The 131,126-nt window shown below is 48.3% G+C and overlaps 6 protein-coding genes across 11 annotated transcripts; 1 reads left to right on the forward strand and 5 right to left on the reverse strand.

Annotated features, from left to right (window-relative positions):
- Positions 1 to 6,233: 6,233 nt before the first annotated feature.
- On the reverse strand, positions 6,234 to 71,879 carry efnb1 (ephrin-B1). The gene is made up of 5 exons (XM_076043454.1): positions 70,818 to 71,879; positions 43,903 to 44,180; positions 18,494 to 18,586; positions 12,700 to 12,816; positions 6,234 to 8,754 (listed from the first exon to the last, which is right to left on the reverse strand). The coding sequence occupies exons 1-5, from the start codon at positions 70,931 to 70,933 to the stop codon at positions 8,360 to 8,362; spliced, it is 999 nt and encodes a 332-aa protein (XP_075899569.1). The 5' UTR covers positions 70,934 to 71,879; the 3' UTR covers positions 6,234 to 8,359.
- Positions 71,880 to 89,484: 17,605 nt separating this feature from the next.
- On the reverse strand, positions 89,485 to 110,962 carry stag2b (STAG2 cohesin complex component b). Of its 3 annotated transcripts, none has more exons than XM_076043462.1 (34): positions 110,863 to 110,962; positions 108,575 to 108,702; positions 108,401 to 108,482; positions 108,139 to 108,282; positions 107,944 to 108,040; positions 107,754 to 107,830; positions 107,336 to 107,540; positions 106,101 to 106,252; positions 104,967 to 105,040; positions 104,757 to 104,880; positions 104,312 to 104,410; positions 103,421 to 103,500; positions 103,160 to 103,267; positions 102,948 to 103,059; positions 102,748 to 102,865; positions 102,548 to 102,651; positions 101,057 to 101,149; positions 100,854 to 100,943; positions 100,528 to 100,731; positions 100,137 to 100,207; positions 99,901 to 99,988; positions 99,694 to 99,774; positions 99,509 to 99,601; positions 99,140 to 99,314; positions 98,861 to 99,000; positions 98,632 to 98,733; positions 98,347 to 98,495; positions 97,563 to 97,691; positions 97,129 to 97,355; positions 95,188 to 95,440; positions 93,876 to 93,983; positions 93,659 to 93,785; positions 92,739 to 92,816; positions 89,485 to 91,532 (listed from the first exon to the last, which is right to left on the reverse strand). In XM_076043462.1, the coding sequence occupies exons 2-34, from the start codon at positions 108,616 to 108,618 to the stop codon at positions 91,509 to 91,511; spliced, it is 3,852 nt and encodes a 1,283-aa protein (XP_075899577.1). In that variant the 5' UTR covers positions 108,619 to 108,702; positions 110,863 to 110,962; the 3' UTR covers positions 89,485 to 91,508. The 3 variants fall into 3 exon arrangements, with proteins under 3 accessions (XP_075899577.1, XP_075899575.1, XP_075899578.1); XM_076043460.1 differs by having other exon boundaries at positions 110,732 to 110,938; XM_076043463.1 differs by lacking the exon at positions 110,863 to 110,962 and adding an exon at positions 110,372 to 110,621.
- A 216-nt stretch (positions 110,963 to 111,178) lies between these two features.
- Positions 111,179 to 116,037, reverse strand: xiap (X-linked inhibitor of apoptosis). 2 transcript variants are annotated; one of them, XM_076043466.1, is made up of 8 exons: positions 115,916 to 116,037; positions 114,111 to 114,402; positions 113,449 to 114,025; positions 113,250 to 113,349; positions 112,737 to 112,815; positions 112,426 to 112,465; positions 112,150 to 112,332; positions 111,179 to 111,941 (listed from the first exon to the last, which is right to left on the reverse strand). In XM_076043466.1, exons 2-8 carry the CDS (start codon positions 114,348 to 114,350, stop codon positions 111,748 to 111,750), a joined length of 1,413 nt encoding a protein of 470 aa, XP_075899581.1. In that variant the 5' UTR covers positions 114,351 to 114,402; positions 115,916 to 116,037; the 3' UTR covers positions 111,179 to 111,747. The 2 variants fall into 2 exon arrangements, with proteins under 2 accessions (XP_075899581.1, XP_075899582.1); XM_076043467.1 differs by lacking the exon at positions 115,916 to 116,037 and adding an exon at positions 115,708 to 115,876.
- Positions 116,038 to 116,986: 949 nt separating this feature from the next.
- psmd10 (proteasome 26S subunit, non-ATPase 10) lies at positions 116,987 to 120,165 on the reverse strand. Its single transcript, XM_076043468.1, has 5 exons — positions 119,890 to 120,165; positions 119,722 to 119,820; positions 119,294 to 119,440; positions 118,535 to 118,701; positions 116,987 to 118,136 (listed from the first exon to the last, which is right to left on the reverse strand). Exons 1-5 carry the CDS (start codon positions 120,001 to 120,003, stop codon positions 117,983 to 117,985), a joined length of 681 nt encoding a protein of 226 aa, XP_075899583.1. The 5' UTR covers positions 120,004 to 120,165; the 3' UTR covers positions 116,987 to 117,982.
- nxt2 (nuclear transport factor 2-like export factor 2) lies at positions 119,416 to 122,044 on the forward strand. Of its 2 annotated transcripts, none has more exons than XM_076043469.1 (4): positions 119,416 to 119,554; positions 120,718 to 120,804; positions 121,167 to 121,311; positions 121,526 to 122,044. In XM_076043469.1, exons 1-4 carry the CDS (start codon positions 119,501 to 119,503, stop codon positions 121,708 to 121,710), a joined length of 471 nt encoding a protein of 156 aa, XP_075899584.1. In that variant the 5' UTR covers positions 119,416 to 119,500; the 3' UTR covers positions 121,711 to 122,044. The 2 variants fall into 2 exon arrangements, with proteins under 2 accessions (XP_075899584.1, XP_075899586.1); XM_076043471.1 differs by lacking the exon at positions 119,416 to 119,554 and adding an exon at positions 120,426 to 120,586.
- Positions 122,045 to 122,811: 767 nt separating this feature from the next.
- Positions 122,812 to 130,356, reverse strand: acsl4a (acyl-CoA synthetase long chain family member 4a). 2 transcript variants are annotated; one of them, XM_076043464.1, is made up of 15 exons: positions 130,201 to 130,356; positions 128,016 to 128,380; positions 127,710 to 127,887; positions 127,517 to 127,626; positions 127,090 to 127,228; positions 126,820 to 126,970; positions 125,949 to 126,072; positions 125,748 to 125,819; positions 125,530 to 125,669; positions 125,258 to 125,427; positions 125,092 to 125,166; positions 124,818 to 125,006; positions 124,514 to 124,628; positions 123,156 to 123,313; positions 122,812 to 122,984 (listed from the first exon to the last, which is right to left on the reverse strand). In XM_076043464.1, the coding sequence occupies exons 2-15, from the start codon at positions 128,370 to 128,372 to the stop codon at positions 122,827 to 122,829; spliced, it is 2,136 nt and encodes a 711-aa protein (XP_075899579.1). In that variant the 5' UTR covers positions 128,373 to 128,380; positions 130,201 to 130,356; the 3' UTR covers positions 122,812 to 122,826. The 2 variants fall into 2 exon arrangements, with proteins under 2 accessions (XP_075899579.1, XP_075899580.1); XM_076043465.1 differs by lacking the exon at positions 130,201 to 130,356 and adding an exon at positions 128,774 to 129,061.
- Between the last annotated feature and the right edge of the window lie 770 nt (positions 130,357 to 131,126).

The raw sequence follows: 131,126 nt of genomic DNA on the forward strand, positions 1-131,126 counted from the left end.
CTCTCTCTCTCTCTCGCCATAACCCGCCAGAAAGATACTGCTGGTGGAATTTCCATCTCCTGCCCCTCTGGATTAAAGAGGAGCGTTGTTTGGATGTAGCTGATTGGAATGTGAATCGCATTAATTAGGCCTGCACCGAGAATCCATATGTTGCTCTTTGACTAATGAACTCGGCTTTCATGGTCCCCCCCCTTTTCCTTCTTTGAGCACGAGCTCGAGTTCCCCCCCCCCACCCCACCCATCAAGCTGGAACTGCCCCCCCCCCACCCTAAAAAATCTGCTTGATATTTGATGAGCGGCATCCGAGCGGAGGCATTAGTGGGTCTGCATTATTTATGGTTGGTGAGCGATGCATTAACTCATCAATTATGTAAAGGTACATTACATGAGAGGAGACATGTCTCATAGCATGTCGTATTGATTCTGGTGCGAGTTACAGCGTCTCCCGCGTCATCCATTCGCCAAAAAAACATTATGGGATGCCGCGCGAAAAAAAAAAAAACCCACCGGAGGGCTGCGTGGACAAAAGCCGCCCTCTGGGGGGGCCACCGCAACAGCCGGGAGGGCTTGCAGTTAGACTCAAACTTGTTTGCCGCAGCTTGGAGGTGTCAGCAGAATTTCGGTGGGAGCAGATTGTGTGAAACGGCACAAAGGGGGGAAACTTATCCCCCGTCGCCGAAAGGAGCGACAGCGGTGCTGCGGAATTCTTTCCCTCTTCTGGTTAGCCATTTCTTTTCATCTCCCGCTGGCAACTTTATTTTCCGTCGACGGTTCCTTCGCCGGCCCCCGTGGCCCCTTTTTCCGCCGCCCCGCCCCTCGCAGGCAAAGCGATGTGAGGGCAAACGAAATGAGAGGCTAACTACGCTAGCGCGAAACCTGTCAGGCTAACCACCAGCAGCTAAAGCAAAGATAAAGTGCTTAGCACAAAGTAAAAGGATTCTTTTTTTTCCCCTCCTCCTCGCTCACCTCAAAAGGTGCCTTTTTTCATTTAGTTTTCATCAGTCTGAAAGTAATTATAATCACGGCCACGCTTTGAATTCATGATGCGCGGTTTCCCCCTTTTTTTTTCTTCTTTTTTTTTTCCCTAAGATGAAAGTTCACCAGTGTTTGAGGAATGAAAATGCAGGGCCTCGCCGCGCTACTCGGCTCTCACTCGCCTCTCTCCACAAAAGTGTCTGTGATCCTTTGCGGTGATTTAATTTCCCACATTATGGACTCTTGGAGACAAAAAAAAAAAAGGAAAAAAGAATTGAACGGGTGTGGAAAAAGAAGGAAAGGCTTCCCTGGAAGTTCTCATCAGAATTAGCATTCACGGTCATGGGTAAAAATGAGTGTAAGTTAAATTGCTCCCAAGCCGGCTCCAACCGCCGGCAGCTGTTGCTCTCCCAGGTGACTTGTTTCATCTATAAAGACATGTGAGCCACCATGTTACTCTCCGAGCGGGAAGAAAAAAGAAAAGAAAGAGTGGTAGCGGCGGCGGCGTGGGGCGGGGGGGGGGGCTTTACACGCACTCATATCAAGCGAAAGCTCATGAGAGTGCAGTTTAAAAATGTACCAGCGTTTAAATATGCAAATGAGCAGGAGGCTGACACTTGAGTTGACAACAGTGTTTAAAAGACGAGCGGCGATAATTGTCGGAAGCTACTCGAGTCTTTTAATGGCGCTCATTAAGATGGGCGGGGGAGGGGGGGAGGGGGGGGGATATTATTGATGCTTTTAGAAATGAACCATCTTTTGTACTTTGGATGTGCTACAGCTGCATAAACCAGTTTGTGTTGTGCGGTCGGGGTTTTTTTTTTTTTTTTTTTTTTTCACTTAAATGGAGACTTTAATTTCAAAGCAATAGTTCACCCAAAACCCATTTTCAACTCAACACTGTGTCGATTCAGGCTGCGGTGAGATTTTTCAAATGCGCGTAACCACTCCGGAGTTTCACGGAGGGAACGAACACGACTCGCTCACTGCCGGCACAATGGAAGTCTTGTCCTCAAAGCTAAACAAAAGCAACAGAAGAGAGACGTGTCTCCGCGCCGCGCACGGTTTTCGTCCGCCCATGTTCACTTCAATTTGTCATAACACTGTTTTTTGTTTTTTGGGTTTTTTTGTCTTGTTTTTTTTTCCCTCCACTGTAGCCTCAAAGCCAACATCCACGTCCTGCATTAAGCCTGGACTTCCCACACCGGCCAGAGCTAACATGAATGTGATACCGGGGGCCGAGAAAGCCTGCAGGACGGTGGATGTTTTGGCTGAAAACATGAAGGTAATGTTGTGGGTCGGAGTCAAATTATACTGCGGGGTCTTCCAAGCACTTGGAACAACAGCACAACTGCAGGAACCACATCTTTTCAAGAGGCTTTTTTTTTTTTTTTTTTTTTTGTTCCTGTTGTTTTCCTGCTTTAATGTTTGTTCACATGGCTAACAAAGGCTTTCATTGTGTCTGCTTTGGCAGAATTCTTTCCCACTGTGAAAATTTGTAATGGTTATGCAGATGAGAAAGTATTCTCAGAGTCTTATTTGAAATCGTAGTTAATATTTTGTTTTTTTAATATCTATCTCATGTTATTTTTTGGGGCCGTTTGTTGTGGATTTTCTTCTATTGAGGTTCTTACCTGGATGAATTTAATGATTATTAACACGCACACGCAGACAAACACGGGCGCATGCTACCATTTGTTTTCCTTTTTTTTTATCAACAAATTAAATCAGCAGCGCAATTATGAAGCAAGCTAATATTTGCTTTATTTATGTGCGAGGTCCAAGAGGTGAAGGAGGGGAAAAACCGCCGGGCAACAGGAAGCGTCTCTTCAATCCAACTGATGTTTGTATATGATCGTGATGTCGGAGAACAATGACGGAAAGCCCTGTGGCAAATGCATACACAAACACACAGAGAGGAAAAAAACAACAAAAACAAAACATAACAAGAACATGCAGCCACGCACACACACACACACACACACACACACACACACACACACACACACACACACACACACACACACACACGCACGGTAGCTCGGTGGGGGGAAGGTTTTAATAAACCCACAGTAACGTGGATCTACGGGGGCGTCTCGGGACTGAGCCAGGAAACCAGATGAACGTAGTGGCCCCGGGGCTCGGAGAGGAACAGGGTGGGAGGGGTGAGGAAGGGGTGGGGTGAGGGAGAGGGGAGGGGAGGGGTGAAGCCACAGGCACATTAATGTCTCACATTGCCCTTACTTTTCTCTCTCTCTCCTCAGTCTCACAAAAGCGGGCGAACAATGACGTGTTTGTCAAAGGGAATGGGGTGGGGGGTGGGGTGGGGGGGAAGACGAGAAAAGAAAAGAAACGCACAATCGCCTTAATGACATTTCATGGCATCGCCGCCGCTCCCGCCGAGGACTCGCGGTTTTGTCCCCGGCTCGACTGGGACGGATGCAACAGTAGACGCACGTTGAGCGAGAGAGCGAGAGAGAGAGAGAGAGAGAGAGAGAGAGAGAGAGAGCGAGAGAGAGAGAGAGAGAGAGCAGACAATCAGGTTTAATCATGTATGAAGAAATGTAATTTCAGAGGTCGTCAGCAGGGGGCTGCGTGAGGGCGTTGGTTACTATGTAAAAAGGCGTGTCCGCGCTCCACCGCAATATGAATTTATGAAGCCTGCCCGTGATTTCAATCTGACTAATGTATCAGAACAAACCCATCTGTGCCGCGCTGACCCCTGAGGTGAGGGGATTTTTAGGCACGGGGAGTCGAGGTCGCTCGGTCCGTCGGTCGGTTGGTCGGTTGGTTGGTTGGTCGGTCGGTTGGTTGGTCGGCTGCGAGCGTGGGCGGCGGCAGCCGCGGTGGTTTGCGCCCCCCAACCAAGCAGAGTGCAGCGGGGAATGAAATCTTTTAGCGCACATTTTCGGCGACGAAGGAGAGGAAGACAAAAAGCGGGACACAAAAGAGAGAGAAAGAAAGAAACAACCTGGGCCAGACCAAGTTCCATGGGAAAAAAATTTTATTTATCAATATGCGGTAGTTTTCCAAACTGGTGGAACATTATTTTTCCATTGTAGCTGGTGCCAAAAAGGTTACGCCGAGAACGCGCAGAAGGAGAACATCAACAAAAAAAAAAAAATCAAATCAAATCAAATAAAAGGTGAATGGCGAAGAAAAAACTAAAGAAACAAAAGAAAAAAAAAATTAAAAATAACAAAACATGACAGTTATGTTTCAGACAAAGAAAAAAAAAAAGGGAAACAAATTCGACAGGTTCTGCATACACATGCACATTGAGAGAAATAATACTGTGGCTTTGAACAATAGCAGATATCAAATAAGAGTGCGGCTCATATTGCCAACCACCAACATCCTTGTGCTAAATTAGAAAAGGAGGGAGAGAGCAAGTTTAAAACAAAGGACCGCCTGGGAGATAATGAGTGGTGTAAACCGGATGATTTATTGGCGAGGCGCAGCATGGTCGCACTCATACACAGCCTCTTCTCTTCCTCCTCCTCCTCCTCCTCCTCCTCCTCTACATCTTTCTCTGTCTGGCCCAGTATGCTTATTAAAAGCTGAAGGGGGATAAAAAACAAAAAGGGGGGGGGGGGGGAAGAAAGAATAATCTTGCTGGAGCAAAATGTTTTTTTGTTACATTTCATGAGGGAGCCGAGGGTGTCGGTAACTCAAAGGCAGTGGGAACGTCGCAGTTCGTCGTGTGCAGAGTTAAGTGCTGCTTTCTCCAACGGGGGAAGAAAAAGGGACCTTATCATTCGTCGCTTTCAATGACCTATCCATTTCAAAAAGCCGCCCGGCGACGGGAAGAAGAAGAAAGAAGAAAAAAAAAGTGTCGGTCCTGAAGAGTTTCTGAGCGACTCCGGTCCTGTCGAATGGCGATGTGAAAACTCTAGACTCCATATTTTCTTTTAAAACACATGTGATAACAAATACTTTTTTTTTCTTTTCTTTTTTTCAACTTTTGACAATACTGGACGCTGTAAAAATCCACAGCTCGCGCTTGTGTGTGTGTGTGTGTGTGTGTGTGTGTGTGTGTGTGTGTGTGTGTCTGCTGCAAATGATTCATTTTAACTCTAAAAGGAAAGAAAAGAAAAACTCATTGCAGAGACCAAAAAAAGGAAAAGAAAATGCAAGGATTCATACAAAACACACTTTAAAAAGACAGCTATTTACAAACATCCTCCATTACAAAAATCTAATCTTAAATCTTTTCTTATGAGCAGTGTTGCAGGTGACATTACATCTTAAAATGGGCTCTATCCATATATTTACATTTTTTTTTTTACCCTCCCACTTTATTTTTACCCCCTCCCTCCCCTTTTCCCGCAACCCCCCCACCCCACCCCACGAAAAAAAAAAAAGAAGTCAGAATAACATTAAGTGGTCACCAGGATGAATAAAAATGAGCGATGGTTTGTGGTGATTTGATAATGACTCCCTTGGCTGGTGTACGTGAATGGATGCGCACCGATCCGAAACAAAAATATTTGATTTGATGCGTTTCACAGAGGGGCCTCCGGGGGCGGCGTGCTGAGTTAAAACACAGGGGCCACCAAAAGAAAAAAGAAAAAAATGAAAGCACCAGCAGCTGTTTAGGTTGTTAACTCCCGAGGTTAACGACACGCCAAAAAAAAAAAAAAAAAAAGAAGCCACTGGAGTCTTGGCCCGGGGAGCCTTTTAACTCAGCAGTCTGCATCCGAGGATGGCAGCAGGAAGTGGCGGCGGGATGATAGGTGACTCTGCCCGGGAATAAACATTACCTGGCAGTCTGGCTGGAGATAATAAAAAAAAAAACCTGGACCCGTCAGTCTCAGCGCGTGCATGTGTGAGTGTGTGCGTGTGTGTGTGTGTGTGTGTGCGTGTGTGTGTGTGTGTGTGTGTGTGTGCGTGCGCCCCCCCCACCCCCACGCGGGAGGAACAACCGTCCTTATCTGCTCCGCTTCTTCCCCTCACACATCATTAACCGGTCGGACTGCAGGGCTCCGTGCTTTAGCAGCGCCGAGTCCCAGACAAGTCGGGAGGCGCTCGGCTGCAGCGCCGCCGAGTCGCTCGCGCAACACATTCTCGCGTGCACGCACACACACACACACACACACGCACGGGGAAGGTAAAAAAAAAAAAAAAAAAAAAAGGTGGCAAAGCACAAATCAGGACTCCCACACATAAGAAAGGAGGAGTGAGTGTGTGCGTGCGCGCACACACACACACAGGCATGCACATCCTGCTGCAGTGACCCCTGCCTGTGTCACCCCCACCCCCCAACCCCACTCCCCCCTCCCTGGGGCTGTGCGATAGCCGAGCCGCAGCCGCCCTCGACACCTTGACTGTGTGGAATATATTCTTCTGCACAGCATTTTTTATGCACGGCGGAAAAAGCGAGAAAAAAAAGGGAAAGAAGAGGAAGAAGAGGAGGAGGAAGAAGCGTGTGAGAGAGAGAGAGAGAGGGTGGAAAAAATTTAATGCGCACCTCGCCTCTAAAACCCGCGCCCTGCTCCCCTCCACCCCTCCACCCAACACCCCGTCTTCCTCTCAGGTTAAAGCCAAGTCGCAGGAACATTTTCTCTCTGTATCTGTCACCCTCTCTCCCTCTCCCCCACTCCCTCTCCCTCACTCTCTCTCCCTCTCCGTCCCGGCTGCTGAGTGTGGGCTCGGAGATGGATGATGGCACCTAGATTAGTCACACGCTGGCTGGCGGCGGCGGCGGCGGTGCCGCTCCGCACACTGACTCATCTACAGATGGCAGCCAGTTGGCATATGACAACACTGTATCCCCAAACATTCTGCCCATGCCGCCGCTTGCACAGGCTCCCAACTTCTCAAATGTAGGGCGCCCCCTACCTATGTAGGCCAGCCAATGGCTAACCGCCGGCCGGCCGACGCCCACCTCCCTCTGTTTGATGCGGGCGAAGAAGAAGAAGAAGAAAAAGAAATAGAAGAAGAAGGGAAAAAAAAAAAAACTGGAGCAAACATTAACCTGCCTGCTGTCTCGGATCTCCAAAAGCTCATCGGACGCGTCGGAACCTTCGCTTTGCGCCAAGCGCGGCGACCAAAGTGTCTGTTTGGCTCGTCCGCCCGCGCCACTTTCAGTCCTGCCTCTTTGAAGCCGACGCTAACGGCGGCTCCCTCTGTGTTTCTGCCCCACAGCCAGTGCATCTGCCCGGATACAAGGCAGGTCTGGACGTGCCCCAAAGCACTGTGCGCACACACACACACACACACACACACACAGAGAGGAGGAAACACCCTCAAAGACGCACAAGTAGGTCATAAATACCAGAGCATTGGTGAAGCTCTTATCAGGCTGTGGAGAAGGGAGGATCGTGAGAAACGCACACAGACACGCGCACACACCTTCACATCAACCAGTCCAGGAGTCCAGGAAGAAAGAAAAACAATGAGCGGGCTGGTGGGTTGGTGGCGGTGGCGGTGGGATGGCGGTGGGGGTGAGACCATGGGAGCGATTGTAGTCTATAAGAACTCTATACATTGTGCATTTTTAGGAAGAGAAGAAAACAACAAAGTCTAACAAAGAAAACAAAATGCAACTGCTTTGTGAACTGGGTCCAGGGTGAGGGGTCGGTCGGTCGGTCGGTCGGAGGGTGGGGGTGTGGGGGGGTCCCTCCGTCAGACACAGTAAGTAAGGCAAACGTCAGAGGTGCGAAGGGAAGAGGAGCACGTCACTTCACGCACATGTGTGTCTGATACCTGAGCTATCTGAGAGAGCTTCACGGCCCGGCGGAGGAGCCCTGACTGACGCACACGCACACAAGTATCGGAGGCGCGCACGCACGCACACGCACGCGCACACACACACAGACCGCAGGCTGGGAGGCGGCCTCAGCCTGCCTGCATGCCTGCCTGCTGCTGCTGCCACCACCACCGTGTGTTTAATTGGGTGCAGCGCAGGCTGGACTAGAGGGAACTGAGATAAGTCATATCCTGCCTGCTGGAGGGGGGGAGGTGGGGGGCGGTGGGGGGGGGGGGGGAGATGCTGGAGCCGAGAGGTCCGTCGACTCCGACCCGACTCCCCCTTCTGTCGGGGGGAGGGTGGGAGGCGGAGGGGCCGAGGAGGAAACAAACAGAATCAAAAACTCTCTCGTCTCATCTCTCGTCGCGTAAGCGTCTCTCCAGATTTGTGCAGCAGGCGGGAAGAAAAAAAGAAAAAGAAAAGAAAAAAAAAAAAAACGTTGACGCGGGCTCGGGAAAAAAGGAAGCGTCGAGTCCCCGTGAAAAATGCAAAAAAAAAACAAGGAAAGCGTCCTTCCCCACCACCACCGCCGCCCCCCTCCTACTCCTCTTCAAGAAGGTGACATCAAGTTGCTCCTTCTCGCTCTCGCTCTCGCTCTCTCCCTCTCTCTCTCTCCGGGCCGAGCGGAGCGGGTCAGACTTTGTAGTAGATGTTGGCGGGGCTCTGCGGCGGCATCTCCTGCACGATGTAGACCGGGTGGCCGTAGTCGCCGCTCACCTTCTCGTAGTGAGGGCAGTAGTTGTTCTCTGTCCGCAGCGGGATGATGATGTCGCTGGGCTCGGTGCCCGCCGTGCCGCCGGGCAGCTTGGGGTTGGACAGCGTGCTGAGCGAGAGCGCCGAGGGGCGGGGCTGCGAGTGGGCGTTCTTGCGGGAGCGCTTGCGCATCTTGATGAGCAGGATGACGAGCAGCAGGATGAGCAGCAGGAAGACGATGCAGCCGGCGCCGATGACGGAGAACAGGGCCACCTTGGAGCCCAGGATGCCCTCCGAGCTGCCCGAGGAGCTCGACTGGTCCTGATTGATGGTGTCTGGAGGAAGGGAGAGTCGGATTAGAGGGGGACTTAGAAGGTGGGTGGGGGGAGAAATGTTTGCTCCCATCCGTCCTTGGACGATTTCGAACGGCTTTTTGAACGCTGGGGCAGCGCGGCAGATGTTAATCCCTGTTTTCTGACGTCACATCCCTCTGATCCCTGCTGAGATGTGAGCTCAGAGTGAAGCCACTCTATATGTAAATATTACATTGCATGGGTATTAGAGGCCAATGAAAAATGAAAAAAACTAAATTTCACCTGAGGAGAAGCGCACATGTAATTTAAACACCCCTAATGTTGGAATCGAATGGTTTTGGCTGACAAAGTCAATGTATGGCATGAATTCATTGCGCCTGGGCAGATCAGGTCATGACTGCACCTCATCAACAGTGATCACGGACACGTTGGAAAAGGAATAAACAACTTTATCGGCATCACTGTATTTAATGCCAGCAGATTCATTTAAATGTTACCCGTTGGTCCTTCAATGGGATTTTTCCTATGCACGTGAAAACCATCAAGTGGTCCCCAAGTTAAACAGGACAAACACGAAAAACATAAACAATATTCTGCACACCTGAGACTCTATGGAAACAAAGTGCTTCCATAGAGTCCCTCAGAGAACCTCCATGCAGCAATTAGAGGGATAATACTACTTTGCTGTGGGCCAGACATGTCATGTGCAGATCTTACAGTTTGAAAAAAAGAAAAAAAATTCTGAACTCAACTGTGATCAACCCCCCCCCCCCCCCCCCCCCGCTTGTTTGCTCGCTCCCACATTACTAACGGCCCCATTGATGTAATATAATCCAATTAGAGCAAACCAAAAATAGGCCCCCTAATGAAATCTGCAGTCATCGCTCGGCATAACAAAGATTCCCGGCTCTGATTGGGAAAACTCGGACGACATGTCTTTGTGTGGCAAAGGCCAAGTGAGATGTGGGGGAGGACTTCAAAAAAAAAAAGAGAGAGAAAGAAAGAAAGAAAGAAAGAAAAAAGGGCACATCTGATTTTATTTTATCCTTTTGTCTGAGGAGTTCCAAATGGGGAAGAGGGAAGGTAGTCGGGGGGGCGGTGGGGGGGTTGATGGCTGTTGCTGGATGAGGGAGAGAGAGAGAGAGAGAGAAAGAGAGAGAGAGAGAGAGAGAGAGAGAGAGAGAGAATTGCTGGCTGCTCCAGCAACTGAAATCTGAGAGCAACCAAATCTGTTTTCCATGTATGCATGCAGCTGCTGCCAAAAGGCCGTATTCACCCCACCCCCCACCCCCTCACCCTTCCTCTGTCCCTCACCCCTTCCCTCTCTCCCTCCCACCACCGCCACCTCTTCACTGCTTCACTGGCCATGACCCCCCCCTCCCCCCGCAACAGGAAGACAAAGCCTCTTAGCCGTCCCCTCTGATGACTGTGTGTCCTGCTTTCTGCTGACCTCTCTGCGGCTAACCTTTATGGTGAGAAGGGGGCGGGGACAGCGAGCGGAGGGCAGGGATACCTGCACTGTCAGTCCGACTGATTCTGGGCCTTTTATTGGCAAAAAAAACCCCAAGAAAGCCGAGGGGATGTGTTGTGAAGAGGATGGAAATTTCGGTCTCTGACGCCAACACCAGTATATACATTTTTCTGGGACAAGGTATTAAAAGAAATACTTAAATAAGTCTGAAATGAACCGTCTTATCAAAGATTAGTATGAGACAGACTGGTACAATGCAACATCTCAACAAGTCAAAAAAAAACCGACATACTATTATGGTATGTCAGGGTTTTTTTTAGGGCAAAAAAAAACTTGATTCAGCCCGAAACTCCTATATCAGTCCTGTCATAGTTTAGCATGGGACGGAGTGATAGGATGAAAATGGACAAAAATCACAGGGCTTGCTGTTCTATGATAGCTTAGCTTGAAACAGAGTGCAAAGTCTGAACATATCCAGAAATAAAAAAAAAAACAACATTCCATAATGTGTCGTTCTTTCTTGGCGGTGACCGTCCAATAATTGTTTAGCATGAGAACCAGTGGTGCAATGCAAAATCTCAACATGTCAGAATACCGTCGAACAAAAAAAAAAAAACGAAATCTAAAAAGTACTTAAATCAGCCTGCAACCCGCCGAAATGACCTTCCTATCATAGTTTAGCATGAGCATGAACCTGTCAACTCTACTCGAAAAAGATCCTCGAACCCAACACTTCTGAAGGACCAGTGCATCAACAGAAGGGTTTTGAGAGTGGCCAAATATCTCATCACGTGGGAGAAAGAGCTTCAGATCCCAAGATTGGTTGTTCAAGACCCACAACAGGCGGACTGGCGTTTTGTATTCAAGAGGGGCAACTCCGCTTGTCATAAGAATTTAACCATCCTCTCAAGTATTCAGATACATATTTTTGACATGCTGAGCTACATGAAAACTCCGCCAGATCATTGATCTTTCTTTTCTTTTTTTTTTTGAGCCATTGGATTTTAAAGTGGATCTCCGCCCGTTGTTGGACTTGAACCTCCAACCACAAGAATTAAAAGTCAGCACTCTTACACCCTGAGCTATACGCTGACTCTTGGGATACGTCCACTGGCACATTTACCTTCATTTTTTGGGCCATTGAACTTCAAAATGGTTCACTGCCCATCGTGAGACTGGATTCACCAACCTTGAGATGCAAAGTCAGTTCTCTGAAGACCTGAGCCATCCACTGACACTCAGCATACATCTTGAATTTACCTTTTTTTTTTCCCTGACATTGGACTCCAAAATACAATTATGACCACTGTAAGACTTGAACCCCTGACCTCAGGATTCAAAGTTGGTTCTCTTGCTCCCTGAGCTATCTGCTGAGTCTGAAATACGTCTACTGGCACATGTGTCTTTCTTTTTTTTGGGCCACTGAACTTCAAACCGGATCACTGGTCATTGTAAGACTTGAACCACCAACCTTGGGACTCAAGAGTCCATTGTCGTATCCCCTGAGCTATCCCCTCAAACAGAGTGACAAACAAGCGTTTCAGCAAACAACCGAACCCCATTCATTTCGACGGTTTGGTTTCAAACTCCAAACTACTCCTCAACGGCATGCCCTCGACACGTCCTTCGGTCCGCCCTCCACTTCCGCACTTGACATAATCGCCCATCGAACAATGGCGCGCAGGCACAAGTGCTGCATATGGGGAGGAAATGTGACATTAGAGAATCTTTTTATAGAGCAACTAATGTCAAATAAGCAATTATTAAAAACGAGGACGGCTTATCGCGTGGAGACAGGCCGAGCGGAGGCTGCCGCTCGGCGGGAGGAAGTTTGCAGGGGCGGACAAAAAAGTTGTGGCGTAAGTCAGAAAGTTGGGAAGCGGTTCCCCCGGCGAGCGGCTGCCAAAGGTGGCGGCCGGTGAAAACAGGAAGTGCCGAGCGCCTCAAGTGTTTGGAGAGGCTCCGGTGACTCCTTCAATTGTCTCTCAAGACAAATAGTGAAAAAGGACTCCTGTTAAATCTCCTCGGGAAGGGGGGATTATCTGCTGTGTGAGTGTGTAGTGTGTGTGTGTGTACGGTGAGTCAGCGGCAGCGTTCATTTGCCCAGTGTGGGGATTTTTTTTTATTGTTTATTGTAAGCTGCATTTTGGTTTGTGTAATTCTTTATTGTGTACATGGTGGGTTTCACGCTTATTTGAGAACGTCCTGCTTCCAGAAAAAAGAGAAGGAAAGAAAAGAAAAATCAAAGGAATGCCTGTGGCATGAAAAATCCATTAAATAAAGAGTCTGAGCTAAGATTTTTATTTTCTGCTCTCAGGCTAATTAGGATTAATTATCAGAGGAGCCCTTGGGGCCTGTGAATATTTTTCCCTCTCTTTCTCACGTTTGGAAAACCTTTATTTTGCTAAAATATTTGCTCTCCAGGAAACTAGCGACGAGACTTTCCAGCTACATTCCGAGCGGGCGCAATTTTGCTCCGTCTATTTTTCGCTCACCGGTGTTTCCTGGAATAACGGGTCCGAGCCCACCCTGGTCAGGCGGACTGGGGCTCTGGGCCTCTGGTATGGCGTTGTCCTCTGGGGCCTCCGGCACCACGGGGTTCGCATTGGGGACTGCAGGGGGAGAAGGGGGGAAAAAAAAACACATAACAGTCAGACAGTCAGTCAGTCACTGGCGAGACCGCATGCCCGGAATTACAACGACTTGCTGAGGATTATATTTTATTATCTTTTGATACGTCTCCCTCGCAGAGGGAAGGTTATCTTTGCATGTGTTGCGGGTGTCTGGCGGATGAAAGCACGCAGAGGAGGAGGAGGAGGAGGAGGAGGAGGAGGAAGGAAGGACGAGTTGGGGAGCGTCGGCGGAAACACGGCCGGTATCCCTGTCGCGTCGTAAAAACTGAGCTCACATCTACATTAACCGCTCCCTCCGCAAACACTCAGCCGGGCCTCTCCGCCACTGACACTTTCATGGGAGCGCGAGGCACACGCACGTGCACATACACACACACACACACACACACACACACACACACACACACACACACACACACACACACACACCTTCAACATTCTTACAATACACTTAGGCCTGGCAGAATGAGGGTAAAGTAGTTATATATTAACTTTTTATTGTTTTACATTATTCATCACCTTAAAAGGCCATAATATGCCTTATTTATTGCTGGGGCTCTAACTCTGGCTGAAAGAGACACACTTGTGGGAAGGAGAGGAGGACGAGGAGGAGTGAGTGAGACGAGGATGGGGGGAGGAGGAGGAGGAGGAGGGAGGGCTGGGAAAAAAAAACGGGACGGGACGGGAACGCGAAGGAAACAGACAGTTTATCGGTCTGCTGTTGTTTTCGTACGACACGCACTTTGAAGGCGGTGCGGTGGTAAGCGCTGGCGGGTCGGCGGCGGCTCTTTTTATGAGGTGGAGGGGCAGTGGAGGGCCGATGACACAGAGGGTTTTTTTTTTTTTGTTTGCTTCTTGTTGTTTTTGGGTTTTTTTAAGTGGCGAGGCCGGTGGATTCCACACACAGCGAGCTATCAGCTGCATCTCCCACCCCCACCCACCCACTCCTCCACCTCCTGGGCCTTATCTGCATCAGCCTGAAGGCCTGCTGCAGGGCCGCCTGTGTGAGAAACACAGAGCAGGGCAATTTACATCTCCGTCTCCCGTGGCAAGTGTGTGTGTGTGCGTGTGTGTGCGTGTGTGTGCGTGTGTGTGCGTGTGTGTGTGTGAGTGTCAAGAAAAGGCTCTGGCAATCTCGCAGTCTGCTGTCTGGTGAGACTCTGGCAGGGAGATGATTCAGTTGGGGGGTGTTGCAAAAAAAAAAAAAGAAAAAGAACAAAAAAATGAAGTCAACCGCCGGGGATGAGGAGGAAGAACAACACAACAGGAACATCAAAATTCACATCCAGCTATCTTTCCTCCTCTGTGTCGGACACGACCGCTGCCGCCGCCGCCGCCGGGCTGTCTCTCCTCCATCGTCTCCATGTCCGGACAACCCCCCTCCTCCACCAACCACCATGGGAGGGCGAGGGGTGGGGGGTCGCAGCGGTGGCGAAACTGGCCGCTAGCTGCTAGCTGCTGCACGGCGTCAATAATTAATGAGCGAGGACGAGGAGTGAGAAGTGGGCGAACATGCTACACGGCAGAGGATAAGAGAGGACACGGCGATCTGATTCACGGCTCGGCCCGGCCGCGCGTCGCCGAGCATGTGCACCGAGCTGTTCTAATGTTCTGACCCATTTTTTTTTCTCTCTCTCTCTCTCTCTCTGTCTCTCTCTCTCTCTCTCTCTCTCTCTCCCCCCCCCCCTTCCTATTTTCCCTGCGCGTGCTGCTGACATTTCCCTTAGCTACGCAGACAGCAGCTAAGTCAGAAACTGCCAAGCCGCCAGAAGGAGAACGAGGGAGGGAGGGAGAGAGAGAGAGGAGAGGGAGGGGTGGCGGTGGGGGTGGGGGGGGGGGGTGGGCTGCACGAGATGCGTGCGAGGCTGTGAGTCAACATATTTTTAATGAGCGCGGCGACATGATGCGGTGTAAGAGGCGGCATGGCAGAGCGGTGACGGCTGTATAAGATATGGGCTCGCCGTATTTCCCCTTCAATCATCCTTCCCTCCCTCCCTCCGTCCCTCCATCCCTCCGTCCTTTTCATCTCGCCGCTTCGCAGAGGCAAAATAAAAGAGGAGAGCGCGAGGCGTTTAAGGCCCGCGTTAGATACGGACATGACAGCCGGCGCAGCGTCGTGTTTTATTTTATCCCCGAGATGATGGAGGGTGATTCCACTCAGGTGGTTGCGCTAACGTCCTGCGCCTCGTCTCCATGGAAGGGGGGGGGGGGGGGGGGGACCCAGGGCCATTGGTTCCCCCCCCACCCCCACCCCTGAAAAATCTAGGGGAATATGATCCAGAGCAGCTCCAGAGTTCAAGAGAGCGCTGGTGGACATATGGGAGGATCTGAGAGGCTTGGCAGCGGGACGGGAGGCAGAGGAAACGTGGCTTAAGCACAATAGCATGTGGGGACTCGGCCAAGCCCTGCATGTGTGTGCGTGTGTGTGTTTGGTGAGAAAAAGAAAAAAAAAATTTGAAAAAAAAAAAAAAAGAAAAAAGAAAAAAGCCGCTCTGCGTTCTCGTCGGGGTGAGGGCGGCTGCTAAAAGGCCGACTCTCAGCTTTTCTTCGTTTCATAACGTGGCTTTCATTAATGAGTCATCGTTTGGGACTTTTTCAATTAATTTGCTTATCTTCATAAGCCGGCAAAACCGCCATAGAAAATGGAAAATGATCGGGCGGTGACTAAGAGTTTCGTCTGCCTGAACCCGGAGCAGCCCTCGGGAGGGGGGTGGGGGGGGGGGGGGGGGGCTGAGCGTGTTTCTCGGCGTGGCGACACCAAAACTGCGGCCAAGGTTTTGATTTTGTCTCCTTGATAAATAACAGAAGTGACGATTGCGAAAGGAAAAACGCGGGCGATGGCGTGTCTCCGTTTCATTTGTCTTTCATCAGCGAACACAAGAGGCTCTCGATGACTGAGATGGTGTTGACGTCAATTTTGCTGTAATAATTATGCGCTGAAGCGCGGGTTTAGAAAAACGGCCAAAAAAAAAAACAGCAACTGACTCGTGCGCACTGTCGATCGGCGCTGCGTTCACACCACCAAAGTGACCCAAATCTGATGTTCTCCTCTCAAGTGGTGCGGGTCAGATCTTCTCATTCTGACTCTTCTGCACGAATGTTCATGCAGCACCAGCACCTGCTGCAATTTCATCAATATTTCATCGGTCGTCATCCCCGTTTTTGATTTTTTTTTTTTTTTTTTTTTTTTTTTTCGGACGCTCTAATTTCGCGTGGCCTTTTCCTCCTTTAGCTACTGGTTTGGACGGGAACGCGGCACGCATCAAAAAAAAATCCCTCCACACAGAAATAGATGTGAGTCAGTCAGCGGCGGCGGGGCCGACAGCGTCTCTTGCTAACAGGGTTTTTAGGGCGAGCTGATGGTGAGTGACAGCTCGCTTCAGACGCTGTTGGGAAATGAGTGCAGGGGCTCTGGCAGCGTCGAGGAAACAGCCGGGAGCCTGGGAGACGCGACGGCTCGAGCTGGGGAGCAACTTTTTTTTCTTTTTCTCTCGTTTTTTTTTTTTTTTTTTCTAAGAACTTTCATTTCCTTTCAAGTTTGGCTAACGTGAGCTCGGGGAGTCGACGTCTCGTCGCCACCAGCCGGATGTTCACGTCGACCTAGATGGGGGAGGATAAAGCCACTCCTGTGTGTGTGTGTGTGTGTGTGTGTGTGTTTGTGCTTGTCGCTCTCAGGCCTAGCTGTTAGCGCGTTAGCTTCTCCTCCTCCTCCTCTCCCCAGCAAACTCCACCTTCATTCCTCGGCGAGACTCCCGTTTACCTCCAGCAGCTGGAAGCGGGATCAGCGCGGAGGGCAGATGTTCCCTCTCCGAGCGTCTGCTGAGGGGGTGGGAGGGAGCTTTTTTTTTTTTTTTTTTGTTGGGGGGGTGGGGGGGTCGGGGGCTGTTTACAGAGCAACACATCTGTGTACTGTACTCTGTCAGATTCAGGATGTGGAGCGTCCGCACGTTTGGGGGTCGAGCCTCGTCACGTGATGAGAACCAAATGTCTCGTCCCGGGATATCCAAACACAAGGCCGCTTGTTTACTTGCAGCGTTTTTTACACGGCACAGCCGCAAGCATGCACTTTGCAAAAAAAAGTACCAATTCCGAAACCCATTCTCATTCTGCCATTTTTATGTTGTCTGTCTAACAATCGGGGCCAGGCGGTGGGGGTGGGGGAGGGAAACAGCCGGGAAACATCAGAGGCATTTAAACAATTTAGAAGTGGCGATTCTTCTTATTTACACTCTGTTATTACCGAGTCGTTTCACAATTTGCGCAAATTGTTTACGCACGTGCAAAAACTACTGTCGGGGGCCGGGCGGGTGGTCCCCGCCGCCGCCGCCGCCGCCGCCGCCGCCGCCCCCCCCGGGACTTATTTCGCAAGTTTACAGCGTGATATCATCGCGCATGACATGATGGTTTATTGGATGGCCGCGCGCGCACTGTAACCAGATAGGAATGCTCCTCCGTGACTTATATCGGACTAAATCCCAAATCAGGGCTCTTCATCACGCCGAGGCGAAAGGCCCGTAAATCCAGCGCCGCAGCTCATAAAGCAGACTTCCTCATTGATTTGGAACACTGCCGCCGACGCACAGCCATAATATATGGAAAAATGCGCGTCGGCCGGGGAGTATTATGGCCTGTATCACCTGGCCTGCAGAATTAAATAAGCGCTGGTGAGTCAGAGAAGATTTAGATCTTTCCTCAACACGTGGCTCTAATTGATATTTAATTAGTTTGGGGTCAGCGTTGGTATTTATTCATTGGGGAGGGCGTCGTCTTCAGGCTTTACAAAGAGCACTGAAAGGACAATCAATGGTATAAAACATTTGAATAGGCTTTTAATGCAGCTGCCAGGACACTCCTATATGCCGCTTATTAATGTTTTATAAGTCAATACATCTCCGCCCTCTGTGTTTATTTGACAATATATGCACACACATAAATAGTCTTCTATATATTTAAAAAAAAAAATGGTTGGATAGTTATTATTTGTCAGCAATTAACTTTACATGTTGTCCCCTCATTAATATGAAATAAAACAAAAACATCTTGTTTTTAAGAACATCTGGTTCCTTTTTGTCTCGTTGTGCGGTGATTAAATTCTTTTCTGTCTCTAACAATTGACCAAGTTCATTCATCACTGAGCTCCCATCCGAAAAAACATCCCTACAAAAACTTCACTCAGTCCTATTTGCATTGCGACACATCTCCCTCGTTTCAGGGTTAGAACGGTTCTTTTAAAAATTCCACATTTCTGTATAATTAATTGTGTTTTTATCGGGCTCCACGAAATGTCGATTTTAATAAACAGCACGCCGGGAGCGAACACTGGGCAAAAACACCCTCGACATCCCGCTCTAAATATTAATTTAGACAGCGGATCTTAGAGGAAGCGATCGGCCCAGAACGGCACCGTTGTCGAGATGTGACATTGCCGCAAGTCAACAAAAAGGGAAGTGAATCATCCGTCGGCGACATTAGACTTCTCAAAAGTCAATTCCCGTCTGCGGCGCGGCGGAGAGCCGAGTCCTGTCAGAGGCTCTCGCGGACAGAGGCGTGCGTGACACACCGAGCGATAAATGAAAATGTCACAGCCAAGTTGAGGCGCCGCTGTCGAGGCGGCGCTTTTTTTGTCGGCGAACACATGAGGTGAGCGCGCATTTACCTTGGCCGACTTTCATGATGACTTTCATGGCTCGGCTCTTGCACACGCCTCCTTCACGGTTCTCCAGGCCCTCCACGGTGCCGTTGGAGGTGGCTGCGAGTGGAGAAGAGGAAGAGGGAGAGGGAGAGGAGGAAGGGAGAGGAGGAAGGGAGGGAGGGAGGGAGAGGGAGGAAGAGGAGGAAGGGGGAAGATGGGGGAGTTCAGGACAAAGAAAAGAGAAGACGGGAGAGAGAGAGAGAGAGAGAGAGGATGACACAGTGGTTAATGAGCACGTCCATAACACACAGGACTAATCAATATTTACGACAAGCACTGATTAGCTGTTCCAGTGATTAGCTGTCCTCCGCCTCAATCAGGGCCCGGCGCCTCATTAACACGGCCCGGCCAAGTCAAATGGATGGAACAACATTAGCGGCGGCCCACGGAGGTTCTGTGTGTGTGTGTGTGTGTGTGTGTGCATGTGTGTGTGTGTGTGTGCATGTGTGTGTGTGTGTGTGCGTGTGTGTGTGTGTGTGTGTGTGTGTGTGTGATCTCTGGAGACGCATTGCTCAGAAGAGAGTTCCTCCAGCGACTCGCCGGCGCCCTCTGAGGCCAAGCGTGACACGAAGAGCTCGACACCTCCCGCATTACGTCTGCGTCTGTTCATGTATCAGGTGGTGGCACTCGTTTTCCTTCCTTCCTTTCTTTCTTTCTTTCTTTCTTTCTTTCCATAGCCCCGCCCCCCACTCTCTGCTCAGACTAGGTTGCGGAGCTCCGGAGGTCGGTTTGGTTGAGGGTGGTGGGTGGAGGGTGGAGGGTGGAAGGGTGGAGGGGATGGGTGGTGGGTGGGTGGGTTGTTGTTTATCCAATGTCACATTCACTTCAGACGCCGCGACGCGATTGGCTCGTCTATTTTGAGGCTCATGATAATGACCTGGGGAGACAGAGTGTGACTCTGACCTTAACACCGAGCCGTTAAGCTCAAGGTAGCGCTCGCCGCGGGCCAGTGCACGTGTGTGTGCGCATGTGTGTGTGTGTGTGTGTGTGTGTGTGTGTGTGTGTGTGTGTGTGCGGTCATGTTCTCAAGCAGAACGGCAGCTTTAAATTTTGGATGCGCCTCCTCCGACCTTCTTTTCTTTTTTGCTAGCTTTTGTTTCTCTTCCCGCACTGGTCGTCCTTCCTCCCTCCATCCCTCCCTTCTAATCACTCACTCACTCACTCGCTCGCTCACTCACTCACTCACTCCCCCCAACTGGTTGACCATCTCCCTGGGTGACTGCTTGAGACGACACCCTCACAATGACGAGATGGTGTTGGGGAGGCTGCTGATCTAATGTTTTTTTCCTTGGGGGCGGGGGAGGGGCACGAGCAGCGCGCCAACAAAGATTAACAAGAAATAAAGAAAGGGAGCACAAAAACAAAAAACAAAAAACAAAAGCCCAAGCGGCGTCACGACGTGCGGCTGCTCCTACACGCCTGCCGCCTGCCTGAGAAGCGTATCGAGCGGCGAAGGAATCTGCCTCCCCCTCCTCACCCTCCGCACCCTCCTCCTCCTCCTCCTCCTCCGCCGCCGCGCAGGGAGCTCATCGGGTTGATTCATGCCTCGTCATTCCTAAGCATTATTAATGTTGACGTTCGGCGGCCCCGTGGGATTTCTCGCTCCGTGCCCCCGCTGGAAACCGGAGAAAACGAAATAATGAATTGGACTTATATTATGTTACGCTATCAAGATGGGGAGCCAGAGTCGGAATTAGCGGCAAAGCACAACATTATGCTAGCGCCGGCCCGGGCACGTGATAATTTGTGAGAATGATTGTGATAACATTGTGTCAGGAGCTCCCTGACAAATTTCCCCCACCCACCACCACCACCACCACCACCCACCAGCCCTTAACTCTAGACTCAACAAGGGCTGAGTGAGCCGGACGCTGAAATATACACCGGCTGGGGGGGCCGACAGAGGAGGGTGGGGTGCGGAGTGAAGTGCAGGAACAAGAAGATTTGAAATTTATGTGGGACATTAAGGGGGCCCGAGCGCTGGAGGCTGAGAGACGCTCGTGATGTAAAGTGGCGCAGCCTCTTAAAACCTCGTCCCGTTCTCTCTTTCTCCTCCTTTTACGCCCAATTTCTCCCTTCCTCCCCCTTTCAAAATTTGTCTTTTCCCAAACTCGCCAGGTTCCAAGGTTAGACGCAAAAAATGAGCTGCTTTGAAGACGGAGGAGCTCAGAGGCCTGATTAATCTGGCTAAGAGGGAGCAGCGCCGCCGCCGCCGCCACCGTGAATTTTATACCCACTCAGGGCCGGCCAATCTTCCCGCTGTTAACTTACTTCTGTCATCTAAATTAACTTATTCCTGCAGGTCCGCGGCTGAATGGGGGCCCCCCTGCGCAGCTGATGTGGCGACATGATAAGTTGGTCCTCGGAGGCTTTTTTTTTTTTTTTTTTTTTTCCCCTTTCCTTTCCTTCGGTTCCGGCGGAGAACAGCCCAGACTGAGACCCACTTGATGAGTTGTTCCTGCGTCCGGGGGCCGTCGGAGTCGTCGTGGAATAATTCAAAGGCTGCAGGAGATTCCTAATCTGATTAACCGTGTCCAATTGTGACTAAAATTTCCTTATGTGAGTCCGCTTAAGTACCGGCGAGGGTGAAAATCTTCCACAAATACAACGGCAGAGCCGGGATTAAAGAAACAAAGCGGCGAGGCAAACACCACGCTGCCTGTTCACTGGAATTGAACGGCGGCGGCGCCACGAGTTCACTCGCTGGTGATGTGATGTGAGCGCCAGATGATTTCTCAACTTCATATCCGACCCCCCCCCCTCCCCCCCTCTCTCTCTCTCTCGGCAACAACGCAGATTTTTTTTTTTTCTTTTTAATCTCGCAAGTCTCTCATTCTCTCCGTCTCATCGTCTCCCTCTCTAAACCTCCCCCCTCCCGCCGCCTCCTCCCTCCATTTATCCCCGAGAAGTGACGTTAATCCAAATCTGGATTTCCAGATATAAAAGGGCCGACAGCCACGGCGTGTTTTGGAAAGAGGAAACTAGGGAATTGGGTCTTCCTCGCGAGTCTCAGCGGAGATATAAAAAAAAAAAGAAAAAAGACACACACGCACATACACACCGGGACGCATACGCACACACACACACACACACACAAAGGAGGATAAAGCAGCGACGTGGCGAAGAACAAAGAAAGTCCCATTCTGCTGCTAATGATTTAGTGGAACAAATGGGTTCAACATTTGCCGGCCAGCGGAGCCGCCGAGTCGGTCATTGCATGAAGGAATGTTGCTTCTTTTAATAAAAACGCCCGATGCTGCCGACCCCCCACCCCTTCCCTTCCCTTTCTTTCTTTTTTTTTTTTTTTTTTGATTTAAGGCCCTTCCTCTCCTTCAGGGTGGGTGTGGGCCGCGCGGCTGGCTGGCCGCGGTGCGACTGCAGCGGGAGGGAGAACAAAAAGATCTACAGCTGCTCGGCTCGTAAGAGAAACCAGGTGCCAAGTGTTGATGTTGGGAAATATGTCGAGTGTGAATATCATCCAGGAGAAAAGCCTTGAGGAGGAGGAGGAGGAGGAGGAGGAGGAATGAGGGGTTAGCCTGGAAGACAGGCTCCTGTTCTAACACACACACACACACGCTACAACCATGTACATGTACGAATACCTTTTTTTTTTTTCAGCGTGAATGTCACAAGGACGTTGAGGGTGATGGTGATGCCAGGGGGAGGGTGGGGTCTAGGAGGGGGGCAGGGGCTCCCCGGGGTGCCCTGAGGAGAGGGGCGGGACTCAACGGCGGCGGCGGCGAGGTGACCAGCCGAGGCGGCGCAATCTCCGTCTCGACGAGTGGCGCACGCCGCTCTATATTTATTCTCAGGTCTGCTAAATGGGGTCACGTAGGTGGTCCCAACCCCCCCCCCCATCATCCCCCCCCCCCCACTATCTCCATCATGAATCATCTACTGCTTATTATTCCCGTCCAGCCCGGAGGGGGGTTGGTGGGGGGTACACGGCAATGAGCCTGCTCGTGCACGGCACAGCGGCACCTGCCCAGGGCGGCGTGCGAGGCGACAGAAGGAGCCCGTGTGACAGACAGAGTGCAGGTTGTTTAATGAGAAAGTGGATGAGAGGTGACATTCATTGGCTACTTCTCTCTCTCTCACACACACACTCACACACACACACACACACACATCCCCACGGATCCGGCGGCAGCCAGACATCGGCTCAGACAAGCCCAGTGGAGGCAGTAGAACGTCTGAAAAAAGAAGCTAAACGCAAAAAAAAAAAAAAAAAAAAACAGCCGCTCGCTATCGAACCGCTGACACTGATTGAGCTCGAAAGAAAAAAGGAAAAAAAACAGCAGCTGACAGAGACGGGAGCCAAACAGGCACCTGTATCCAAATAAGTGGAGAGCCCCCCCCCCCGATACACACACACACCCCCACCTGCGATATTCCCATTTCCGCTGCGTGTTTACACTGGCGAGGCGGAGCGGAGCGGAGGATGTGGCGAGTGAAGGAGAGACAGGCGAGCTCTATTTGCACAAAATATTTCACTCCTGAATGAGCGCAGAGAGGGTTAGATTAGGTTTATGGGCCTGATTCCAGAGATAACTCCTCCCCCTCCTCCCCCTCAGCCTCCTCAGCCTCCTCCCCAGCAGATCTGGCATGCATGCATGCACACGCTCTCTCACACACACACACACACACACACAAATATACAGTGAGGTTGGCAGACTGGAATAATACTGGAGGATCTGGATGTTTGCACTTTGAACCCGCTCTAATCCAGAGTATTAGGCCACGGGTAAAGCCTGATTACGGCAGAATGAAATGGATCTAAATAGATGTCTCGGGCCCATCAGCCCTCCATCTCTTTTGTCCTAGAAATAGAAATGGAAATCAGCAATCAACCTCCAACCTCCGCCGGCCGTCGCTACCCGCCCTCCCTCCCTCTCCATGCAGGTTTGGGGCAAAGAAAATTCATTCAGCGTCGGCTCGGATGAATTATGCGCCTGCGGCTCATCTGCTGTTTTTCTCCCCCCCCCTTTCCTTTCAATAATAAAACCTGGCAGACAATATAAAATAGTCATATTTTTTAGTCAGGGCCGCGCATTTTTCATGCCGTTTTGAAAATTCAATACCGAATTCTGGCCAGCGGGTGGTGGAGGGGAGCAAAAAAAAAAAAAGAAAAAGAAAAGTATTCTTCTTTGTAGTAATGCCGCGTGGCAGATATTTTCTCCTCATCTCTGATTTTTTTTTTTTTTTTAGGTTTTATTTTTTGATATGGTTTCGCCGGCCTTACATGGCGGCGCGCCCTGGGCTCCGGGTTCGAGGGCGGGCGGCGCCGCCGCTGCCTGAGTGGCGAGCAGGTAGCAGGCGTCGGTGCGGTGGCTTGAGGTGCTGAGCGGCCCGGCGCGCACAACTGTTGCTCAGCTCGCCGCTTCAGCATACAGCCAGAGGGGGAGCTGCTCTCCTGCCTGCCTGCCTGCCTGCCTGCCTGCCTGCCTGCCTGCCTGCCTGCCTGCGTGCTGGCTCTCTCTCTCCCTTTCTCTCTCTCTCACTCTCTCTCACACACACACACACGCACACACACACACACACACGCACACAGCCAAAAGCAAAAGCTTGTACAGTTGCATGTTGGAACAAATACAGCCACGTTTGAAAATGTCTGCAAAAAGAAAAAAAAAAAAAAAAGAAAAAATACACAGACGTGTGAGCACTCAAGAAGCAAAGACGCCGTGGAGCACACACTTACACGTGTGTGCGTGCACACGCAGGCGTGCACATGCAAACACTACACAGGCTACGCCGAGCTAGCAGGGAGGCCAGGCAGGAGCAAAGAGCTCCCAAATTACAGGCTGCCTCTGAATCCTTCCAGCGGAGAGCACTAAGGAATGGTGGCTCCGGGGGGGAGGAGGAGTGTTCGGGGGGTAGGGGGGCGGGGGGGGGGGCAGGGGGGGGGGGGGGTGAGGTGTGCGGGCTGTCTCGAGATGTTTAACCAGGGGATGCAGAGAGGAGCGCGGCGGAGGCAGCGGGGAGAAGCGGGAGATTCTTCCTCCTCTTCGGGAGACGAGCGAGTGGGAGAGGAAGCGAGGTGAGACTCCATCTGTGTCTGAAGTGCTCTTGTGTATCCGCTGGTACGCTGGTGAGAGCGTGCACACTCTGGTGAAGGGAACGTGTAGGGAGTTGATGAGGAGGAGGAGGAGGAGGAGGAGGAAGAGCCAGGCTTGAGAAGAAGAAGAAGAAGAAGAGGTGGGAGGTGATCTATCTCGCCGGGCAGTGGCAGAAGCATATGCAAGTGATATGCTACAGTGTGTGTGTGTGTGTGTGTGTGTGTGTGTCAGAGTGTCAGTCCCATAGTGGCTCCACGTGTGTGTGTGTGTGTGTGTGTGTGTGTAGCAGAGAAATAATGCAAATAATGGTGCATCAGCAGAGAAACTCCCAGGTTCCTCCGAGCCACAGCGTCGGCCTGGTGGACGTCTGAGTGCAAGTCAAGGCAGCTTTTAACCTCTGCACAGGCCCAGAGGTATGTGTGTGTGTGTGTGTGTGTGTGTGTGTGTGTGTGTGTGTGTGTCTGTCTCTGTATGTATGTGTGTGTGTGTGTGTGTGTGTGTGTGTGTGTGTGGGTGTCGGTACGAGCCTGCAGACACCACGGAGCTTCTGCATCATTTAGCTGCGAGCGCCTGTGTGTCACCTCTCCAGCGGCTCCAGCAGGGGAGCTTTTACACCGCTGCACTTTCCAGCGCTCCCCATTTCCCGACCCAGCGGGGTCTCCCGAACCCCCCCCCCCCCCACACACACACACACACACACACACACACACACACACACACACACACACACTCCGCCGGTGAGAGAGAGAGAAAAAAAAAGGAAAACCGAACACACAAAGCGCCTGATGCGGGAGAGACGAGGAATCGCCGCCGCCGATCCACCTGAACGCAGCGCCACCTGCAGGCCCGAGTGTCAGGGCGGCTTCGGATCAAAGGACGCAGAAAAACAGTCAGGACCTGTAAGGGGTGGGTGGTGGCAGAGCGAGTCGCCCGTCTCAAACGTGATCCGGCCGGCTGAGCACAACGCGACGTGACACGAGGGAGACAGAGTCATCTGGAAGCTCGGCGCATCCGCAACCTTTCTCCTCTGGCCCCGCCTCTCTTTCTCTCTCTCTCTCTCTCTCTCTCTCTCAATAACACACACACACACACACACACACAGCAGATATGAAAGAGACCTGCTCGGGATGTGTGCACACGCGTCCCGAGCCCGAGAGCCACATAATCTGACAGGTGTGTGCGGCGGGAGGAGTTCAGATCATAGATTTTTTTTTTTTTTTGGAAAGCTGGTCGATTGGAACAATAAACCAGTGGAGCCTGAGAGTGTGAGGGAGGGGCTGTGAGGAGGGGGGGGAGGGTGAAGTGGTTGTGGGGGGGCAGGGGGGGGGCTTACAGCTTATAATACCATAAGCTGTCGTGTGTACCGCTGCTGCAGTGACGAGACGGTCGTCGGCTCCAAGCATGCGATATTAATTTCATCGCTGCAGCCGCCACCGCAAATAAAAAAAAATAAATAAATAAAAACTCAGACCTGCGACCGTCGCCGCTGAAAATGTGGATGTTTTTTTTACCCCGAACTGGCAGATTGTTGGACTTGAGCGTCTATTTCTGTCATAATGTATGCTGTTGTGCGGCCGAGGCTGCCTGTAGCCCACAGCAGCCTCCCCTAATGACAGAGCAGCTAATTGGCTGTAATGGCTCTTTTCAGCGCTATCAACGAGCGGCAGCACATCGAAAAACCTCCTCAGCACTTTTTTTTTTGTTTTGTTTTACACACAAATCATGCGTGTTCACCGAAAAAAAAAAAAAAAGGGGGAGGAGAGAGAAAAGAGCCGCCTGGATAAACAGCTCTGGGGTTTTTTTTTTGGCCATCAGATGACCAGCAGATGTCTACAGAACCGGCTCGGTTTACTTGCTTCGGGCCACGACGCTGACGGACGTGTTTTCTTTGTTTGTCGAGAACGTCGCCGCCAATCAGTAAGACGATGACTTTTCAAAAGGAAAAAAAAAAAAAAAAAAAAAAAAAAAAGCTGGCACTGCACTGTACCCCGCCCCCCCCCCCCCCTCGCCCCCTCAACCCCGTGGGTACAAACACATTAACGCTCCTGAGTGCACAAAATGAGCAGGTGAACCAACACGCCATGGGACTCACACACACACACATACACACACACACAGTAACAAAAGCACTTGCATGCAGTGCAGGCAGGCAGGCAGACACACACACACACACGCACACACACACACACACACACACACACACACACGAGCTCCCAGCAGCCGCGCATCATTTGACTAATGGCAGCTGAAATGTTGCGTGTTCGCAGAAATAAGCAGAGGCGAAAGTGGGTCAGAGAGAAAAGACCGGCATTTCACATTCCTATTGGTCAGAGCTAAAGGTTAGCAGGGACGCAAACGCACATGCTGAAGTGCACGCACACACACACGCACGCACGCACACGCACGCACGCATGCAGTCAGTCACAAGCTCAGAAGCTAAAGGTTAATACTGTGGGAGTTGTTGAGTTGCTGTTTATCAGGCGCTTACTCAGTGTTTGTGTGTTCGTCTTTCAGTGTGCGCGTGCGCGTCAGCACATGGGGCTCGTGGGGGAGGAGGGCGGGGGGGGGGGGGGCGAAAACAATAAGCGCACATTTCCGCGGCCGCTGCAGTCAGAGGGTAGTCAGTTCTCCACATTAGTGTTTTTATTAATCCACATGTTTTTCAAGTTAGCGCTGGAAAAAAAAAAATTAGCGCCCGAGCCCGCCTGGAAGCGTTAGCAGCCCGCTAATCCACACCAGCAATCAGTCCACATGACTACACCCCCACCCCCCACCCTGCGCCTCCCGACCCCCACTCCAACCACCTCCCACCCCTTCTTTGATCTGACTGACTGATAGCGGCGCTCGCCACTTCCCCGGGCCCGCCGTCGCTCGCCGCGTTTCGCCGCGGCTCCTGTCGGGGGCCGACTGATCGCTTCCCGCCGCCGCCGCCAAATTAAAAGCAGCGCAGCGTGACCGGGGCGATGACGCCGGTCACGGCCGCGGATCGGACGGGGTGGTGGAGTAGTAGGGGTGGGGTGGGCGGGGGGGGGGCACTTTCGAGGGGAAGTCATACACAAAGAAATGGGGCGTATTATTCAGATTTCCTTTTCCATTAACCCTCATTTCCAGCAGAGGGGCGAGAAATGGAGACCCTGAAATGAGTGAAGAAATGGGCCTATACATTTTAAATACAGAGAAATGTCTCGGCTGAGCTGTGTAGGCTAGAGGTAAACGCACACACACACACACGCACACACGGAGACAGAGAGAGAGAATAGGAAATCTATTATACAAAATAAATTAAAAATTGTTAAAAAAAAACGTTTTTTAATGGAATAATGGCCACTTTACAGAGAACAGTTTTTGCACAACTGTGCAGTTATGAAGAGGCAGCTGTGTTTAAATCTCTTGCCGTCAGCCTCTTTGGCTTGTGACAAATGAATCATGGTGTGTACGTGACCCTTGATCTGACTTTATTGGCTCGTGAGCGTGAGCTGTAAGCATCCCCTCCCCACCCCAGCTTCCTCATTTAGGTCAGAGGAGGCCACGGGTCAGAATTGCAGACCGCAGATCAGAGGCCACATAAACAGCAGAAATGGAGAAATGGACGTTTGCATGTTTGACTTTTTACAGCTCTCTCTCTCTTTTTTTTTACGATGTTCTTTGGTCAACTTTGAAAGATGGACGTTTCCAAAGAATTCCATCGGAGGCCACTCATCGAGGCCGACCCTGATGGGTTACAAAAAAGGGAGACGTCTATGTTTTTCAGCCGTTTCTGTGTGGTGGTGGACAACCTTCGGGGATAAAAAAAAAAAAAAAAGTGAGCAACAGTCCGACTGAGCGAGAAAAAAAAAACAACCACCAATGGCAGCGTCGCACCTTCAAATCCCGACTGCAGAGTCGTTCATCACGACGGAGAAAACCCACATTTGCAACGCGGCCGCGGGGTCGACTCTGCGCGACCCCGCTGACCCCTGGCCACTTCATTAAGTCAGACATAGAGATTAATTACAGGCTCGGCTCTGATTTCCGCCCCATTACTGCGCCCGTTGCGTAACCTTCTGTATCCAACGCGAAACCCTGCGGTAGCATCCGTGTCAGTGGGTGGCGCCGGCATCGTTGGCCTACACGTGTAATCAGCTGAGCGAGCGAACAGAAGGTCCCTCAGAGAGCCAGCAGGGGGCTCGCTCAAGTTTTTCTTTTTTTCTTTTTTCTTTTCTGCTCTCCTTGCTTCATTTGCACTGATCGTCACGGGAGGTGAACCGCGGTTCACTTGCTAAGTCCCATCAGATATCAGATATCAGCCCCCGACCCACCCACCCAGTCGGTCATCCCCACACAAGGTGCTCCGCGGGGTCCTCGGGACTCGGCGTGGAGGGAGTCGCCCACCTCGGTGCGAAACGCCGGCCGGCCACAAATCAGGCAGCGGCCCGCCTGATAAAAAGAAAAGCGGCGGGACAGATCGGAATGTGACGGGGGAGATAATGCCGCCGTGTCAAAGGCCGCGCCGGCCAAAAAGAAAGGAAGAAATGAGGACTGATTGAAGAGGTAATCTCTGAGCAAACCCTCCCTACCAGTGGAGAAACCAGAGAGCAAAGTCCTGGAAGGAGTTAACAAAGAGGGAAACCGCAGGGTGAAACTATTCCGAGGCGACCAGCCTCTGCTTTTCCTGCTGCTGCTGCTGCTGCTGCTGCTGTTAAAACGGAAAAAAAAACAGACCAACACAAAGAGTGTATTTATGTCAAAATGTGCAGATTTCTCTGCCTGGTCACACCTTAGTGGTGTCTGTGGCTGCTGTGCTGAGCGGCAGCGTCCACTGCTGCCACTGTGGCAAGAGGAGCATCGTTTTTCTTTTTGTTTGTTTTTTTTTTGTTGTTTTTTTGTTTGTTTTTTTGTTTTTTTTGATGATGACCTTTTCAATCTGGCCCACGGAAGAGAGTTACTACAACTGAGCCGGGCGCCCCGCGCTCCTCGGCTGCGGCGCGCACATAAAAGATGAGAGGCAGACAAACAAAACAAGGCAAAACAAAACAAACAAACGATAACTCTCTCCAAATGGCTCGCCGCCGCCGCCGCCGCCGCTGAAAAAAAACCAAAAGAAAAAAGAAAAAAAAAAACGGGCGGAATGCGAAACAAAGCCAATGAGGCGGGGCTAACAGCCAGGAGACGCGGGAGACTCCGGCAGCCCAGGTGGGGAAAGCAAACCTGGACCCGAGAGGACAGAGGGGACTCGCTTTACATGGATGAAGAGACGCCAACGTGTGATGTGATTTGATGCGAGCCTTCCTGTGTGACAAATGAATCATTTCATAGTCAAAACATGTCCAGAAATGTTTGACGAAAATATGAAAAAAACCCATCTCCGCCGTAATTATGTTTTGATGAATCCGACCGCAGCAGCTGCTGGGTAAAAAAAAAAAAAAAAAAAAAGCCCAAACATTGCTGCAAATAATCTCTCACCGTTTTACGGCAAAGAGAAGCTGAAAAATCTCAGATCCCCTGTTGGGTCTGCGTGTCGCAGCGCTCGGCAAAGAGCCATTTTAGCGCCCCAGGGGAGTGAAGGGGGGTGGGGGGGGGGTAGAAGGTGAGCACATGAAGGCAGAGGCGAGTCGAGAGAGAGCGAGAGAGAGAGGGAGAGAGGGAGAGAGGGAAAGAGTTGTGGTTATTTAGCAGCGAGTGGATGTCGTCCCATCTGTCGGCCGCCAAAACACAATCTGCACCAGGCTGAAGAAAGACAAAGAGAGCGGGAGAGGAATTGCGCGTGTGTCTCTGTGAATCTCTATACGTCTGTCAGCCGCCCCCGCGCCCAGCCCAGCCCAACCCCTCCCCCAACCAACCAACCAACCAACCAACCAACCAACCACCCACCCACCGCCGCCCCCTCCAGGGGAGAACCTCCTGTACCTGCCAACACCGAGGAGGACTCATGAAAACCCCACTGAGTCTGAGGGCAAGAGACCCCGAACGGCCGCTCGCTCAGACACGGACACTCAGACGCCGAGGTGGCAGACGGACAGATTCATAATACATAAAAGGGGGCCGACGATGGGCCTGATGTGTGAAGTGGCAGCGGGGGCTCCGGCGAGGCTCCGGCGAGGCTCTGAGGACGAGGCGCAGGAAGAGGGAGGAAGCTCTCCTCTCCAACCAGAAGACATAAAATGAAAGGATTCAGAGTTCATGTTTATGTTTGAGGGTTTAGCGGCTGCACGGCTCAGAGTTGGGGTTATATATTACAAGTTGGCGTCCGACTTACAGGAACTTGTCTCTATTTTTGGGGGGAATTGAAATTGTGGAATTGGATGATGATGATGATGATGATCATCATCATCATCATCATCATCATCATCATATTTTTGTGTTTTTGTTTGCTTCTTATTATAGCTATAAATCAGTATATGGAAGTGCTTGAGCCAATAAAGGGATGGTTCGGGTTCAGGGTCTCTCCTCCTCCTCCTCCTCTCAACATCAAAGGCTTTGTTTGGCCAATTTCTTAATTGGTCGAGCAGAAATGAGCGTCTGGCTAACCAGAAGGAATAAAATGAAAGGACCCGCAGAGCCGCTGTTTATGTTGAAGGGGTTTAGCGGCTGCACGGCTGAAAGTCGAGTTTATATGTTACAAGTTGGTGTCTGACTTCCAGGAATTTGTCTCTATTTAGGGAAGTGGAAGTGATTTCTTTTTTTTTTGTAATTCTTCATCTATTTGATTGATATTATGATGATGATTATTGCTGATATTCTTCTGCTACTTATCAAATTCAAGTGCTTGAAACATTAAAGGGATGTTCAAAGGTCAAAGGTCTCCCACCGCCCTCCTCCCTCCCCCCCTCCTCCTCCGCCTTCTCTCCTCTCCTCTGTTATTCGCCAAAACCCCAATCAGAGAGCGAAGCCGACCACAAGAGGAAAATGCTGCTGATTACATACTAATACACACAAAGCCCGCAGCTGACGCACATGCATACAAGCTACTGCGCACACACACACACGCGTGCAAAAAAAAAAAAAATAAAACACTGATTACATCCTCCTCCTCTCCTCATCCAGCGGATCAGTTACACGGTGAAGCTACACTGATCACGGATCAGCTTTTTTTTTCTTGCCTTTCTTTTTTTCAAGAGAGAGAGAGAGAGAGAGAGAGAGAGTTCAGGAGCTTAACCTCTAGTCCGAGCAGCCGAGGAAGGAGAGTGAGAGAGAACCTCGGTGGCCCCCCCAGCTCAAATAAACAGCTATAGAAAAAAAAATGTCTGGCAGACTCCAAACAATTTCCTGAAGGATCCGTCACTGCTGTGCGGGAGAGATGAGGAGACGGGGGGGGGGGGTGAAGAGGAAGAGGAAGGATCTAAAGAGGAGGAGAGGCAGGAGCGACGGGGAGGGAGGAGGAGGGGAGGGAGGTGAGGGAGGGAAAAAAAAAAAAGAAGGTGGAACGGCAGGGGAGAGGAAGATTAGGTTGCAGAGGAAAAATGGGGAGAGACAGAAAAATAGAGAGGGAGAAGAATTAGAGCCGGGCCGAGCTGGGGAGGCGAAATTGTTGTATCACCGTCTATGAAGTCATCAACTGGCTGGCGGCGAGCCGGCGCCGCCGCCGCCGGGGCCCCAACAGCAGCAGCAGCAGCAGCAACGCATTTATTTGAAGACACGGAGCTTTTCAGCATCCGTCTGTCCGTCCATCCATCAGCAGCACTCATACACAGACTGACAGCAGACAGGCTGGGGTCCCCTGGGACTGCTGACTGCAAATACCTCCCGCTCGGCTAAAGCTGCGGCTGCGCACAAAACATGCGGCGGCGGCGACAACGACGATACGAAGAGAGACGGATGGATGTGTGAGAGAGCATTGTGCCTCTGTATTAGCGTGTATTAGCATGCTAGCAAGAGCTTATGTGCATAAATATATATGCACGCATATATATATATGCATGCATATATGTATATAAATATATATATATATATATATATATATATATATATATATATATATATATATATATATATATAAATATATACATATATATATTTATATTTATATATGCATATGTATATAAATATATATAAATATAAATATATATATATATATATATATATATACATATATATATAAATATATATGTATACGTATAATATGTATATATATATACATATATATATATATATATATATATATATATATATATATATTATATACATATATGCATGCATATATAAATATAAATATGTATATATACATATGTAGATATAATATCCAAAATTTGCTTATGTGGCTTTGAACTTATTTATACCTGCATGTGTGTGTGTGTGTGTGCCTACCCACGCCTGCTGTGTGTGTTTGTCTGCTCCTGTTACTGTGTTTGTGCGCTTGCGGTGGCGCTGGAATGGAACACCGACATTCTGCCACCGAGCTGACTTCACAGAACCGGGCCTCGGTCCCGGCCAGCCAGCCGGCCGCTGGGCCACTCAGCCGCTGGGCCTCCAGAGGAGTATTTAGACTCTGTATTTATGCCTCGGACGACCGCAGCAATCTACCGTCACCGCCTCGTGATTCATGTTTGTTTTGCTTTGCCCTCGGCCGCCGTTCAAATCTCTTCCAGAGAAGCTCCCCCTTGTCCCCCCGTGAACCCCTCACCCCCCCAAGAACCCTGCTCCCCCCCCGCGAGAGAAGGTCGCCAGCCGACCCTCGTCGTAGCTGATGGAGCATGCAGCGGTTTCCATCTTCTGACAACCGCCGTAATTATACATCCGCAGCTCCGCGATGAGTTTTGTGTAAACAGGACCCGGGTTCCAGCTCCAGCTCCGGCTCCAGCTCCGGCACCAGCACCAGCACCAGCACTAGCTCCAGCACCAGCTCCAGCTCCAGCACCAGCTCCAGCTCCAGCTCACCGAGGGTGCCGCTGCTCGCTAGGCCCAGTCGGAAAACAAAGCCTTCTTAGAGAGAGAGGAGAGAGCGCCGAGAAGACTGAGTCTCCTCGGCGGTCCTCCTGCGGAAGGAGGTTCGGGACTCGGAGGGGCCGAAGAGAGCGAGAGAAAGAAAAAAGGAAAGAAAGAAAGAAAGAAAGAAAGAAAGAAAGAAAGAAAGAAAGAAAGAGTCTCCTTGTGGGGAGGGAAAAAAGGGACGCAGGGAATATTTGTTGGCAAAGCAAAGAGCAAACAGCCTCAGACAGAAAGGCAAATATGCAGCTCTGAGGTTTCTGTGTTTTTTTTCCGACTCTGCGGCCGGTCATTGTTTCATCCTGCCCTTCGGTTCTTCTTCCATCCAGCAGTTCAGGCCGCCCAGTCTGGCACAGCGAGCCTCATCATCTCATGTCCTACATTTACTCCCCCCCCCCCCCCCAATGAAGACGCGCAAACATTGCGTCTTCTTTGTCAGACGCTCTTAAGATGCCCCCTCCTCCTCCCCTCCTCCCCCGCCTGCCCCGCTTGGCTACGAGCTATTTTGGTGTCTGTACAAGGAGGGAGGGGAAAGAAAAACACAACCGCAGCGCCGACGGTTTCCGCGTGACGGGCGGAATTAAATAAAAACCTGGAAGCCACTTTCAACAACTGTAAATCGGTCACAGAGAGAAATGGCAAATGATGTTTGTGTTAGTCAGCAGGGGGGGGGGGGGGGGGCAAACAGGAAGCAGCAAGGGCCGGCTCGAAGGCCTGAAGGGGGATGTGAGTCGTTGCTTGGTGGAAAAAAAGAGAAAAAAAATAGAATTCCCGATTTAAACATATTTTTGCTGTTGTTGTTTAACGGAGCGTCCTGCACGCTAGCGCAACTTCCTTAGGTGGAAGAGGAAGTCGGGGGGGTTGGAGGAGGAGGAGGAGGCGGCAGCGCGCGGGGCTGAAATATTCTAATGAGATAAGTAGGGAACACGGGCGAGGAGGGGAGAACGGAGCGTCTGCGTGGAGGGAGATGCGCGGCGATGGCTAATTGAGACGAATACATGAATATATCGGCCTCGCCGCACCACGCGGCGGGGCTCCGCCGTAACCAACGGTTACCGAGCGCTAGCGCCGCCACGTGAGCGCCGGCCCCTCCCCTTTCCTCCTCAACTCCCCCCCTCCTCCGAAAGGACGGGGGGGGGGGAAAGTGCTCATTTCCCCCTAAACACCCCCTCCGCTCACACACACCCCCCCCCCGCCCCCCAAACACACACACACACACTCTAAACAAACTCCCCTGTAATAAACGAAAGGCAATAAGCAGCGACAATAACGCCGCGCCTGCTCACCCGCAGCAACTCGGGATGAAATATCCAAAGGAGAAGCGGCGGAGGCAGCCGGGAAAGATTTGCAAAGCAAGCAGAAAGCCATATATTACACTGGCACTCTAATAAACACAGGGTTGTGTTCTCCGTGGGGAGGGAGTGGAGGCGGGGGGGTTGGGGTGGGGGGGCAGGTGTGGTGGGTAGGATGGGGGGGGGGGGGGGGTTAAATCTCCTTATCCCAGGCCGCGCTGCTGCTTCTGCTGCTGCTGCTGCTGCACCACCGGCACTAACCTGACCTGTTAGCGGTGGGAGGTGGGGAGGTGGAGGAGGGGCTTACTGTGAAAATGAAAATCCGTTAAGTCCCGCCGCTTAAAAAGTCTAATCGGACGCATCAACCGACAAGCAAGTCAAAGTCAGGGCGCTGCCGTCGCCGCTGATTTTTCAAGTGGGGAATTTTCAAGTTTAATTACCGTGAAATGCCGGCGTTTTTTCCTGGTGCATTTTTATGGTTATATTTTGGCCGCTGGAGTGGCGACACATGGCGGGGCCAACTGGAGGCAAATTCCCCGCTTTGTTTAAAAAAAAAACCAAAAAAAACCTAGTGTTGAAACAAAAATATGCAAAAAAAAAAAGAAAAGAAAATGCCATGAAATGGCTGGGTTGCATTAAATCTCTTTAAAGGGGGCAGGGACCCCTCGCGCTTTTGGAAACGGGGACAGACAAATGCGGCCCGATGGTAATCATGATTATTTAATGCTTATGTAATGTAAGTGATTTTTAATGTCCACAGTCGGCGCACGCATCAGGACAATGAGGCCTTTGTTCTCGGCCGCTGACACGACTGTGGCACCGACCGCCCGCCCTGTTATTAGAATATCTCGCCGTGCTTGGGCTGACAAGGGACGGGGGGATGGGGGGATGGGGGGGGGGCCTCGGCACATGTTTGCACTTTATTCCGAGCTGACCGAAACGGCCAGTTTTTTTAAAAATAATCGCGGCCATTACGCTTTATCTCTGATAAAAATCGGAGGAAAAATGCTTCTGTCGTTAGCTCACGTAAACTGCCTCTCCGTCCCCCGAGCGGCCGTGATTCGATTATGGTAATGATTTCGCATGAAAACACAAAGCAAAAAAAAAAAAAAGAAAAGTGCTCTTTGCATTTATTTATTTTTTCCCCCCCGCTAATCAGATTAATGCGGCGATAAGCGCAGCAACGTTAAGATCCCTTTTAATTAAAAAACAACATCTTCCGCAACAGAAACCTTCATCGTCTGCATACGTCTTTGTTTTTGTGCGCGTTTCTCCACTCGCCCCCTGCGTCGATACCTGCGTGGGATTGCGCAACGTGCACTCGCGGTCGAGCCTACACGCGCCCGTTCAGTTCACACGTGCGTGTGATCTCTCCGTGCGCCCAGGCCCTCGACCTCCAGCGGCTCCAGAGGGCAAGCGGGCCGCGGGGAAAAAATGAAATAATAAAAGGAGGACGGCGCAGCCTGCTTGCAGCCTGACGGGGGTGGATTTGTCTCAAGGGGGAGGGTTTTGGAGAGGGGTGGGGTAGAGGGAGGTGGGGGGCGGAAGAGGGCCCACGCAATATGCAGGGCGCCTCCTAACCTTAATCCTGTCAGGTGCGAGAGCCGCGAGAGAGAGAGAGAGAGAGAGAGAGAGAAAAGATCATCCCGCAAAGCCACGGGCACTCGGTGGGATAATTCTGCGGGATTGTTTTTCAAAGACTGGGTCAACATCGGCAGAAACACAGACCTTCCTCATTACTTATTTATCCACCGATAAGGAAAAAAGGAAAGAAAGAAAGAAAGAAGGGAAATGGTTTATCAGCGGCTCCTACTCAGTCGCAGACTTTTAATAAATGAAAAGCGGGAGAACAAAAGAACGGAAAAAATATATATATGTGCTGTTTGTTGTTTGCATGTGTTGTGTGTTTCTCTGAGGCTAAGTCCCTGCGGGGGGAGATGCAGTCTGCTGCAGTGGGGAGTGGGTGTGTTTGTGCGTGTGTGTGCGAGAGAGAGGGAGGGAGAAAGAGAGAGAGAGAGAGAGAGAGAGAGAGAGAGAGAGAGAGCGAAAGACAGAGAGAGAAAGAGAGACAGAGAGACAGAGAGAGCGAGAGACAGAGAGAGAGAGACAGAGAGAGAGAGAGACAGAGACAGAGAGAGTCAGCGATGGTACGTGGAGATGGAGAGTGACAGCTGTCAGGAAGCATCAGGCTTACCGCCACCGATACACAGGAAATCAAGGGAAAAGCGGCAGCGCGTGCGTGTGTTTGTGTGCGCGTGTGTGTGTGTGGGTGTGTGTGTGTGTGTGTTTGTGCGTGTCGACGCTCGGCCTCTATTTGCTGCCTCATGGGCCAAAAAACCTCCTGGTATAGGAGACACAGAGCCGCCGGGGCCGGCCGAGCTCCCGTCAGCGGCACGTCACGGTGCATCACTGCAGCCCAGGGAGAAAACGGACGGACGTTTTTCAGCTCCGCTGGGGACGCAGAGAGGGAGAGAGTGTGTGTGTGTGTGTGTGTATAGAGATTATATATGTGCCTGTGTGACTCTGTGACTGTGTGAGTGTGTGCGAGCGCTCGTCCTCCCCTCTCCCTGACCTGTTGCTCATTTTCTCCGACATAATTCCTGGGCCCTAAAAGCCTCCTGTCTAGAATCACTTCTCCACTCGGGGATCTCGACCCCCCCCCCCCAGAACGAGCGCGGCCGCGGCCGCTCTCCTCAGAAACAGCTCGTTCCACATCCTGTGTTTAGACATGGCCGTGAAATACAACCAGATTGTGTACAGATGATTCCCCCCGCCGACAGGGAAGGTAAGTCTAGATGCATATATATGAGTGTGTGTGTGTGTGTGTGTGTGTGTGTGTGTGTGTGGGTGTGTGTGTGTGTGTGTGCAGTGTTGGCGAGTAATTTACGACCAAGTAATCCACTACTGTAATTAAACTACTTTTTGCGAAACGGAGTAATGTAATGGGATTACTGTTGCAAAACTGGTAATTATATCAGAATTACTTTATCAAGTAACAATTCCGTTACTTTTCCAAAATATTTTGCAAGCTAAAAATGTCTTATTCTCCACAAAATGTCTGAAATCTGGAAAAACAGCCACAAAAAACAATGTCGCAGCCGCGCATGCAACGTCACTGATATGCGACAAAGCACCAAAACAAACATGGCGGCAGCAAAGGAAAAAAGAAAAACAGCGGTTGCATTCGATAGCTGAAAATCAAAAACACTATTTTGAGTTCGTCTCGTCTAAATCAAAGAATATCGTGGTTCGTTGTACGTTAATGTGCAGGAAACAAGACGCTCTCGACTTGAAATATCCACGTCGAACCTCATGAGTTGTTGACAGCCATGTTTACATGTAAGTCGGCGGTACTCTGCACAGTAGAGATCTTTCAACTGCTGTGCTCCTGATTATTTTAATAATTGGATTGTGTGCTGCGCAGACGGCACCAGTGCTGCACATGAGTTTGTTCTGTGAAATGTGCAGTCTGCGTGCAGAGAGCAAACACTCAGTAATGTTCGGAGGACAGAGGCAATATTGGGAATAGCCAAATTAGCACTTTAATAAAGTTCATTCCAAAGCACTGAGCAACTGTTACTTTTTTAACTAAAGTAATCAGTAATTTATTACTTATGAAACAAAGTAGTTAAAGAAGTGACTAGATTACTTTTTAAAGGAGGGATCGGTAATCAGTAGTTGGATAGCTTTTATGGAGTAATCAACAATACTGTGTGTGTGTGTGTGTGTGTGTGTGTGTGTGTGTGTGTCCGTGCGTGCGTGTGTGTGTGTGTGTGTGTGTGTGTGTGTGGTGGGAGTGCGGGGGGGTCCGCTGACGGACAGCGCAGCCTGGTGCCGGTCTGGGCTTCAGATCAGCGGAGGGTTATCATGAGCGGAGCCCCGCTGTGTTTCCGTGACCCCTCGTCCGCGGGGTGTGACCTCTGACCCCGCCCCCACCCCTGAAGCCCCCCTGCCGACGACTCCTGTCAGACCTGGGCTGGGCCTGGACGGACGGACGGGACCGACTGGACGGGAACCCCTGCGGTGATGCCAGAGCATGTGACCCACGCACGCACGCCAACTGTGCACACATACCGAGGCACCATTTGTTGCTTACTTTACCCCACACCTTTTGTTGTTCATCCTCCCGCCCCCGACCTGCGCTGCCACAGCTGGGGGTTTGGGGGGGGCGGCGGTGACGATCAAGACAAACAGAGTGGGAGACTCCAGAAACAGGAACAGGAACAGAGGGAAGAAAAACGAGCCCACCAGAAGCCGGGGAATGTCCCCGGCGCTCCCCGTGCGTCTTCTAAAAACGGTGTCAGCCGCTGCCGGCCGAGCGACCAGACCGTTAATCAGGCCAGATAAGCCGTCCTGGTCTTTAAGGGGCCGAGCAGATTTACACCAGCAGCTCCGAGTGGAGCTCCCAGCAGAGAGGACGCACTCGCATCTACTACGGGAGGCGGCGTGGGGGGGGTAAGCTGACCCAAAGAGGCCCCGACACTGTAAACAAACACACAGAAGACTGTGTTCCTGAATAGAGGAGAAGAAGGAAAAAAGGAAGGAAAAAGAAAAAAAAGAGACGCGTGGCGGCGCTCAGCGTGATGGATGACGGGCGTCGGCGGTGTCGGCGGCGCGGCGCGGCGCTGCCGAGGGATAAATAAAGTCAGAGTTGCTCCTGTTGCAAAAGGACAACAACATTAGCGGCTAATGCCGAGACAAATAGCACGTCGGATCGGAGCTGACGCCAAAATGTTACAGAGCAGCGGGCTAATGATGATCCACCATCAGGACGGATCCCAGGCTGAGCGCCGCCGGGGGAGCCGAGTTGAGCCGAGCCAGGACAGTGAACGCACCGCAGCCTGAGAGTTGCAGCAACGCAAATACAACTCAACTTACAGTAAAGTTGATGTTTTTTTCCTTCTTGTTGTGACACAGCGCAGTGGGAAACGCGTGGACGCGCACATGTCGCCAATGGAGCCAGTTTAAATATTTACGATTGTAATCAGGAGACAATATGCGGAGCCGACAACCAGCGAGGAAAAAAAACTTCCAGCAGATGCGGGGGGAAAAAAAGAAAGAAAAAAAACTGGGCCCCAAAGGTGGTTTTCTGTATTTCACCGCGTCGGACATGTGTGTATAATAAAGCTCAAAGGGGGAAAAAAATATCTTCCCTCACATGATATCCACATGGTGCGTTACCATGGAACAACACCCCCCCACAAACATACATACCGAGAAAAGACGTCGCTGGCTAACGCGGCGTAACCAGCGTTCATGCTAGCCTGCACCTCGGCTCCCAGGCAGCACTTGGCAAATATCGATTAAGCAGCAACGGATCAAACGGAGCCGTGCGAGATTCAATTTAGCGCGGCTTCCCCCCCCTTCACATGGAGGCAATAACAGAGGTTGTTTCAAGTGTAGGACGCCGCATGTGTTTATTCACCCGTCCCAGAGGAAATTTAACTTTCATAACTTCGGGGAAGGAGGGAGATGAGGAAAAAAAAAAATCAGTGAAACTTTTTTTTTTTGAAAAAGTTATTCAGGTTCAGGCTGTCCACATCAATCACATTATTATTACCATCATGCCTCCTGTTTCATCTCAAGATCTCCTCAGTTTGCTTTATGGGGGAAAATCAATGATGACTCGCTTCCTCGTGGCCTGCTGGGCCTCCATGCTTGATTCTTTTTTCTTCTTTTTTTTTTTTTTTGAAAGGCACATTTCTTTCATGCTTGACAGACTTTGCATCTCCGATCTTCAGACTGTTCAAGCCATTCTGGGAAAAAAACACCAGGAATTTGTACTGTACTTCTAGGGGAAAGAAAGAGTTTAGAGGAGATGGGTGTCCAGCAGAGGGAAGAGATTTGACTCCTGCAAACCCCGCTAAAGTAAAAGCCTGGGGATCCAAATTATATTTAATTTCTATACACAAAGACAAAGAGGCGGGAGGAGCACGTGGGGGGTCCGAGGACCAGTTTGTTCCCTCTCTCAATGTCATCTTTCAAAAAAAATAAATGGATATACACTGCTTTTTTTGTTGTTGTTTTTTTTGCGAGTACGATTTAACTGAAAAGCCAGAAGCTGTGTGGCTTTTTCCGCCCGGCCAAACACTCGCAAAACAAAAAGCAAACAGTGCCATTGTTTGGGAGCAACTTCACGTTCTCAAGGAAGCGGCTCAGCGCACCTGCGTGACTCACTGCAGCCCGTTTACGAGCCGGCGAGGAAGGGAGGGAGGGACTCAGGGAGGAGAGGTTGAGGCAAAGAAAATAAATAAATTAAATGAAATTTTGCAGGATAAACTCATTTAGTTTTCATTGGATTTGCTGACGGTCATAACTTTTTTTTATTTTTTTTTTATACAAATGCATCAGGGCCTTTATGGCTTTGGCTGATTAGCAGTATAAAGTAGCAGAAAGACTCTTGTAAGCAAACTCGAGGTCGCCCTGTTAAAAAAAAAAAAAAAAACGACTGGGCGTTCGGATTTATGTATACGTTATTTTCCAAGAAGTCGCACTCCCTTGAGCTCGGGTTGTGTGTTAGGGGGGAGGAAGAAAAAAAACAAAACAACAAACCTTTTGTGTTTGAGCCGCAGGACGGACTAAAGTGCCTCTCCTCCTCGGTGGGATTTTCGGAGCTCGGGTTTACAAAATGATTCAGCAGTAATTGCAGTTCTGCCGAAAACCTCAGCACCATCTCGCCCCGAACACACTGTGCTACAAAGATGTTTGTGTAACCTCCGAGTCGAGCGCTAGCGTAGCGGCGCATACACAAGAGGGGAGGTGCGGGGGGGATTTTTTTCCTCCCTCTCTCTCTCTCTCTCTCTATTCGCTGCCACCTTGACAGTTTCATTTGTTCCCTCTTATCGAGAACAGAAACAATATGTGAAGCGATTTTCAGGAGGAGGCGGAGGAACACGCGGGCTGATCAGAGCGCACACGAGAGGGCGAGAGTCGGAGGAAAACAACACCCGAGCGCCGTCTCGTCTCTGGGGAGGGATTCGTGCTTGACGCGTCCATAGAATCTGGAGATGACGTTATCGAAAGGGCAGAACGCGGAGGCCGGCGATGGAGATCGCTTCGACAGCCGCGCCGCAGACGACGCTCTGAACGGCGCTCGTGTCAAAACAACACGACTCCCGTTAAAGCCGAGCAATAAAGATCGAGCCGGCTGGTTCGTCTCCGGTCGAAGCCTCTGGGAAGACTTGCGATGAGGGGAGGATCAGAAAGCTGTCAGGGTTGCTCTCCTGATGCCAGGAAAAAAGAGACAACAATCCCGACAAGATTTACAGAAGCTCGCACTTAATTGCCGCAATGTGCTGATTCTGTCAAAACGCGAGCGCTTCACGCGGACGGGCCGGTGTCAAGCGATAGGAAAGAAGAAAAAAAAAGAAGAAGAAGAAGGAGGGCGTAGAGTTTCCTCAAACCCCGAGTGACTCTGACTTCCTAAATTAAGAGAGTCACATTTGACACGCACACTTATTAAGAATTAAATTACAGTGTTTTTTTTTTTTTTTGCTACGTCTGAAGGGTTTTGAAAGTTAATTTTAATGTCTGTCACCTACAGATTCCCCAAAAGTCCTCCCAGCCGCTCCCGGTCCTCTGCCAAAATGTTCCAGATTCCAAGAAAACAACAACAGCCGGAACCGACAAACTCTCTTCTCAACATTAGCAGCAGCTCAGCGTTAATATTCTCCAGCGTCACCGCCAGGGTTGAACTTTCCGCCGTCAGACAGCAGTGTTTTCTTGCTGTCGCATCCTGCAGCTCCTACGATAACCCACCTACCAGACCGGGTCGGACCGGGCCGGACTGGGCCGGGACTGGGTGTCATTAAAGAGGTCAGCCGTGAGGAGAAGCCACCAGAGGAGCAGATAGCATCTTTCTCTCTCTCTCTCTCTCTCTCCCTCTCTCTCTCTTCTCTCTCTCTTCTCTCTCCACTGGTTACTGTCGCTGCAGCAACGACCTGACAAACACCTCTGAGGAACACAGCGAACCCGACCACAGGCAGGTGCTGGGAATTTGCTGAGGCAGTTATATTGAGGCGCCTCAGGCGGGACTCCACTAAAATGAAAAATGTCCACAAGACGACGGCGAAGAATACAAGAGCAGCTTCCGCCCGGGGGAGGCGCAGCCCGAGATCAACAGCGACAGCAAGCTGACGAGAGGGAATGTCAGGGCGTCGCAGTGCTTGGAAAAATGCAAATGTTGAGTGAAAAGTTTGGATTTTTTTCGAATGAAAATGCACTGATGATAACATTTAGTCTGTGCTTCTTTTTTTTTTTTGCACTGGGGTGGAGATGAAACATTCAGCAGAGTCCTAGGATTGAAATGACTGTAATTGTTTCTCTTTTTAACGACCATCCACTCAGTGCACATCCACAAACATATTTGCGTAATTGCAAACCTATTATCTCTTTTGGTCTTTCCTTTTTTTTCCTTTTCCAACATTTTCTGAGTCAGTTGGTGATTAAGGAAATACGGCTCAAGAGCTTGTTGAGTTAAAGAGGAAATAAATCATTGATTCAAACCAATCACTATTATGATTATTACTATTATTATTATTATTATTATTATTATTATTATTATTATTATTATTATTATTACATTTTGTCAGTCTTTGTCAGATGAAGCTGCTAGACTGAAAGTCATGTTGTGCTTAGTACGTGGAAAGAAAGTATAATTTTTCTATTTCGGTCAAAACACACTGGAGTTCACTGTTGAAACCCTCGACACAATGTGTCCACACAACACTTTTCCATCTGCACGGGCAGCCCTTCGGATGGAAAGACTGAAATACTTGAGCACCGCAAAATTACGTCCATATAATTTAGTACTTGAAAAAAAAAAAAAAATTGGTAAAAAAAAAATAGGTAAAAAAAAAATTGCGGGTTTATATTCTAAACTGGCAGACGACGGCAGCGGCGCTTATTGCCGTGGAGCCGCTTGCAGGGGCCATTAAAAAACACTTTTAGTCAGAAAACTGCAGAGCGTGACTGGGTGTAACTGAGTGCGAAGCGGAGATTATCACTCCGATTGTTCACTCGGGCCCCTCCGCCGCCGTGGAAACAGAGGTTAAACGGCTACAGAAAAAAACCTGACAATAAATCAGCGAGCAGGATTAAAAAAAAAAAGAAAGAAGTCACTCACAGGTGATAAAGTAGTCGGCATTCCTCTTGAACTCCAGGCCCATGTAGTTGGGGCTGAACTCCTGGAACTTGATGGTGAACTTGATGTCCTTCTCTGGCTTGTTGCAGTTGACCAGCACGTTGGGGTCCAGCACGGTGCTGCAGCTCTCCGCCTGCTCCCTTTTCACCAAGTACAGCTTGTAGAACTCGTAGTCGTGGCCCTGGTCCGCCTTGGGACAGATGATGTCCAGCTTGTCGCCGATGTCCGGGTAGAGCACCAGGCCCTTTCCGGCCACAAACCTGCAAGGGGAAAAAAGGGAAAAAAAAAGAAACAGGGTTAGCCACTCTGTTAGCGACACGTTTTTAAAAGGAGGAGTGGAAGGATCGAGTGGTGTTTGGGCGACAGTTTACACAGTCTTAATACTTTGAGCTAGCGGGAGTTATGGGGTTGAGATTTGTTTGGTATGAGCTTTTAGACCCGGCGAACTTTATTTGGCCCCCGCGCGAAGAAAAGAAAGAGAAGACGAAGAAAGAAAAAAAGCGAGCGCTTCATGTCGCGGCTTGACTCGAGGGTTGTGCGCGCGCGCGTGCAAACGCAGACGCGCGCACACACACAAATCCTCCACAGATATTTTCTCAAGCTTGGATCCGAATCAAAGCATACCAGAGCCGTTTACAAGGAGGAGCGAAACAAAATGATGGCCCCGGACACAAAATGGCCGCCGCCGGCCGAAGAAGACGGCTACAGGTCAGATTATCACACAGAAAAAAGTCAACACCACAAAATCCCCCCGCAGATTATTCCTTCATATTTTTCACTGTCGGGGGGGAGTCGGACGCAAGAGCCGCGTGGCTTTGGCGCGGTATGCGCGCCGCCTGGACTCCAGACGTCCGAGGCTCCTGGAGGAAAACAGAGCAGAGGTCAGGCGGGTGGAGGGTGGGGGGGCAAGGTCGAGGCTCGCCGCTCCATCTTCCTTCTGCCGCCATCATCCAGCGGAGGATTAAGATAATCCGGGCGGCCTTACTGTACCTCGCCGCTGCCAACTCAATCAGATCAGCTCCCCCGGCTGGCTTTTATTCACTGAAGGTGGTGAGCAGGAGGGGAGGGAGATGCCCCCCCCCCCTGACCATCACAACCGTGCTGAGTGTGTGTAAGTGTGTGTGAAGATAGAGAGAGAGAGAGAGAGAGAGAGAGAGAGAGGAGCGCAACCAGCGCTCGCCGCACTGTGTTTGGGCAATGGCGTGTGTCTTTATGGGTGCGTGCGTGTTCGTCTGTGCGTGTGTGTGTGTGTGTGTGTGTGGGAGAGGGTCGGTCAGCAAAACGGGCTGAGGTTGCAGTCTGATGTCGGGGTGGGGAGGGGGGGGGTCACGTGGGGGAGGGATGGGGAGGGGGGAGTTGGTGGCAGACGGGCTGAATCATTGTTCTGGACTTGTTTGAGGCTTAAAATGTCAACATGGTTCAGCTCTGCTGTCCCAGTTAGCCAAGCATTAACCCAGACAGCCGGACTGACCACGGGTGTGTGTGTGTGTGTGTGTGTGTGTGTGTGTGTGTGTGTGTGTGTGTGTGTGTGTGTGTGTGTGTGCGTGGCGGCCGCAGACAGCGAGCGCTATCTGCTAGATCTGCCCATGCCAGCGGATTTAAGCGGGATTTAGCGGCGCGCAATGCATTTGTTGTTCTTTGTCACCGCCCCCCATCACCGCCCCCCCCCCACACACACGTTTTTTAACAAGACATCACGGACATCACCCCCCTCCGTCTCTCCCTCTCCCTCCATCCCTCTCTCTCTCTCTCTCTCTCTCTCAGAGTGTAATCTCCCCTTATCTGCAGCCCCTCATTTCATCATCACACACATCATTTCACCACTAAATAACCGACAGACTCTTCAGTCAGTCAGTCGGGCCGGTCGGCTGGGTTGGGGGGGGTGGGGCGGCCGATGTTACAACGCTGGCGTGCGGCCAGCCGTTGTAAGAAACCATCTTTAAAAAAATAAAAGTTCCATTTTCAGAGGAACCCCCCCCACTCCTCCATGAAAATGGACATGATTGGATTAGGGCCTCTTCGACATTCATGGCCAGCTCCAGATCGGGGACATTAGCCAATAAATGACTCCATTCATGATGGAGATAAATGCGACGTGAAATTTTTTCTGGGAGGGAAAAACGTCCGTCAGAACGCCTCAACAGCCTCACCAGCCAGCCAGCCAGCCCCCCCCCCCCCCACCACCACCACCACCACCACCAGGGCGATGATGTCACAAACGCTTGGGAGACTCAGCGGCGGGTGAGACGTTACTTCCACGGCATTGTCCCACGCCGCTGGGTCGGGGTGAGGAAGAGGGGGGGTGAGGAGGGGGAGGGAGTGAGTGGAGGACTTGTTTTTAACTGGAGGGCCGATCGGCGAGGGAACGGCGGGTTTCCTTTGTCCCGCCCCCCTACACTAATTTGCCAGTTTTTTCTTTTTTCTCCCCGTCGCAAAAACTCTGCATGCACTCCTTTCATGTGCGCGTGAGTGTGTGTGTGTGTGTGTGTGTGTGTGGACGTGCACATATGTCATCGTGCATGATGCGTGTGTGTGTGTGTGTGCGCACACGCGCCCGCGTCTATGAAGACACGGACACAATGAGTCCCTAATTGGATCTACAAGATGCATCAGTAAGGCATAAACAAGTTGCTATGGCGACGCCGGGCTTTGTTGGTGACCCCCCCCCCCCTCCACCTCCACCCCTCTCCTTCCCACCTTCTCTCTATTCCTCCATCAATCCCTTCAATTTCGCACCCCCCCAGCCCGCCCCTCTATTTCCACTCACCAATCTCATTCCCTCCAGCTTTATCCTTCCCTCTCATTCACCTCCTCAACATTTCCCTCATTCTGCCCCCCCCCCCCCCCTCTCCTTCCCGACACACAAAAAAAAATACCTACGGAACAACAAGCAGGGGGGAAACCAGAAGGGTAGGAACAAGAGGAAGAAGGAGAAAAAGAAAAAAAAAAAACAGTCTGAAACAAACAGGACAATTAGACCCGGTTTAATTCCGATCAACAAGTCTGTCTCTCTCTGCTGTTCTGTGTTTCTCCAAAGGGGGCAAATTGCATTTTATTTCCCCGTTAAAGACGCTTCAAAGCCCCAAACAAAACAATGAGCCTCTTTGTCCCGCGTCTCGGCTCGGCAAAAAAACATTTGTTCCATTATCAGAGCAAAGCCGCAATAATTTAGATGAATAACTCGGATTTCCAAAAATCTTAATATCTTAATATCCCTGAAGGATTTAATCACAGGCCGGCCGCTGTCATTGATTCAATTTTCCGAGCCGGGCTTCCTCCTCCTCCTCTGCCTCCTCCACCTCCTCCTCGGCGGCGGCGGTGAGATAGCTATCCGAAAAGTGAATTCTGCGCTTGTGTTTCCCAGCCTTTGTTAACTGTCGGCCATAATGAGGCTCTGGCTGCTGCGGAGGTCTGGAAGCGTCGTCGCAGATGGGAAAGAAGCAACATAAAAGAAATAGGGCAGCAATTAGTGTTTAGCCCAGTTTAAAAGCCCTCCACTTGGCAAGCGGCGGCCCAGCCCCGGTCCAGGATGTGAAACTAAACTGGTGGGCCGGGACTTTGTCTCCCGTTTGTCTCTCTGCTGGCTTAATCAGCGCCACTCCGCCGCTGCACACAGCCGCGCCATGGAGAGGAGGAGAGCACTGACTGAAGATTATTGTACTGTTGAAGAGGTCGAAAGGGAGAGGAAAAAAAAGGGGTGGGGGGTAAAAGGGGGGAGGTTTGAATTGCATCTTTCATTCACGTCGTCTGGAGACCGTGGAAGACCTGTTGATGAAAGGGGAGCTTGGAGTGCACAGAGGAAAGAGGAGCGGCGGTGCTGCAAGAAAAAAAAAAATAAAATAAAAAGCCACGATTCTGGGAACTGACCCCCCCCCTACCACCACCACCACCCCCCGAGCACGAAGGGACCTTTTATCTCCACCCACCCCGTCCGACCCCAACCTCCCTCTCCCACCCGTCCCACCCAGTGTTAAACGAGGTGGATCTGCCTGGACCAAAGCAAATAAAGAGAATCGCTTCCCCAAACAACCAAATGAGGTTGGTTTTGTTTCATCTGGATGCTCCAGTGTGAGTTCAGCGCCGCAAAGAGCTTAGACAAATAGCCTGGCGTAGCCTAGCCCGGCCCAGCGCAGCACAGCACAGCACAGCACAGTTCGGCCCGGCCAGGCCAGGCCAGAACAGAACAGAAAACAAGCAGGAGGGGAGGTGGGAGGAGGAGGAGGAGGAGCCCCTCCCCTGCTCTTTCTTTTTGCATTCCACTGGTGAATATGAGCACATGATCTCACATATGCAGCCCGCCGCCATCACCTCCCCTCTCACACACACACACACACACGGATGTAGGGGGGGGGAGTGCACAAAAGCACGGTGGGGTGCATCCTGCAACCTTCCCAAGCCCAACTTCCCAGCCGCCCCTCATTCAGCCTCGCTGCCCTTCCACCACTTCCATAGAAAAGGCCGCCTACGCCCGGCCGGGCCCACTCGCAGCCCCTCGGAGAGCCTCAAACCTCCTCACCGCTCCTCCCTCCTCCCTCCTCCCTCCTCCTCCCCCGTCCAGTCGACTCAGGCCTCTGCCCCCTCACCACCAACCGCCCCCCCCCCCCCCCGGCCCCCGAGCCGGGCCCTGGCAGGCAGCCTCGGGGGCTGCCGGGCTGAATGGGCAACATGGAAAACAGAGGCGGTGCCTCATATCAAGAGGAGCGTTGTCAGATTGATTTGTTCCTCTGGGGGGCGGCAGCCTCAACACGCCGAACATGTCGATTAAATTCTATTATCCTCCTCGCCGGCTGTGTGATTCATATGCAATAAATCTCCAGTGTTGGGGGGGGGGGTTGGTTGGGCAGCATGGCAACAGGCAGGGTGAAGGTAGCGCCGGCCTCCCCATCTGGGTTTTTTTTTTTTACATCCCAGGATTCAACTTCCGTCCGTAAGTACGTCTGTCTGTCTGTCTGGCCTTTAAAGCATTAGCGAGTAAAAAGAGAAGAACAAACACATGCAAGCACACACCCACACGCACACGCACACACACACACACACACACACACACACACACACACACACACACACACACACACACACAATCATCTTCACAACAGGTACTCCATCCGCCTCCCTCTCAGCGTGGTAATTATCGCACCAGGAGAAGCAGCTCGCTCACCAATCATCCTTTCACTTTTACACTATCCACAAAGCGCCGACGGACGCTTTTCAACCGAGCCATTACGGATTATGCGTTTTTTGTGAGGGGAAGCCATGTATATATATATATATATATATATATATATATATATATATATATATATATATATATATATATTTATATTTATATATACATACATATGTATGCATACATATATCTGCTCCAATCGATGTCCCCGCCGCTGCTTTGCACTCTGGGTACATTTCCCAGCATCTCATAAAACACGGCAGCAGCTCAGCCGACACGACGGAGCTTTAACGCTTTAAGTCGGCGGAAGGCCGTAAAGCTGCGTTATGCAAACAGCGTGGCGGCGCTGGTGGCCTGACGTGACGAGCGCGGCGAGAGGGGAGCTTCCTCTTCGTCTCTCGTTGGGAGTCAATCAGCCGTTCAATCAGCGTCCGCTGCGCCGCGAGCGGCTCTAAGCCACTCTGGGGATCCAGCGGCAGATAGACGCTTCGCTCTCACAATGGAAACATTGAAGAAGAGGCGACGGCTCTTCTCTGGCTCTCCTCCTCCTCCTCCTCCTCCGTGTGTGGTTAAGATCCATCCCAGCGCTGTTGACACAGCGCGATCATTTCATACTTGGCAGCGAGGCGCGTATCATCAAGCTGTCAGGGCGACTCTGCAGCTCCCAGAGAGAGAGCGAGAGAAGAAAAAAACCCTTGCATCTGCAACAGCGTCTGGTCATGTGACCACGTGTCCACTAGTGCGACTCTGGCAGCGAGCCGTCCTCTCCCTCCGTCCCTCCCTCCCTCCGTCCTTCCATCCGCTGGCTGCATTGAAAAGGCCCCGGGCCGTGGGAAGGTGAGCCGGTGGTCGCAGGCAGGTCCTCCGGCCGGAGGGGCCGACCGGGGGAGCCTGCGTGCGTGTGGGGCTGGCTTCTGTCAGGGCGTCGCAGGGGGAAGATGTTCTCAGGGAGGCCCGACTGTAAACAGGCGCACGTAAACACACGCCTCGCAAGTGTACACACACCGGTTTCCTTGCATTTGCAACCCAGGGTAAACAAGTCGCCCTTCGCTCGCCTGCGTGAGGCCACACACACACACACACACACACACACACACACACACACACACACACACACACACACAAGCAAGGGGTAGGGGGGTGGGGGGGGCGACACGAACAAACACAAGGTTCCTGAAATTAAGCAAAACAAGGCCCATCTGGCTCCAGAAATGTTTAGCAGAGCAGGAGGGATTTGACCCTTATTATAGGGAAGCAGGGTGGGTGGGGGGTAAGGGAAGGAGGAGGGGGGGGGGGTTGACTGGCCAATGGAGTGAATGGTATTGTATCAACTGGAAACTCCAGTCCAAGTTGCATCTAAAGCTCCAGGCTTGGCAACACGGCGGCAGCGCCGGCGGCGGCTCTCTGTATCTTCCCTCCGCGCTGTCCCTCTTTCCCCCCTCAAGGAACGTAAATGAAGATGTCAAGAGGCAAGAGGGAGGGAGGGAGGGACGGGGGGGGGGGGAGGAAAAAAAACGACAGGCAGGCAGGCAGGCAGGAGGGCAGGCGGCATATCCTGAATTCCTGCCTGCAGAGAGAGCCGCTTTTGTACGTGTTAGCGCAGACGCCCCAGACACGCTAGCCTCCGCTAGCTCAGTCAACAGGCTGGCACGCAGAGCGAATCAGATGCGGCGTGACTCATAACAGTTGCAGTCAGGCAAATTATAACACAAGCACGCTCTCTTCCCTTCGCTCTCACACTCCCTCCCTCTCACTCTCTCTCTCACACACAAAACGCTACGCACACACGCGGCCTCGCACGTCCCGACAAAACAGGTCCAGTATGCTTTGCCCTCCGTCGCCGTCACATGAGGGGGTGTTGGTGGGAGGACGGCGGTGTCGCACCACCGTCCGCGGCCGTAACGAGCTAACAAGCTAACGAGATGATGCCCAGATGGCCTCCCCGCTTCACGAAGGAGGACGGCGGGGGAGGAGGGGAGACGAACAGCATGAAGAGCCGGGGTGTCAGGAGTCGTTAGGGAGGAGAAAGAGCAATAATCTGCTCCTTCTTTTACGGCCCGTGTGCTTCATCTCACGTCTCCTCCTCGCAGAGAGCGGCGGCAGGGGAGCGGAGCGCTGGCGGTACGCGCGCGGCGGCCGTGATTGAACGCCGTCCACGGTTTCGCTGACAAGCGAGAGAAGGCCCAGACTGCTGCACTCTGCGCCTCCACTTATCCGTCCAAAAGCTCGGAAAGCTGAGCCCTTCCAGCTGGAGCGCCGGCCGACCAGCCAGCCGACCGAGCGACCAACCCAGAGAGGGGGAAGAGAGGAGAAGAAAATAGTAGTCAAGTCAAGGGGAGCTTAAAGGGATAGTTCGCCCAAGGGGTGGGGGGGGATTTGGCCCATTTGCGACTTTTACCGCCGGCGCAGACTGAGGCGCCCGGCGACGCTTTCTGATCCACGTAACTGCTCTTGAGTTTCACAGAAGGGGGGAAGAATTCCACCCCGACTGAAGTGTAATTGCGGGCGAGGACGCGGTCCAAGTGTCCGCAAGACTCTGCGAGACAGGAGCCGAGTTCACGAGGGCGCTAGCAGAGCTAGCCACAGCCGCCTGGCTAAAGATGTTGGACGTTCTGGTGGTATTAGCGGCACCGTTTCAAGATGAACTGCACTGGGAACCAGTGTAACGGACACAAGCTACCTTCTCCTTCTGTATATATCTTTTTTAAATGGCATTATTTTTAGACGCAACAGGCTTCCATTTGTTTCGGAACCCCCAGAACTTCTCCTGCAGCATCTGGGCCCAAACTTCTGCGTTTGGGTTGAAGACTGAGAGGAAGGCAGAGGAACGCTCGGTCTGGCTCGACCGACACCGCGCTCGCATTAGCCGGAGTTTAGCTTTTCATTCTTGGCTCATTCCGTGACCCAAACACACAAAAGCTTCTCGCGTCCTACCTTGGCTTCCTGGCCATGGCACACACACTTACACACACTTACACACACACACTCACACACACTCACCGAGGCAGCTGCCTCCCATCACCGAGGAGCAGCCACAGATGGGCCCTGCGTGCTCCCTAAAGATCTCTCCACAGGCCCAGTCTATAGCCGCTGCCAAACCCGGCCTGGCCCAAGCCCACTGACTGTGTGTGAGTGTGTGTGTGTGTGTGTGTGCGAGAGAGCGAAAGAGAGCGAGCGTTTCCTCGCCGTTTGCGCAGATATATGCGAGTCCATACGTGCTTGAGTGGGTGACAGTGTGTTTGTGTGTTAGGGTGCCAAACACCTTGAACGTGCCAGAGTGCGTGTGTGTGTGTGTGCGTGCTGGAGGGGATCCGGACGGTCATGGAGAGCAGGAATCCCTCGGGGACCGAGCGCCACGGAGAGAGGCGAGCTGGACCCGGATGCGAGGTCGTAATCAGCGCGGCGCAGAGCGAGAGAGCCGAGATCACCAGGACCTCCCAGGCGAACAATAGCGTCTCTCTCTCTCTCTCTCTCTCTCTCTCTCTCACACACACACACAGTCACCCCGATTGTGTTTGGGGTTTTTTTTTTTGTTGTTTTTTCTTTTTCATCCGTCCCCAGTCGGGGGGGAGTGAAAGGAGAAACTAGGGAGCGAAAGAATCATAAACCGCTATCAAACCCACGCAGTCTCCCAGACTCGGCCGGCCGCAGCCGCCTCTGCAAAACCCTCTGGAAGCCGCCGGTCGGCCCGAGGAAGGTCTGGTCATCACCGTTCAATCAGCACGTCGCACAGGTAGGCGGACGCAACCGGAGCCGCGTTTGGGGTTGTTTGACCAAGATAAAGATAAAAAAAAAAAGAAGGTTAAACTCTGTTTTTTTTTAACCATTACCCTCTTATCTCAGCAGGGTTAAAAATTACTCAGTTTTAAATCCAATAATCAAGTAAAAAGTAAGATTAGAGACCTGGGGGGGTCAGGGATTCAGGCTAGGGTTCGACGCTAACTTTATTTACCCCCGCCCACTACCACCACCACTCTTTGAAGAACAAACTTGTGCAATAAAAGCAGCAGGTCTTCATCCAGGATTTAGCGGGAAAAAACCCCGGCTGAAAACCAAGTAACGAGGTTTTAACTCCGACACCAGTTTGGCGAAATTGGAGCTTATTGGATTTAACACCTAACAGCACTAACAATACAGTGCTTTCATTTGTGTGTGGCAATTAGCTGCTTCGTTCCCAAACCCTTACAAAGAAAGTTTGTGGGCAAGAGGGGCGAATAAAAAAAAATAAAAAAAATCTCTCCACTCGCAGTCCTTGTAATTAAGAAACAATGTTTTCGCCTCACATTTCAGCTTTAGGATGAACTGCAGGAAGGAAGGAAGGAGAGAACTGAACTGGTGGTAATCAAACAGCTCCACTGGTACTGGTTGGACGAGACCATGTGATCGCACGCTTCCTGCTTCACCGTGCCAGTGCACGAAGAGTTGAGCGAGCAGTAAGCCCGCAGTAAGAACAGCAAATGGGCATATTTCTTCAAATGTCAAACTATTTTTATTACCCCCCCCCCCCCAAAAAAAAAAAGCCCGCGATCGCTGGGAGAAAATTTATTTCCTTCCTTTCATGTTGTTTTTTTCCCCCTTTATTTTCGAAGGAAAGGGCTCAGCTGTGTTTCTCTTAGAATACGAGGCCCGGCTTTCAGGTTTTAGTTTTACAGCCGCGCTTTATGATCAAGAGGCAGCGCGATCGATATTTTATGAGTCTGTACGCTGTTAACAGGTGTTAATGCGACGCAGCCACAGAGAGCCGGCGAACGGCTGGGAGAAACCAGAGCCCTTCCCGCAGGAACAAAGGGAAGACGTGGCGCCCGGGAAAAAAAAAAGAAATGAGGAAAAAAAGGGAATCAATCAATCTCTGGCGTGGCACGTCTGGCTCTGACAGCCGCCCGTGCTGAACCCAGCAGCAAAAGATAGCAGCGCAGCAGAGTTCAAAACTCTCTCATTGTTCATCTGTCAGTGTTAAAGACAATTGGAAGGGAGTCGGGGTGGGGGGAGGCGGAGACGGGAGGGGAGGTGAGGGGAGGGGAAATGCTAACACAATATTTATCTTGCGCCCCCCCCCTCCACCTCTCCTGACTCATTCTTATTTAATGTATTCCTCTGCTATTGTGAGACGCGCTGGGAAATGGATGGGCAGCCAAGTCGCGAGGTGATACGCGTCGGCTCCAAACTGCAATAATTCACTCGGTAACAAACATCCGCTGTTTTTTTTTTTTTTTGTGGTCGGAGGTTTTTAAAAAAAAAATAATAATAATAATTCTTCCTATTGTATTGTTCTGCGAAACCGCTTTCCCTGGGAAAGCGGGGAAAGTCGAGCAGCTGACGGGACGTCACCTCATGAACTCGTCAACTCGCTCGAAGAGCAACTCGACGATCCCTGGGCGCTCGCACAGGCCGTCCTTTGTTCTTGCAGCCTTTGCGAAAAGGCAAAAACTTCGGAGGCGCGCGCACCTCGGCCCGATCGTGTCCGTGAGCCGCCGAGTTCGGGATGGCGCAGAGGCTCGGCCGTCCCTCCGTTCACATGTCGCCGTAATCCAGCCGTAAATCTGAAGGATTTCCGCCCGAGTGTGAAACACATTCCTCCCCGAAAGTTGGTATTTCATTTAGCCGGCAGCGGTGCGACCTTGACAGAAGGTGTGTTCCTCTCTCTCTCTCTCTCTCAGTGTGTGTGTGTGTGTGGCGCAATAAAAGTGAACTTTAACAGTCATTTCCCTGTAGCTAATACCTGTTTGCTGCTCGTGCCTGTACCTGGCCTACATAAAGCCTGTTGTGACTCGTTGAGCAGCATTATACGGGGTTGGGGGCGGGCGCGGGGGGGCAGCCGCGACCTCGAGAACTTACCCCCCCCCACCACCCGCGTTTGAACGTGTGCTGCATGCATGGGCGCACAAAGGTTTCGCTCGCACTCGTTTTTCGCACTCGCGTGAACCGTAATCACGGCAAGGTTCTTTAAAAAGGGGGAAGGAGGGAAGGGGAAAAAAAGCCGACAGTAGCAGAAGCGGGAGGAGACGGGAGCCTGTGTGTGTGTGTGTGTGTGTGTGTGTGTGTGTGCGCGACTGACAGGGCGAATTACACGGTGCGCTAAAACACCGGCTTCCTGTCTCTCACAGCCGCCGCCCGGATGGCTTTCAGATGGATTTTCGCAGAATCTTGTACAAACAGCGAGTCGATAACGGCGGTGGGGGGGGATGTGTGTGTGTGTGTGTGTGTGTGTGTGTGTGGTGGGGAAGGGGGTGTGGGGGGTGGGTGGGTGTGGTGTTATAATGGGGAATCGTTGGCGAGGAACAATTCGCCGGTGATTTGCTGAGAAGACTTGTAAGTGTGTTTAAGGCGCCGCCGCTCAGCTCGGTCGGCCGGCCGGAACAAAGATCTCAACGTCCCGCGGCCCCTTAGAGTTCGGCCAACTTCCGTCCATCATTCCGTCTGTAGCCATTGGAGGAAAAAAAAAAGTGGTGAAATCGGTGACAAATTTGCGTGACAGACGAGCGGCAGCGGCAGCTTTTTAATCCTGCAGCGCCTCTTCTCCCCGATATTTATGTCCGTCGCCGGCTATTTCATTATCATAAAGCGTGCTTAATATTTCTCAGCTGCGTGAGGGGGGGGGGGGATGCAGATGATTGAGTGGGCCGAATTTAAAGGCTCTTCTCTTGTCAGCTGCGTCCACGCACTCCAGGTCCCGAACGAGCGATGGAGGGGAAGCAGAGATGAAGCAGAGGAGAGGAAGAGTATGAAGAGGAGGAGGTGGTGGAGGTGGAGGAGGAGGAGGAGGAGGAGGAGGACGCGCCGTGCCAGCACCAAGAGGCCCGCCGAGCCTCGGTCCCCGGCCCCTCTCCCTCCAGCCGAGGAGCTTTGATTCGCCTGATTGTCTCCAATATTGAGACGCACAATAAACACAACACTCGGCGGCCATTTGCAATTCTAATCAGCTCCTCCGGAGCGGCCCGGCGGCTGAGCGGAGCCCCGAGCAGCCCTCCGGGATATCACTCATCCGCCGGCGCTCGTAATGACACAATCATTGCCATGACGACACTCCTCCTGGTTGTGTGTGTGTGTGTGTGGAGGGGAGGGGGTGAAAACACGGCGGCTTGCAGATTGGCTTGCAGAGCAGGTTCACGACGAAGGCGGCGCCGCCACGCATGCAACATGTGCCACCGTCCAGACTTTGGGTTTTTCCCTCTCTCTCTCTCTCCCTCTCTCTCTCTCTCTCTCTCTCCATGTTGGTGAACTTTCTGCACACACACCCCCCCGCCCCACGCCGTCCAAACCTGCCCCACCCCACCCGAAAATCACCAGCGGGCGAGCGTGCAAAACTCGCAGGCCCACACCTGCTTCTGCTCGACAAGTCGCGACGGGATTCCAATAAACCATCTCTGCCTTCAGCAGGAAATTCAGACTATGTAAACTGAGGCGGTGGTTTCTCACTCTCTAGCTCGCTCCTCTCTCACTCTCTCTCACACACACAGACACCAGTTGCTCACTTTCACTCGCGCACAGCAATAAAAAAAAACAAAAAAAAAAACCCGGCTAATCTGATTCTGAAAGGCGCCGGTGCAGGAACCACACGAAGACGCGCCGTTGTTTGTTTTCCGCTAGTTAACAATCAGCAAACAAAATTATCTGGAGCGGAGAGAAACTTTTTTTTTCCTAGAATCCGAGTCGGTGAATTATGAAAAAGCGCCGTCCGTCGGGTTTCACTGCCGCGTTTGAAGCCTCCAGACGCTCCCGGATGAGCGGGGAAACACAACACGACATGCAAGCTCGTGCACAGAGGCCCTGTGATTGACAGGCCGTCCGTCAGTTTGAGAGACGTCATTATCTGGCTGGACGCCTGAGCTGTGGCCGCCGGCCGGGTCACGTCGCCGGAGCCGAGCCGACACCGCGGACAGGAAACATCACTTTATGATTCCCGCCGCTGGAGAGGAAGCACTCCAGTCGCAATCTGCCGCCGCCGCCGACACCGCTTGACCTCATTCGGGCGGGAGAGGGGGGGTTATCTAATGCGGACGGCAAAAAAAAAAAAGAAAAAGTACACAACAATAGCCTGAGAAGGTTGGGTGTTTTTTTTTAAGCAGGGGCTTTTTATTTGAAACAATGTGATCTTTTTTCCCTTTTGCTGCCGAGGCCTTGAACGAGCTGCAGGTCCCTCACCTCCCCCTCGACCCCCCCCCCCAATCCTTAGCCTTTGACTCTTTCTGTGTAGCAACAATGCACAGGTTTTTAGCTGGGCGTCCTGCAGTCGATCTGTTAGCGCGCTGATAAGAGGAGCTGATGGATCGGTTTAATCAGGCTGGCCGGGGATCAAGACCGCGGGGGGAGATCAATCAAAAGGTTTATAGAGGAGAGAGAGAGAGACGACGGCGTCCATCAGTGTCACAGAGAGGGGTATAAGGAGGTGGAGGGTTGGGGGGGCATCTGTCTGGCCGTTTACTTCACCGGCGGTAAGGTAATAGATATTAGAGCGGTAGCAAGTTTAAAAAAAAGAAATAAATGAAAGTGAGAAACGGCTGAATCAAGCGGTTGAAAAAAAAAACAACACGAGGCAAGGAAAAAAAAAAAGTCTCTGTTTCTTTAAGTTTAAGGCAATGAAAAACTTCAGCAGGCGCACAAAAGCCTTTACGGTGATTCATCATCATCGCGTTTAACACCTCGCCGCGGCGTCGGAAAAAACACAGACGGGAAACCGAAAGCAAACTCGCTGTGAAGCGTAAAATCTCGGCAGAGACGAAATCGGCTCGCGAATCTGAGGGGGAGATAAGAGAAAGACAAAAAGATGAGGCGGTGGGTTGAAAAGTGTTTACACCCGACAAACAACTGATCTCAATATGAGAGCGACGTCGCCGTTAGAACTAGGACACCGCGTCTGTGCGTGCACGTGTGTGCGTTTGTGTGCGTGTTTTTGTTCCTCCCGTTTTTCTTTTTTTACACGTCGTGCAGCTGCCTTTTTCCGCGCTTTAAAAACAGCTTCTTATCAGGGGAGGGGAGGGGGGAGAAAAAAAGATTTTTGAGTGACGGCTCTTTTCTCTGCTTACAATCTGGCCTGGTGATTGTAAGAGACAGCTACACGTGTCCCGGCCGATCCGAGACAAATTAGCCGCTTCTTTCTCAGCCTCCCTCCTTCCTTCCTCCTCCTTCCTTCGCGCGCCGCAGATCTTATCCAGGCTGGGGGCATGCTTAAGTTGTCAGTGGGTTTCTAAAAGCCATATTGAACAGCATATTGACTGATGCAATCGTGGAGACACACATCATTAAGCTCATTAACAGTGGATGTGAAGGGGGGTGGGGGACGACGCCCCCCCCCCTAACTGCTGCAGCGGGAGGCTGCGTCTCGGCTGATAACGCTCTGCCTTTTACAAGGCGGGCGGAGGGGCAAGATGCAGGCTGTCGGCAGTGAAATGAAAAGTCGTGCGTGTGTGCGTGTGTGTGTGTGTGTGTGCGCGTGTGACGTGCAGCGCGCTAATAAATAGCTCGTCTGACATGATGCTATTCTCATTCGCAGTTTGCTGGGGCGATAACCGGGCGGATTGTGGCCTCGTAAAAGACGCTCCATGTGTTGTTTTAGGGGAGCCATTACAAAGGGGGGGCCGAGCGGGTGGGGGGGGGAGGTCTCCATTACAGCGGCTATCTGATCGTCACACACCCACCCACAAGCCCTCCCATCTGTAACGCACGCTGCAGCCCTAATCGGTACAAGCCGAGCGCAGCTGACTCGTCGTCGTCGTCGTCGACATTTTGCGGCCGCACGTAAATTTTGAAACGTCACAGTCCGGCCCCGCTCCGGGAGAAGGACACCCCACCCCCCCGCCTCCGCCCACACCAGTGCAACGCGCTCGCAATCTCCGCGCCAGGAGTGGCTGCGACCCCTTCAAAGGCTCATCACAGCACGCACATCTAATGCAGAGAGAAGGCCGCTTAAAGCCTCGGCAGCCCGGCAACGATGCTTTGAAGCAACAGCTTGGAAAAAAAAAAAAGAAGAGACGGAGCCAAATCATTTCCCTTCCCTCTGCCGTTGCATTGTCTGGGGTGAGGGGGGAGTGGAGGGGGGAGGGGGTTTATGGTTTGGAGGGGTGGTGGTGGGTGAGGCCATCAAGCGGCGGCTCCATTTTTTTTTTTTTTTTTTTTGGGGAGAGGGGGGGGGCATTCCGGAGCAGCGGGGCCCGCAACAGGAAATGAGAACTCCTGCACAAGCGGGCAAGCTGCGGACCATAAATATATTCATGCGCCCATGTATATTTCATGCAGGAGTTTGACTCGGCCCCGCATAATGCACATGCGAGGTCACTCCCCACCCGGCGACTCTTGACATGCACAAGGTGCGACAATCGGAGACGCAATAAATAAATCAGACTGGAAGCAGAAGAACGCAGGCGGAGGCGGCAGCGGCAAGTAGAGGCGGCTAAAAGCGGCAGCAGCAGAAGAAGAAGAAGTTTTTTTTTTACAACCACAAAACGAACCGAAAATGATGCACTTTTTGCCGACAAGAAAATATATAATAATCTAAAGAGCCAAAAAGAATCATTCAATATTTCAGTGAAGAAGAAGAAGAAGAAGAAGAAGTCAGAGAGGCTGTGGCTGGCAGAGGAAAGCTTTCATCTCGGCAGACAGGTGAGGAGAGGAGCGACATGGCGGAGGTCGGGGCTGTCATGTTTCACAACGGGGCGGGTGGGGGTCGAGGTGGTGTTGGTGGGGGGGTAACAGGCAGACGGAGGAGAGCGGGAAAAAAAAGTTTTCGACGGACGAGTGGGAGGAGCCAGGTGCGGGGACGGCGAGGGGAAAAGTTAAGATCGTAGCGTGAAATATTACATTAGCAAACCGTGTAAGGAAAAAACAGCAGGAGGAGCCGTTCATTAAAGGTGTGGGGGGGGGGTATATGCCCAAGGCCCTGTTCTCAACGCAGCTCATAAATGTGTGAGGGGAGGGGGGGGGGCGGTTTGGGATATTGTGTTTGCTTTAGCGGACCTTCCTTCACTCCTCCGCTTCCAATATGGGCCGAGATGAGAGGCTTCCACCCGGGCGGGTGAGGAGGGGCGTCGACGGGGGGAGAACAAACACACACGTGCGTGATGGGAAACATGTGTGTGAGGGAGATGATGAACACCCCCCCACTCCCTCCCCCGCGTGAGCCGCATGAAATATAGACCTCGGGTCCCGCTGAGCTCCAGGCCGGGCCACCGTACGTAGCACGCACACACACACACACACACACACACACACACACGCACACACACACACACACACACAGACAAACTGCCAATATGGCCATTCTAAAGCAGATTCACGCAGAGGCCAGAGAGTCTGACAGTGACATCTCCATTCACTCATGAATTCTTTCTCTCCTCGCAACATGCGTGGACACACACACACACACACACACACACACACACACACACACACACACACACACACACACACACACACACACACACACACACACACACACACACACACACACACAGAGCCAGAGGCCAGTCATGGGAGGAGGAGGAGCAGCAGCAGCAACCCGGGCATAAAAAAAGCCTTTCTCCCTGCCGTGGCTCTCTGCGGGGTTTAGCGGGGCATTATGGGAAGATTAGACTTTAGAGTGCTTCGCTATCTGATGTCATTGTTGGTTGTTACGTACGTCTGGATGGCTCGTGGAGCCGCGACCCGATGGCAGGCACATTTCTCCGGGAAACAAAGTGCTCGGGGGGACGGGAGGGGGGGGGGGAGGGGGAGTTTTGCGGCGGTGATTGATTGCAGGTTCCTATTGTATCTGTCCGCTACGGCTCTGTTGGAAGAAGAATTAGCGCGGCGTGAGGAGGAAGACGAAGGAAGAGAGGAAGAAAAAAAACTCGGAGAAAAGAAGAAAAAAAAAACGTTCCACATCTGACTCCATCAATCAAGCCAGCAATCAAAATAATTCAATTACGAGACTCAAATCCCGCTGGCTCGCCGGGACCCCCCCCCCCTCCCTCTCAAACCAACCCGGAGACAAACTCAATTTACTGACAATTCAAACATGATCGTATTAACTCCACTTTTTAGGGCTTGGATATTTTTTCCATTACTCACTTTTTTTTCCGGAAAGAAAACAACAAAAAAACAAATTCAGGGGGAACGCAAATGAAACGGCCTCGGCTCGACAGATTGGCGGCGGAGCGCGGCCGCGCTGGGCGAGGAGAATGGGTGTAAACAAACAAGAGGCACCGTTAAACGCACAACAAAGCAGCGTGGGGCGCTTTTCCGGACAAGCGAACTGACTGAACAAGAGTTAAAAAAAAAAAAAAAGAGGCAAAACGCTCCACAAACCCATATCTGGGAAACGGCGGCACTTTCCGGGACGGCAGGAATGCGAGAGGGAGGTTTTTTTTTTTTTTTTTTTTTTTTTTTTGAATATGTGCGTAATTGTCTTCCCCCCCGCCGCCCCGCCCTCCTCCGTTTCCGAGGTGTGAAAGGGAATGCGGGGTTGCGCCGGGGCGTCCCAGTGAGAGGCGATTGAAGCGTCAGTCACAGCTGCCACACAGAGCCCCGGCGCGCCCAAGCAAAGATCCCAGGCCCGGGCCGGCCCTGGTGGGCGGAGGGGGACCGGGGACTGGGCCGGGGATCAGCGGGAGTCCCACAGTGTCCCCCCTTTTCTTCCAGGGAGGGTGAGGGGGTGAGGAGGGTGAGGAGGGACGAGGGTCACGCTGGGAGTTTTGCTTAGAAAAGGCCGAGGCAAAGAAGTCGGCAGAATGGGTTAACGCACGCGCACGCACGCGCACGCACGCACGCGCACGCACACACACACACACACACACACAGACAGAAAGTCCATCTCGGCCTGTCTGTCTGCCTGTCTGTCCTGCCCGTGGGCATGGTGGGGAAAAAAATTGGAAAGCTAACGAAAAGAGACGGGGGTGGGGGGGTGGGGTTAAATCGAATGAAACCAAAACTTCCAGTTAGCGTCTGGAAACGCAGGGACGCTCGGCACAGAGCGAGGCAAGGACTCGCCAAACTACATTACTGCTGGAGAAACGAGTGGTTTTGCTGCTGGACTCCTGGGGTGTGTGTGTGTGTGTGTGTGTGTGTGTGTGTGTGTGTGTGTGTGTGTGTGGTGGTGGGTTAATAGCGGTGCAGTCCCGAGGATTAAACACTGCGCTCCCAGTAATAGTCTCCATGTCCTGCGTCTGTACGCCATAGATGGATTATGATGCGTTATAATTAACATGGTTGTGTGTGTGTGTGTGTGTGTGGGGGGGGGCTGTTAGAGACCGCCCATCTGCCACGCTGACACACTTTTAAAGGGTGGGGGCTCATCCCTGGGGGGGGGGGGGGAGTAGAAAGAAGAAGTTACTTTATCATCCTATCATTCTATTATCTCGCCCCACTCCATTCAATTACGCCGTCACTCCATTAGTGTACTCGTAAGGGTGAACAAAGCGCTGGGGCGACGATCATTAGTGACGCGTTCAGGGCAGCCCGGGAATCACCCAACTGCCCCCGGTGGCAAAACACCAGCGGAGGCACAAGTGGGAGAATTCAGAGGAGCCACAGGTGAGTGACAGAGTGACAGTCCTCACACATTTATATTATATTATATTATATTATATTATATTATATTATATATTATGTTGTATTATATTATATTATACTGTATTATATTATATTATATTATATTATATTATATTATATTATGTTGTATTATATTATATCATATTATATTATATTATATTATATTATACTATGTTATATTATATATTATGCAAGTTATTCTGAAAGTTAACTTAATTTTTCTGCCTATATTAAAGTTGTAAAAAATGAACTTGCCCTATTATATTTGATTTGTAATGCCGAGCACAGAAAAAAGTTGATAAATAGACATCGAAGTAGAAAATAGTTAACTTTGACTACAAAGATTTTAAGAGGGGAACTTTATAATAATCTTTGGTTTCTTTTTACACCTTTCAGGTTTTCTTTTGCAATAGTAAATTTGGTCGAGGCCACAGATTAAAGAAGGAAAGGCTTGCGTGGGTTGTCGGTAATTTTGTAGATGTGGATCAAAGCGAAGATAAAGTGTGTGAAAATGAGTATTAAAGCTGTTAAGAGAACTCCTAATTAGATTGCTTCTGTCTGACCTACTTTTTCAGAAGATTCAATTAAAAGCCCCAGAAAACTTGAAAAAAAAGAAAAGAAAATATCTCATCTTGATAATCACTCAATGAATGAAGAAAACTGTGTTTAGATCGCTATCGCAATTCTCACAATCCATCTTGGGATTTTCCTTGTTCATGGACTTGAAGCTGCTACTGCTGCTGCTGCTGCTGCTGCCGCTGCTGCTGCTCTTCCACCTGTTGTGCCAACATTTTGATTAATAAAAAAAAAAGGAAGGGAAAAAATTCCTTCCCCACGGTCCTGGCACGCTCCATTCAAACCTTCCCACAAAAGTCTTTGGAGTGCCATGGAGTAGGGAGGAGGGAGCTTGGGTGGGGGGGGGTGGTTAGATCTCTGACTGCCTGCATGCCGCTGACGTCTTTCAGAAGTTGCAGCAGCAGCAGCTGGCTGTGAAGGTTCCTTGCCTGCCTGCCTGCCTGCTGCTGGGACCCGGCGACCGATGAGGTCCGTCTCCAGAACACAGAGGGGTTTCTCTGAGAAAGAGTTAAGTCTGAGTAGGAGAAGCAGGAGGAGGAGGAGGAGGAGGTTACTCCCCTCCACCCCCCCACCCCTCGGTCGGAGCCGCTGGGTAATGGTTTTAGAGATGGCTGTCACACAGATCCGTTCCACCGTCCAACACCGCCGCTGATCTCCACCAATCCCGCTCCGGCCGCTTTTCAATCGCTCCACTTCTTCTTCTTCTCTCTCTTTTTTTTTTCTTCTGCCCCCCCCCCCCCCCCCCACCTCGCGCTGACACATGGAAGTAATCTGGAAGCTATACGGCGGGACTGAAAGGATGTGCGGTTGAGCCCAGGGCCGCGTTTCTGTGCTCGACATCGGCTTCCCTTCCTCTCCCCTACTTTTTTTTTAATCCCTTTATTTTTTTTTCTCTCAGCTTTAACTGTTTTCATGTTAATGGAACTAAGACGGCTAAACAAAACACTACGACTTTTTCTCTGGCGGCTCTCACTTCCGCGTCCCCCCTCACCTCCCCCAGTCCCCCAACGTCTCTTCCATTCTCGACCGGCGCGGGAGAAGGAGGGCGATGAGACGGAATCTGAAGGGAAAGTTTCCAGCAGTAGCGCCTGTGACTCTCTGCCTTTGGCAGCGGGCGGGGGTGGGAGGGTGTGGGGGGTAGCTGGAGAACTTCCTGGTCGCTGGCAGCCAGGCAGCCAGCCGGCAGGCAGGCAGGCAGGCAGGTCGGCCTCCTCCGTCTCACGAAGCCCGGCTTCGCTAGCAGCCCTCTGAGGCAGCCACTGTTCAGCCGCTCCGCGCTCCTCCTCGGGCCGCTCGGCCACTCAACACTTTGGCGGGGGGGGTTGGTGGGGTGGTGGGGCGCAAGCGCTGGCACACTCCTAACACTTCCTTAATGCTCCACTGTGGCCGAACAAAGAACAATGGCCCCCGCCAGCCGACACGCACTCCACAGCGCTCATTCACTTCCAGGAGCTCATACTTTAGCGCCATGAGACTCAATGTCTCATTTGTCGCACGTAAATCAATTAACAGTAAACAGGGTTCCCCCTCTTCCTCCCCACCCGCTACCACCATTCTGGTTTTCTCGAGGTGAATATTTTCAGCCGGGGGGGCAACGGGTGAATTTTATCGTCAAAACAGAGGCGCTGAGCTGCGCGAGGTTCCGACAGGTTTGTCAAAGTTTTATGTGACTCAAAACAGACGAGTTAAGCCCGTGACTGCCACGCCTGTGCCAGAGTCTAGTTTCACATTCTGGTTCTCAAGGTTAAGACAAACACTGTAGCCATTGTCTGCCTGCGGGGCGAAACCGGTGACAAGCCCGGTCGAAAATAAAATTGACAAAAAAGAGAGACGAAAGAAATTAAGTCAATATTAACTTACGGCTTTGGCTACAGTACGTGCACACACCAACAAAAAAAACAAAACAAAGACAGACAGTCTTTCTGCGATAGGCGGGGAAAAAAAGGCTGTTTGTCTTTTAATTAGCCGCTAACGGTAACAGAAAGGCGCGAACAATCCCCCCTCACCCCCACCCACCTCCCTCTCTGCTGATTTTGTGATATTTATCTCGGGGCGTATCAGGATGCGTTAACGGGATTTCCACGTCAATGTGCTGAACTCTGCTGACCTGTCAGCGATTAATTCCAGCGCTAAGCCACTCAGATATTCCTGTCTGCTTACTTCTGCAATAACCGGCTCCTGGAGCCGGGTTTCGGCGCAAAGAAGAAAAAAAAAAACCAAACGCACAACACGACAACAATACATGGCAACGCACATAGCCGATATTGTGACTCGTGTTGTTTTTGATCAGCGGGACGATTAACCACCAGCAGCACCAGCGCCGCCGCCCCGAGTCCTTTGTGCTCATCTGCCAAGTGGTTCCCGGCACTCAGCTGCTGTTCAACTTATGAATCAGCCCTGAAAATATGTCTCGAAAGAAAAACCAACTGTCGCCCCGGGGGCCAATGGTGACCCGCTGCTGGAAACTCCGAGGCAAAATGGAAAATTAAAAAAAAAAAAATGAAAGAAGCTTTATACATTGTTTGAGAGTCGGGGAAAACAAAAGGCAGGCTACACTGTAGGGGAGGAGCGGTGGTGGTGGTGGTGGTGGGGAGGGGAGGGGTGGCCGGAGTATAATGACATAAATACAACAATAACGCACAAACGCCCAACGATCGTTTTTCAGGGATGCGGCTCGCCAAACCACCAGTGGATAAAGTGAATCCATGTGGAGAGAAAACATCATGGAAAAACTGCTAATTTTCTTTTTCTTTACCACCCCCCAAAAAAAATAACCTCAAGCGCCTGCACAGCTCCGGTCGCGGAGTCCAGGTGCTTCACTGGGACAACCAGGCAAAGAATCTGTCGCAGCTCGCCACTGAAACAACAGAAGTGTGGGCGCACACACACACACACACACACATAAAAGCAAACGCAGCTGTCCTTATAGCGGGGACACAGGGTGCCTTTACGGCACCACGGGCCAGTTGCTCTCCAGGAGAGGCTTCTTATTGGTCGGCCAGGCCCTCCTTCTCCATGGCCGAGCCCGGGCTCGGCCTCTAAGTCCTCTCCGCATGTAATGAGATCTTTATCAGACGGAAACGCCGAGCGAGTGGCAAGGGGAGAGAAAAGAAGGGGCGCAGGAAAGGCAAGGACAGAGAAGGTGTGTATCGTAAAAAAAAAAAAATTAAAAAAAAGGAGAAGAAAAGGGAAGAAGTGGCCGAGGGAAGGAGCAGGATTGCGCGGGGCGGGGAGGGGAACAAAAACAGGCCTCTGACCCTCACAGCAGTGACCCGCTCGTGAAGGGGGGGAGCCCTTCCCGGGAACCGAATCCCGAGATCTCGTCCGGCTTTGTTCAACAGGTTGCGTCAGTTTTGCGGCCCCCACAGTTGCTGTTTATTTTCATTTATTTATTTTAAAGCTTCCAGCTGGGTTCCTCGTTTATATTGCAAATGTCAGCTTTTGTGCGTCAAGGTGCTTGAACGGGAGTCAAAAGATTGTTCATTGTTTCAGGGGATAAAGAAACTTTTTGAAGTTGTTTATTTATATATTTATCATCATTATTATTATTAGAAACATCCTTTTTCTACACAAAAAAGGACAAAGCACAAATTTGGATGAAGGCTCCCAACTGTATTTTCATCTCATTATCTTATCAGCAGAAAGAAAAAAAAAATAAGAAAGTAGCCAAAGCCTCAAAGCGAAATCTTTAATTAGGCCTTCTGTGTACCTGCCCAACGACCAGCAGCCAAATTATAAAAGTGAAAACTGGTTTGACAATAAGCTCGACGGCCCATTGTCTCGAGCCGCGGAGTATGTTTGCCCTAAAAACGGACACACACATACACACAAACACACTTTTGATTTTTCCCAGTCATTGAAAAACATTTTTGCTAAAAAAAAAAAAAAACAAACAGCGTGCCAAATACTGCAGCGCTATTCAAGAGCACGTTAATCATCAAACTCACAGAACCGTGAAAAACTGCAAACCAAACCAGTCGGCTGTTAAACTTACAACTTGTCAGTCGAGGGCAGTGGACAGGAAAAGAAAATCTGACGAGTAATGGGGCTTGGCGGGTTTTATTCTTTTCCTTTTTTCCCCGCTTTGCAGCCTTTAATTAACGAAAACACACTTAGATCCTCTCTCGCGAACAATTTCGCCCAATTTTTTTTTTTTACACCTCCAAACGGGCGGCTCGCAGACTCTATATCCTCCCTTTAATTTTAATTAAAGCGGAGGGGCTTCACACAAAAAAAAAGAAAGAAAGAAAGAAAGAAAATCAGTGCAGCCGACTCCCGGCCCGCCCGTGGCTCTGTCCACACTGTGTGTGTGTGTGTGTGTGTTTTCAGAGCAGTACAAGTGTGTGTGTGTGTGTCCGTCCTTCGGTCTCCCCTCATCTCATCTGCCGCCGCCGCCAGCAGGCTGAGTGTGCTGCAGGTCATGAGGTAAATATTAGCAAAAGGCGGCTGAGACCGTGTGTAGGAGGCACGCACAGGCAACCCTGTCAGATTATCACTAAATTGGCATCTCTGTAAAAATTCCTCAGCACACTGCAAATGTGTGCGTGTGTGTGTGTGTGTGTGTGTGTGTGTGTGTGTGTGTGTGTGCAAGGGTAGTGTGGCCGCGCATCGCCGCGCCAGCTTCAGCCGAGGCGACGGGACGTGATCAGTCATAACAAAGTGACATTTTCCACCGTAATCCCACTCAGCTAAATGAGAACTAATCCGATTTGGCCCTGATCAAATGTTAGACAGTTCTTTACCGGCCGACCGGGGAGGGGGACGACGGCGACACATCCAGCTCTCCTCCTCCCCACCCCATCATTGCACTTATCCCGCTTCAAAATTAAATACCACAGGGAAAAAAGGTTCAGGGCGAGCGGCGACAGAAGGGGAACTTCTGCCGCTTTTCTCCTTCCCGGGTTTTTTTTTTTTTTTTTTTACCCTCTTCCATTTTTCCTCCAGACGGCGGTGCGGCTGGAGATGATGTATGTGGCCTGTACAAGCGCGCTCGGGGGGGAATCAATTAAGCAAACCCCAGTTATTGATAATGCAGGCGCGGGAGTGATCGCATCCTCACATGGAGATCCATAACAGCAGGGGAGCTGGTGGGGGGGGGGTTCGAGGACAGCATGCGAGCACACAGTGAGACCTGCTGCTTTCCTATGCTGGCTCTCATAACTCATGGCCTGCAGGGAGGCCCTGGTATTGTTATATTTGTGTGTGTGTGTGTGTGTGTGTGTGTGTGTGCGCGTGTATATACAGTACGCCATGCAAGCAAGCATAGGGGGCCACACTAATTTATTAGCCCAGGCAGCGGCGCTCCCCAAAGTATGAACAGGAAGTAAGACGTCGTAAATCTCGATAAGTCACCAGATAGCAGCGCCGCCGCCGCACATTTTCTTCCATCCGCACTGTTATCACTCTGGGATAACACCGGCCGAGACACAGAAATGGACTTTTAAGACAGCGACGACAACAACAACAACGTGGCAAAGACAGATGCCGGCAGCCGTGCGACGAGCGTCCCTCTCCTGCTGCTGTTCCGCTCTCATTGGCAGTCCAACGGCGGCAGCGGCAGCGGCGCTGACTGATAGGTTTCAGAAGACAAACAGGTTTGTCTTCTGTTATTGCAAAGGTCTGCACACGGCGAGATAATTGTCCATTGTTTCCAAAGCACGGAGGAGTGGGATAATTAGGTTTGTGGGAAACCACTTCACAGAGTGCATTATTGTTCCACCGTGAACTTTATGAAATTGTCAGCCAAAACTGGGGATTTTTTCTGATTTATTTATTTTTGCTTCTTTTTTTTTTTTTTTTACAAGGGCGAGGCAGCCAAACAGACGGAGAAATTATCTAGCAGACCCCCCCAAAAAAAAAACACCAGGGTGCTAACCCTCTAAGACATTCCCTCCGTGTGACATCATCAATCAATAAACCCCCCCAACCATCCCTACTTCACTTGGGTTTTTTCTTTTTTCATTCCTTTCCCCACCACTGACTCAAGGGTGTGGGTTTTCCTTTATGCATGTGTATCACGTGTGTGTGTGTGTGTGTGTGTGTGTGTGTGTGTGTGTGTGTGTGTGTGTGTGAGAGAGTGTGTAACGGCTCTATCTGATGACAACGCTCATTGTTCGAGCAGCTCTTGCAGCCCAAGTCAAATAAAAGCTGATGGTCCGTAGTCTCGCCATTAGGTCCGGGCCTCGCACACACACACACACACCAACAGCAGCCTCACACACACACACATTCACACACACTCGGGTGAACATGGCAGCAATATTCATATTCGCTGACTACACAACGAGCTCCTGTGACATCTGACATTTGGGGGATAAATCATGGATTCACTTGAATGACTAAGTTCTAGTTATAAGCTGGCCGAGCTGCTCTCCATTTCCCCGCGGTGCTCGCCAGCTCAAATGAAGGTCAGCGCTGCAGATCCCACCGTACATAAATACAGGAGAGAGGGGGATTTTTTTTTTCTCTGTCTCTCTCTCTCTCTCTTCCCCCCCGTTGTAGTTTATTTTCCTCTCATGTATACTTTCCAGCGGCATGCAAATGTGGGAGTCGAGTCTAAGTGGGTGATAATTGTTACCAGAGCGTGTTTTATCATCAGCAGCCTGGGCTCGCAGTGCCTGTTTTGATGGAAGTAATGCGATTTTTTTTTTTTGTCCTCCCCTGCTCTCTTTTTTTCGAGGCGAATAAAAAATAAACTGAAAAAAATCTCACTTCAATAGGCCTATGGGAAACTGGCCCTTGATTTAATGTGGAGGAATTAGGGTGGATTCCAGCCAAGGTTATTTTCATTTTAATTCATTTTGCAGGGTTTGTTTCCTCCCTTATTTTTTGTCATCCTGAAATGTGAACAGTAGAGTGAAGTGGGCAGACTGGATCCGAGCCCTGGAGATATGGGACGCATTGTGGGTCCTCGGGGAAGCCGAGCGGCCCCGCGGTGACAGACAGACATACAGGCACTCTGAGAAATATCATCAATATCCTACTATGTTCACTTTTTCTTCCTTTTGTTCTCCAATCAGTGCTTGATCGCAACGATTAAAAGGCACTCGAGGTGTGAACAAACTCCCAAGGTCCAACACTTTACTGACATATCGACAACTCGAAGCGTCCGCACGGGACTTTGCCCTCAGTCTGCTAGTAAAAATAAGAGGCGAATGCAAAGGCGGGCCATAAATTACTATAATTAACCATCGATCATTGGGTTTTAAGTGGGGCCTACTGTGCACTGTATGAGCCCTGGACCTGCTGGGTTCCTTTGGTGTTACAAAAAACGTCCTACTGGGGAGAAATAAATCAGCAGGGGAACCCCCGCGGGGCAGGAATGACAATTAAAACTAAATAATTTATTTAACTTGTTGTTCTTCTGTTTTCTTTTCTTTTGAATTAAACCCACTAAGACACCAGGGAACATTCGACCAAGTTAGCTAAGCTAGTTAGTTAAGCTAGTTGCATACAATGGCAACTTTTTACCAGTTAAATGTTTGTGCTCTCTATTGCTCCTTCTCGCTCTCTGTCTCACACACACACACACACACACACACACACACACACACACACACACACACACACACACACACACACACACACAGGCAGTAGTTCGCGGTGCTCGCTCGGAATGAAATAGGAGACTTACTTGGGATTCTGCGAGCTCCAAATGATAGTCTCCAGCGTCTTGGCTGAGGGCAGCGCCGACCTGCACATTAAGATAAAGATCCAGAGATAATACTTCCAGCAGCCGAGTCCCGCCATCCTGACAGCCGGTGCAGACAGTGAGCCGAGAAGTGGCGGGGGTCGGACGGTGCGCCTGGCTGGCTGGTCGGCTGGCTGGCTGGCTAGCTGGCCGCCTGACAGCCTCTATCTACGGGAAGGTGAGCTTCGATCAGTCGGGAGCATGTGAGGTCGCTATCAGATACATGTCCCTCCGTCCGGCTCCTTGGAAAAATGTTGCTCCGGCCCCCCAAAAACCACCGTGTCCTTGGCTGAACTGTCCGCGGGAGGAGCCCCCTCCTCCTCCGGGTTGGATCCGGAGTGTCCTGCTTGACCTGTGGCTGGCGGGCTGGCTGGCTGGTGGGCTGGCGGGGTGGGGAGGGAAACCAAAAACAGCCCCGCGGAGACCTTGTTGTTACTCCGAGCGGAGGCGACCAATTGTCAGCTTCGTGGAGGCACAGTGCCGTGCCGAGCCGTGCGGATCCTTTGTCAGCGTCCGTACCTGTCGCTGTTTACGCAGCAGTCCTACTGATGACCGCGCTCATCCATCAGTCTCAACTCCGCAGCTCGCTGCCCGGGGGATCCCGGACTCCACTTCATTCCACTCTTATCTCCTCCTCCTTCTTTTGTTATTCACCACCCCACGAAAGCAGAAGGAATGGAGTTGCTATTGTAAATATCCCTGGCGGGCTCTCAGCGTGGTGCGCTCCTCCTCTAGTCCGACTCCGACATGCTGAGCGGCCGGTGAGTCCTGTTACGTCTCTCCGCTGAGACACACGGCGGAACAAAGTGACACCGGAACCTGCTCACCAACCGGTTCGGCGGCTCTCCGGTCCGCTCGCCAGCATTTTCTTTTCCCAAACGTCGCTTTGTACGTGCGTGAGCGCGTGCGTCGCCTCGTCCTTGTTCGTCAAAGCCGTGAGCCAACGCCGCCGCCACCCGTGCGCTCCGGTGGGTGAGTGAGTGAGCGAGTGAGTGCCGCAGCTCGAGCTCAACTGTAACCCGAGCCGAGGAGTGCGCAAGTTCGGGAGGGAGGGAGGGGAGGGGAGGGGAGAGGGGGCGAGAGGGCGTGGCCAACCCACAGTTGCCAGCCTCGGCCAATCACAGCGCAGCTCTGCGCGGCGAACGGAGCGGAGCAGGAAGCGGAGGCATTTCATGGGGACGTGGAGGGGCGGACTGTGGCCGGAGAGCTTGTGTGTGTGTGTGTGTGTGTGTGTGTGTGTGTGTGTGTGTGTGTGTGTGTGTGTGTGTGTGTGTGTGTGTTGACCCCCCACCCCCTCTTTCGAACCACCCCCCTCTCTCGGAACCACCACCCCCTCTCCATCCCCATATTCCCTCATCCCTCCACCTCCTCCTCAGTCCGAAATCATCGACCCCAATGTAAATGGACTATGAAGTTATTTGTCGTACGTACGGACAGCTGGGAGGGTCATCGGCCACTACGTTAAAAAAAATAAATAAATAAATAAATAAAAGTGTTTGTTTTCTTCTTTTTTTACCAAAAACTTGGCCCCCTCCCCGCCCCCATCGTAAGCCCACGACTTCGCGCGTCTCCCACTGGATCTCGCCATAAACATTTATGTCCATTATGATCTTATAATAAACGGATATCGGAATCTCTCCACGGGGGGATTATAATTACGCCTTGTGGTGGGCGGGATAAACGAATTTGGAACATTTTCCCCTCCATATCTAGGCTATAATTTCCGTGCACTGCTATAATAAACGCCTCTGAGCACACCGTTGGTTAAATTCTGCGAGAGAGAGAGAGAGAGAGAGAGAGAGAGAGAGAGAGAGAGAGAGACAGACAGACAGACAGACAGAGAGAGAGAGAGAGAGTAGAGAGAATGAAGGAAGAAAGAAAGAAGAGCAAAAAATAGATAGACGTCCTGTATAGGATTACAGTATCTGTTAGTTTGGTTTCCTGTTTTGTTTTCCTCAGTGAAAGGAATGATGATTAATGGTCTCTTTGGATCTCTTTCTCGTCGTCCCCCTTTTGGGATAATGAACTGCATGAGAACTTAGTCTCCAGTGTCAGTGGACAATGGACGGTCGGTAGGCTATAGTCATTGGGTCATTCATCCATTGAGGAAGAAATGCTTGACACATAATTGATCATGTCCATGTCTGTGCCCCCTTTGTGTGTGTGTGTGTGTGTGAGAGAGAGAGAGAGAGAGAGAGAGAGAGAGAGAGAGAGGGAGAGAGAGAGAGAGAGAGAGAGAGAGAGGGAGAGAGAGAGAGAGAGAGGCATAGTTTCTCGCAGTTTAGAGGGTATTTGTTCGATCAATGCTGCCCCCTAATGGTCACAGCGGAATCGATCCAGGAGAGGGGAACTCGGTGTAATTGGATAGGAGACATTTAAAGACGCGTCTCATGGTTTCCCCCCAAATTATTTTTTATGGCATCCTGTTGTGCCTGTGATAGCCCATAAATCTTTGCAAAAAATAAAAAGTAAAAAAAAAGATATATATATATATATAAAAAGCCCTGCATCAGCTTCACACCCTGATGACCTGGCACTTTAATTACAGCTGTTTTGTACTCGGTTTATTGTGTGCGCTTCACACGCGGTCGTGTGCGAGCAGGCGATAACAGAGGCCACATAAGATGGAGCGGCTCCATCAGGGGCGGCCCACTCCTCCCAATCAAAGGCATGCAAAGCTTATGGGGAAAAGTGGCTCCCAGAGGAGGCCGCAAAAAGTTTCTCGTCAGAAGTTTTTTTTGTCTTTTTGTTTTTTTTTGCATGGCTCACATCCAGGCCTTGCTCACACACCACAGCGCTGTTGTCAACAAACGCAGGCCAGTTGCCACAAAGCTGGCGGCCAGGACGTCTGACGTACCTGACCCACCCCCGGCTGCCAATCGGACGGTCGCGCACAGATACCAGATCCGCCAATGAGACGCCTCCCGTTTTAACGGCTTTTGACGAAAGCTGATTGGTGGCAGTTTTGCTCCGTGGCGGTGGAAAAGGGGGCTGATGCGAGGCAGGCGGTTGATGGGGGATCAGCAGAGTGGAAACCAGCGGGAGATTATCCAGAGCAATAAAAAAAAAAAACTCTGCTTCTTTTTACTGCTGCACACGTGACGACGGAGCCCATGTCATCACGTGCCGCGCAAGAAGATTACGGAGGGCAAACTGCATACGGTTTAATAGGAAAACACAGCAGCTTAAAGGTCCCGTATTAGACTCGTTTTATAATCTCTATTTTTCATCCTAGACACTAATGGCGCCTCACAGAGTTAATTACGCTAAAAAACTCCCGAAAACCGCGTATTTAACTCTCTGTTTACAGCCACCAGCGAAAGGAAAAGAAACAAAACATGAGTTTCCTTAGCTTCCTGGTTTTAGCGTCCTGCTAAAAGAGACACTGTTGCACCTTCCGCCTGTGTGGAAGAAGAAGAAGGACATAAACAATGAGGCACGAGACTCATCTCGTCTCAGAGGGTGAAACCAAGGCCTGGCTGGGGGTGTCGTCACTACCACTACTACTAGCATGGGGCGGGTGCCAGCGACCTTTGTGACATCACAAATGGCTGATTTTCAGAGCAGTGTGTTTAACACACACACACACACTTGGAACAAGAAAAACGAGTAAAGGTCTGGCTTTCTCATTTTAGGGGGCCATAAACAGCCTACAGACACACAGTGTCAGGGAACCATACATGCAATGGGGCCGTTGACTCAGTGTGACACACAAAGGCAGAACAAGGGTAAAGGGACGAGGATATATACTGGGCACGTCTCTCGGAGTCAGTAACACACTTTCCACTGCAGGCAATACGCCCGCCCGCCCGTCGTCACCATTACCACCACCGCCACACAAGAAATCCTGCTATGAAATAGTGGGATTTCCAGGGAATGAGGTCATTGTGTTAATGTGTATAGGTGCCCGTGATTAGTGCTTCTATAAATAGCCATGAATGTACTTTGATACCGCACACGCCCCTAGACACGCTTCAAAATGGAGTCAGGCATGCGAGCATCCATCATTTTCACCGCCGTTCATTGTTGTTGCCCCACTGATTAATCGCACAGTCGATATAGTGTGTCAGCGAAAAAGGCGAAAACAAAAACAAAGCAAACAAACCAAAAACACTGGGAGCAATTTCCCGCAGCCCCCGTGCAACATTTTCATGCTGCTTGTTTTGCCCGGCCATGCGATCAGCACTGCAGGGCGGCGTACACTGTAGCAAAAAGTCCCCCAACTTTTGGGTCTGTAAATTAGAAAGCTTACTGACCTATATCAGATATGACTACGACCCAAAAGTCCATTATCTGAAAAGAATTTTCCATTACGGAGTCGAATGAAAACATTTCCACTTGAAATAATTGCTGCGTTCAGTTACTGCTGGCCTCCAGATCTGGAGATTTTTTTGGTGTGCGTGTGTGTGTGTGTGTGTGTGTGTGTGTGTGTGTGTGTGTGTGTGTGTGTTTGTTCTGAAAATCACCACAACCAACTAATGTTTGATTGTTCTGCTGTGCGGCAGCCACAACATACAAGGAGACTGGGAGTGTGGAATGGTTGAGGCCGAGTGCGTTTGATGGAGTTCCAGGAGGCAAATGAATGCCTCCATTCATGACGTGCGTCAAGTGAAGTGCTTGGGGGGGGGCTTATTTTTAAGGTCGTGGGTGTTGGGTTTTTAAAACAATACTCGTCTCTTGCTGCTTATGGATGCACTTAAAGTAAAAATAGGTGATTCCTTTTTTTGTTTTCTAAGAGACCTTTGAAACCCTCTCAAGGATCCTTTTCCCTCCCAAACCGCACTTTGAGAAAATAACGGTATAAATAAACTCGCAGACGCCAGGAGAGATATCGGGTATCGAGCAAGTTAAAATAAGGCAGAATATCCTTTCCAGATTAGCAGGAGTCCAGTCGTGTGACACAGTCAGGATGGAAAATAACACTGGAGATAATTACCGACTACCGGGGGGGGTGCCAAGACGGTTTTTACTGTGAGGGAGACAAAAATGTGTGTGGCATCTCTCTTTCGGCAATCCGCAAAACAAATGCGGAGGAATTTTCTTTTCTTTTCTTTTTTCTCCCCCTCTAACTACAGACGGTAGCTTCATGGTGGCACAATAGCAGAAATGAAGGGATCGCCACGGTCTTAGGGAGAAATCCGGCAGGAAATAGGAATATCTGTTCAAAAAGTGGCACTTGTGGAGCAGAAGTCTTGGATAAAGGCGGAAAATTACAATCTACCCAGCCGTCAGGATATTTCTGCTTGAATCAAAGAGTTGATGGACAGAATACATTTACTTTTATTTAATTGCACAGCTCGCCGAAATGGTTTCATATTAAAGGTCCCACATTACGCCCTTTATCAGATCCTTTCTATTTCCGCCTCTGGCTCTCAGTGGAACAGCTTGGCACCGTCGTTTATAGAAAAAAAAAAAAGGGAAATCGACAAATCTACATAAATCTACATATTTTTAAAACATATTTTGCCCTCTGAGTGCAGCTTCTGATTAAATGCTCAGTTGAAGTTTCCTCATAAAAATGATCTCTGCTGCACCTTCCAAAGTTCTTTTTTTTTTTTTCAGGGACTGCATTGGCGCTTTACTAGAAACGTCAACGGCGGTGACATAACAAAGGGAGGGTTACCAGAACTCTGTGTTTTAGCACAAACCGTCAGTAAACAGTTGTGCAAGCAAAAATATAAAAAAAACAGATGGATTTTTTTTTCTCATTTCTCTGGAATTCGGGATGAACACACCGGTGCATAGTCCATAATTCCATCCTGCTCTGATATTGACACTTTGCAAATACTGAAAACATGACATCATCACTCAGGGACAAAGCCACTGATGGCTTGCAAAGCAGACCCCGGGCACGCCACAGTGAAAATAAATCAAGTTTAACCTGCCTTTTTTTCTTTTCTTTTTTTGCTTTTATCTGCCCTTAATGAAGTCTTGCACACTCCCACTCCAGCGCGGCCCCCGCCGCGTCATGGCCGTGATCTACGAGCCGCCGGCTCGGGACCAGAGGGCCGCGGCCTCGGCTTGAGCTGTGGGAGACCGAGGCTCCGGCCCGGGCTTCGGGGGGGCGGGCGTCTCTGGCATGCACAGGGTCAAGTGGTTAACCCTCGTTATCTGGAGAGGACAAGGAACATGTGACCGGGACGTTCCAGCTGCAATCAATATCGAGCTGCCATTAGCCACTGACACAACACGGCCGCCACAGACGCGCACGGGCACTTATGCGAGGAAAGAGTTCAATAAAAAAAAAAAGTCAAACGCCGGCCGGTCGGCGCATGGCGCAAACAACAGCAGGCCACTCCAGACAGGGCGAGCGGCGGTGGGAAAGCTCTGATAATGTAAACGGGCTATTTTCGGAAGGTCGACGCGTTGAAGGAGTTTGTCGTACGAGTCACTCCACTTTTGATTTAGCAGCGGCAGCAGCGGCCAAACACAACAGCTGGGGCCGCCATCCGCAGACTTCCACTTCCTGTTTGTGGTACGCTTGATTGCCGTCCAGACATCTTCCTCCCGCCCGGCTCGCACGCTCGCTCGCTCACTTACTTACTTCCTCCCCGTGCAGTCGCTCCTCCTCCTCCCCTTCTCCTCTCCCTCTTGCTCATCTCAGCCGTCAAGACTTGACAGGAAATCACTGATTAGAGACAAATAACAATCTGTGCCAAACATGTCCTCCTCCGTTTTAATATCGGCAGGAGGCGCGAGGCAGGAGGGGGGGGGGGGATCTCCCCTCTCCTTCCTCATATCAGTAATCAGGACTAATAACAAGCCAAGACAATAGCCATTCCGTGTAACCATCTTTGTCTACATATAAACACCTCAGAATCTTGATAACAATCCTGATTAGTAGCTGGATGTGATCCCCCCACCCCACCCCCACCCCTCGCACCACCACCCCCTCCCCTCCTATCTTAACTCCCCACAGTGCTCTCTCTCTCTCCGCATTATATCTTTGGAGCCTCTCTGCCCGATGAGATTAGAATTTTGAAAAGAGAAATTGTTCTTTGATGCCTCATATCAAAGAGCTCGACGTCTTAACAACTCCCGACGAGGAGGGGAAAAAGGAAAAAGACAAAAGTAGGCAGAAAGTTGGGGACGCGAGTACCCACGCACCCGCTTAAGACGCTCACGCGTGATTATTTGTGAGGTTTTCTTTTTGTAGGCCAAAGTGCCCAGGGTGGAGGGATGGTGGGGGGGGTTGAGAGAGTAGCTAAACTGATGGGAAGAGTATGGCAAACGGCGGGCCGGGGAAGGTTGCTCTGTCCATTCTAATAGAATTACAAGCGTCTGATAGATGAGTCTTTTCTCCGAGGCTACTTGTCTGTCAAACATTAGGTCACACTCAGCTTCCAGACTAGGTGGGTTTGGGGGCGGGTGGGCGGACGGAGGGGGGGCTGAGAGAGAAAGGGCGGGGGGAGGAACGGCGCTCGAGGCGGCGGGAGAAAAGAGGGGGGGGGATCTGAAGAGGTGCCTCAGTCGCAGCCAAGAAAAGGAGGGCAACAAAAGTGAAAAAAAGAGGGGCTCGAGGATGGAGGGAGAAAGAGAGAGAGAGCGGGTGGGAGCCGGTGAATGGGTGAGGGTGGGGGGTTAAAGCAAGAAGGGAGAGAGTGAGAAGGGTACAAAAGGGTGTATTCGAATCCACTCTAATTAAAGGCCGCGTGATGGACAGGACCTGCGGACGTGCCTGCTTTTCTTCGGGCCAGCTCGCGAGTGTGTGTGTGTGTGTGTGTGTGTGTGAGGGTGACGGTGTGAAGGTGGGCGTGGCTGGGCCTCTAGTAGAGATGTCTACTGCCAACAGCCTGAATGGGACAAAGACCTGAATAGGGACTTCAAAGCGACCTCTGTGAGCTCACCCCCCCGACCCACCCACCCAACCCCCCCTCTTAGCCCTCCTCTTCACAGTCCTTTGGCTGTGTGACGGTCAACAAGCCCCCTGCCCAAGTGGTGTGTGTGTGTGTGTGTGCGTGCGTGCCCATGCAGGCATGTGCAATTGAGTTTTTCCGTTTGTTATTTCGCGAACGCTACATGCATTTCTTGGCAGCTTGCGTGCGCAGTGTGAATTTCAAAGTGTGTCTTTTCCGCCTGCGTGCGGTTTTGTCTCGTGTGAGAACATTTGTGCGCCCCTGTATGTGTGTGTGTGTGTGTGTGTGTGTTTTCCTTTAAAGAGCAGACTGCAGGATGCAGTTATAATTGGAGCAGAGGATTCTGACTCATTGCCCTCCCCCTCTGAACCGAGCCCGGCTGTCTTTGGGGTGGGTGGGAAGCAGTGATTGGAAGTGAAACAAGTGGCCCAGGGAGCTGAAGGTTTGGAGAAATTATTGTTGCTAAATTATACAGAGGGATTTAGCGTCTAATTTGATCCTGCCGTTCCTGGCTGATTTTTTGGCCCTGCGTTTATGATCTCGCTGTGTATGTTATTTAATTCTGCTTGGCTGCGGCTCAGGGCCTTTAATGATCTCCTACTTATCACCCGGCGCTCTACAGCAGATACTCCTCAAAGTGTCCCTCTCAGCGGGGCTAATAGCCTCATGCAGCTCCCCGACTGCTGCTGCAAAGAGAGATGGAATCTGTCCGGAGTCCTTGAGGGGGGGGGGGGGGGACCAGAAGAAAAAAAAGCAGGAAGATCACGTTTGATGTCAATGAAGGCAGGCGGAGAGATAAACTTTATGCTTTTGCTTGTGCGTCTGCCTGAGTGTATTTGCGCCAGAGTCAGAACTGGTATCTGACCCGTCTGAGCCCACTTGCCTCAGTCAAGAGGCAGGTCAGCCTCCGCAGCCCACCCCCCCACCCCCCGGGGATCAACGTGTCGCCATCGCTGGCTGGTGTCGCTGACGTGTCCTCAGTGGCATCATCGCCCAGCCAGCAGACACATGATCCTTCTCCTGACGCTCAGCCGGAGAGAAGCAGCACCTCTGAACCAGACTGCGGAGTGAAGCCGAAGCCACCTCATCAGCCGGGGCCTCTGTCCCTCTCTCTCTCTCTCTCTGTCTCTCTGTCACCCCCAGAGGATCGGCAAGCAGCGTAGGCCGCGGCTTTGATCACATATCTATATTTTAGGAGGCAACACTGGGGTTGGGTGTCCTGTAACGGCTCGACTGGGAGAGAAACAAGCTTCATTCCGAGGCGGCGGTCATGTGTTCCTGAGAAAAAAGAGACGCTTGCCATTTGAACCGCAGTCAGTCACACGGAGATAACCTTATCTGCAGAGGGGGGAACGTTATCCGTCATCCTGATTATGTCATATGTTTTCAGCTGAGTGTGATTTCATGCGCCTATAAATAGAGGACCCATAAAAAAAGAAAGAAAAAAAAACCCTCCCTCATGGAACTCTGTAATGTGTCATGCACACATGCATTCACACGCATATACACACACACACACACACACACACACACACACGCATGCACACACACACATTCATTTGTCCACATTGTTTGGTTTTGTATGGGCTTCATTTCGAGAATATTTTCAAAGCTTTTATTTTTTTGGTTATTCTGACTTCCTGTAACAACATGCAGTTTATTTGTGTCCTCTCACCCCTCCTCATGAATGGATTTACTGATTTTTGTCATGCAGCAAATGTGCACTCATTTCAACCTCTGAGCTGAATCATATTGTGCATTAGGGAAATACACATACAATAATAGCGACTTTATGCAATATAACCAGTGTTGTTGGGATTACTCCATAAAAGTAATCCAACTACTGATTACTCCTTTAAAAGTAATCTAATTACTTATTTAACTACTTTGTTTCATAAGTAATCAATTAAAACTTTACTTAAAAAAAATAAAGTAACAGTTGCTCAGTGCTTTGGAATGAACTTTATTAAAGTGCAAATTTTGCAATTGCAAATATTGCCCTTGTTCTCTTAACATGAATGAATGTTTGCTCTCTGAACTGCACATTTCACAAAACAAACTCACGTACAGCACTGGTGCCTTTTGCATAGCACATATTGTTAAAATAATCGTTGTTTTCAGGTGATTTTCTAAATTTCAGACACATTGTGATTAATAAGACATTTTTAGCTTGCAAAAGATTTCGGAAAAGTACCGGACATGTTACTTGATAAAGTAATTATGATGTAATTGCCAGTTTTACTCCATTATTTAAAAAATAGTCTGATTACAGTAGTGGATTACTAAGTAATAGATTACACACCAACACTGAATATCACTGAATTTAAAGAGGTCCTGTTATGAATAACAGCCCTTTTGACCTCTTTTACCTTTTAATTTGTCAGTCGGACCTTTCTGTGTGGAGTTTGCATGTTCTCCCTGTGTCTGCGTGGGTTCTCTCCGGGTTCTCCGGCTTCCTCCCACACTCCAAAAACATGCATGTGAGGTCAATTGAAGACTCTAAATTGTCCATAGGTGTGCATGTGAGTGTGAATGGTTGTTTGTTTCTATGTGGCCCTGCGATGAACTGGCGACTTGTCCAGGGTGTCCCCTGCCTTCGCCCTATGACAGCTGGGATAGGCTCCAGCAGACCCCCGTGACCCTGAGCTCGGGACTAAGCGGGTATGGAAAATGAATGAATGAATTTGTCAGTCTCAAAGCTGCTCCAGTTTTTTTATTTCTATGTCATCTCTTCCGCTACCAACACACCTGTTTCCACTCTCCTGATTGACACACTTGCTGCCACTCTGCAGTCAACACACCTGTGGCCCATCCCCTGCAATCAGCTCCAGCACACCTAAAGGGCCAGTGTGTTTGGCCCGAGATTTGTTATTGTTATATTGGTAAAATAATACATTGGTGGCCATCATAGACTTCTGTAATGGCCCTGAGAGTAATCATCTGTTGCTGTCGCGCTACTGGTTCTTTTCCCGTCTGCGGCCCCATGACAATTTGGCATTCCATGTTACCGGCATGCCATCTAACACGCCAAGTATGAACAGTGTTGTTGGGATTACTCCAAAAAAGTAATAACAACTATGAATTACTGATTACTCCTTTGAAAGTAATCTGATTACTTCTTTAACTACTTTGTTTCATAAGTAATAAATTACTAATAACTAACTACTTAAGTTAAACGAAAGATAATGTAACAGTTGCTCAGTGATTTGGAATGAACTTTATTAAAGTGCAAATTTTGTAATTCCAAATATTGTGGTCTTGTTTCCTGCACATACCTTACAACGAAGCACAGTATTCTTTGATTTAGACGAGATGAACTCAAAATAATGTTTGTATTTCCAGCTATCAAACGCAATCGCTGTTTTTTCTGTTGCCGCCGCCATGCTTGTTTTGGTGCGTCGTTGCATATCAATGGCGTTGCATACACGGCTGCATCGTCGATCTGTGACGTTGTTGTTTTTGGTTGTTTTTCTAAATTTCAGACATTTTTAGCTTGCAAAAGATTTTGGGAAAGTAATGGAATCGTTACCAGTTTTGCCACAGCATTCCAATTACATTACTCCGTTACTCAAAAAGCAATTTACAGTAGTGGATTACTAAGTAATGGATTACTCGCCAACCCTGAGGCCCTGTCCACACGGGAACGTTAACCTTTTCTTTCTTTCCCGGGGTCGAAAAAAAGTCGCGTCCACGCGCTGGCAGATGGAAACGGAACGGTGGGTGAAAACGATGTAATGTGTATGCCACACCGAAACGTGGCGCTGTTAACAGACGCTGACACAGCCAACGGACCCAGAATATAAAAATAAGCCCATTTCCGCTTCACGCCAAACACGAAAAAGAAACAATGGCGAGTGGAGGGGGAGTCTCTTGTGTGGACCGACGACGAGATGCAATTACTACTACGCCGACAAACCTTTAAGCGCCTGCAATACAAAGACAACTCTGCTCGCCGCCATCGTTGTTGTTTGTGCCGCTGCTGGCGCATTGTGTGCCCTGTTTTTTCCACCGTTGCCAAATGGATGAAAGGTCGTAACGGTTAAATACTTTACCGTTTCCACCAAAAAACGTTCCCGTGTGGACAGGACCTCAGTTGGCTCGGATTTTGTTTCTATGTCACAAATCGACCTGATTATCATAGTGGAGCCAATGCGCCAGACTAACACATGAAGCTAACGGCTAACGGGACAAAGAGGTACTGCAAGCAGAGCGCACGCACACACACATAAACAGGCACACACACACACACACACACACACGCGCACACACATTTTGGCAAGCAAAGATATATGCTGAAAAAAAATTAAAATAAAAACACTTTAAGCTCAGATAGAACAAACTCCTAAATCTGAGGGCGTCCTTGTTAGTAAGCAGCCGAGGGTACACCAGTCCTCTCAGCCGCATCATCAAAGCCTCGGCAATTACTCCCATGCTCCCTCACTCCAGCATAAATCTGCTCTTATCTCAGCCCCGCTGCAGGATCAGGGAATATCAGGCCCAGCATCTGCTCCATCTACAAACCCAGCCACTAAAAGCACAACAAAGTGACTCTGCAGGCATAAATAAGGGAAGGAGGGGCACCGGAAGAGGCGAATGGCGGAGGTGGTGGTGGGAGGAGGGGTTGGTGAGGGGTTTGCGTATAGAAAAACAGAGCATGACAGATCGTCAGCGGGAGAGCTGCTCGCCGACTCTTGTGCTCATTCGTGTCGCAATCTGTCAATCAGGCAGTCAAAGAGGGCGGGGGGGGGGGCGAGGAAAAAAATGAGCTCAAGCTGCTTCCCAAGATGCTCCGCACAGGATGAATTCTTCACAGGAAATTAGACACGTGCAGGGAGAAGGGAGGCTGACGGCTCTGTTGGGGGTAAGGGGTCAGAGTTGAGGATTTCAATGGGCCGGCGCACCAGATATGAAGTTCAGATCTTCGTGTCATATTTATTGGACGGGTTAAAGTCATTACTGCTTTGTCAGAGAGGGTCGATGAACTCACGGGAGGAGTTGGGGTCAGGCTCCGCCTCCCACCACCACAGCCCCAAGGCCACTTTGTGCTGGGAAGGCAGCACATTAGAGCTGTGTTGTTGCTGTTGTGGGGGTTTTTTTTTCTTCCAGAGGGGGGGGATGAAGTCCTCACACCTGGCCGAAGCGGCGGCGCTGACGGATGAACGAACGGCTCCGCCAGCTATTTTTAGGAGGATGTTTATTTTCTCCCCAGCCGGACTGAGGCAACATCTTTCTTCCCGACCCCTTTATCGCAGCTGCGACCCTGACCTCACTCTCCTCCACCTCCGATTCCTCCTCCCTATCCTCTCTGTATTTCCTCCCCACCACCTCCCTACCATCCACTCCCCGTCTCTCTTTCTCGCCCCAGGTCATCTCACTCCCTGCTCTCCAAATATATATAAAAGGAATGTGAGAGTTTGATGGCGCCTTTATCGTAGTTGTTTTTTATTTTATTTTTATGGGCTTTTTTTTTTTTTTTTTTTTTTTCCTTCGCCCAGATTATGGCCCCTCTCTCAAATTTACAGCCCTCCTCCACGGCTCGCTGTGCGGCTCGACGTGTGCCGAGAGGCCTCGGCTGTCCGTCCGGCCGTCCGGCCGTGAATCAGTTACAGCGGACAAAACGTTACAAGGCGCTCTTATGAGGAAATACCTCAGCTCCAGGTGCTGGCTGCCTGGGGTCAGGGGTCAGGGGTGAGGGGTCAGCCTTGCCACCCCCTCGGGGGCACGGTGACCTCACAAGACTGATGAAGAGTGTACTAACAAGGACCAGCTCTCTTTCACTGTGTCTGCACTCTCTCTCTTCGTCTCCGTCTAACTCTTTATGCCCCCCCCCCCCCCACACACACACACACACACACACACACACACACATACACACACACACACACACACACACACACCAACTTGTCCCTCCCTCTCTGAGGGACTGATCTGGCAGCGGCAGACTTTTAATACTTGTACCTGCTGAACCTTTAAAGTGCCTCAACCATCTGTCGTCTCCCCCGGATTTTTATAATTATCATCCTATCACGTTCAAACTAGGCACTGTCGCACTCTTACATAACCTAACCCCAATCCACCGCCTGCCTGCAATACTTAAGAATAGATTGAATAAATTATTATTGGGTGAGGTGTTAAATCTTGGCCGGGCGGCGGGGAGCGGCGTTTTCTTTCTAATGAGGCTCCTTCTTACCTCGTCCCTGGCTCGCATCCACGCAGGGAGGGGTGTGAGGAAGTTAATCCCAGAGACACACTCACACACACACACACACAAACACACATACACACACAATGAAGGAATGGATGGATGAATGAATGGAAACAGCGTGAACATCCCATACGCATTAGAGGAAGCGCTTGCCCACCCCCAACCCAATCCACCCTCTCCCTCCTCCCCCGGCCCATTTGCACAGTCATATCATGGAGCCAATTAAAGAGATGAGTCTTATTAGCGGATGTGTCCCGGCCCTCGTTCATCACCGGGGTTTCCTGGCAGGGGCTGGCGACACACGCGCCTCTCCGTCTTCTTTATGAGAGCCGTCTCATCACGCCCTTATAAGACGCTCATCCAAACTTTACAGAGTGTCATGATTTAGCAGTTCACCAGCTCTGCCCTCCCTCCCCCCACCCACTTGCCCACCCCGGTCATCGGGAACGCCTTCATTCATCCGGCAGGTCACCTTTGAGCGAGCTTCAGGGGGATTTGAAAGGGGGGTAAGGGGGCGGAGAACGCATGACACGCGTGGAGCAATGCTAACGCTACAGCCATGGTGTCGGTACAAAATTTGTCCGGCCTGCGGAATTTGTCCAGGGTCTTACAGCAACTCTATTAGGACAAACTACATTGCGGTCGAATAGATACATAGAGAAAAACTACATCACAGGAAGATAGATAGATAGATAGATAGATAGATGATGAATCATATTAGAAGAACACAGAACAAGCATGCGAGTTTGAGTTTGTGTTTGCATATTTTTGCATTTTGATGTCACATTTTGGGAGGGCTATAAAAATGGGTAGGAACAGATATTTTGGGCCAGACAGTGATTATATCTACCTATCTATCTATCTATCTATGTATCTATCGTTTGTTTGTTGGCGATGTAGTTTGTCCTCATAGAGTTGCTGTATGCGAAGTCATCAGCAGTTGCCGAACCCCCGGACAGAACCCATAGCCTTACAAGCGCCACTGAGCCAATGACAGTTTGCCACGTCATTGAAATCGCCGGAAATCGCAGACCGCGGACAGATTCCGTACCTACAGCGGCACTGCTCTTCGCGTCACTTTGCACGTTTCCTCCTCTAATTGAAAAAAAAGAAGCCTACAATCCAGTTTTCTCCCCCGTTTCCTGCAAGAGAGATTTGCAATTATCATCACACAGCAGAGCTCGGGGCCCCCGGTGGGGCGAGCCAAACGTTGGCCTCACAACAATTACGCCGAGGTGCGGAGAGGAGGTGTGGAGAATCGCATTCCAGGGTTGCCCAGGGTAAATATCGCCCGGGTCCCAGCAGAAAACCTGTCTTGTTTTCCTGCTCGGCGAGGTCGAGCGCCCTGCCCGGACCTCTGGACCACCTGCGGCCGCTAGCCGATGACAGATTCCCTCCACACGCCGACCATCACCTCCCCCCCCCCCCACACACACACACCCCCGTGTGTCAAAAGCAGGCTAATCCTCCCGCTTCTGTCCTCTGAGTACAATAGGCCTGTCACTCGTCCGCTCGCTCAGCATACCTTCAGCCGCTCCGCCTGTGTGTCAATACGCAGAAATCCGACAGGAGGCAGGCGGTTCCCACAGCGCACTATTCATAGCGTTCCAGCGGAATCTCCGACCTGTTCTGGCCTGTCTCATGAAACAGGCTCCTCATAATGAAGGGCATTGATCCCCTTTTTCTCATTCCACATTCACCTTGACATCTCTGTTACGGCCTCACCAAGCGTCTCCTCCTAATTCCAGGGGAGGATTCTTTCCTTTGCACTCTGTTACCGGATATTTTATTGGGAGTACGGGGCACATTGTTGCGGGGACGCGCCGCTCCCGAAATGTCAAGGATGGTCGAGGCTGGGGAAGACGACGAGCTCGGACATTTGAGAATCACTGGCCTGGAAGCCGCCGGATCCATACTTGGGGGCCCTGTGGTTGTGTTCCTAATCTGGAGTCTTGGTAAATGATTTTCTGGGGTCAGCTGCTTTCCGGTGGCCTCCCGAGCCCAGGAGATTACCACCAGTGCTCCCATTGATGATTTATCTGCGGAATTAAAAGTCTCTGGTCTGTTTGTCTTATTAGAGCATGCCTAGAAATCTCTTTTTCAACGCCTGCAGTAGTGATTTCCAGTATGTGAGAAGCTTAAAGCGAGCTTACGTGTGTCAAAAAAAAAAAAAAATGTTTGAGTGAACAGTGAACTCTGCAACAGGGACGTGTGGATCATGAAGGCCAGCAGTCCTCCTTGACCCCCCCTCGAGAGTCCCGACACCAGCTGAGGAGATAGGGACGCGCGGTGGAGGACTGTGGGTTATCAGGAGTAAATACAAGTTAGCTCCATGGTGACTGCAACACTGATTTGAATAATAAAACCCAAAAAGACAAACAGTGAGCAACCCTGACCTCGGCAACGCGACTTAACCTGCCTGAGCCGGAGCCGAAACACGAGAAAGGAAGGAGAAGTGGAAAGAAACCCTTTGGCAGAGAAACAAAAGATGTGAAGATAAAATAAATATTCCCAAGCACTCACAAAAACTGGCAAGTGAACGTTCAGTCGTATCAAAGTCTTGTCTTTGGCCACCTGCTGCTTGAAGCCACTTAATGTTAGTTCATTCTCGGGAATTGCGGGCATGCAACTCAGGCGCACGCATGCTACAGCACCAAAAAGTTGCAGATCGTGTTCAAGTCGTAAATCTATCGACTATCTATCAACGTGAAGTCGGAGATTTATATCAAGGGCCGGAAGGTTTCCTGGCACCATTTCGTTTTGCGAAAGGAGTGAAGGGGGTAAATGGTGCTTAACATTCACTTACCAACACCGGATGAGTGAAGACGATGTGGTGCAGCGCCACCTGGAGAAGAACAGAAAGACGTTTTAGTCAAGCAAAATTTGTTTTTCTAACAACAAATTAGAGTCTCTCACCTTCGCTCCGCTTTACAGCAAAGCGTGCACTCAAACACACCCTTCCATGACATCTGTCCTCTGTGATGTCACAAAGGGAACCGATACCTCTCCCAGGTTAATGACAACACCCCCCAGTCAGGTGTTTATTCTGTAATCAGAGACCGCCTCATGCCGGTCTCCTTTTTATTCCCCTTCCAATCGGTGCAGGGCACATTATTCTTGCAGGAGGCTGTGAACAGAGGGTTAAACGGGCCGTTTTCCAGACCTATCAATTAATCAGCGAGTCCAGCATGAACAACAAAGACCCGGAAATGGTAAAACATGAGAACCTATAAATCCAGATAAGCACCCAAACGGGCAAGACGTAAAGCAGCTAAACAAACTAGACTCCTTTAATTAAAGCGAGGGTGAAGGTATTAAGACTAGATGGCTTATTTGTCATTGAGTCAGAGAACAAACAGACGGGAAAAAAGAACAAAAAACCCATTTGGCAGCAAAACCTCAGGCTGCAGCGCAAGCAAACTAATGAATAGTGACGGAGGCAATTAAACCAACCACAAGCGTCGATCTGATATGACAAATTAATAAGAAGAATATTAAAAAAAACAACAACAACAACAACAGATTAGACAACTTTGTTATTGTTCTTGTATGCCTATTAGTTCTAAAGTTCCCCGAGAAAAAGTGAGGAGCTGGAACCGCGTCTAAAAAAAAAGAATTACACTGCTTTTTTGGGAAAAGAAAAAAAGAAAAACGTTGTGACAGTTGAGAGGCGATAGCTTCCCCGCACGCGCCGAACACGTGACGCGGTGAGTGTCTTCATGTATCACACGCCGGACATGAAGAGGCTCTGTCAGGTTCTGTTCCAGAACCCCGCCACTGATGTGAGCTCCTCTTTATGAAGCGTGCACGAGTCCGACCGGCTTTCATCCTTCATCCCGGCAGCAGCGGCAGCAGCAGCGGCTCTTTGTCTCCGCAGAGGAAAAAAAAGACACTGATCCCGCAACAATGAACCCTTTTGATACACGCGGACGTAAGAGACGCAGCGTGCGGCAATGAGTGTACCTAAGAGGCCACGTGGAAGCCACTCAGGCTCAATTGGATGCATATAATAATACGACTGAGGTTCCATCTGCGTTATTGCTGTGGTTGAAATGGTCAGCCGTGGACTATACCGCCCCCTTGAGTCAATACTGTGGATTACACGTCACCCTTATTGTTAAAAATCATTTTTCTTTGATTTATAAATCCGGTGGAGCAGGCAGGCAGTTACACAATTAGGGAAATTACACGTACAAAAAAAATCTGAATATTTAGCCTTCTGTTTGCAGCTTCCCTCAAATGTTCTGCTTTAAGTTCCAACTAAAAAAAAAAGGACCAGAAAAACTCACATCCTGAAAATGAGCAAAAACAAATCAGAGTGGACCTGGCTGACGGTGTTGTCACTAACCTGGCAGTTTTCGGTGCCCCTTTGTGATATCACAAAGGGCCCGTTGATTTGTTGGCAAGCGGCAAAATGTATGGAGTTTTCCCAACTTCTGTGGAGTTTAAAATGGAAAATATTTGGTGGGTTGACGGTGTGCAGACCAATTAAACCCGGCAGCTGTTGCAGTGAGGCCACTGTGGTCGAAATCAAAAAGTGCCACGGACGAATTGTGTTGATTTTTATTCAAAAGTTACTGTCTCCAGACAAGTACAAATCAGAAAACAGTGGCTGAGAGAGGATGGGATAATAGACAACAACTTATAGTGTAGGCAAGAGTGCAGGAAAAAAAAAAACATAGAAATGGCCAGAAGCAAAGAAAAAAAAAAAATGAAAATTTGTATATATACACATGATCTAATAAGAATTTATACCAATGTAGTGGTAAGTAACAAACAATAAACAGTACTTTTTTTCCTTGAAGGAATTTTTCTTTTACTTACATAAAATAATTAGGCAAAACACATATAGGCTGTTCATCTACTTTATCACATTACAGCTGACCACCTCATGTGTCATGTTCTAAGAAGCCAATTATCCACCTTTAAACATGACTGATCCTCTGACATGGAAAATTACTGTGAGAGAAGGTGACCCTCAGAAGCATGTTTAAGGCTTATGCACGGAATGACTACAAAATAACAACCTCAGTAGACAAAACATTTCATTAAAATGTGTGTGTATATGTGTGTGTGTGTGTGTGTGTGCGTATGTGTGTGTATATGTGTGTGACAAGTACATGTCAAAATCTAAGCTTTGTCTAGCTGCCACAGCGCTGCTCAATATCTTCAGTATCGTCTGAACGACTACCTATTCCACATTTGAAATCTTGAGTTTTTATTGTGACAGGACCTTTTTTTTTTTTTTAATCATTTTGAGAAAACCTTAAAGCTGAATTTTCACAAGTCTTTTTTTTTTTTTCAATAGTTTTATCCAAACTAATTTACATGTAGGAAAAAAGGTAGAAACCTGAAGACATTATCAAGACAAAAAGGAAAAAAAAAAAAAACGTAAAAATACAAATTTAAAAATCTTCCTTGCTGCATGGCTTCACATGCTTTCATTATTTTTTTTTTTTCGTTTTACTTACATTTCTCAAACTTTGTGACTGAAGGTTGAAAAGTCGAAAATAAGAAAACAAAAGCACATATATAAAATCAGCACCAATTCATATATACCTTTTTATTTAAAATGTAGAGATACCCATTTTCAACATTATGCTGCTGGATTTGAAGAGAAAAAAAGATGTGTGATTCTTTGAAGGAGCTGCTTTCTGCCAGAGCCCACACAGTGGCACTACTGGGATAGAAACCTGTTCACCGTTAAAGCTGGGACAAGTTACTCTGCTATATAAGGGGGGTGGGCAGGGAATGAGAGGGAGGGGGGCGGGGGGGTTACGGAGTGGGAAAAATTCTTGGGCTAAGCTCGGGACTTACTGATTAACTGCGTGGTGCGTTCAGTGGACTCCGGAAATCTTCACAGCATAAAGGGATCATCAATGATTTTACGCGACATGTCACCATGTTAACCACCAGTGGTTATCAGGACCTCGACTCGGGGCCCAACAACAGGGAAATAAAAGAAACGCAAGAGATAGAGGGGCGGGGGGAGGGCGGGGGGGGAGAAAACTAAAAGCACAGGAACATAAAAGACCTCCATCCACTTGGCTAAACACAGTACAAGCAAGCTACTACAGTCTGTTTATAAATTACTACTTCACACCTTGTAACTTACTACAATTGTAAAAAGGGTTAGACATGAACAAAAAAAAAAAGTTTCTTAAGTTAAACACACCAATCCATTCCGTTTTAAAAAAACAAAAAAAATAAAAAAAAAAATAAAGGAAAGAGGAGAACAAAAGCTATTATGGATTTTTCGCTTCGTCAGAGACGTCTCGTTTCTAATAGGTTTGGAAGTGGCCTGTTACACTATTTCTCAACAGGAAGAGCTTACCCAAGATTATAAAAGTTAGATATTCGAAACAAAGTCTCTCTGAGCAAGAAACACTGAGTGTGGGGTTGTCATTGGTCCACGTAGAGTACAAGCCAGATTTTTTTTTTTTTTTTTTTTTTTCCCTGTGGTTTTGCGTCGATTTTCTTACAGAAAACACATCCGTTTCCGCATCTAAAATTCTCTTTAAATACAAAGCGCATCTTCTGTTATCCCAGCGTCAAAATTATCTGGATATTAGCTTAGAACATGGACACCCCAAGGACCTGCGAGAGAAGAGAAGAAAACAAACATGCTTTCAGAAATTTAACAATTAAAAGCCACATTTTAAACAAACAAACTGGCACTAACAACCTGACAACATTTGTTCCTTTTTTGTTGTTATGAATATGTCGCATACAGGGATGTTAACGATGTGTCCATTCTCGATTAATTGTCAATTAAGAATTTAACAGACTGAATTAAATTAGTCGCAATTAATTGAACATTTTTTTACATGGCTACTTAATATCATAATGGTGTAGTGGCAGGAAAGAGCAATTAAGCTGTAGATACTGTGATGGTCATAATACACATACAACAAGTCACTTTTAAACAACTTAAAAAAAATAAAACTAAAACAAGTTGAGATGTGACCCATTAGAAGTCAACTTAAAGTCAGAGGATAAATGTTGAGCGTGTTTTTATTGTTCTCTAATGTAAAAATGGGACACAATGGACCCTCAACATTATTTAAGGGTTAAATAATGTCTTCCTTACACATTTTTCATTGTGAAATTTAGGTTCTCGGGAAAAATCACCGCTTGTCAATTAATCGTCAATCGATGGATAAGGTCGGTCCACTAACTAAACTAACAAACTAAATTAGGAACCATTAATGAATTATTGATCATTTGCATCCTAGTTGCATATTATCACACTTAAAAAAAAAAGAACAGGCATCAGCACCTGCAGTTGAAACTGCACACTGACTGACCACAGCGGATATTTACTATTTTATCCTATGACATGTTAAGTGCAACCAGGTGAATGCAAAATCAATGTCAACTTGTAACGACAAGTTCTTTTACCATGTTAAAAAAAAAAAAAAAAAAAAAGAAGAAGAAGAAAGAAGACAATCACTGGTTGGCAGAAACACTGCATTTTCCAGTGACCTTCACATTTTGGGCTTGATTAGCCAGCAATGTGTTCTCAAATGATGACAAGTTATTTCCACAAGCATAATTAGCAAGTGTTGCTCTGAACTGTTACTCTTGGCTCTGAGACACGCGGGCCGCTGCCGCTGACGAGTAGAACTTATCTCGACGTTACGCCTCATAGAGAAAAGTGCAACAAAAACAATCTGGCTGGAACTGGTCCGTCTGTTTTCCTGCAATAATCCCTCCATGTCTTGGCAACTTTATAATTACAATGCGTCATCAACCGATGCATGAAAACTTGAGTGGAAGTGAGAGAGGGTCGACGTTTCTTACCGACTCATCCATGATGGATGCAGGGTCAAAGTAGTCTGGCTTGAGCTCAGACCTCTCACGGCGGTTCTTTGATGGCGGCTGCAAGACAGAGAATCGTCTTTAGGGTCGACACGTTAACCTGCCGGCATCTTAGAGGTGCTTCAGCAAAGAAAATCTACGTCAAGTCAGGAAAAATAAACTAAGCTAAACTTTAAGCTAAACTTTAGGTTTTAATTTAGAGGAAGTGAATGAATAAAAGAAATAGGCAAGCTGATTTTTTTGCAACAAGAAAATCCAACAAACAATTTGGAGAGGATGGACATTAAATGGACTCTGTCGATAATGAAAAGGGAACCGAGCGAAGTGGTCCGATTTCCTGCGAGATTGAGCGAAGCCCTGCTGAGGCTTCCAAGACGGACAAATGTCATAAATTCAAATTTGGTTTTCATTCTTGCCGTCTGAGTAATTGCTCAGATAAATAACCACTGTCGTCTGATGTCGCTCAAATAATTGCGAGGCATTGCTGACATTGAGCATTACCATGTATGCATGGGTAAAAAGTGGCTATTGTCAATTTTCCTCCTGCAACTGTTCAAAGCTTCTCACAATTATTTTCCAGTGGTTTTTAAAAAAAAAGACCAAGTGAAGGCAAAAATTCAGGCAAACTGGTGTATTCATGGAAAAAAAGGCTGGTCGTGGTCTAGCTAATGAAAAATCTGACCTTGTCTAAATGAGTTGATTAAAAACCCATTTAGTTGTAACAATCTCAATATGCCCAAACAGTCAAAAGCTTTTTTTTTTTATTCAGGAGAGTAATATTACACCGTAAAAAAAAAACCTCAATATTCTACCCTGACAAAACATATTCAGATGCATTTCTACCTTTTTCCTCGACTGATAAACCATGAAAGAAACGCAGCGCAGTGCAGCGGATGCCTCACCAGATCAATGTCCATGGTGTCGAAGTCCATGCCTTCGTTGAGGTCGTCCATACGGCCCTCGGATGACATCATCACATCCTCCACGATGGGCTCTTCGTCTTCCTCCATAAGCCCCGTGCCACGACGACTGCAGGGACGGGCCGTGAATAGGTTATGGAGAAGGAAAAAAAAAAAAAGAAGGACTTTCTGCAAGCGAGTTCATGTGCGCGAGTCTTACATAGCATGCTGCAGATTGGTCCTGAGCTTGGCGTAGTTCATGGCTCTTTCCTGCTGCTGACGTGCCTCGTCCTGCTGTCTCTGCGCCAGCATCCACGTCACTTGGGAACTGGCGTCGGGGGAAGAAGACGAAGAGAGAAAAAAAAAAAAAAAAAAAAAACACAACAGCACAAGAGCGCATCAATTAGCAGAGGTTTTAATCCACGTGTGGCGATTCATTCATAGCATTCACAATTGCAGCGGCGGCAGCTGGCCAGGTGCCTGCGAAAAGCCAGGTTGAGTGAGTCAACTAGTCAGTCACCGTCCCTGCAGGACCAGGACTTGGCAGACGGCTAAATGCGAGAATTTCAAGTCTGGCTTGCCTCAAAATGAACAGCATATGACTGCGGGGAGGGAAAATATCCCGGTGAACTCTGTCCTAACGTTTCTTGGCTCCTATTCTGGTTCCTGATCCCATTCTGAGAGAATAAGTGATCCAGCGAACTGAAAGATTAGACTGGAAACAGGCCCGGCGAGACTTGCAAAGCCTTGCAGGATGCAAGGTGGTTACACATAATTCACTGATATCACATCTGAGGGTGTGGAAAAAAATACATAATTCCGGTCCGGAAGAACTGGCAGAATAAACAAGTTAAAAGTTGCCACGCTAAATAACAGCTTATGCTAAAACATGTTGATAGGAAGACAACCAAAATGATCACGCAGGGGGAATAAAAACGACATATTAACAAAAAACCAAGGAGCGCATAACGAAAGTGGCGTCGCATTCTTCATCAGGAAGTGAAAATGATGTGTTGCAGGGACTTGGACTCATGCAGTGACACGTCCGACCACCAGTTATGTTCGAGTCAAATATAAACCAGTCATTTTGGTCAGGAAATCTGCTGTGGAACGCTAGTTGGCGGTAAACCCCGAAGCATCTGAAACAAACCCTGAGCCTGCAGATCAAGCAATTAGATGTTTACAGCGACTACTTCCAGCTGCAGTTTGAGCCCGACAACTAGCGAAGTCAGCAGCGGCTCCTGACAAAGTTTCTCACTCTGGAGTTTACCAGTTCCAGAAAAGAGTTGGAGTCATGGTCTTTATGTAGAGCCTGTAGTGTATCGCATGGCGCACAGTGACTTCTAATCTCGTAGTTCGGTTTCTCTGCGTGACTGGCATGCAGTGACTTCTCTCATATTTTTTCTGGCAAAACAAAATTTTGACATTTTCTCTGCAATTTTAGTTCATTTTGCAGCCAAGATCCTTTCACAGTGCAAAATCCACAAAGTGCACCAGCACACCTCAGGAATGCGGCGGCGAGAGGCACATACTTGTAATCCATGGGAGTCTGATGGTGCTGAGGCGTCTGTTGATGATGCTGCGGGTGTTGGTGCGGCTGCTGCTGCTGCTGCTGCTGCTGCTGCGGCGGCGGCGGGTCGTGGGGGAGAGCGTAGACGCCCATGTAGGCGTCGTCTCGACCCCTCTTCGGGTCTCTCATGGCAGTGGATGTGAGGTGTGGGGACGGCAACATGACCGGGGTCTGCATGCTCTGCTGCCACACCTCGCTGCTGCTGCTGCTCTCTTCTGGAAGAGGGAGGGCAAGACGTCAAAGGACTGAAAGGAAACGGCCATCGCCGCCGAAAAAAACCCCGAAGCAGACTTGAAATCTCACTGGCTGCGTTTTCCATTACCGCGAGTATTGCGCAGAACCTAAATATCCTGATTAAAAACTGGTAATGGAAACACCTGAAACCTGCCAAAAGGTTTTACCGTATCGATATAGAGGTTTAGCGCAACAGTGGCATGGAAGCACTTTTTTCACATTTACACTTCAGCAGACGCAACGCAGGGGGTCACATGACCAGTTCACTTCAAGTGAAAATGGCGAACCTGAGAGAATGGCGACAGAATTTCTTTTTCTTTTTCTTTTTTTTTTACAAGTAATCAAAGACTGCAAATAGAATGTAACAACCATTCTTGACAGCAATCAACATCGAAATGCGGATTTGTACAAGGCATTTTGTCCCTCCGTCCTCCTCGCCGCTGGGTCTCGCAGGACGCAATTTTACAAGAATTACGGCTCTGATGCGCTTCGCACCATTCAATGGCAACGCCTGCAAATCGCAATTTTACTTTATGCTTTCATTTTGCAAAAAACTGCAATGGAAACGCAGCGACTGTCACTGCACTAGCATACCATGCGCAATAACCCCTTAGAGTATTGTCTTTTAGATGCTGCAATAACCTCCACTGGGTACAACTGTGCAGTGCGTCAACGTGAAATACACGTCTTGAGGTAAGTAGCCGATGCACACTGTGTCGTTTCTAGTTTACCGCCTTGGTTTATTCTGCACCTCTTCTTTTTTTTTTTTGTTCCTTTGTAAGGCACCATAGGTGTCGACAACACAATGACAATAAAGTCCATTTATTCCGAGTGCGACTCCGACAATGACGCTGCAATCAAGTTGGGAGTTTAATGCCGCGAATGTAAATGTCCTCTTCTCTTTCCTGTGTGTATCCGAACAGCATATGAATGCATCGGGTGCAGTCAGGAACACGTCGCGCGGTGTCGCGACCTCTTCAGCTCACTTCAACGTGTGGAGTTGTGGAGAGACGCCGGTGTCAGATGTAATGAAGTTTCTTGGGACTCTGTATCCAACAAGGCTGTGAAACCCCGCGGACGACAGGCCAGCAGCGCAATACCCCTGCCTGTAACTGTCACCACCACACGGCATGGGGAGATTTAAAGGGATGTTGCTCTGGTATGACTGAAATGCAATTTGGCATACTCTCAAAAGATATGAAATATAATAGTCGGGGTAAGGGGGGGGGAGGTAATCCAACAAGACAACCTAAAGATCTGTCTTCATCCCAGAAGGTCAGAGTGGCAACAATAATCTCGATGGTAAAAAAAAAAAAAAAATCAATTTAAAATTTGTCAAACGTTATTAAGTTAGAAGCAGGTCTCCGGCACACTCGTGCACATGTGCGCGCACGTAAACACACACGGGCAGATTTAAGCGACTGTGTGCGATGGGTAAGGAGGCCTCCTCTCGCCCACCATCTGCTCTTTAATCTTCCAGCCCATCAGCTCGGGCGGCTGCATTTGGGTTAATCTGGGCTCTGACTTTGTTTCGTGGCTTCGCCGCAGGGCCGAGCGATGATGTATGCCGCGATCATATGGGATCCGTTTCCCCGCGTGTTTGTGAACTGACGGGTGGAACGGGAAACGGATGGAAAGCGCCGCTGCTCGCCGCGTGTTTTCGCAATACCTTCTGGCAGCTTCCTCTTGGCCACCGAGGTTCCAGCTGTAGCAGCGGGAGTTTTTGTCTTCTTGGAACGAATGGAGGATCCTCTGCTGGAGTAGCCACTCATCACTGACATGGTATCGTCATCACCGCCGGCCTGTAGAGAATTCCTGTACGAGATGAGCGGGAGCCAGCAGTCCTCCCGCTGCAGGGCCATCTGGAACGTCATGAAGCGCTCGAGGTACATGTGGCTGGGGAGAAACGGGAGACGCGTGCGGACGTGAACAAAACGCACACGCTCGCGGGGAGCCGAGCTCGACGCACGAAAGCAGGTGTGCATTCCAAGCGGAGGCCTTCTATCAACCCCGCGCGGGCGTCGGAAGCACCAGTTGCGCCAGTTGTCCCGAACACCTGTTATGTTGGGAAACTGAAGAAGTCAGCTTGGGGTGGAAACTTACACAGTCCTCTTGTCTTGTCTCATCAGCTTGGAGGAGAACTCGCTGAGGATGTCCAAGAACGCCAAGTTGAGCGGAGGGCCTCCCTCTCCCTGGGGACTCGGATCCTTAAACGCAAACTCAATACCGTCCCTGCAAATTTCACAGACAGGGGCGGAAGGATTCGCTGTGACTGGGCGTATTTAATCAAGAATGCATCCTACATTATCAAACGACCTCTGTGGGGGATCTAATGAGGGAAGGTGTGCTTATTTATCTATTTATTCCAAACGGGGGCATTCAAACCCCAAGGTCACAAGCATGTATGAACGAGCGCTCAACATGACTGACTTCTGCTTTATTACGCCCTGCAGCCTGTCTGTGTTTTCCATTAAAAGCTCTACACTGCACTACAATAAATTAAATGACTCTTTTTTCTAAAGACCACGTCTGCAGGCTGTATCCAGGCCAACAAAAAAAAACTGCCTTTAAAACTTTGAATGTAGTTCTAATTTTAGATGCATCTTTTACATTTAACGGATGCACTTAATTAAAGACAAGAGTAAGAATAACGTCTTCTTTATATCAGCTCTAATGCATGTTGCCCAAGCACAGTTGCTGTTCTCTGCCTTTAAAAACACAGTTTTTTCTCCACATGTGAATCAGGAAAGAGGCCTTTTATCAACTGAGCTCAATAAAAACCGAGATAAACAAGAGACGATTGCACCAATTACACATCTGTTATTTAATGATATCACTGGTGTAACAGTAGTAATGGGATGCAAGAGAAGCAGAATCAGGGCCTTACTTGTGCAGCATAGCAATGGCATCTCTGGTTTTGACCTGATCAAGACCAAAGGTGAGGGAGAAGCGACGGGCCAACTCTTTGATTCCACAGAATGCGGAGGAGGAGCGGTCGAACCCGTGGCCCAGCTCCGACAGCATTTCATTGAACAGCTGTCAAAAAAAAGATACAAAAAGTGTTGTTGTTGTATTTTGTTTTTTGTTTTTTATAGAAGAAATCCTTTGGAAGTAAGAGCAATAAAATATCCTTGGCAAAAATGAAAGCGAGTGTGAGAGTGTTGACACTGACCTGCTGAAGACTAAGAATGAGTGTCTTTGCACACTGGATCTTGTCAATTTGCCGAGTTTTGCTCATAGTCTCCTTGATTATGTCACCATAATCATTGTAATACTGCAGGGGGGAGAAACAAGAGAGAAAGAAGTGAGGACTTTTTTCTCTCTAGAGTTTCACAGATGGATCTGTTGCATCAACAGTCCAGTGTGTAAATTTTTAACAAATGATTCAAAAATTGGCGAACCCTCATGTACTGCTTGAAGATGTCAGCTCCAGTCTTCATTTCAACCACACAGTAGATGATGAGCTTGCAGTAGGCAGCCAGCAGGTTTCTCCTCTTGTGCAGAGCTTCGATCTTCACGGCCTCGTCGTCCTGCTGCCCGTCTGAAGAAGACAAAGTGGGAAAATTAATTACACGACTCACAGTTCCAAGGATCCACATTGGTTGGTTGTTTATCTTTGACACGGGCCTCAACAAACACGACTTAAATCAAATCACAGGAAGAGCAGCTTGCTAAAGTACCTGTGCTATTTGTGTCGTCGTCCTGGTCAATGAAGACATGGTTCAAAATGAAGGAGAGCAGCTCCGCCTGTAGCGAGTCCTCTGGGGAATAGACCAAGGGCTCCAGGTGTTCCCTGCCTCCAGACACCATCTGGTGGCTGAAGATGAGCAGGAGATCGCAGAGGATAGTAAAAGCCTGTGTGAGGAAACAGAAACATAAAAAAAAGAGTTGAAACCCAATTTAAAAAAAACTTAATCATAAAAAAGACAATACTGTTCATTTCAGGGATGTTTTCTGGCTCTGCTTAATGAAATATAATAGGCCTCAAATGACGAGTATCAAATCTAGTTGTGGTGGGGGGGGGGGGGGGAGATGCACATGCTCATTACCTGTTCTTTGACAGCTGTGTTGACATTGGTGAGGTAGCGCTGACACATCATGCAGAATGCCCTCATTTGCTTCCTTAGAGTCACCAGGTCGTCCTGATCGAGACGGAAGAAAAGACAGAGGCAAGTTCTTAAGCATCACACGTCCACCAGCGGCGACAACAGAGCAGAGAGGTGAGCGGCCTCACCTTTCTGGAGCTGCCCTCCGATGACTTGGCCAGATGCCACAGAATCACGTAATGGGTGCACTGCAGTGAGTGGATGACTATCTGCTCAGAAGAGGGGAAAATGTACAAATGTTACTCATTTCTACACAAAAAACTGAAAACAAATGTAGCTAAATAGATAGTATACGAAATAATTTGGGACAGCTAATAATGAGCTTTGACGTTAACCTGCTCAGGCATGTCTCCGTTCTCGATGCCCGTGTTGAGAAGCTTGAAGTTGCTGGTAAAGAGATCCCACCCCGACAGGTCGTGAGCACTGCAACATAGAGACAGGAGAAGGACAGAGTCAGGGACATACAAGTGTGTTTGTATTCTGCCTTTAGGTAGGACAAAGACAATGATGTGAACGTTAATGAAAGAAATGATTACGGCGACAAGTTCTCCACAGCGAAGACGCGTCTTACTTGTGAAATGCCGTGATCCTTTTTAAAGTTGACAAAACCTGGTAGGCGTCATCGTCGTCGGTTTCTTCGCCCTGCAGAAACATTTTGTGCAACATTTAGAGTCCAGAAGTAATAGTGTGCAAAAAAAAAAGGAAAAATGGCATGAAATATTATTCTATAGCCTCTTCACAGACTGTTATACACGGCCAAGCAACAAAGTCCGCTTGGATTAGGCTGATGAACTCAAGTCAAACACAACAGGTCTCACATGCAGTGCCAAGTCTCATTTGCAGGAGACCAATTTCGCATTTCACAATGAGAAATGGGCGGTTGGTGTAAGAGGATTAGGTCCACTCCAGCAGAAGAGGGTTTGGAAAAGGACATGTTCACGGGTGCATCGTCGTCCTCTTACCTCTTGTAGGAAATCCTCTAGTAGTCTGTTGAATTTGTCCACCAGTTCGTCTAGTAGCTGGGAGCGGGCGATGTCCACCCTGTTGAAGATTGTGAATTCCTCGTTGCAGAGGGCATGGTAAGTCTTGGAGCAGGCCTCCAGAACCTCAGTGTCGGTGTGCTTCTCCACAATTTCCCTGATCTGACGCAGCAGGGACTCCAGGTGCTGGGTGGGTGAAAAAAAAGAATAAGGAAAGGATGAATGAGAGTGGCTCGGTTTGAATGAGATCATACAAGAGAAGAAAAAAAAGCATCAGTGGAATCGTTGACGTGTCTCAGAAATCTTACCTTCTCCAGACGCCCTGTTGTGTATATTTCCAGGTCAAAGAACTGCGGCAGCTGGAGCAAGTTAGTCACTTTTTCTGAGTCCACGGCATACTGCAAACAAAATAAAAGCTTATTACGGCGCAAAAAACAGCAACAAAAAGGCCCGAAACAGCCCTACAGAGGACAGTCGCCAGTGAAATGAATGCAGACTGGCTGAGACCAACCTTGGCCAGTAGAGGGGGCAAAGCCACCGCAAACAGCTCTGTCATTCTGGTTCTGTCATCCAGCTGGGTTTTCTTCTCTTTAGCAGTCATTACCTAATCAGAGATGAAACAAAAGAGATTATTTACGTGCAACTCATTTGTTTTCATGCATATGAAAGGGTTGCAAAGTAATTTTGGTTTGTTCCAAAGCGTTTTGTGCAACTTGAGAACTTCTGTTCATCACTCAGCTTTGTTTCCCAGTAACTTTAGGAAGTAAATCTGGCAACCATCAGACTAGTTTCGAATCACTCATTTGAGTAATTGCTGTTTTTGACAAGTTTAAAAGGGAAGCTGGGTAGGTTACCTTTGATTCATTATAAAAATTGGGCGCATAATATAATTAATGTGCTTTTCTTTCCCGAGCTCTCCTTACTGCCATAGTGAAAAACCTCTTCAAATGATTGTTTCCACCATCAGGATAATTTTTTCCGTGTCTGCTGTAACAGCTGGGAACTGCAAATTATCATTTCCACATATTTTTCAAAGAAAGAGGGGGGGAGGGACCTCACGTCTCGGAATGTAATTTCAAGTCGCCATCTTTCTTCAACTTAAAAGAACTTATAAGTAAAATCCGAGTACGGGCTTGGGCAGTTTCTCCTGCTGAAGTCTACTATTGGAAATAGATGCACCTGTATGAGCAAGAATACAACGGGGAGGACCTGAAGTGGAGAGACAAGGCTGAGGAAAAAGCTCAGGCCGACAGCGAGGACAAAGGGCCGGGGGCGACTTGAGCCGGTGCTGATGCGTGCATTCTTCAGCTATACGAGCTGAAATTAATTCCCTGTGCCGTTGCACATTTAAAAAGATGAACGTTTTCATCTCAAAGACATTTCTCAATCCGCAAAAGTAAGTTAATATGTGCAACATCAGGTCCTAGATTTGTGCTCCACATGGGCAGAAGAGTGCTGGAGGTTCATTCCAGGATCATAACAGTCAGCCGGAAATGCAAACTAACACTTTGTATTTCTGTCAATAGTCTTTTACATTTTAGTTTGTAATGCTGCTCGACGCAGGTAAGGAATAGATTAGGTTACAGACTGGACAATGGATGCGGCCTTGGAGGGCAGCAAGCACGGTGCACTCTGGTTGTTTGTTGGAGTTGTCTTTTTGTCAGAATGCGGCAATATAAGAAATGCATTTTACTACAACGGTCGACCAGATTCAATTGATCTTAAACATTTCAGAGGCACAAAGCTCCTCAGCACGAACAGGTATGGTAGCCATGCAGAAAATTAAAAAAAATAAAAATAAATAATGTATTTTTAACACCAGTAGCAGCAGCTGAAAGGGAAACAGACATTTGTCCGCAGTGGCAGTTTTGGTCTGTGGCAGACTGAGACAGATACAAGACAGGAAGGGCCACGGTGGAAAATAGATGGAAAATATTTTAACTGCGGTTTCACTAATCTTCATTCACCGCTGAACGCTTGCTGGCAGCGGCTCTTATCTTACCCTCTTGCCTGTTCCTCTTCCAACAGGTGGGTGGCATTCGGCAGCCTGCCGTACAGTGCACAGCATGATTTCAATCAAAGCCGTCTCTTGTCTGTCCGTGAGAGCTGCACACAACACAGGGAAAAGAAAAAGAAAAACACTCAGTTTGTGTTCATTTGCCTCATGGGAAAAGTGCAGAGATGTAAAGAGGAGTGACGTACCTTCCTCGCCTGGCAGTGGGTCATCCAGCAGTAAGCTGATCATACACTCCCAGTCCTTCAGTAGCTCTGCACCACACTCCCAGAGAGAGTCCACAAGGTAGGCTGCATGCTCATGGAGCTGGAGATATTTCCACGGTGAGTCGATGATGCTTTTTGACACCACTACAGTTTAACAGAGTACAAGGCAACAGCTGCTGTACCTCACTCTCCAGGAAAAAGAAGACAGTGGTCTTGATGAGGTTGGCATTCGGGCTTTGTCTGCCTCTCCTTTTGGGGGCTCCTTCTTCCTCGGGTTCCCGCTGGCTGAACAGTCTATGAAAATATTTCTCATTAGACGAGTATCGGGCGCAAAAACCCAAAAAAACATCTGCTTCCTTCCTGCAACCAGATCACAAGCGTGCGTGAGACGTACTTCTTGAAGAGGAACTCTCCAGCTGCGATGGCAACGGGCCTGTGCGCTGAGTAGACCAAGTGATAGACACTTTCGCAATCCTCGGGAGTCAACACTTCATCTGTACTACTGTAGAGGCAAACATTCAGTCAGTCAACTTTAGTTTTCAGAAATTTGCGAGCGTTCAAGACACTCAGGCAGCCCAGTGACATGAGGTCAACGGCATAGAAGTCGAAACGACGAAAGCGTTTGTCGAATGCAACTAAGAGCGCAGCAACTCACTTCAACACCAGGGTGAGTAATTTAATTGCTTGCACTGCAACGTCGTACTCCTTGTCAAGAGTCATGGAGACGATCCGGTCCTAAGAGAGGAGACACGTACAAGGAAAGAAAAGTCAAGCTGAGAAACGACAACAAGCGCAGCCGAGGCATCACCAATACGTCTGTTTACATGTATACCAACTTCCCACCTGCCGGCAAATAAAGTTTTTCTATAACTAATGAAAATGAATGTGACATTTTTCCCAATTTACATGCAGCTGCCCATTTGCTGCAAGACTTAGCAGTCGGCACAGACGACTTGGCCTTGTGTTGTTCCTCTGCTAAGCTGCGGTCATGTGCGTGCGCTCCTCGCAAACTATTTTCCAACTTTGGCTTCACGTCGTTCTAAAGGTTATTCGTTCTCTCCGCTGTGCGTGAGTCGCGTCTGCGGTGCTCAATTAATGCAGCAGGTGGGCGACATGCTAATAAGGGAGCCACATCAATGCCACCACAAATCAGACTGGAATTTTGGATGTGGGTGCGAAGCAGCAACTGGTGGGAGGGGCTTGTCCTGGGAGCCATGTAACGTGACGTGACAAGCACAATCTTTGAAGCTTTCAATATGAAGAATGAAGAGGAAACTTTTCAAGGTCCTGCAGGTTTCACCCAAACATTTCTCTGATGATAAACACAACCAGGCATTTCTGGGATGAAAGCGATCTAAACCCAACCAACACTGACGTATCTGCCACAGCTTGAAAAAAACAAAACCATGAGCTGTATGAAAATAGCAAAACTGTCACATTTGCAAAAAAAAAAAGGAAGAAATTGAACGTGTGTGTAAAAGGCTAATTGCTCCCCAAGAAAGTAAGTGGTGTGTTGTTCTGAGGTTGTCCAGCAGGTGGTGCTAACCTTGAAGCGACTGGTGAAGAGCTCCAGTCTTGCATTGAGCTCTCTGTTGTAGTAGAGACCCTGCAGAGCTGTCAGACACTTCAGACGTACCTCTCCTTGCTGCGAGACAGGAGAACGGGGAAACAGGAGAACGGGGAAAGAAACGGTGAAGCACGCAGGTACAATCAGCAGCGGTTGTGATATTTATTACGGGACATTAGATTACATGAAGAGGCTATTAAAAATTAGCCGTCCTGTGGCCTTTTCTTTACACAGGTCTGTTTGAATCGATGCTTAAAAATGTACTGTGCTTAGGTTTACGACGTTACTGAACTCCACAGTGATGCAATCTAAAAGAAACCACTCTGCCACTCTACCACAAGGTCTGATAGGGAAAATAGCCAAAAGCAAATATTCCATAGACATACGGGGGAACAACTAGAGCTGAAACAATCTCATGACCTACCTTGTCGTGCATTGTCCAGCCCACATACTTTAGATAGCTGTCGTTGAGGAAGGCATCGCTGTAGAGTTTCATCCACACTCCAATCTCTTCTATACAAATGGCCCTGATTTCTGCTATTGAATCGCTGATAGTGGAACACAACATACGGTTACTGGCAACTCAAAGTGAAGGAGGGTGAATATTAAGTGCTCCTTTATATGTAATGCATACCGATATCTGTGGACAAACACTCCTTTGAAAATGGCATTCATCATGTTTTCAATCTCGTCCTGGTTTTCTTGGAGCTGAAATCAAACGGCGCAACATTAGCACAAGGACTCGTCCATGAAAATACATGTGAGGCCAAACACAAAGCCTGAAGTGAGGGAAGGGATAAAGGACGAGGAGAGCGAGCGGGGCTTTCGCATTACTAGAAGTGTGACAGCCACTCTGACACCATGTTGTGGCTGCAGCGAGCGAACAGATGGACGCCCAGTGGGACCTGGTGTTATATAACCTCATAAACTGACACGGCGAGCTGAATAACAACCAGCAATAACACAGTCATTGAAGGTTAATTAGCTTCCAGGATGAAAGATCTATCACTTTTAAAATAAAAAGATTTGTGGCGACTCAGAGTTGAATTCAACTTTCAACAAAGTGTAAAACTGGGCAATGTGTCATCGTGTTTACTTAGAGATTTGCTGTTTTGCTTTTGAAAACGAGAAGCAGCAAATGAAACTAGTTCAGCCAGCGGTGCAGTGATTGGCAGGAAACATTTTACTGATCACTGATTTAAAATTGTATTTCAAATAAATCAGCAAAATGAATGAAGTCATTGAAGGAGCAGAATGGAAATTAAAAAAAAAAAAGAGCTTGCAAAATTAGCACTGTCCCACACATGCTTCTTGGCATTAAGTTTATAGTGCGGCACAATTATTTATTTATTTTGTTACTTGTACAGTAATATTTTCCCTGGCTCAGAATCTGCCACGGTGGTTCATTTCCCTAATGCACAAGGCCACGTGCGTGCACGCTGTCTGAACTTTCAAGCAAACAGTATTTTAACACAACCTTGTGGCTCGAACAAATCAAATCAATGGATTAGCCGACCTCAAAAACTGCTGCAAACAAACGATTCACTTTTGTGACAAGCTGAACACAAGCACATCAGTGAAAACTTGCAGCGAGGCAAATCGACTGAAAGAAGTCAGGGCCCAAAGAAAACAGCATGAAAACACCATGCTGCGCAGCAGTGGTGGAAATCCATCGAGTCTTCCGCTTGGCCACTGGTTTCCAGGGCGAGTGGGGGGGATTGTGACTCAACACAATGCAAAAGTGTTTGACTGAGTAACTGAGTCGTACCTCTTTGCGTTTCTGCAGCAGCAGCTCCAATCTGTCGTTGGCTCTTTTGGCCACCATTTTATTCCTCTCCGCTTCATACTGACGCTGGGTGTTGTCCATGTTGATGCTGAGGTTGAGTGCTACATTCACCAGGGCTGTCATCAACTTCATGGCTGCCAAAAACACAAGCACCATTGAGAAATACAAAGCAACCCTCCAACTGCCATAGCCACAGGGCTGGTTGACAACAAACGGCTGAGAAAAGTGACTCGCTGTGAAAATAAAATCCAACAACTAGAAACCTTCACGTGATTTGTTTGTTATTTTTATAATCACTGTATTTTTTTTTTTTTTTTTTTACCAAAACACATACAATTTAGGTGGTTGACTCTCTGACTACTTTCACCTGATGTAACAAATTTAAACGATAGACATTTCTTTCTAAAGAAGGGGAATTATCAGCATTATCTGAGCAATATAAAAAATGAAAGGCTCAGGGAATCAGAAGGTGAGCATGTGAGTGACTGAGAGAAGATGCCACTGTTAACTGAAATAATAAAAAAAATCTTCAGAGCAGAAAACTACAATTAAACTACAATGTCTAATATATGAGGGGTGAGTCTTCTGTGGAAGGTGGAACACTTTAGACTGCTCAGGTTATGAATATTGTGAAAGAAGAAATATCTACATTAGGGATGCAAATAATCGATTATTGACAGACAGGGGATGAAAATTCAATTGGATTAAATTACGTTAAATATAATTAAGTGCACATTCATTCATTCATTCCAGTTAAATGGTGGTGTAATGCCCCTCCAGTCCTGCGAGGGCACCATTCTGTTGAGCACTGACGTACTCGAGTGCAGTGTGACATCATTTTAAGGTGCTTAAATGCAATTAATGTTTCCTATGCCACAACTTATTTTGCTTAGGTTTTTTTGTTTATCCTTTATTCAAACCATATTTTGTGATTAATTAATTAATGACTGACTGAATAATTTGCATGTCTAGTCTAAAAGGAAACATAATTCAGGAATCTATTCCAAGACAGTCAAGCTTGTGAGACACACAATAATGTGAGGTGCGTCAACATACTTAAATCTACCAGAGAAGACCCAGTAACTTCATATCACAAGCAGAGCTTAGAGGCGTTAAAACTTTTAACCTATAGAATTGAGCGTTACCGATTTAAAAAAAAGAAAGAAAGAAATGGTCAAACAGTGCAGACTCGGGAGCGTACACACAACTCGTCTTACCGGCCAGTGTCGAAGTGTGTCTGAAGGCTCGCACTTGAGAGTCCGACAGGCCGGTGAGGAGAGAGATTACGGTGTCCATCATGTACTCATCATAGATGATACTATATTGACACTGGCGCACCAGCACCGCGATGAATTCGCAAAAGCTTGATTTGAACTTCTTCCACTGAGGCCCTGCTATGGTTAGAGGGTAGTCGCCGCTATCCTGCAGAGGTCACACAACAAAACAAACACTGTCAATAAATGCATAAACACGTTAAGACATTTTTACATTGGAGGAAGCATCAACTTACTCATGTCTATTAAGCTGTATTTGGCACATAGCTTCTTTAACACCAAAGGTTCTAATCTATCATCATAACAACACAGCCATTTACAAGGACACTACATTATCATTCGTGTGCATGGCCAAGCATACCTCATCAAATTCCTCTGTCATTCTTCGGATGATCTCCGAGTTCTGCATATTGCGAAACATTTCACCACTGACAACACCTGGCATAAAAAAAAGAGGAATAAAAGAACAGATTGATGAAGCAAAAACACAATCTGAGGTACACACAATTCATTTCACTATTATGTAAACGGGTGCAAGGAACATTGCCTACCTTTGCAGCCTGAGCACTGGATGAAGAAATTGATGAGATCTAGTAGGGCAACATCTCTGTCATGTTTGTACGACTCAATCCAGTCATCAACAACAGACTGCAGGAGGAAAAGAAAATGAGAAGAGAAGAAAGCGATTAAGAACACAGCTGCGAGAACTGATTTGCTGAATGTTGCAAACAGACAGCGGCAATTACCTGCATGGCACTCCTGCCCAGCTTCACCACCTCAAACAACATCATGTTTTCCATGCCATTTTCCTGGTGGTGGCCATTTATCCGGCCAGCTCCTTTCCCTCCTTTGCCTTTCTCGCCCGCACCCTTTTTCCCCTTCTTCCCACCCTGGAACAGAAAAGTTTATGCAGTGACTGAACCGGCTAAACACACTGAGTGCACTTACAACTGAGAGCTTAAAAAAAAAAAAACACTAACATCTGAAGGCACCATGAGTTTCCCTCACCTTTCCTTTCGCTGCAGTTGTACTCCTGCCATCGAGGTCTTCAGAGAAGTCTGTGTCTGATGAGAAGCGGGTGTCTGTGTCCCTGTTGAGCGCCAGAAAAAAATAATAATTTAGAGGAAACCTCCGACGAACCCTCGTTTGGGCTGTGAAATTCCTGCAGAAGCAATCACTTACTGAGGGAAGGGGAACTCGGATGGTATTTCTGGTGCTGCTATCATTTTTGTAACATCTTCTGGAGAACTTCAACTAAAGACTGGCGTGTAATCTTCAAGCAATACCAGACAGGGCGGCTTGCATGTGACCTGAAATTTGGAAGAGCATTTTTATTTTTATTTTTTAGATCTTCACATAACATAAATAATAAACACAAACACACACACACACTTAGTATAGTGCTGCAACAGAAGAAATTGTTATTGGAAGCATTTCAATGAGAGAAAAAAATGCTTCACATGGTAACAGGGGGCGGACACGAATGGATGTCACAGTCAGCTGTCTAACCATTGGCTCCCTCTTTTTCTCTGCTCCCCTCGGTATACATTCATCGTCACGCGAGGGAAACTGGAGTGTCTTCCTCAATGGCCAAATATGGCACTGCCCTATTACGCCCCGCTCAGGTCTCGACCAATCAAAATACAGTATCAACATCAACAAGATGCTGCAGGCCACAGAGAAACTATGGCATGGTTTTGATGTGTAGATCAGAGCCACAGACGGGGGAAAAGAGAGAGCGAGAGCGAGAGCGAGAGCGAGAGAGAGAGGAACGTGTGATTAATTTCTTATCTGTGTATTAAGTAAACACGCGCTTTCAATACGCGGAAGTCATATGCGTCATATGCATAAGGTTAAGAGGTCTCGAGATTACACACATTCTCAGCACTGAATAGTGTTTCATTTAAGCACATGAGGTGCACACAGTGAACGCTGGGATCAGGTAAAACCTGCCATTCCCAACAACGCTGCCGTTTAACAGGAGCGGAATTACGGTTGCGCTTTTTTCCCCCGCACGTGTATCTGGTGTGATGTGATTTATTGAGGAGATTCCTCCTAAACGACAGTCAAATGCAAGGATTCACGAGGGAAAGATTCAGTACAACGATCAACTTTGAGCAGCCAACACCGGCAAAAAAAGAAAAAAAGGAAAAAAAGTCGGTGAAGATACATGCAGCATCAGCAGTATTCCCGAGTTGCTAACAAGCGACTAAGTTGTGGCTTCGCCATAATATGACACATTTAGTTTATTTGATTCGTTAAGACTTTTATCCATGAGCAACGGGAGGGTACAGCTTGACCACACGATGGGAATCGATGGGTGTAACGTTATCCTGAAAAGTGGCGCCAAATCGGGCAGAATATCTCGTTAAGTTGTTGTTGCGACACGACACTGCGAGACCGTCTAACCGGTGAAATTCCCAAAACTAGCGGCGCAGAACTCGTCCAGTCAATTTTGAAACAACACACCGGAGCCGGTCCCTCCAACAACGCCGACACTACATCGCTCTTCGTCGGCTCCTGTCAAAATTGATGCCGATGCGCTGCTAGTGCTAGCCGTACAAGCTAAGCGGTCGAGGATTTTTTTTTCGCGTCTTTACTCAAGCATCGCCTTGGATTAAATTGTTTACTGAGCATGAAAAAAATGTATGCAAACAATCCACCAAGACCTAAAGGGTGGAATCCACCCGTGCATTGCATTACCGACAACTATCGAAAGCGAGGGGCTATTTCCTGGCGCTATAGTGATTGAACCAGAAAAACAAAACAACGCAAGCCCAACTGTACTAGCGCATGCTAAGTGGGGCCAGAACACATTTACGCTGGTCACGAATGTTTGAAACTGATGTTACCACCCCTCATTGAGCATCAAGGGAGTTAGTACTTTATCCAAATACAAGCCATGAACAAACGCACTTATTAAAATAAAAATCACAAACTCCCAGTAGTTAGCTATGCTAAAGCTACGGCTAACGTTACCGTAAAAAAAACATCACGTCCTTGCGTCCTCCATCTTGCCTCGGGAGATCCAGTACCGTATTGCATAAGCAACCAACACTTTGTTTACAAATATTTTAAGTAAAATTGAGTCGCTTTAAAAAATATAGAACACGATGTTGGCCCGTAATGTACGGGTTTTGAGGGACGGACATTAAAACTAGTTCGTTAGCTTGCTAACAACCGAAGTAGCCGTGAACCGCGAGCTAGCAAAGCGACTTGGCTCACGCACACATCCGCGCTTCTGGGCTTCTCTCGCGCTAGCCTTGCTAGCCGGACGGCTAGCAAAATACAAATCAACTAACTTCCAGATAGCTCTCCGCCATTTTACAGCTAACTTACCTTGTTGACAAATGAAGCCACGGCAGAGTCGCAACTTTTGCTATTCTTGTGCGGCCCCCGGCTGGATCCCAAAATAATTCTGCTAAGAGTTTAAAAGTCGCGGTCAGAGGCTGTTTCGGACGTTCTCTCACCCCGCTTGCTCCGTAGTTCGGTTTGTTGTTTCGACGACCGGGGAGGAGGAAATCCTGGTGCTGAGCTACCACCTAGCGGCCACATTCCCTGCCTCTTAAAAAAAACGGCTAGCAACGCGACATCTACAGGTCACTCGCGGGTATTGCAACTTATACATGCGTACCTCGTTTTACACGGTTTTGCTGCAGAGAGCGTCAACGAAAAACTTTCTGTAAAAATTCAAGAAGTTAATAAAACTACAACAGTGAACCAAGAAGCCCGTTTAACGGTGCTAACCTGTAAAAAAAAAAAAAAAAAATGTAACCAAATAAAGGCTTTAAGACAGTCAGATTTATTTATTCACTCTGGAAGACATTAAAATAATGGATAATGAAATGGTAAAAGTGAGTTCACGTCACACTGTGTAGTCGCGGGGGCTAGGGCTGAATTTGTTTCATTTCAAAACTGCCGTAGGATTACTGTCAATGTCTTCACCGAGCACAGAAAAACAGCTGTGAAAAAATAAAACAGGAAAGAGGAGCAAGGCATGTTATGTGTTAAGGTAGCAGTGTAGTGTGACACAGTTGTCCAATGTAAAAAACAACTATGTTTAAAACTAAGGCACCACTGGCACGACTTTTTTTTTTTTTTCTTCCAAAAATAGCTCTGTTAACAGGTGTCAGTACTCACGGGTAGCCTAGAAAAATCAACCTCACGCTGCCGTGTACGTTCAATATTAGAGTTGCGAAAATATTTTCTTTATATATATACACTTTCATTTTTCTGATGTATATAAACATCACACTGATGATATATATTACAGGCTATCTACATTATAACATTAACAATATGATAAAGACAGAGAGAGCAGCATTGACGTTTGGCAAAAGAAGTCGACGTTCCCCTCAAGAGATGTAGGTCTTAATCTTCTGAGCGATGGCTCCGCAGCAGATGGGACACTTGGTGAGCATCACCGAACATTCCTTACAAGACACGAGGTGACCGCATGGGATGAAGACAATGGAAACGTCTTTGTCCATACATATCTTGCACAGTTTCTCCCGCTGCAGCTTCCGGAGCTTCTCCAGCGGGTCGTCGCCTGGAAGAAACAAAATTCACAATTTAGTCTGCAAATCTCAGTTGTCGCCGACCATGCGCACGCGCTGCCTTTTTACCGTCTGCGTGCCAACATGTGTGCTCTCATTTGGATGCAAAAGGTCACTTTTTAATTTCAAAGATCCTCAAATCAATGCAACGTGGGAACTTTTGAAATCAATCAAGGGTTCAGCAGACAGCAGCGGCATTACCTCGGACTCCCGCCTCAGCCCCGTTACTCTGCGGTGGGCAGTTTAAACAGTCCTGGATGAGAGCTTCCAGGCTGGAGTAGCCCGAGCCCGTCCGGCTGGTTTTCTCCAGGATGGTTCGCTCCACGACGCTCAGCTCCAGACCCATCTCGATGGCCTTCTGAGCCAGAGCAGACTGCAGCACGTCTGCACACACAACACAAAATATTGAGTTTCATGTTCAGATCTTTGGGCTCTGCAGATGTCTTGTTGTCTCTTTATTAAGTAGGGGACGTTTACCGTTTCTCTCTCCCGAAAACCCATTCTGATGACTTGAAGTCTGGAAACCAACAAGCTCATTGTTATGTTGAGGACAGTGTGCGTATACAGCAAAAAGTCAAAAGTGACATTCCTACTGACATATTTTTCTAAACAAAGCCAAACGATGTTCAGTAGATTGTTTTTCTTGTGTAAATCACCTTCAAGTTGACAATTTAAAAAATGTGTGTATTCCTCTAGGAACTCGTTTCTTCCTCAGTCCTTCCGTCTCATCCCTACTGATCATAATTCACCTTAATGGCTTTGGTTCAACACAGGCACCCTTTACTCACAGCTCGATTTTCTTGTGGACCTCGGAGTTGAATGCTGCTGACAAATTCCTGCCCCTTTTCTGCCAACAGGAAACTGCATCTATATTTGCACACAAACAAAGTATTTCCACTTGGAGCAAATGAAAAAGGAGAGGCAGTTGACGAGGCAACTAAAAATCACAGTTGCAATCAATAATAGCTTATTAACAACCGACCAGGTAAAATGTGCGGCGACTGTGTGTTGTTCTTTTTGTCCGTCTTTTGTCCACTTATTTTTTGACAAAGGGAACCCAGTAAGCTTCCAACCGTCAAATTTAAAACTTTATGTAGCGTCTGCAGTTTCGCAATTTTTGTCACTTTGTTCTCCTTTGCAATATGTAAAAAAAGCAACACTTCCTGTAAAGAGGTCAGTTTTTCTTTAAGTGTCATGTGACCACAGTAACATGGAGATGACTCAACGCACAAGTGGCCGACACGTTAAATTGGAGCTGCCGTCACATTCCTGGAGTTGAAAGAGTGCAAACGATAACTCACCCAGGGTAATACTTTGCATGTTCTACCCAAGGATCTTCCTCAGCCTGCCAGCCTTTCATGCCCCCACCACAGCGGAAACACAGCACCTTATCCGCTTCCCCTGCAGCGACAGACAACAGAAGTTTCTTTTCAAGCAAAACCCACTGGATGCATTTAACACAGGTTTTACAAGTCACCGAATCAAAAAGACACTGCTCACCAGTGCTGTAGAAGCCGGCTCTTGCAAGCCTCTCTGGGCAAACAGGGTGCTGAACACCATCAAAGCTGTTGAGCCTCTCCTCAAAACTCTCCATCGAGCTTGAGGAGTGATTTTGTGGTGTCCGGGCGGCGGCGGTGCCGTCCTCCTCCTCTGTGTGCCCCATGAACGGGACGTTGCCCACGTCGTGGCCAAGGACAAAGAAGCAGTTGGGATAATGTCTGTTGTGCTCTCCCCAGGCGGTGTCTCCTGCTTCCCAGTAGCCCAGCATGCCGCCGCAGCAGAAACACTGCACCCTGTCAGACTCCCCCTGGTAGTAGAGGCCAGCCTGGGCCAGAGCTCTGGGTCTGATGGGAGCAGTGGGGGGCCAAGAGGAGAAGGAGCGGAGCCGGGCCTCTTCGCTCCTCATGTGCGGAGCCTTCGGGTAGGTGGACTCGTCGACCACCTGTCCTGTTCTCAAAAGAAATTCCACGTGCTCTGCTTCTTCGTTGTGGGCGGAGCCATTGAGCAGCGTGGGGTTGCCCGCTGGGTTCAGACTTTTGCGATGGATGCAGCTGAGAAATGTGCATGACGGGGAAACCTGAGAGCGCATGGGAACTGTGAGTCGTTTCATAAAACAATACAAGAAGCACTTCTTTTTTTATTATCATTGTGACAGTAAGTACCTCCTTGTGCCTCTCTACAGGTGTGTCCCCGGCGTGCCAGTTTTCTACAGTCTTGTTGCAGCTGAAGCAGCAGACGCGGTCGGCGTCACCGGTGAAGTAAAAGCCAGCCCGCGCCAGCCGCTCTGCTGACACCTGCTGCGGGAGGCCGGAGTTGCGAAACGACTCCAGGCGGCAGTTGAACAGCGAAAAGTCACCGCCGTCGTCCGTCTCAATACCGACGTCTCGTCTCAGATCAGACATGATGGAGCAAGACGGGAAAACGCTGAGTGGACTCCCAGTTCTGGCGCTTCACCTGCAAACAGAACACAAAGAGTGCAAGAAACAAAGGTCAGCGGGAGATGGCACTTTTTATACATGTGTGAGAACTGTTTTGTTTTGTTTTTGACAGAGAGAGCAATGAAGCAAGTAAATAAAAGAAATCAATGTATTGACACCACGGGGGGGGGGGGGGGGGGGGGGGGGGCAACTAAACAGTTGTGGCCATAATCAAGTCAAGTCATGACTTGATTATGGCCACTGTGCCTTTAAGAGAAGCAGCAAAGCCTTTCACATGGAGGTAGTAGATGGTCCATGTGAGGGCTGGGCACGGTAGAACGCAGTCAGTACCTTGAGGTGTGTGTGTGTGTGTGTGTGTGTGTGTGTGTGTGTGTGTGTGTGTGTGTGTGTGTGTGTGTGTGTGTGTTCCACCGCAAGCCAGCAGCAACTATACATATACTGCAAGTATAAAGGCAATAATCCCTCCGTCAGAATGACAACAACAGTTTTGGGGCACGGAAGTATGAGAGCCAGTCATTTACAAAGGCGTGGCACGCCCCCAAGGTGTGTGAGGGTACATGACGTGTCCCGAAAGTGTGTTCCCAACACTCCCATGTGCATATTTGCACCAGGCATGAACGTGTCTTTGTCACTGTGTTGATGTCACGTGGCGTCCCAAACCCCGATCGATTTTCACCTGGCGTTCCAGAATGATTTCAATTCCCATCCCCCAACTCATCATCACACATCTTAATGTCAAGCATAACGCGACAAGACTAAGACATCTGCGCCGGCTCGAAGAAATTATATTGCGGGAATTTTATAGACCTGCATTTTTTGACATTGAGCAGAGGCGGTAATCATCTCATCTCAATGTTTGGTATGACAACAGTCCCCACGGTGACGCCAAACCGTGTGGTGGCAAGTCACGGCTCGCCGCGACATCGTTTCCCTTTAATAGTAAATTCTGTTTGTTTTCACTGTAACGACTGGCCCCGAAAACCCCAGAAGGATCGCACGAGTTTCAACGGCCGTGACGTAACAAACAGCCAGTATAGTTTGCCGGCTACATGTCAACAAAGGCAAACTGGCAATACGACCCTTGCACGGGAAAACCAAATGGTATTCAGATTTGGTGATAGAGAATAAAGGCCACCACAACTGCCCCTTTGTCTATGGTTTAACTAGGAAGACGTTGCGCTGGACTTTGATCGGCGGTTTTGACGCGTAACTAGCAAACGCAAGCTAGCTGGCTGGCTAACTGGGTTTAGCTTGTCCTTTAACAAGCCGTGTTCACCTGCTAAACTGCCGTTCAAAACCACGACCAATAACCATCCAATACCTTGTTATCCAGCGGCTTTGCCCGATCTGACCAAACGCCCCCTTCGGACGGCAATAAATGACAGGTTACTGTTTACTAACGCAGACACAGCGGTCACACCAGCTATCTGACGTATGCGAGATTAAAACACGTCGTCACCAGCTTTTTACGGATTTATATTTTCTTCACTTTACTCGGCCGGCACAAGTGAAACTGACAGAAGTCCTACCTGAAGAAACGGTAGAGAAAAGTGAAATACAAGCGACCCCGACGAGATATTGAATGGCATCAGCTTTGCAGAAGTTAGCACGAAGACAGTGTTAATGGCCACGTCCGGATTTCAAAATAAACATACCTGTAACGTGAAGAAATTCCTCGTCCAGCCAATAACTGCTCCTGAGACACTCTTCCTTAGATGTGCGCACTCGCAGCACAATGCACTTTTATATAGGTTTAACATCAAAGGCAAATCGAATGTTGGCTGAGATTAAAGCCATTGCTCGGATGGCTCGTTCGAGAACTGATCGTTAGCGGTTAATATTCAACCGTCTCGCCAAAACCCATTAGACAAACTAGCTCTTTGACCCGTGACAAATGTGGTTCTAGGACAATATGAAAAAAAAAGAGAAAGTCTTGATCCACATGGCAAGTGTAATATTACTAAGTTTGGGCAAGAGGTCGGTGAGGTTTATGAATGCTTTAGGTTAAATTCTTATTCAGGGAATATTAGTGGTTGTTATGATCATCACGAGGGTCAGCTTGAATGAGATTGTTTTAGGACTCTTCTGTTGGGGTGTGCATCTCTTGCTTGTATCTTCAACAGATCAATTTATCAACGCCAAAAAAAAAATAGTAATGGATGCGGAGAAAGAATAAAGTAAAGTCACTTCAAATGCTGTTGCTGCTGTAAAACCATGCAATAGTGGGTACTATCGAAAATGTTAACTAGCACTTCTTGGGTTAATACTTGTTTTGGTATTGAAACAAACATGCATAAACCTCCAATAACAATGGTATATTCATGAAAAAAGTAAAAAATATTCTCTTATATTCGCTTATTATCCCACCTGAGCATTTTGAACACTTGCGTGAACTTGTGTGGACTGCCCCCATCTGGCAAAAATCAGAATAGCATCGACATGATCCTAACCAAACAGCAGGTTTAACTTGAACATATTTGTCCTATGTACATCCACTACTAGAGGGCATCAGACATTCATGTAATGTTGACATTTTACAGCCACACATTATTCATGGCTGCCATCAAAAACCTCAATCTAAAGCAAAATTTAAAAAAACAAACAATGAGTGCACGCTTTATTAAACACTAGACACCACTCTTTATATCGTTGTTTTTGCAACAAAACAATCTTCAAAGTAAATAAGCTTCAGTTTTGTTTTGACTACACTTATTTATTTATTTTTAGCTTGTCCTCCTTGAGGTCTGAGAGGCATAATGTAGATGCAGGGGTGTCAAACATACGGCCCGCGTGCCGGATCAGGCCCGCAAACTGCTTTCTTCCGGCCCGCGAGATTATTTTGCAAAATATAAAAACTGCAATTTATCAGTGAAAGAAAGTGCCGTTCTAAATGTGTCCACTTGGTGTCGCAATATCGTTTCTGCTTCGCAAACAAACTCAATACTGGGGCTGAGCAAATCGGCACAAGTACATCCACTCACGTCTCCTATTGGATACCCTCATTGCCCCAAAATGCCTCTGTCTAAACAGACAAAGCTGTTGCCAACTTGGCGGCTTTCTCCCCCAAAAAGTCGCTATTCTCCCCATGGCAACTTTTTTTTTTTGTCAAAAGCGACTAGCGACAAATCTCACAACTTTTCCTGGTGTTATTACGTTGTGATTAAGTGCAAATTGTCAATCATGCAAATTAGACAATAAGGTGATTTGGCAACTTCTAGCGACTTTCCTTACTGAGGAGTTGGCAACAGTACTGATGCAGAGTGCAGAGTGCTCAAAGAACACGAACGAAGTAAAACAAAGAAAACAACTGGAAGTTGTTGTTATTTTTACGTTATTATTAGCATAGCATGATTTTACCGGTCCGGCCCGCTTGGGAATAGATTTTCCTCTATGTGGCCCGTGAAACAAAATGAGTTAGACACCCCTGATTGTAGAGCTTTTTAACAGTTCTATTTATGGCACCTTCTCTTTCTCCAAAGCCCATCACTTCAGTGCTTAGGAAATGTAATTACTCCAGGAGGACTGCGTGGGTTTAGAGTTCTCATTATTTATCTTTTTGATGGTGGTGGTCTGAGCAGCAACACAGTAGCCCATGTTCACCCTTCCACTATCCGAAGCAGCAAGTTGCCCAGGCCACCCTTGGCTAATTGGAGTGGAGTCTTCTCTTCTTTGTTCTCAATGTAGATGCTGGCTCCGTGTTCTACCAGCAACTTGGCGGCTTCCACGCGTTCCTCATCACAAGCAAGGTGGCTAATGGTGCACAGAAAGGAAAAGGCAGTTCTGGTTAGAAAAACGCTGTTCAATTTTGCAGTTGTGGCCACACCAAACTATTGCTATAGAAACCTGAGTATGATAATATTGTAGTCAACTTTAACACATATGCCCTCCCTGACACAACCCCTTGCACCTTGCATTTATTTTTTGGTGTGACATGGGGATTGAGTCTCAAAGCAGACACCCGACCACAAGCTTGCAGCTACAACTAATTATGCATGCAAAACAATACTCTTCATTTTCTAACTTGGGAGGAAATAAGCAGAAATTCTCTTATGCTGCAGTCTGGCACTTCTAGGCCTCTCCAGCCACAGTTTCCCAGATCAATTGTGTTTGTTGTGTGCAACATGAGACAAATACTTATTCCTGCTTACAGCGGCGTGTTGCCCTGTGAGTCCTGGATGTTGGTGGAAGCGCTCTGTTTGAGAAGCAGCTGGATAAGCCGGTAGTTGCCCTTGGCAGATGCTCTGTGCAGTGGAGTGGAGTCCAGCTTGTCGGTGGCATTGGGGTCAGCTCCATTTTCCAGCAGCATCAAGGCAATCTAGAACGCACATCAAGAACAAAAGCAAAACCTTTCAGTCAGTGAAGAATAAACATTTTTTTTTAACTATTCATCTTTATACATATATATATATATATATATATATATATATATATATATATATATATATATATATATATATATATATATATATACATACATATGTGTGAAATTCTATTTCAAGTAAATTTTTTGAATTCCACAAATGTACAAAAACCTGTTTGGCTGAGATGTCATTGCAAGTGAAATGAGTCTGTGAATAAGTTTACATAATATTGCTAAAATGGAAAAAGAAAAAGTGAATAACTGTTGAAACAGCAAAATAATCATGTAAAAGTGGTTAGCATTTAAAATGTGTTTATAATGTCAATACAAAGAAGCTGAGTTTCAGGGAAAAAATAATTAATTGATAGAAATATGCATACTTTGCACTGCGTTGGTTGTTAACGCAGAAGACAGTTAATTTCTTTAATCTTTCAAAGAAAGGACTTTAAGGAATGTAAGAATATTACTGGAACCAACATGTCACGGTAATAACGAGTGAACCTCCCCCCCAAAAAACGTGCATGATGCCACGTATGTCAGCCAATACCTCATATCTGTCTTTGGAGGCTGCGTAGTGCAGAGGAGTGCATCCGTTTTGATTGACCGAGTTGAGCTGAGCTCCCTTAGATATCAAAGATCTCACGATTTCTTCTCTGCCTGCAGATGCTGCAATGTGAAGAGGGGTCCACGATGCCTGGGAAGTGAAAACATTAGTTGTCATTTTGCCAAAACCTCAAGTATCACAAATCGCCCAATGTCTAACGCCCGTTCTGGAAAGGGGGAAAGTCAAAGTCACAGTCTCACAGAGGTAAATCTTTCAGCTATTTTAAAGCTGCGACATAAAGTTTGATGTGTATTTTTCGATTCGTGTAGGGATAACGGCACATAAGAAGCCATTGGTTTTGAATCCAACAGTTTTTTTTTCTCGTTTTTCTTTCTAACACACACAAAAAGAACCCGAACCCTTTGACCTACATCATCTTGCAAATTCACTTCGGCTCCCATGTCGAGCAAAAACTCCACGATGTTGGTGTGGCCAGCAGAACAAGCCCAGTGCAGGGCGGTGCGGTGGTCCTGAAATGAAAAGCTTTGTGAATAAATAACGATCGTTTTAATGTGTCGAATCAAGGCGTGAATTCGTACCTGGTCCGTTTTACAGATGAGGGTTTTATCTGACAGGACAGACTGTCTTACTTGCTCCAACTGCCCCGTGTAAGCTAAATTGCAGATGTCCACATTCGACACAGAGCCCTCCATTGTTGAATCCGACAACCTATAATTCGAGTCTCACGTTAAATATTATTCAATCCTCACGTTAAATATTTAGCAGTCATGTGCGTTTCCATACACATCCAATTGTTCTGCCGAGAGGACGACTCGTTTCGAATTTGAGCCCAAAGGATGACTCAGGAAATTATGAGCACGGCTTCCGTATACGTCACAACCCTTTCTTCAAACTAAAAGACATCAAATGGGACGGCTTGGTTATGACATGTAGCCCATCAGCAGATTAAAAAAAAACCCTAACCCTAACCCTAACCCTTTACTATTGTAAGTTAATAGCGATGTACAAGATAAAGTAAATATTCAATACAGTACAATAGTGTCGTTTTTGCTACGCCCGACCAGGGCAACAGAAACAATATAGAATTTATAGTTCTATTTTATTTTGGCGGTTTGATTAAATTCCCGGAAGAAGTCCAAACGGTGTCAAAATGGCGGTCCCAGCAGTTGAGTGAAGTACCGGTGTGGACTAAAAAGAATAACCGCAACTGATCAAGAGTTTCCCGTTATCTCTGTCGCGTTATCCCATATTAGATCTGTACACATGCCAGTCATGGTGAGCTTTAACTGAACCGTCGCGGCATTATTAAATGTTAACCTGGTGATTGATAGCTCCGCTGTCTGTATGCCATGCTCACTGAAACAACCAGTGTTGACCAGGGACGTTTCTTCTTCTGCCCCCTCCAGGACTTCAGGACACATGTGGACCAGTCATGCAGATACTCGGAAGAGTTTGTTAACATTTATTACGACTACATGGACAAGAAGAGGAGGGTGAGTGCCTGTTTCCGTTTCATGCCATTAAATTATTTTAAACGGTAAATGAAATCGATAACATATCACCAGGCAGTCAGTCAGTCAGTCAGTAGAGCGGATGCCTGCGTTATATTGAAAAAAAAAAAAAAAAAAAAAGATTAAATGGCATTTCATTTTCACCACATAGAAAATAGCAGCTTATTGTTTACAGCTCAAACATAAAATGTCCTATTTATACACTTTAAATTGACTCAATTGAATCCATATTCTTTCTTCTTTATAAGAATTGTTACCTGTAAAAACCCGTACTAAAAGGATTCATTTGATATACATTAATTTGGAAAATGATATACTCAGCCAAAACGCTTCTTGTGTTTCAGAATTTGACCCGGCTCTACCTGGACAAGGCAACGTTGGTGTGGAATGGAAACGCCGTGTCAGGTCAGGATGCCCTGGGTGAATTCTTTGAGTCGTTGCCTTCAAGCGAGTTCCAAGTCCAAACCCTGGATTGTCAACCAGTTCACGGTAAATAGCAGCACTCACGACATGCATCCAGCTAGGTGGGATTTTCTTCTCATTGTTTTAAGGGACAAATTGCAAATGCGAAGAAAAGCATGTCATTCTCCCAGAAGCTAAACTCTGAGGGTGGAAAGTTATCTAGGAGTTGTCTGTCAGATGATAATTTTTGTCCCCCTGCCAATACAGCATTGTACAGTTTTTTGTTTTGCTTTTTTCACAGAACAAGCCACCCAAGGCCAAACCACACTGCTCGTGGTAACCGGTGGAACTGTGAAGTTTGAAGGAAACAAACCACGTTTCTTCAACCAGAACTTTCTTTTGACAGCGCAGGCTACACCCAACAATGACCAGCCTGTTTGGAAAATTGCAAGTGACTGCTTCCGATTTCAAGATTGGAATAGCTGATGCTCTCCTTGTCTATGCTTTTATGTGTTACACAGAAAAAACACCCTCTCAGCTCTTGGAAATAAGAAAAAACATGTTATGCACTACATGTTTTTTTTCTGAACCCAGAACTTCGATTTGAGGTCAATTCCAGAAATTACCAGGGTATTATGTTTTTCTTGTGAAATAAAATCTGTAGTTTGCTTCTGCTTTTGTAATACAAATGGAAATAAATGTCATGCAACATTTTTTTTTTAACAAAGTTTATTCCTCAAAATGGTGAGCAAGCTGAGTGTACATCATGAAATAATAAATAGAAACAGCACTGCCACACATCCATGTGGTTGCACTTTGACATAAAGGAAAAAACTGCAAACACTTATAATTTATTTGACAAAGGCAAAAACAGTTAAATAAATCATCATCCAGTAATTGACTTATCTTATGCTTACAAGCACAGTGGTCATTGTTACATGGTAAACAAAGTGCACACAGGATTTTTTTTGCTGATCTTGCAGCAGCCCCTCCCATGACAATTTCAAATAAATAATTGTTTATTTTCCTGAGTCACTTAAGTGTGCACATTTGGTCTCTTTAAATAAATTCACACAGTAACAAACGCAACAAAGACAAAAGGTTAAAAAAAAAAAAAACAGCCATGACCTTCGACCTGACCCAATGGCAGGTTAACCATTTATGTACTGTTTATCTGATACCAAGTCTGCGTAATAATACGAAGACTGCAGACCGAAGGCACAGAAACATCAGTTCTTCAACTTGAAAGAACACAACCCCTTCATAACTCATTAATTCAGTAAGGTGGATGCACATCAGCTTGCCAGGAACAAATGGAGAAGAACAGTGGAGGGACTTCGGTGTCAACAGACTTCAGCAGGAATGCAGTTAATCGTTTCAGCTTGAGTGCAAGTCCTTCACAATCAAAATTGAGAATTGAAGAATAAAAAGCAGCACAAATAGAATAGAGAAATAACTACAGCTTCAGCTTTTTGTTTTGTTTGGGGTATTGCAACTTGGCCGCCTGTTGTGAGCAGACTGCAGGCCAATCCAAGTAGGTACCACAAAGATTATTTACAGATGAAGTGAAATCAGGGCCTGTGTAACAAAATGGCAGTAGTTTTATTTGCCACCGTACATTCTTTCTATGTGGTGGAGATAGTGGTTCTTCAGTTCCTTCCTCCGTAATTTGAACGCGTCTGTGACGAGTCCGGTCTCGGGCGTCCACGGCTCCGGGCTGAGATGCACCTTCATTGGAATCTCAAATCGCTGGAGTTTTACTTTACAGGGGAACACAAGAACAGACGCTCAGTACACTGCAGTAAACTGTGTTTTACGCTCACATCGTTGTGTAAAACACGTGCGAAGGAATAAATTCTGTTGAAAAACATTTGGGAGGGAAACATGGAAAAATATGGTTTGATTTCAAGAAAACCACTATTGCTACTTACTGTTAGCAGCAACCTTCTTGATCTCTTTCAGAACCTCTCTTTCCATCTCAGGGTGAGTGCAGATCTCCTCCCATGTTTCCACGATGCCCCTCTGTTTGGCCAGGGCTGTTAGGCTCTTCTGGTTGGGGACCACAAAGCTGATCACGTAGTTCTGCTCACTGTAAACAAGAGTTCATAAAATTATGTAATGGAGCACACATTAGGTCAGTCTAATACTCCAGTCTACATATGGGTCCTTTCCTTCTAAAATCATGTGCCTGTTTAAAAGTGAATGACTGCATTGGTGTTCAACTGCATGGAGCAGTTTCTGGTTGTGTTGACACCAAAGCCCTGCTGCTTCAGTCATGCTTCTTTGGTTTTCTCTTTAAGGCTGCTGACCTAATGAAATTTGTATGTACAGCATGAGGAACATCTGTCTCGTGTAAATAAAACCACACCAGCAGCAGTTGCATGTTTGCGTTTTTTTTTTTTCAACTCACGTGGGTTCCCTTTTCCCATTGCTTTGTTTTATTGCACACACATCTATGATGCACACAAACAACCTTCATTTCAGCTATATATATGTGTGTGTGTGTGTGTGTGTGTGTGTGTATATCTATATATATCTATATATATCTATATCTATATATACATATATACCATATTGTGTTTGACTTCAGAATTTTTTGCATTTCTGAGATATGCAAATATAGCAGCAGAAAAAACATCGCTCAGATACAGAAACCAAGGGGTTAAAAAAATGGAAATGATGCAGAGCTTCCTTGAATTAAAAACAAAAAAACAAAAAAAAACAAATGTATGGATAGTCATATTCAAATTTGAGTTCTTTACTGTCATTTAAGCAAGCTGGTAGCTTTGTGAGGTGCCCTCTTCGTGCTTAAGGCGGCATTTGGACTTATGTCATGCTTATGTTTTTTTCTATTTAATCTCACCTTTAAAAAAAACAACCAAAAACTCTTAAATCATTTAGAGTACATAAAAAGAAAAAAAAAAATCTGCCCATAAAAAAAGTTCCACATGTGATTCTTTTTCTGAATGGGGCCAGGAAAGCTTTCCATTACCGTGTTTCTGAAAATGACCAAAACCTAAATGAGCGTGACTTTGCAAGGACCATGAAATTCAAACCATCAAAAGAATTCTTCGAAAAAGTTCACAGCTCTGAGCAAAGACAGCAATGGTTGTTTCAATTATCGTTGGTTGCACTACTTTTCAGACAAGTGAACCAGTTGGTTAACTTCATAGTAGTGAAAAAGGTTCTTAGAACTGTAATGAGTCCTGCCCTACATTTAGTTTTAAAACAAACAAAACAGTTTTTCATCAACCCTCCACCCTTAAACGGAAAGGCCAAAGTGACTCACCTGTTTGCGTATGCGCAGATGTTGTCAATTAGGGAGCAGGACTTCAGAGCTGACTCAACTTTCCCGAGAGACACGTACTCCCCGGCTTGCAGCTTCACCAGGTCTTTTTTCCGATCTGAAAGCAAATATAAAAAAGCTCTTCACATTCAGGCCCATCAAATGCAAACTGTGTGTGCGTGCGTGTGTGATCGAGATCACGCTGGAAGCAGATTACTGCCATGTAATCAAGTGTGAATGGTGTGTTTATGTAAAAGCCATCGAATGACGGCTGCGAAAGACAAGATGACGACGGATGGACACACACCCACGATCTGCAGACAGCCGTCAGGATGAACCTGTCCAATGTCTCCGGTGCAGAACCACCTCTGACCCGCTTTGTCCACAAAGTATTCGTGGCCCATGTGCTCCTGCTTGTAGTAGCCCATGGTGACATTGGCGCCGCCGATCAGAATTTCTCCTCTTGGGTGTGGCTTGTCTTTCCTTGTGTAGCCGCCTGTGCCAATCCACGAAATAAAACCTTTATTGCAAACCTTACAAAAAACAGAACTGACGACTCAAAGGATGGTTCCGAGTCCTACCTTCAGCCCAATCTCTGAGGCTGACTTCGCAGCACAGCAGGGGGGCGCCAACGCGACCGGTGCTGCTGTCCGCAACTGTAGAAGACGACAAAATACATTTAAAACATTCTGACTCATCATCTCATTCTATTACCATATTTTTCTTTTTAATTCAACCCGTCCGTACCCTCCGATATGGTGCCTGCCCCGCACGTCTCCGTCAGGCCAAAGCCCTGGCCCACTGGGCAGCAGAAGCAAACATTCATAAATCGCTGCGTTGCCGCAGACAGCGGGGCGCCTCCGGACAGCATCAGTCTCACTCGCCCTCCCAGGATCATCCGCACTTTCCGGAACAAGCTGTCAGGACACAGAGTTTCAATAAGTTTGATTGTTTTATTGTGGGTTCGTTAAAAAAAGGGATTCACGATTGCTGATTAAAAAGACATCTCGGCTTCTTACGCATTGCAGATGGGTGCGTCGTATCCCTTCTTGAGCTGCTCCAGTTTATAATTGTAACCGAGCTCGAATAGCTTTTTCTGAATGAAACTCATTTCTTGCACTTTGCTCATCACGTTCCTGTGAATGCGATCCATAATTTCCTGTGTGATTGGAGAAAAGAGAAAATTAATTCACACGTTTAGTGATCAGGTTTAAACTGAGAAGTGCGGGAGCCTTACCGGAACAGCTGCCATCAGCGTGGGCTGCAGCACAGACACGTCTCCTTTACTCCCTTTCTTTATTTTCGTGGACTAAAGAGAAGAGAACAGAACTTGCAGGTAAAAGGCAGTAATGGGCAACAATAAAGCAGACACAAAGCTCTTTAGCGGTGACGCGGCGTCACAGGACTAACATGACCCGCTGCCGTGACTTCAAATTACCTGGTCTGACAGAGTCTGAGGTGACGAGTAGCCAATCCGACAGCCGTACGCCACGCATGAGATTTCAGCGGTCAGTTCCAGAACATGAGCCAAGGGCAGATAGCCTATGTAAATATCGGCAGGCCTGCCAGGTCAAAGACAGACGGAAGTCAGGGTCTGGGTCAACTCGGCAAATTCTGCCCACACAGTTTCACGCTCAGCATCATTCTGTGTTAACAGCAACACGGTGTTACTCGACTATTCAGCGAAGATTAAAGAATCGGCTCTGTCTTTCAACAACAGAGGCGTAATTGAAGAGTGTGTCGTACAACAAGAACTGGGACAGTTAGACATGTGACATTGGTTTGTTGGAGGGAGGGTGTGTCGTGGAGGGAGGGTGTGTCGTACTTATTATTTTAACTTTTAATTTGTTGTTTGTCCAAAGACTTCCGGGGGATTTCGGGGCAGTTGTTTGTCATTTGTATTAAACAAAGAAAAAAGGCAAACAAGAGGTCTACCCGACGGTGACAGTCAGACCCCAGGAGAACACTGTCAACACGGCGTTTATCTTGAAGCATTTCCGCTGCATAGGTTAAGCAGGAGGACAGACAGTGGCTCTGAAAACTATACACGGAGGAGTCACTGTGTCAGCACTGTGTCGCTCTTCCCTAATCTCATTAACCACTTTATTTGAACTTTTACTCACACACACACACGCGCGCGCACACACACACACGCACAGGCTTTCTCTACAATGTCCCATCAGTTTACGTCAGTTAAAAATTTCAATATGCATTATTTAAAAAAGTTATTATTTAAAAAAATGCTGTTTTTTTTTGTTTTTTTTTGCAAGGGCCCGTCCACTTCTTGAATATGTCTGATATGAACTCACCCAAGTCCTTGGATGCGTTCACACTGGCCCGTCATCCCTGCAATGAGGTTACTGTGGACGATCATGACTCCCTTGGGTCGGCCAGTGGAACCACTGGTGTACACCACCACGGCCAGATCTGACGGCTTGGGCTTCACAATTTCTCTCCCCACTGTCGAAAATGTAGTAATAATAATGATCAGGAACAGTAATCTTAATGTACTGTAGCTGGGATAATATTTTTAAACGTTGCTTCGAATCAGAACTGGAGCAAAACGGACGGTTACGCACTGTTCTCGGGACGCTGGCCCAGCTCCTGCACAGCCTGCATGCTGTGAATGGACAGACCATCTGGGTAACCTTCTGTGCTCACTTTCTTCTGGTCGACGTAGATCACGTGCTTCAGTTTTGGGATTTGCGTCAACACATTCTGTGCGGGACAAAAGGAAAACACAAAATCAAAAACATATCCACAGTGGGGTGTGGACCGTGTCCGCAGCTAAGGTCCTGACATTCAGTGTTACAACAGGTGCACTTCTCTATTTATTTGGTTTTGGTTATGTAGCGGCACACCAACTGTGCCTGCGTTCTTTTGTGTGGAGCAGCCGTTGGAAATTTTAATATTGAAATAAGACAAGATTAGCGGGTACCGACAGACGAACGGATGAAGAGAAAGACTGATGAGACAGACAGATGCGTGCAGCAGCGGATTACTCACTTTAAGTTTGGTCTCCAGCAGTTCTGCGCTGGTAATAAGATGAGTGACTCCCGTCTCATTCAGTCCATACGCAATCGCCTCCTCTCCCAGCGTGGCATAGAATGTCACCACTGTGATAAATATAAAGCATAATCAACCTGTTGTAAAGTAATGCTGTGCATAATATCTCTATATTTATTCAAAAGGTGCTTACATGGAAAGTTGCGCCTGAAGCACGCCTGAGCGCTGATCATCCACTCTGCTCTGGTCTCACAAAAGATTGCAATGTTGCTTTTCGGCTGCTGCCCCAGTGCTGCCAGCCCACTAGCGAAGTGACTGACTTTGGCTTCCATGTCATCGTATGTCAGCCATTTGTACTCGCCCAAGATGAGCTGGAAGGAAAAACACATTTATCCCTTTCCATCCGTTTTTACACAGTAGACACATGCTGTGTACACCCCATCAGTTTATCACATGCAGAGATCCACACTCACAGAAGAACAATAAAAAGAATCCCTACCTTTTTAAAGACTTTACCGGAGGGCTGAATCTCATTCTCCTCACTGAGGACATCTCTGATTCCGAGACACGGTTGTGGTCCAAAGCGTAGCACGGCTTGATCGAATAGCTTATCCAGTGTGTTCTTTCCCGGGAAGTCCTCCGTGGCCAGGAAGTCAAAGTGGTCGACGCAGCGGTAAGGTCCCTCCGGGCGGCCTGTGATGGAGCGGGCCTTTACCCTGGTGGACCAGTCTTTTTTCTGGCCTGCGCCAGTGATGTAGTACCAGGGTAGGAAGGAAACGAGCGAGTACAGCCATATGACGAGGTGGACGGGGAGGAGGAGGATCAACTGAAGCACCGATTCTGGCTGGAGACCCATACTGTTTTCTAGGGAAGTGCGCAGAAATGAGGAGAGCAGAGATTAAAGATCCAAAAGTCCAGCTGGTTGAAAAATGTATCAATTTCTAACAAAAATTGGTCTGCTGTCAATGAGCTCTTAAGTCATACTGAGACAACAAAGCAAATGAAAATAACATGCAAATCATTCTATTTACAGTTCCAACGAAGCTTTTTAGCAGACATTAAAAAAAAAAAAACAACCACTTCATGCACACAGCAATTGCTACTGACAAGGGGAAGTTGGTTGTCTGCAGCCCAGAAAACGACTACTTGTAAAAAAGAAAAAACAGGAAGCTAATACAGGTCATCTACAATCCCTACAGGAGTGAAGTCTCCTCGCATCATCTCGCGGAGCTGTGCAGCACTCTGAACAGAACTCACCTTCTAGTTGCTCCGTCGCAATAGAACCCTTGTGCGATGCTCTCTCTGCTTTATTGCCCAAATATATGCAAGTCCCTCCCCTAACTAGAACAAGGTTCTTGCTGTCAGCCTTCTCACGATGAACGAGAGGCTACCTGAGAGGTCGTACAGGGGATAGTGTTAAGACACACGCTCACTAACTAGCCGGGCCGCCGTCCAATGACCACTGGCCTGAGAGTTGTGAGGAAGAGGATCAAGCGGCTGTCCACCAATGACAATACTCTTAAAGCTCACCCCACACAGTGGTCAGCGAGAGGCCACTCAAGGGCAAGTGCAGCTCACCAACGACTTTCAACTAATGTGTTACTTTGTGTGTTATCGTAATAAATGTCAAGTGTCTTGTTTTATCTCCACAGCGGCCTGAAATATTAATGTGAAAAACGCAAAGCTGAAGCGTACAATTTGGGCAACAAGACCTTCCAATACACAAACAGAAATATAGAAACAGGACGAACAGTCCAAATATAGCAGATTAAAGAGACACGTGTTTACTACTTAGCAACAATGTAGTAGGACGAGAATGTTGCCGTTTAACGAATCCACTGAATATGGTCACGTTGAGTGATTCACAATCCAGTGCATCATATTCGAAACCTGCGTCAACCGTGTTGGCAGACAGTTAATACACGCTGTAACACAGTGTTGCCACACTGGTACTTTCCCACACCTTCAAATTATGTGGATGCCGGTCCAGCCCAACAATACAGACACATTTCTTTTTGATAACAGCATTAAAGGGCACACCCCTCAATTAACCGGATACCTCGTTCCTCCAGCATTGAATGTGTTCGTTTAACCGTAAGAACAAGAAAAACGTTTTTTTTCTCTCTCGCCTAAGTGGAAAACATGCCTACGGCTAAGAGAAACATTTTCTGACATCTTAAGCGTTCATCGATCTTAAGTGCTATAATCCCAACCTCGGGTGTCAGAATGCCCAAGAGTAAATCACAATTGTACCGGTCGCCATAATCTACGTTCATATGACGATATCCAGTACAAAGCCACGGCGGTTCGCCACGCCATTATTTTTTACGATACATTTTGTTATTGTTTTTTTAAATAAACAAATAATATATTTCACTTGTTTCCGGACCATTAAGAATATATTTTATTTAAAGCAACATACAGGCTTCTAACGCAGCGGGATGGAAGCCGGTGATGACAAAAGACGCGCCACGCCGTCTCCGCCGCGCTTTCAGCGCGCAACGGCAAATTAATTGGCAGCATCGTACGTTAGCTAATGATACGCGCAGCTAAAACCTCTTAAACATTTAACCAAACAAATAGCCCGAAAGTACATGGACAAACGGATGAAGGCAGTAAAGGGATTACAGTAATGAGCTCGAGAGTGAGAACCTGCACTACTGGCAGGCTCCGGGCGTTCTTACCATCAGCGCAGGAAACTCGGTCAAGTCGTGTCGGCGCTCCACTCAGCAGCAGTGACCGACAGTTACCTCTCCTCGAGTCCTAACCCGGAACCGTGACGTCATCTGATTCCACATCTTCTGAGCCAATGAGAGGCTGAGTTGCCCTCGGCTTTTTTCCTTTCAGTCCGCCAGATGAAACACATTCACAGGAAGTGATTGTTGCCATGTTATTTATTGCAATGTGCGCTATGACGTGACTCATTTCTTAAATCGAAATAAAGAAAATAAAAAAAATGAATTATATTCCACGTTTCCATGCTGAAACAAAAATGATTAATCGACAATAATTAAATTCCTCAAAGGACTAATATTCATCATACTTATTTCAATTGTTGTCCAAAGATGCTTTGGGGTATGGTTTCATCAAGTATGTGTAATAGTAGAGAAATAAGGCCATACAGGGCCCCAGTTTCCAACCTTTTTACATCTAGGTTATTTGTTACTTGTTAACATTTATATCTGAGACAAAATAGTAATTATGAAGAAATTACTCCATCCTCATTTGCCCTTGCTTAAAGCAAACCCCTCTCACATTTAATTTTGGGAAAACATAAAAGAAAGTCTCATTATTATTATTATTATTATTATTATTATTATCATTATTATCATTATTATTATTATTATTATTATTATTACTATTATTATTATTATTATTATTATTATTATTATTATTATTATTATTATTATCATTATTATTATTATTTCAGATGGTGTAATTCTTGTCTCTTATCTGCAAAAAGATTAAGTAGCCTAGTATTGACACTGACCTAACTCTTTCGTGACCTTACTTGGCGTGGGGCTTTTCAAAGGACCTCTATATGTCACTACATTAGTTTTTTTTTGGTTTTTTTTAAAAACATAACCCAAGTAGTTCTATTACTTAACAA

Source organism: Nelusetta ayraudi, unplaced genomic scaffold (assembly GCF_046127955.1).
Source record: "Nelusetta ayraudi isolate G7.1 ecotype Tasmania unplaced genomic scaffold, CSIRO-AGI_Nayr_v1 ptg000075l, whole genome shotgun sequence".
NCBI lineage: Eukaryota > Metazoa > Chordata > Actinopteri > Tetraodontiformes > Monacanthidae > Nelusetta > Nelusetta ayraudi.

Bases quoted from the DNA above. Each gene is read 5' to 3' on its own strand.
- efnb1 (XM_076043454.1), bottom strand. From the start codon at position 70,933: ATGGCGGGACTCGGCTGCTGGAAGTATTATCTCTGGATCTTTATCTTA. The intron at 44,181-70,817 runs GTAAGTCTCCTA...TTCCCCTTGCAG, and splicing joins TGGAGCTCGCAGAATCCCAA to GTTTGTGGCCGGAAAGGGCC. The intron at 8,755-12,699 runs GTGAGCGAAAAA...CCCTTCCTCCAG, and splicing joins CGTTATTCCAGGAAACACCG to ACACCATCAATCAGGACCAG.
- stag2b (XM_076043462.1), bottom strand. From the start codon at position 108,618: ATGATAGCAGCACCAGAAATACCATCCGAGTTCCCCTTCCCTCA. The intron at 108,283-108,400 runs GTGAGGGAAACT...TTTCTGTTCCAG, and splicing joins CAACTGCAGCGAAAGGAAAG to GGTGGGAAGAAGGGGAAAAA. The intron at 104,881-104,966 runs GTATGCATTACA...TTCCACTATCAG, and splicing joins GTGTTTGTCCACAGATATCG to CGATTCAATAGCAGAAATCA.
- xiap (XM_076043466.1), bottom strand. From the start codon at position 114,350: ATGTCTGATCTGAGACGAGACGTCGGTATTGAGACGGACGACGGCGGT. The intron at 114,026-114,110 runs GTACTTACTGTC...ATGCGCTCTCAG, and splicing joins CTGTAGAGAGGCACAAGGAG to GTTTCCCCGTCATGCACATT. The intron at 112,816-113,249 runs GTGAGTTATCGT...GTGCAAATATAG, and splicing joins CATGCAAAGTATTACCCTGG to ATGCAGTTTCCTGTTGGCAG.
- nxt2 (XM_076043469.1), top strand. From the start codon at position 119,501: ATGTCTAACGCCCGTTCTGGAAAGGGGGAAAGTCAAAGTCACAGTCTC. The intron at 120,805-121,166 runs GTGAGTGCCTGT...CTTGTGTTTCAG, and splicing joins ACATGGACAAGAAGAGGAGG to AATTTGACCCGGCTCTACCT. The intron at 121,312-121,525 runs GTAAATAGCAGC...CTTTTTTCACAG, and splicing joins GGATTGTCAACCAGTTCACG to AACAAGCCACCCAAGGCCAA.
- psmd10 (XM_076043468.1), bottom strand. From the start codon at position 120,003: ATGGAGGGCTCTGTGTCGAATGTGGACATCTGCAATTTAGCTTACACG. The intron at 119,821-119,889 runs GTACGAATTCAC...TTTTCATTTCAG, and splicing joins TCATCTGTAAAACGGACCAG to GACCACCGCACCGCCCTGCA. The intron at 119,441-119,721 runs GTAGGTCAAAGG...TTCACTTCCCAG, and splicing joins AAGTGAATTTGCAAGATGAT to GCATCGTGGACCCCTCTTCA.
- acsl4a (XM_076043464.1), bottom strand. From the start codon at position 128,372: ATGGGTCTCCAGCCAGAATCGGTGCTTCAGTTGATCCTCCTCCTCCCC. The intron at 126,073-126,819 runs GTGAGTTCATAT...TTGACCTGGCAG, and splicing joins GAACGCATCCAAGGACTTGG to GCCTGCCGATATTTACATAG. The intron at 125,820-125,948 runs GTAATTTGAAGT...TCTTCTCTTTAG, and splicing joins CTCAGACTCTGTCAGACCAG to TCCACGAAAATAAAGAAAGG.